This window comes from Spinacia oleracea, chromosome 2, assembly GCF_020520425.1.
Source record: "Spinacia oleracea cultivar Varoflay chromosome 2, BTI_SOV_V1, whole genome shotgun sequence".
Lineage (NCBI taxonomy): Eukaryota > Viridiplantae > Streptophyta > Magnoliopsida > Caryophyllales > Amaranthaceae > Spinacia > Spinacia oleracea.
Window position 1 is genome coordinate 3885077 of NC_079488.1, and position 144179 is coordinate 4029255.

The following is a 144179-nucleotide window of genomic DNA, read 5'->3' on the forward strand; positions in this document are numbered from 1 at the left end:
ATTCCCGAAAAGCTATTAAATGAATTTCCGATTCATTTAATCCGATGATCTGTTACGTGTCATTGGTGTGACCTTGTAGGTTCAGTCAAGAGTAAGTTGTGAGTTCAATATCCATTAGAACTCAGTGATCGGAAACATTGCTCCAGCTAGCTGTTCCGATCACTTGATCTCACTGAATTAATTGTTCGAAATTAATCTGAACCTTGGTATTAGACTTAATGCACCTTGGGTGAAGGACATATTTCCTTCATTTATGATATGCTTTATGGATATATTATGTTTATGTGGATATGATTGTATTGGTATTAGTTAATCGTTATACATGGAAGCCGTTTCAATGGAAGTTCTCCTGAGCTCAAAGTACGAGATTGTTATAATAAATCACTTTTACAATTATTTGAGTATTGCAATTGATAGATAAATGTTTATTTTCATTATATATATACATATATTTTCGGAATTATAATTTTGCATTAAATGTTACTATTTTTGGTAGAAAATATTTTCAAACAAGATATCACAAAGTAAAATGGGAGCCTAGTCTATGCTAACAAGTTTACCCCTTTTATGTTCTTTGCTCCTCGATCCTATTTCATGAAGTAAAGTGGGGATACGAAAGACGATGGCGAAATGTAAGTGACCTTAATGACGATTAAGGATCAATACATAATTTTGCCCCTTTTGTATTCTTTACTCTTCGATTCTAGGTCTCGAGTTGAAGCGGAGTCCTAAAAGATGATGGCGGAATGAAGGCTAGACATTGTCGGGATTGAATTAAAATTGTGAGATCTTGGTTTTAAAATAAAACATCTTAATTTTATTCGAGCGTTTTCAATTTTCGACAATCATTTTATAAATCTAATTTTCAAGTTTCGAGGACGAAACTTTTTCTAAGGGGGTAAGATTGTAATACCCCGAATTTTTAAAACTCGATTTATTATTTTAAATTATTTTTATTAGTTAAAAATCCCTTTAAATCTTAATTTCATACTTAATTTTAGTTAACGAAGTCTTATTTCGCTTTAAATTTTAATATTGTTACACGATTTACTTTTCGGATTTTATAATTTAATTGTTATATTTACGAGCTTAACGACCTTTTTAAATCTTAATTTATTTTCGGATTTTTGATAATTTCTAAACGTTCTTATTTTATTCGAAAACTAAATTTATTTCGTTAACGATATTTTTATAAAAGATTATTTCGAAATTTAGTTTTAATTAAACATTTCTATCCCAATTAATTTCCTAAAAATAGAAATCAATTTTCTGAATTTTTTCCTAAAGGAAATTACTAAAATGCCCCTAGAAAACAAAATTTTCAATTGCCTTTCTCTTCCTTGCTCTTCACGTGTACCAGGGAGAATGAGAAACAATTACTTCCTCCCTTCTTCCCTCATTTCAGTCTCCATTCAAAGCAAAAACCAAGTTTGGTTCTTCCACTTCATCCTTTACAAATTCAACGATTTCAGAACTTAATTTCAACACCAGAGACCAATTCCACTTCCTTTTCCCCTTTCTCTGATTCGAGCCCTCAACCCCCACCATCACTGAAACCATTATCTTCCACCACCATATGAAGGAAATAATGCATTTGGTCCAAGTATGCATTTAATGTTAAGTCTAATAAATGCGGTTCAGTATTAATTAACAAGTTAATAATTCAGTGAGATCAAGTGAGCTGAATGCCTAGCTAGAGGCCGCTTCAGTTCAAGTGGAATTAATTATATTAATCCACAGCTTACTCTTGACTGAACCCGTAGGGTCACACAAATAGTACGTAAACGGATCAAGTATTTAATGGCATTAAATACTCCATCTGTGGATATTCGGAATCGACGGATCTTGGTTTCAGTGGGAGCTGAGATCGTCAAAGGCAAGCAAGTGAATACTCCGGAAACGATGATATTGCCGGAAACGGAAATATGGATCGCATCGGAAATATAAATATTATCCAAGACGTAGATGTTGCCGGAAACGGAAACATGGTACGTATCGGAAAATATTATTGGAAATGGAAATATTGTCGGAATCGGAAATATTGCCGGAAACGGAAATATTGTCAGAATCGGAAATATTATCGAAATCGGAAAATAATTCCGGAAACGGAAATATTAAATATTTGTTCGAAACGGAAATTAATTCCGGAATCGGAAATATTAAATATTGTTCGTATCGGAAATGAATTCCGGAATCGGGAATTTAATCGGAATCGTATCGTACGAATTAGCATCGGACGAGGCTCGCTAGACAAAGGCCTAGCACGAAGCCAGGCCGTCGCCCAGCAAGCCAAGCGCAAAAAACTACACGCCAAGCCTCGACCAGGCCCAGCGCAATGCCAGGCCCAGCCAAGGCCTGTGGCGCACGCGGAGCAGTCAAGGGCTGCGACATGGACTGCGAGCAAGAGCAGCTCGCGTGGGCCGCGAGGCTTGCGCGGGCTGTGCTCGTGCTCGTGCTCGTGTGCGGTTGTGTGCAATACAAATCCTAAGGCTATTAGAATTTGTTCTATGATTAAATCCTAATCCTAATAAAGATAGAATTTGTTTAATAGAGTTTTAATAAGATTCTAATTAAATAAATTAGTATCCTAATAGGATTATAATTCCTTTCCATAAACTCTATAAATAGGTGCCTAGGGTCACATATTTAGATCGAGATTTGAAGTATTCAAAAGGTAAGATTTTCAAGCAAAAATCAGCCAAACACTTGCAACCTATATTAGCCGAAAATCCTAGAACCTTAAGGGCGATTCTAGTTGGTCAAGCTTAAGGTGGATCCGGACATGATGTGGACTATCTACGGAGGGACGACACTTGGAGTCCTAAAGACTTGTTCTTGTTCGGTTCGGGGGCAGCTAGGGAGGGCACGCTACAAAGTGTATGCATCTGAATTATGCTAAATGATTATGTGTAAATAATATGTTTCCTGGCTTTATGGTTTTTCCGCATGATTTATGTTTATTCATATGTATCATAACCTAACACCATATCTACCACTGTCGACCACCACGGCCAACCACCCAGCCGCATCATCTCTCAGTCGACCACCGTCCACCACCGAGCACCCCACCGTCTCCCCTCTCCTCCTCCACACGCATCCCCTGCCCTCTCCCCTGCTCCCTCTTTCTTCGACCCACTGCACCACCAACACCACGCCACACACCACCACCTCCAGCCACCCTCACCATCTCGCCAACCAACTCCACCCTAAATTCCGGCGAGCCACCGCCCAGACCCGACCAAGAAACACCCACCCTTCCCCTGGTTTTCGTTCGCCAATCGTGCCCTTTCCCCCCCCCCCCTTCCCTCACCGTTCTGTCGCCACCAAGCAACCACCACCATCGCCGCCTCACCTCCGGCGCTGCACCAAACCACCGAGCCACCTGGCCACCTCCCTTCCTCCCTCCTCTTCTCTCCTCCTCTTCGTGTTCTTCCCCTGTTTCGATCCCCTGCTTCCAGAAACCAAAACCAATTTCTAGTTTTTTGGATTTTATCCTCCTTAAAACCCATAATTAAGTTGGGCCACTTTCATTTGGGCTTTTTGGTAAGTTAGAACCTAAATTGTCATTGCAGATTTTCTAAATCTTTATTTTTCATGTTTTAATAAACTTTTATGATATTATTATTAACTAATAAATTGTATAATATTTTTAGGTTTTATTATCGATTTTAATAAAATAAATTACTAGCTTGATTCAGCAAAAACCGAATTTATATAATATTTTCATGAAAATCAAATTATGAAATATATAAGTATATTTCGATTAAAATTTCGATTAATAATATTTTCAATAAATTATGAAATTATATTTTACTAAAACTCGTTATTTATAAATTCATGACTTATAAAATCTATTATTTATAAAATATTGATTTTAGATTATTTATCGTTTAATAACTAATTCGATGATTCAATATTTTGAAAGAATTCGGACTCGGAGCTTGTGAGGGGGTCGAAAAAGCACGAGGCTAATGCATGACCTCGTCCTTCGTGGGCGTGACGTTGTCAGATCAAGTGTAGTTAGATTTCCTGTGAGTTTACACCCAATTGACTAGTAATATAGGAGTCGCCATTCAGTTTTTAACGACAATGAGAAAAACTGACAAAACCCGGTTATCGTGACATAAAGGGAGTGCAATTATGTTCGACCACGACGGCCATAGGTTCCCTTGTGATCCCTGGTGTGGGGATCGCTCAACGTACACCTGCAGGGCAGAGATTGAGAGTTCGGGGGATTGTAACTACCGTGAGGAGTGCTCATCGATAACTCCAGAGGCAGGTTATCCTTACTAGCTCAGCATAAATAATTGAAGGGACATGCGTTAACTATTAAACTATTCTGAATTGATTTTAGCAATATGCAACACATAATACTAAATCGATCGTGATTAGCTTGTTTAGATTGATTTAAGGTACCTAGCATGATATTTCAATTGTCCAAGATATTATCTTTATTAGGCGTGATAGAACAATCAGATTAATAGTTTAACGGTTTTATAAAAGGGTGATGAAAGCGATTAAATCATACGAAGGGACACATTACGACGCACCCTTGAGAGGTGCGTCACGGTTCTCAGAAAACTAACCACTTGGCTTTGCTATTTCTCCTTTTATTTAACGAATCTCGGGTTTCTGAGCAGTGTTCCAGTATTTAGTCTTAATTCATCAGCTACAAGGGACAGGATACGTTCTGTTTGACTTTTGGGTCGATTGCGACAGAACGCGGGATCAATTTCGCAGCGTGAGGCTTAGGCTTAGGGTTGGAGTCAATACTCAGATTATGAATTGTGTGTCCCTTTCTCGTCGATTATCAGGCTGTATTTATAGGGAAAGATTTGGTGGAAAGATAGATCTTTAGAATCCGAACCCAAAGAGAATTCTGAGACAACACGTCCCGGATATTTTCAGCGCCTAGGGCTGGGCGTCGATGATTTCGGCGCCTAGACCCAGGCGTTGAAAATAGGGTCTGAGCCGAGCCTTTTGTCAGATTTGGACTCTTAATCACGGAGCTTTTGAGACTTATCCGAGTTTCTTAGTGCGTATCAACTTATGACGGAATGCGTCTGGGCCCGTTACGAACTCTAAGTTCGTTAGGAATTTAATTAATACGTAACTCTTATTTTCGAATTATAGCAGGAACAGAATTCCCTTTGTAAATTCTATCTCTTTTAGGATTTATGTTGGAGTGCAACACCTAATTCCGACAGATTTCTATCTTTTATGTCTTGCCACTTTTAACAACTACCCGTTATGGCAGTTACTATTTTTAACAGGTTTCTATAAATATCAGGTTTGGCTGAAATGAAAAGGGTGATCGAGATTCGTTATTTTATAGGAGTGCGTTGCCAAGTGGAGATTTATGTTCTCATCATCGAACCTTCCCTTTCGGGAATGGGGACAAAAGTAGGTGTCTACAGTTAGCCCCCACTTTGATTGAGTCTTGGAGTAAGACGATGGTCAAAGTATTAGACGGAGTGTGTCATACAAGCCATGGTGTATGTGACCTGTTTTGCGAGGGTCTCACGAGCCCCCGAGTGATAACATTTGACTTAAGGGTCATCACTTGAAGTGTTAACATATTCCTCACGTGTCATTGGAATTTGTTAAGTATAGGAACTCCCTCACTTTGTCATTGGAAGTACCTACAGATGTATAGAAACTCCCTCACTTTGTCATTGGAAGTATCTACAGACGTTTTCGAAATCAAAGCTATAAAGTGCAACCAGGCCTGGCCAAGCCCGATCACGAGGTAAAAATGTTTTTAAAGATTCTCATTTTCAGGGTTAGCTAAACGAGAAAACCCCCTTTGTTTTTATAGGACGTAAAACGAAGGAAAATCCAGCAAATCGCTCTTTTCTGGAAAAGCGGAAAACCAATCCTTTGATTTTTGGAAAAGGGAAACCATCTTTTGATTTTTGGAAAAAGATAAACCATCTTTTGATTTTTGGAAAAAGATAAACCACCTTTTGATTTTTGGAAAAAGATAAACCACCTTTTGATTTTTGGAAAAAGATAAACCACCTTTTGATTTTTGGAAAAAGATAAACCATCCTTTGATTTTTGGAAAAAGATAAACCACCTTTTGATTTTTGGAAAAAGATAAACCATCCTTTGATTTTTGGAAAAGGATAAACCGGGAAAAGTTATTGCTGCAACAAGTAAGGACCTGCGCGGTTAGTGGCGCAGACCCCGCCCGCTGAAGGTGGGCGAGCCTGTTTTTGTTTTTGAATATTTTATTTTCGAAAACTGAGGACCTGCGCGTTTTAGTGACACGGACCCCGCCCGCTGAAGGTGGGCGAACCTGAATTTGTTGTTGTTTTTTTTATTTGGGACTCGCATGGTTCTGACGCGATCCTGCCTGATCGAGGTGGGCCAGAACCTACTTCATTTATTTTTAGGATTTCTTTTGAGAATATTTTTTTTTCATTCTTGTAAGAGCGAGTTCTCTCGAGAAATGCTCAGGTTTAGTTGCAACCTGAATGTGGGTTGGCAATGTGTCTAAATGGACCATCGTTTAATGGCCGTTTGCCTTTCATTGGTTTTTGACCAAGTCTTTGCGGCCCATAGGATGTATGTCACCGTTGAGAACTGGCCCAGTTATGCCACTACTTAGGTCCTTGCGAAATGACTGGTGGGACCATATGCGAATGTTAACTAAGACCTTTGCCTTGAGGTCGAGTCCGTTTTTTGAATTTGTCCAAGCACGGGACGCGGCCTGGAAGCGTTGTTTCAAACTTGCATTGTGTATTTTCTTTCTTTCAAGCCCCCAAGCATTCGTACTTGATGGTTGCTCTTTGCCAAGAAAAGTGCGTATTTTATAATGTCCTTGATCGTGTTTGGGATCGTGCTCGTAAGTGCGAGCGACCTTTGTAGTGGTATGCTACTTCGATGAAATCGTGGAGTGCGACTTCATTTTCCGGGCGACGAAGTTTGCTTCATTTTTCAATGATTAATACATCGAGCTTACTTCGGCCCGGATTGATCTTTTTGACAAATAAACGCTTTTAATTTGAGAAACCAACGACGTAATGATTTTTTTTGTTTCGGAGAATGACCTTGATTATTATATATTTTTTTTTATATTGCTTTGAAAAATGTACACATATTTTTTGAGACGAGTCTAAGTTTTGACATTTGCTTTCACTATTTGGGCTCTAGAAGTGCTTTGGGCTTGATCTTGATTACAACAGGGCCCCGTGTCTACTAACACGGTTTTGGGCGTTCTCCTGGTTCGCGTTTTGGAAGAGTTGGGCCTTGGGCTGCATTTTCAACGCCCCGTGCCAGGCGTTAGTTATTCCGGCGCCCAGCCTCGGGCGCTGAAAATGCTGCCTTAGCAGCCCATGATTTCGTGTATATATAGGGGGTTAAGTACGCTTTTCTTTTCCACCACTGCCAACTTCTTCTTTCAATTATCTAGCTTTATTATTTTTTTACTTTTGCCATGTCGATCCCTCCTTTCTCCCTCCAACGAGTTGTTAGGCGCTGTCTTAGAGCCCTTAATCCCACAGAAAAGGTTTTGTTGAAAGGATACCACTTAGAGGCACTTTTAGGCTTACAACAAATTAACATTGATTATAACTTTCTGTATGCCGCCCTAACCTTTTGGGATCCTGATCACCATGTTTTTGTTTTTCGGGGCAATGAGGTATGCCCTTTACCAGATGAATTTGCCGCGATCCTGGGTTACCCTATCAATGCTACTCCTGCTACCCCTGGCACTGTTAAAGAGGGTAAAACAACTATAGGGGCTTTCCTAGGACTAGATGATGACACGCTTGCTGAGATCATTGTGGGTGATAAGGTTAATTTGGCGAAACTTACAAAACATCACTTTAGGCCTAGTAAAAATATGACTGAACAGAAATTGAATATCCGGGCACTTATATTCTGCTTGTTGAACCACTATTTACTGTCGAATAACAATGGTGAGTTTGGTGATATAAGGTTGATTCCCCTGATCAGTCAGATGGAGAGTTGCTATTCTATCATGCCGTTGATTGTTGCTGAGACCTTGTTGGGTGCGGATGAGTTAAAGAAGGATGCCAAGTCCGAAAATTTTAAGGGGAGCCTCCTATTGCTGCAGGTAATTGATCGTTTATTTGCGCGCATGTGATTGTTATTTTTTTTTTTGCCTCTGCCTGGAGCTGATTTTCAGCGCCCAGGGCTGGGCGTCGGAATTTCTGGCGCCTGTTCCTGGGCGTTGAAAATGCGTCCCAGGCCTTATTATTTTTCTGATCGTACCCGTTTTTTTTTTTGCAGACTTGGCTCATGGAACGACTTAGGCTTCTAGAAGCTCCTGCCGATCCTAAACATTATCGCCCTATAGCTTTAGGCAACCGGAAGTATTAGCACCAAGGCTAGGACGAGGCCGAATGGGCCTCCTATTTTACTCATGGCATATGCTCTATTAAGTGGGTGGTACCATGGTGGGGTTTGACTAATATGAAGGGGGGTTCCGAGACGGTAGTTCATGTTTCTTTGTTGGGATTATCTCGGCCTGTTTACATTTTTCCTTACCGAGTCATGCGACAATACGGCTTAAGGCAGACTATCCCATTTGCTGATACGGTACCACCTAAAGTAGCGGTTTTTTCACGAGCACGGGTTCAAGCGTGGGCTAAGTATTATGGTGGCCTCCCGCGTTGGACCGTGGCTACCGATGGTTTGTGGGTCTTTCCGAGAATTATAAGTTGTGGATGGGTTCCGATGATAAGGCTGTGAGAACTAAGGCTCGAAATGAAGAGTCGGCTGAACTTTTGATACCTCGAGGTAGGGCTAAGTATGAAAACCGTAATCCTGCTAACTCTCGTGAAAATGGCATTAAGACTGTGAAAGCTCGTCCTGATCGAAAGCGAAAGGAAATTCCTCCCCGTTCCAGTTCTAGGCCTAAAAAGGTACCTAACATGAAGGGGCCTGCTATTCCCAAAAGAAATGCAAGCTCTCGCGGAGATCGTCGCCGGAACAATGTATGGGTTAGGAAAGTTCAGCCCCCAGTAGAACCAGTGGCTGATCGAATTGATGTTGATAATCCTTCCCCTCCCATTATCTGTGCCCTTGAGGCTGAGCGGGCTATTGCTGTTCAAACTGAAAATGTTTCTGAAGCCTTGGCATCCTTGGAAGTTAGTGTCAAGGAGCCTGTTCTTATGGAGATCGACATAGGGGTAGTGCAGAAGCCTGTGGGGGTGGACCCTGCGAACATTGCCCTCTACAACACTCTATTTGATGATCCGGAAGAACTCGAGTAGTGTAGTTCTTGCTAGGGTGTAGATCCCCTTTATTTATTTCAGTTGTGTTTGTTTTTCATTCCTTAGCACTTTTGTTTTCCTTCTTATTATTTTTAAATATTAATAAAGGCGTGATTTTATTTTTATGGTTTCTTTGCTTTCTTGTTCTCGCTTTGCTTCTCTTTTTTATTCGCTCATTTCCAACACTTATGCACATTATATATTTTTTGATTGGACCGAATCCATAAATGGGATTGCCTACGTATCCTTGTTAAATAACTTTAACTTAGAATCAGGTCGCGCGTAGTTCTAGCCGGAATGAATCTTAGGATGCCGGATTCGATAAGTATGTTCTGAGATGGAAACATATTATTTGAAACGGTAGAATAGGCGATGTTTATTTTGATCTGCTGCTTTGCCGTAAGTCGAAATTTGCTTTATGATTTTTTTTGAGTACATGTGTTTTGCGCATTGTTTGAGTACATCCATAAATAGGCTATATTTTTTAGTGCATGTATTTTGCGCATCGTTTTTTTTTTGTGGTATGTATATCTGTGGACACGTGCTGTACCCCCCAAGTGTTGTTATTTTTCCGTGTATGTGCGGATAAAATGACGAGCACTTCTGGGTAAACTTCGGCAAGCAGAGAGTTTCAACGCCCAAACTGGGGCGTTAATGATTTCGGCGCCCAGCTCTGGGCGCTGAAACAGATTCCTGGGGCGGTTTTTGATGTGTTGCTTCCTTTACATGTTTCTTGCTTTTTTTTCTTTTCCTTTGATTCGTTTTACTTTTTATTCGTCAGAAATCAATTTTGACACTGTTTCGGAAGCTTTTTGGACTGTTAGCGTGAGATGCGTTTTCGTCCGGATTAATTTTTCCTATTCGTGACTCAAAACTTCTTTGAAAATGGAGTTAGGGTGTGAAAGATGTGAAGATCTTTGTGTAGGCTTTTTGGGTGGGTTGAGGTGCGTGTTATTAATGGTGGGAATGATGGGTTCATGCTTTATGAATTTTTTTTGTTGAGCAACATTTGCATTGTTTGATTTCTTTTCTTTTTTATTTCTTTGGGTTGCATGGGTTGACTTTTATGATTGCACGGATTGACTTTTATGTCTTGGAGGTACGGTTTATTTTGTGGATTTCGAGAATTGGTTTTGATGTTGCGATTCAAGACCGAGTGGGCCTCGCTATTGGGCCTAAAGTGGGCCGCTTCCTTATATTTTCGATTTTGTTTTTTTCGAATATGATTAGTGCTTGTTTAGTGTTAGAGTAGAAAAAAATTTAGGAGAAATCTTACGTCTTTATTAATTTGGAAAGTAAGGAAAACACACTGAAATAAATTAACCTATATTCTAAGGGGTCTTAGGACCATCTCTAGAGTTTTATTTTTTCTATCATCTAAAGAACTACTAGGCGTTTTTGTAATCCCCCGTAAATTTAGAAACATTATTTATATATTTTAACGTATAGTTAATTATATTTAAATAAGAATTTACGGATTTTAGAAATAAATATATAATTAACGTATATTTATTTTATTACATTTTGAATATTTTTAACGATTTACGAAATCAAAATAATTTTAGAATCTCACGTTGAAAAGAATTCGAATTGCGAAAACCGATTGAATTTAGAAAATGATCCTAATCGATTTTGGGTTAAAATCCTAAAACTAAATCATAAACCTAGCCCAATTTGGTGAAGCCCAAAACATTAAACCCACAACTCTCCCCTCCTCACCTCTCTTTCAATTTCACGTAGAAACAAAAAAAAAAAAAACAAAAACAAAACCCTTTCCTTGCTTCAGTTTCACGTGAAGTATTGCTGCAGCTTTCCTTGCTTCAACGCCGCCGTCAACCACCATCGCCTGACCGCCGCCTGCACCACCGTATACCTCGTCATCGGCGTCTCCTCCTTCGTCCGGTAACTCCTCCATCTCTTGCTTCGTTTTTCTTGCCCCCCCTTCGTTTCTTACCCTCTCCTCTTGGTTATTCCTGTTTTCGCGCAGCGAGATCGCCGTGCTCGCCATCAGCACAGCCGTCGCGAGTTCTTCTCCGTCGCCTGACCGCCGACCTGCTCGGTAACTTCTCCTCCCTCCTTTCCCTTTTCTTTTCGTTCTCCTTACTCGGTGGATATTTCTTGCTCTCCTCAATTGTTTTCCTGCTATTGCACAGCCACCGCACGACCCAGCCACGTCGCAACAACCACCGGAACCACCGCTCGCTGCCGCGCCTCCCTCGCCGTCGGCCAGCATCTCCTTAAACCTTTATTTGGTTAATTTCTTAAACTCTAAGCTATTTAAATGTTTTAAATTATGTTTTAATTATGTAATTTATGTTTTATTGAATTAAATGTTTAGTTTTTATTATTCAATTATGAATTTCAGATTTATATATTTTACATAATTGAATTATTAAATTTCAGATTACATAATTTGATTGAAACGAGAATTTGAATTATTTAAAGCACGAATTGTAATTTTAATAGTTTTGAAATCATGGTAGGATGATTATAAGTTATTAAAGTTCTTATTTTTATGATTTCAAACATGTTAATTATGTTTTGGAGTAGTTTGAAATTAGTTATATTGCTGAAAATTTAAAGTATAATGTTTGCGAAGAGTTTTCAACGAATTTCAAATATCGAATTCAATAATTATGATGCTAGGAAATAAAATATTCAAGTTTTGATATTGGGGAAGGTTCTAAATATGTTTAGGATGTATTTAGATTGCTTTATTATGGTTGCGAAAGATTAGAAATTGATCGGGAATATTTGTTGATTGTTTTAGGCAGAGAATTCTCCCTAGGTGACTTTTGAAAGTGTTAAAGTGGCCTATTAGTTTGTCTACACAAGGTACGTACATACCTGTGTGCTTGGAATGTGTGTTATTTGTTGAATCCATGCTGAAAGTTGTTGATGAACTTGATTATGTTGGAATTTCATGTTTAATATTGTTGGATGGACATGTTGAACATATATATTTCGTTATGAGGATTATAACATGTTAGTAGATGATTGATGCAAACAAGTTTGATTGGGAACACTAGATTACTTTATATATATTGATTCAGATCGATTGATTGTTGTTCCCTTTTAGCTTTTCACTACTTTATGAGGGCCGAGGACCTTGTTTAGTAAGTTGAAACCTTATACCCATATAGAGGGGTTGATTAGTATTAAAGGAAAGGTTGGATTTAATTGGAATGAGTCTTGATTGACATCTCTGTGATCACTTACTTAATTCCAAGATAAAAACAGTGGAGAATAATTGTTGATTGTATGACTTATGTGATTGTTGAGTCATAACGGAGTTTAATTGGTAAAGCATGTCAAGTGAAACTGAGTAGCAATAGCTTTAGACTGTGCACGTCTAAAGTGACGGACAATCGGGAGTTGGGGTCATGGGTCGCCTATGGCTTTCTCTGGGCCGGATTGATCACCGGTTCTATTTTATTCAAAAGTCCCTCGATATCGCAGGTCATTGGGGTTTACGGAGTCGCGCCCGTACCTCGTCTTCCTTAGTGAAGAAGAAGAAGTTTCTAGTAGACAGCTCAGTCCATTGACTATTTCAATTAAAATAATGTTAATGATACAAAGGTCTGGTTCAGTCAAATATAGTCTTCAAGTCAATATGTTTAGGTTATCCTTGCTTATGTTTTATTTAGTATCATGTTAGGATTGTTCGTTTAATAGAATCATGTTAGGATTATTATTGATTTAGTATGTAGTACTCAGCTTTGCTGATTACGTGCTTTTGCTTGTGCATGTTGATCATGGCTATGCCTTATTGATCCTGTGATGACCCAATCTTTGGTGAGAAGTCTCTAAGGATCAATAAGCATTGTCCATCTGCAGGTTTGAAGATGTTGCATCATTGGGATCGGGAATAGAGAGCTTGTATTTAGTTTTGATTTGCTAAGTTGACTTGGGTTTGTTTAATTGGACTTTAAACTTGTTAGTTGATCTTATTTTCGTTGATTGGTTTTGGGATTAACTATGTAATCGATTATTTATAAACCTAAAGTTAGTTTTATGTTTTCCGCTGCAAAATTCTGAATAAGCCGTTACGTTTTCACACGGGCGATAATGCCTTGATAATTCTCTACGTTTTATATTAAAAGAGTACTTTTGAAAAGGGAGAATTGTCGGGGTGTTACAGTTTTGCTAAAGTACTCTCTATGGCTCAAGCCTTTGGTTTGGTCTCGTAGAACTTTGGTCCTTCGCCTGTACTCATCTTGAACTCTATTCCCTTTGCATTGACCCACTGATATGTCTTCACCCATCCGTTCTCGGTCTCTTCTGGTGTTGATATAGGAGTGATTAACCGGGTTGGATTAAAACCTTCATCTTGTAGGGCTAGGGTGGTTATTACAGTCTCGTCCTCCATAGGCCTTGATTCGTTAAACAATGTCCATAGAGCTTGGTTGTCTAATATTTCAGCTGTTTCGGTCTTGGTGAGGTGGGGTGCCTCATCCATAGTATGACAGTCTTGGAAAATTTCAAATCCGGGTTTTAGCAGGCCGTTCTGAACAAAGGGTTCAGGGAAGTCGCAGCATGGGTGTTCTTCTCCTTCTCGGACAAACATGCCGTTAAGGGTTCTTTGGTATGGGGGAAGAAGGATGGTTTGTTTTGTCTTGGCTGGCTTAAGGCGTAGCCTAGACAAGTGGTCAGCAATATCTTCCTCCGTTGGTGTATAGCCTAGACCAAAGGGAGTAGTTTTGTTGGGTGGGGGATGGAACATGTTGTTCTTCTTCCTTATGCCCAATGGAGTTCCCGGGAAATAGCCTTGAGCTAGCAATATTTTAGGGATGACCCGGGACGCTCGCGGATCTAGAAATGCTAAATTGTAGTCCTCAATGACTTGAATGACTTCGTCCACTTGAAAACCGTAAAGGTCTTCTGCAGCATCGGTCGTTCCGACCATAGTACAACTGACGTCGAGAGGAGGGGCGCGTATTTTCAGAATTACCCCGTTATGGTTAAGTTTAACCATTTGGTGCAAGGTAGAAGCCACACCTCCTAAGTCGTGGAGCCAAGGGCGCCCTAAGAGGAGGTTGAAAGTGGGCTTGATGTCAATTATCTGAAACTCCGTGGTGCGTGCCACAGGCCCGGTTTGTATTGTGAGGTTGATTTTCCCAACACAGGCCTTCGAGAGTTATCATAGGCTCGCACCCCTTGCGTGGAGGTTTGGAAGTCATCATTTCCTAGCCCCAAGCAATTGGTGGTTCGCATTGGGAAACATTTACCGCTGAACCGTTATCTACGAGTGCTAGGGGGATGTTTTGTCCTTTGCATCCAACCACTAGATATAGAGCCTTATTGTGGGCGCCTCCTTCTTTAGGTAAGTCTTTGTCAGTAAAAACTATTGCTTTTTCCTCAACATCTCTCGTGACGTGGCTAACCAACAAGTCAGGTGTGATGTCTGTAGGGACTGAGATGAGGTCAAGTGAGGGAATAAGTTTTTCACGATGTTCCTTTGAAGTGCACATGAGATCCCAGATGGTAGTCTCGGCTTTGGTTCTTTTTACTTGCTTCAAGAGAGGATTTTCGATGACTTCTGCGACGGTGGTGTGCCGCGCGTTTTCAGGAGTCTGTCTGACTGGGATGTCGTCCACGGGAGGTGGGCGAATATCCTGCTGGTATACCCTTCCGGACCGAGTGAGATTGTCAACTTCGGGCTCTTGAGGGGTGGTGTCAATGGGAGAGTGCTCGGGCCAAGTTTCAGTAAAGAGGTCATGGCCCGATACTTGGGACAGGTAGATATCTTCAGCATCGTCATCCCACACACCGCACACTTCTCTCTCGATTTGATCCATAGAGACCATGGCGAGTGGTGCACCTTGGGGCGTAATATACACCGTAGGGTCAAAGTTCATATTTTCTGGTTGATCGAGAGAGATGTGACAAGAGCCGAGTGGGCTCTTGTTGTTGTTGGGTTTGCCAACGTTAGGGAGGGGTATTATTTCATCCTCTATCATATCCTGGATCGTGTTTTTTAGATTCCAGCAGTTTTCAGTATCATGCCCATTTCCTTGATGGAACTCGCAGCGGGCGCCCTCGACCCAGTATTTGTTTTTGAATGGAGGGTCGGGTGTGGGGCCTATGGGCCTTAGTTTTCCTTGTTTGGTTAGTCTTTGGAAGGCTTGTACTAGAGTTGACCCGAGTGGGGCAAACTTTCGGTCCCGGGTCCACCTTCCGGGGCTCCTTCGGGTTGGGGTTTCTTCTACGGCGTGGACCTCTTGGGCTTGAGGCGTGTGGCCTCTGTTGTAGGTATTACTTTTGTATGCAGGCTTACTTTGTACTGTTTTTGTGAGGTCATCCTCGATCTTTATTCCTACATCGTAAACCCTCTTGAAGGTATCAAGGCCCAGGTATCTAAGATGTTGTTTATAAGCTGGGTCTAGGTTGTCAATGAACTTTTGGACCAATTCAGTTTCGGGAGGCCTATTGATTAGTTGGGCCGCTTGGTCCCTCCATCTAGCAAAGTAGGTCGTGAAACCTTCATTTTTCTTTTGGAAGAGGACTTCCAGCTCGCGCATGGTGACTTGAAAATCCATGTTCGACGAGTATTGCTTGATGAAGACATTGACAAAGTCATCCCAAGTGGGGAAGAGCTTAGGGTCCTGGTGGTAGTACCATTTGAGTGGCACAGGTTCCAAGGACAAAGGAAAGGCAGGGAGATACATGGACTTGTCCACACCTTTCAAGTTCATGGCATTCACAAAGCTCAAGAGATGATCACGGGGATTGTCAGTGGCTTTGAACTTCGGTAAGTCGGATGAACTAAACTTTTCCGGTAGTTTGTCGGGAAAAGGTTCAGGATCGAGGGAGAAATACTTGCTCCCCATAGTTTGCTGCAGAACCATTTTTTCGATCTTCTTCTCGTTATCGAGGTCATGTTTGGCTTGCGCAGCCGCTAAGGATTTGTTTTCCATTTTTAATTGATTCATAAGTAGGGTCATTTGGGCCATTTGGTCCCGCAACTCTTCCATGGACATGTTTGAGGGTGCGAATCGAGGTTGGGGAATCGGAGATCCTTGAAAGGGGGAGTGACGGATGGAGCTTGGAGTTGTTAAACCTTGTGTTGGTGATGTATCTTCGAGACGTACTAACCTTTGATTTTCAGATCGACGCCAAGTGGCAGAACCAGCCCTATGCATAAGACAAGCTAAAGTTTAGGCCCAAAGTTAAGCATTACTTAGTCTAGACTTTTGACTCTCCTATCGGTTTTCTATTTTCACTCTTGTTGGTATATTTTGGCTTTTCTTTTGGTATTCTTTATATTTTCGAAACACTTGTCCGTGTGACATTCAAAGTTATTTTAATTAGCTTGCTCGGTTTTGGTGCCGAACATTGCCGTCGTAGAAGGCCTAATGACGACACAAAGAGTCGTTTATTTTATAAGTCGTTCTTAGAATCGAGTGCTTTTTCATACGTCCTCGTAGCAAATTTGTTACGAATTTTTTATTGCTACGTAAATTTTGTGTGCGGGCACTGAGGCTGCGGTGCCTGGCCAAAAGGCCAAGCAGCAACTTCAACGCCCAGCGCAAGGCGTGAAAATGTTTGGCGCCCAGCCAGGGGCGCTGAAAATGCGTCCCTGACTGGTACTCGTATTCTGTTCGCGTATTTTTTGTACATGCGACTTAATTTTGCGTGCTTGCCTAATAACGTCCTTTACGCGTTGTGCAGCGTTGTGGGATCCGTTACAGGCCATCCTAGGCGTCGCTTATTTTTGTGGCGATCGCCCGGGGTTGCGGAACACGTATTTTGATATAACTCTTTGGCCAATTGGTGTTTATGAATGTTTAGGCAATTTTTTAGGGTCGTTGGTTTTCTAGCGTTATTTGTCACACAATCACAATATAATCATGTAATTCACTACACATAACTAACATTACAACATGAAGCAGAAATAATATGTCACGTAGTTTATGATAGGCTTCTATGGGTAATATTTGCACCTGGCTTGGTACCGCTTCTATCCTAGATCCAACACATGCCCCGGTCGAGGTAGTGCATTTAACAGACGAATTTCGTCCCAAGAGGCCAATCACAATGTAAGCCAAGGGGGCATGCACCAATGAGAGGGACCTTAGTGGGCGAGCGATTGGGTTTGGGACGGGTGTACTACTAGCGATAAGTGCCGAGTGGACAACATTCGAAGCGTATGCACCCCCCGGTAGGCGGTGGGTATCCTTAGTCCCAACTCCCGAGATGAAACATGTCAAGGGAGCCGAGATTCGTTATGCGGTTCTGTCCGTTCACATTAATATGCTGATTTTCAGGTCGTCCCACTTGATAAGGAAATAAACGCGGAGTAGGATCGTTTCACCCTTCGGCTATTTTGATTACCTACGAGCACGAGTATTTCATTAACGTATCCCCAGTGGAGTCTCCACTGTGAGGGGGTCGAAAAAGCACGAGGCTAATGCATGACCTCGTCCCTCATGGGCGTGACGTTGTCAGATCAAGTGTAGTTAGATTTCCTGTGAGTTTACACCCAATCGACTAGTAATATAGGAGTCGCCATTCAGTTTTAAACGACAATGAGAAAAACTGACAAAACCCGGTTATCGTGACATAAAGGGAGTGAAATTATGTTCGACCACGACGGCCATAGGTTCCCTTGTGATCCCTGGTGTGGGGATCGCTCAACGTACACCCGCAGGGCAGAGATTGAGAGTTCGGGGGACTGTAAATACCGAGAGGAGTGCTCATCGATAACTCCAGAGGCAGGTTATCCTTACTAGCTCAGCATAAATAATTGAAAGGACATGCGTTAACTATTAAACTATTCTGAATTGATTTTAGCAATATGCAACACATAATACTAAATCGATCGTGATTATCTTGTTTAGATTGATTTAAGGTACCTAGCATGATATTTCAATTGTCCAAGATATTATCTTTATTAGGCGTGATAGAACAATCAGATTAATAGTTTAACAGTTTTATAAAAGGGTGATGAAAGCGATTAAATCATACGAAGGGACACATTACGACGCACCCTTGAGAGGTGCGTCACGGTTCTCAGAAAACTAACCACTTGGCTTTGCTATTTCTCCTTTTATTTAACGAATCTCGGGTTTCTGAGCAGTGTTCCAGTATTTAGTCTTAATTCATCAGCTACAAGGGACAGGATACGTTCTGTTTGACTTTTGGGTCGATTGCGACAGAACGCGGGATCAATTTCGCAGCGTGAGGCTTAGGCTTAGGGTTGGAGTCAATACTCAGATTATGAATTGTGTGTCCCTTTCTCGTCGATTATGAGGCTGTATTTATAGGGAAAGAGTTGGTGGAAAGATAGATCTTTAGAATCCGAACCCAAAGAGAATTCGGAGACAACACGTCCCAGGTATTTTCAGCGCCCAGGGCTGGGCGCCGATGATTTCGGCGCCCAGACCCAGGCGTTGAAAATAGGGTCTGAGCCGAGCCTTTTGTCAGATTTGGACTCTTAGTCACGGAGCTTTTGAGACTTATCTGAGTTTCTTAGTGCGTATCAACTTATGACGGAATGCGTCTGGGCCCGTTACGAACTCTAAGTTCGTTAGGAATTTAATTAATACGTAACTCTTATTTCCGAATTATAGCAGGAACAGAATTCCTTTTGTAAATTCTATCTCTTTTAGGATTTATGTTGGAGTGTAACACCTAATTCCGACAGATTTCTATCTTTTATGTCTTGCCATTTTAAACAACTACCCGTTATGGCAGTTACTATTTTTAGCAGGTTTCTATAAATAGCAGGTTTGGCTGAAATGAAAAGGGTGATCGAGATTCGTTATTTTATAGGAGATGCGTTGCCAAGTGGAGATTTATGTTCTCATCATCGAACCTTCCCTTTCGGGAATGGGGACAAAAGTAGGTGTCTACAGAGCTTAGGACGAACGAACCAAGGAAAATCCTTAGCAAAATCGCGGAAGTGAGGTAACGGCTATTGCTAGTACCCGCAATCCCCTTATAAATATGATTTATGAAATTCTGACGTTATGATTGAATTTATGAATTAAATGTTTTGATGTGTTTTATGGATTGTGGGATGAAATATGATTTGATTGAATTGTTTCCTATAATATGATTTGATTGAGTTTTCTAATAAAATGATGTTTATGCAATGCTATGAAAGAATTATATTTTTATTGATCCCAGGGTCAAAATGATGATTTATGATATAAAAGAGTTATGTTATTTCAACTGAAATACAAGCCAAGACTTAGTAAAAATACATAAAACATGATAAATGAAAGTGAAAGACTTGGTTTGTCTGGCAGTATATAAACTACCATCTTCCTATCTACCGGTCATGCATGCACCATGGACACCTGTCCCCCCATGGATTATGAGCCCAGGCTCCCATGGTTTATGAGCCCATGCTCAGGGCACAGGCCCCATGTTACGATGATGAGCCCAGGCTCTTATGGGCCCAGACCCAGTGGAGAATTCCTTCACGGTTCGTACTTGCCGACAACTAGCATGTTAAATTGCAAAGTTTATGAATGACGTTTTCATTAAAATTTTATGAATGAATTAAATATGATGTTTATTAAATGTTTTACTTATTCTATTCTCCATGTGTTATTAAATAAAATGAGTTGAAATGAATTTACGTTGCTAGGGTAGTCGTTACTGAGTCTTCGGCTCACCGTTTTGTTTTCTATTTTAGGTACTGCGGGGAACGATGGAAACGAGTAGTGGCGAGAAATTTCACTTTAATATTATTCACCTAGTTTATGCTATAATGTTTTAATAGTTTAATTAAAGACTTTTAGTAAGTTATGTACTTTTACTTTGGGACTATAAAGGATTATTATGTTAATTTTGGAGGATTTAATGGCTTATGATTGATGGTTGCCTTGTGATTCCCAAGAGGGAGTTACGGTAGGTAATGTCCCGACCGATTAGGTTAATTCCTGCTAATTATGCGTTAATATGTGATTTAGAGGTCGGGGCGTACACCCGGACCACAACAACATTTTGCAGATTTAACCTTGCAGTGACGCAGGCTTTACCTTCAAGAGTTTTTTACTCAATCACGGGAGTTTTTTTTATCCATCGTCAATAATCAAATAATCAATCTATAACTATATATATATGTATATATATTAAAAGATATATGACTCATCTTTGGATGAATCGGACAAATCGGTTCTCGTATGGATATGATTCAGACATACTTTCTATGTTTCTTATTAAATGAAACAATTGGTTTTGGGCACTATTCACACAAGCTCCTTTGAAAAACTATAATCGTATAGATCTTATTAGATCCGTCTCAAAATTTATTTTCTCAATATGAACCTTTTATAATTTTTTTCTTATCCATAATTGAGGATATTAGTGTTTATAATCGTGCATTGACAAACGTGCCTAAATGATTGTGTCATTTAAAAAAGAACGGAAGAAGTATATGTTATGAGGGACATATTGGTTCTGATCTGGATATTATATGGACATATTATTTTTGATTTTGATATAATATGGGCATATCGATGCAGGTCTGAACATGATTTGGACAGATTGGTATAGATTTGAACTTGACGTGGACATATTGATTCTGATTTTGAAATGATCTGGACATGATTTGGACATATTGGTGCATATCTATATAGACATGATATGGACAGATTAGTGTAGACTTGGACATGATATGAGCATATTTATATTGGTGCAGATTTGCACATAATCTAGATAGACAGGTTCAGATCTGGACATGATTTGGATAGATCGATTTTAATACGGACACGATCTGTACATATTGATTTTGTACTGAACATGATATAACAAAAATCAATAAATTATTATTATTATTATTATTATTATTATTTTTATTATGATAATTATAATAATACTCCGATCCCTCCGTTCTTAAGTGTTAGTCCCTATTTGACTTTTTTATCCGTTTCAACTCAATATTTAAACGTAAATATCTCCAAATACGTATGTTAAAAAAATATAAAATTTTGACATTGCTAAACTACACACTGAGACGAACAAACCAAGATCACACATGGATATATTTTGAAATACGTAATGGAAGAAAAATAGAAGATTCTCTTCAATTGTAAATAGTGTCAAAATTCCAAAAGTGGCTAATATTCGAGAACGGAGGGAGTAATTATTATTATTTATTATTATTATTATGATCATTATAATTATTATTATTATTATTATGATACTTATAATAATTATTATTATTATTATTCGATCTGATATGAACTTATTTCTCTAACCTAATCTGATCTGAAATAAGTAATAAAATTGCAAAATAAGGTGAACTTAAAAAGTATCTTAGTTTTATCAAAAAAAAAAAAAAAAGTATCTTAGTTTTATAAAAATATCCAATTTCTAAGTCAAGTAATATTTTGCATTTAACAAGAGAGATAGAATAATGAGCTAACCGTGAGTTTTGGATGTATTGTGTAATTACAAGAAATGGTAATGACACAATAACACGAGATTAGATCATAACATGAAATGAAGATGGATCATGTTCATGTGCTCCAAACCACACATGCAAATAGAAGATACCCGATTTGGAGTTTAGTGGTAAGGATCCGAACAAAACATGGCCCCGCAAACAATGCACAATTAGTGCCGCACGTAATTAATGGCTTACCCCTGTCTTTTTTTTCTTTTTTTTTTTATTGATTAGGGCCCTATTCTATTCGATTTATTTTGACTTATTTCAAACAAAATAAGTTCAGTTAAGTTTATATAAGTTCAGTTCAGTTCAGTTCAGCAAAAATAAATTTTTATCATATATTTTCACACACAAATAAGTTTATTTCACGTAAAATAAGTTTTTTTCAGATAAAATAAGTTCAGATAAGTTCAGTTAAGTTCAGATGAGTACAGATAATATAAGTTCATTCAAAACAAGTCCAATAGAACGAAGCCTTTGGTTATTTTCTTTTCAATTTAATTTTTGACTTAATTCAGATAAAATAAGTTCAGTTAAGGGTGTATTAGAAGTTAGCGTTTGAAGTAATGAGTAACTTTTTGACGTAGTCAGATCTGTTACTTATAGTAGAATTTATAAGAGTTTGGCAAAGTAGCGGTTGAATTGTTTTTATCAAACGTTAAAATTAGTAGCTTTCGGAGGTAGCGGATAACATTTGATTATTTCAGATAAGATAAGTTTAGAAAAATAAGTGAAATCAGGTGAATAAAACGCTAGTGCATATCTTTGTATTTTAAAATATTAACTGCTACTTATACTGAACACTCATACTACTTTGACAGCTAACCATTACTGCTGGTTTTGCCGAACATGATCCAAATTCAGAAAAAAAAAATATACTTCCTCCGTTCCGGAAATATCGCACCATTTGTTTTTTACACTATTCACACTACGACTTTGGCCATTTTTTGTGATTCATACGTAAGGAAATTTCAGTCATATGGGGTCTTGTTAGATTCGTATCGATATACAATTTCTAAATATTATTTTTTTTTTATAATTTTTACTTGCATACTATTTGATATATTAAGAGTCAAAGTAATGGTTAAATGAGTAAAAGTCAACCATGGTGCGATATTTCCGGAACGGAGGAAATATGTTTTTTCCTACAATTTTATACGAAGTATACAAATAAGTTTATTAAAATACTACTCCCAGAATAGTCGTTACACTTGCCTTTACACAAAGTTTTAGGTGATAAGTGGTTGTTTGGTTATCATTGTTATTTTATTGAAAAAGTAGATAGTGGTAGACTGGTAGGAGTTAGTAAGGTACTTTTTTAATTGAATGAGAGAGGGTGTGGGAACAAAAAAAAGTTAGTGAGAAGAGAGATAATATAATAATTGTGGGGACCTAATTTAAAAGTGTAATAACTCATCTGGGATGGACGAAAAAGAAAAGTGTAACAACTAATTTAGGACGGAGGAATTAATCTAAATTTTTTTTTTTTTTTTTTTTTAAAGATAGAATAAGTTCAGTAAGGACGGAGCCTTAATTTCGTCATCATTTCCCAACCGTCAACTCAACTGGTCACTCACTTCACTTTCCCACTAATCTGTACTACCCTGTTCCCCCGGCGCATCTTAGCACCAACGTTCATCTAATTAACACCAACTGTTCCCGCTTCCAACCTCTCTTCTTTCTCTCTCATCTTCTTCATTCCCCCTTTCTGCTAACATGCGCCACATATAGTTGAAGATTTCTGGTTCGTTTCTTCAAACTTTCCGCCTATTTCCAGTTCTCTCTCCTCTTTTTTTTGTTTGTTTTTATTAAGTTTAAGAATGTTCTACACTTTACATTTTATGTTTTTGTCTTTTTTAATTTATGGGTCTTTTTAGAATATTCCTCCCCTTTTCACATTTTTTTACAAATAAATAAATATTGGAAAGGGAAGTGACTTTTTTGTTTTGTTTTCTGGGGTGATTTTTTTTTTTAATTTTTTAATTTTGTGTGCTTCAATTTAATTGTTGTTATTTTTGGGTATTTAGGATAATATTGAAGAAAGCTTGGGCAGATGAAAATGTTTGGTTTTTCCAAGAAGAGGGCGAAGCTGGGAAGGTCTGTTTTCTTTTCCTATTTGTACTGATAATACTCTAGTTCATTGGATTCGGTATTCTTATTTGAACTAGTAATGTGACAACTAAATCGGGAATGTAATTTGAGATTTTGTATTGTAGTTTGTAATTTGAACTAGTAACGTGACAACTAAATTGCAATTTTAATTTGAGATTCGGCATTGTAAGTTGAACTATTAATGTGACAACTAAATCGGGAATGGAGGTAGTACACTGAAATACTACTGTTTTTGTTGATTACTTGTAGTACTTTATACTTCATATTAATTAATTATGAATTATGTAATTGAAATTAAATGGAGTACAAGTTTTTGTTTAATTTCGACTGTGTTGGATTATGGTTTGAAGGGATTTACATTCATGCATTGTTACTGAGTAATGTATGTGATTTATGTTGTTTCAATTCTTGGATATGTTTTCTTAAGTCGAATTTCGGGTACAAGGAAGCACTTTCATGCATTGTTGCTGAGTAATTTGTGATTTATGTTGTTTCAATTCTTGGAATTATGTTTTGTTAAGTCGAATTTCGGGTACAAGGAAACACTTTCATGCATTTGCTGACTAACACATGGTATGGAATTCATTACTCCCTCCGTCCCTAAAAGATTGCCCCATACACCATAAATGGATGTCCCTATTTGTTTGCCCATACCTTATTTAGTTTGTGGTCCCCACATGTCTCTCCTCACACGCTATTATTTATTTAACTAAAAGGCAAATCTACCTACTCCTTTGCTTTTGATTATACCCAAGTCTTAATAAAATGAACTTTTCCTATGGGACAATATTTTAGGGACGGAGTGAGTATGTTTCAATTCAATTTTTTCGAATTATACTCTTGTGGATAGCCCTTGATTTTGATGGATTATGATTAAAGGTAGTTTTTGGAAATTACGGTGAGTTCTTTATAACACGGGGTTGGGACAATGCGGCGATTAATTTCAAATCGAGGGAGTAGAATTTAATATCTACCTTTTCTTTTTGTTTTTTTTTTCTTTTTGTTTTATTTTATAGATTTTCGTTTTAATAAGTTGTAGATACAGAAATAGACCCTTACTCGATAATGCCTACTTTCTTTCAGGGTGAAAGTGCATCTTTCAGACGCGTCCCAGGGAACAAAAAGCCCTTTAAGACCTGTTAAGCGGACTAACAATTCCAATGTAAATCTTTTAAAGTCACCTTAACGTTACAATGTGAGGAAGTAAGTTTGAATTTTTCACTATTAATCCTTGTTCCTGATAGGTGGAAACCATCGTGGTTCCTGCTGACCATGCAAGCGAGCTTGATTGTCAGTGTTCATCCGCTCCACGTGACATCAGCAATTGCATATCAGAAAGTTCTGAGAGCTGGATGGTCTTGTCCATTTCCGGAGACAAGCCGAAACCTCGGTTGAATGTAAAAATTTCAATGTCACTTTAATTTCACATCATATACTACTTCCTCCATTCTTATTTACATTACACAATTTCCTTTTTAGTTGACACAATTCTATTATGGGAAAGTTTTATGTGGTGAATTGTCATCTTTGCCCTCACTTTTAAAGAAATGAAGGATGATGTTTGGTGAAAGCGATGGTTTGTTTTTCAGGGGCACTTTTGTCCTTTATCTTTCTCTTTTACCTTTCCTTATTATGTGTGCCAAAATTAATTGTGTCATGTAAATAAGAACGGAGGAAGTATCGGTTTGTTAATGGAATGAAGCCGAATAAGATGATACTTGTCCTGTATTTTTGAGCAGCATGCTGCAACTGTAATAGGAAACAAGATGGTGGTGGTTGGCGGAGAATCTACGGATGGAATGTTAGATGACGTCCAGGTTCTCACTTACAATTTTCAAATTAATATTTATAATGGTTAATTGACGTTGTGAAAATAAAATGCATTCTTGTTGTCAGCGTGTTTGATACAATAAATCATCTCACTTTGCAGGTGCTTAGTTTTGATCAATTTTCATGGACCACAGCTTCTTCAAAAATGTTCTTGTCACCAACTACACTGCCTCTGAAGATCCCGTCTTGCAGGGGACACAGCTTGGTAATGTTTCCAATAAATATCTACCATAATTTTACCCCCTCTGTTTTTTTATGTTCTCATTTACCGTAGACTCTTGTATCGAGGAGTGACGATTGGGTGTAAGAAAAATGTGAAAAAAGTAAGAGAGATGTAATAAATTAATGAGTAGTAGTGGGTAAAATAGGAGAGATGATGGAAATGTGTAATTATTATGGGGAAAAAGGGTAAGATGGTAAAAAATGATAGCCAAAAATAGAAGTAGATACATTAAAAAAAACATCCCTTTTTTGAAAGTGGATACATACAAAAAAAACGGAGGGAGTATTAGATTTTGATTAATACATAGGTGTCACTGAGAATAATACTCCCTTGGTTCGCCGAATAATCCTTCGAGTGACTTGTGTTATTATCTCAAAACTTCTCGGAGAGGGAACTCTACGCTTCTTTTACAGCTGAAGCAAAGCTTTCAATTATGGGGGAAATACGGTGTACATTATTACATGTTGAGAATTTGAACGAAGATTTAGTCTCTTTAAACTCTTTTGATCTTTTCCACTCATTTTTTGGGATAAACTCCATTTTTGTTTGTAAAACCATTCACCTCTATCTCCTAAAATGCATTTGTTCTTAACAAACTTCACTTCACTTCATACACCTATAATCATATTTTTCATTTCCACTTGTTATTGTTATGGCATTGAGTTCTAATGCAATGCATCATCTTGGTTGAGTTAGTTATTAAAATTGTAGGAGATTTAATACATCTTTTTATATTTCCCCGAAAGTTCATGCTCCTATTTTATGTTATAGTGTATAAACATTATTGATTAACAAGCCCGAGGCCCCTATTTATTAAATTTTTTGTTTGTTCCTTGTTCTCTTGATTAGGTTTCTTGGGGCAAGAAAGCTCTTTTGATTGGAGGAAAAACTAATCCCGGCAGCGAAAAGGTTTCAGGTACTGTATATTCTGAGCACTTCGGCTGGCTGTTTGTTGCTCCTCTTGCCATGATAAGTTGTGGTTGAGTAACTGCATCTAATATTTATCCTTATATTATCTGCAGTGTGGGCATATGATACAGAAACAGAATGCTGGTCACTAATGGAAGCAAAGGGCGATGTACCAGTATGTTTCTATACGTAGCTTCCATGATGAATAGATGTTGGAGATTTTGTACATTTTTTTTTAATATTTGAGCATCGAATAGCCCATCTGAAAGCTGAGTCTTTCTTGAGGTTATTGACATGATAGTTGATAGTAAGGGCATTTTTAGGGCTACCGTCTTTCTTATTCGTTCCCAAAAATTTATGTGGATTTGCAAAAAAGTCAGAAGTGTAATGTGCATGATGAGGAAATAGTTCTTTAGCTCTTAATGAAAGTTTCCTGAACCTGCTAAATTTAAAATTATGTTTTTTTCCCTTCGATAATACTATTAAGCCTTTTCTGGTTGGATAAAAAGATTTCCAATTATTGGGAATTTATTTGAAAGAGAACAGAATATGGTTGTGATTATCCCTATACTTGTCTTTCAACCAAATACAAGGTAGGCTTTTAGGAAAGACTGGATGTGATTAGTGCTTCCATTCTTGTCCACTACATATGTCGAATCCCAAGATATACAACAAAGTTGAGCATGTGTAATTCTACAACATAAGATTAATATGTTCGATTATGTTTTATCAGAAACAGAAGCCCTATATCTAGTTAGTTTATTTGGACACGAATACCTTGTGGAGTGATGTGGTAGATTGCAGTGATTATTAAAGTGAAAAGTGAAAGTAAAGTTACACTCACTACTCAATGAGTCAGTGCCAAACTAGTGAGAAAGGTACTAGGAATATACTGTCTCCTTGCCATTGTAATTTTCATAATTTGTATTTCGGTTTATTCCCAAGTGATTGTCACACTTGATCATTGTTCTGTAATTTGCGCATGATTGGACGCTTGAACTCCTTTATGATTTGATAACTTCAAATAGTGAGTGACTACTGATGATAAGTTGTCATAGTGGTCCGTAATGAGTTGGATATGTTGTATTTGTCGTTCTCTAGTTAACGTTTTCTTTAAAATGCGATGATCACAATTGAAAGGTGGAAGTTGTTATGCATGAATAGGTTTTCCTTTCAATCATGTTTTGAGTTATTTGTCTACTCTAGAAGTATCAAATTGCAGGAAATAAGTACATAGCTATAGCCGCACCATGAGTACTAATGTGTATTACATTAAAGCTGCTATTTGAAAGTAAAGATTCTAAAAGGAAATAAATCCGTGTAGGTTGCTCGTAGTGGCCATACGGTGGTTAAATCAAGTTCTGTTTTAATCCTGTTTGGAGGAGAGGATTCTAAAAGAAGGAAGTTAAATGACCTTCACATGTTTGATTTGAAGTCGATGACATGGCTACCTCTTCAATGCACGTAAGTGGCCTCCATCTTCCTAGATAGACATTCCTTATATAATTTCATGTTACTCTTTCACCCTTGGATTTGTGTAGTTCAATTCTAGAATCGGACTAATAGCCTGTTTGGTAGGTGGTAATGAATTTTTATATACTTTTGCAAAGAAGGTTTCATGCCAATGTTTTTTTACTTTAAAAAAAAAAAAAAATCCGTCACCACCCAATGCCACCCTTTGTTTATGGATGACAATGTAAGTTTATGTAGAAATAGTGATACTTGGGCGGACACGCATTATCATGGACATTGGCATGGGCGTGACGGGACTTTTCTTGCAAATTTTCATATAAATTCATTTCCATTTACCGCCAAATATTATCAAATGAGAAAAGTTGTGGTACTTATTTTGGGATAATATTCAAACGGTTTAACAAGTACTTTGAATGAACAGAGGAACAGGGCCATCTCCAAGATCCAATCATGTTGCAGCTCTATACGATGATAGGATTCTCTATATCTTTGGAGGTTCTTCGAAGTCTAAGACTTTTAATGACTTGTACTCTTTAGATTTTGAGACAGTGAGTAAAATAAATCCTCCCTGAAATTCCATGTTCATTTCGGCATCTAATTTGAGAAATCATTTTGTAATTAAATTCCCATTTGTTTGATATTGCAGATGGTGTGGACAAGAATCAAGATCCGAGGTTTCCATCCTTCACCAAGAGCTGGTTGTTGCGGTGTGCTGTGTGGTACTAAATGGTATATTACTGGGGGCGGAAGCCGTAAAAAAAGTAAGCATGACCAGCATCTCTCTATATTGATTTTGTTAATTTTCTTGTTTGTTTCAGTTTTTTTATGAAATGGCTTACGGAGAAACTCGCCTCTTTGTTCGGTTGTATAACATTTAGAAAACATTCATTTTTATTTATTTCTTACAAACTTTAAGTCTTAAATGCATGCAGTCTACTCTCTAATCTCTATACATTTAAATATCCAACATACCGCCTCAGCTGAACTAAAATTCACTATTATTATCCCTTTAGTATACAAAATGAAACATTTCCTTGGTCGTTGAGGACTTGCATGAATTCATATAATACAGATAGTGAGAATACTACGTTGGAATGAGATAGAACGAAAGTGTTTTAATTGTGATAATTTCACGGGATTGGGTTATAAGCATTCCAGAACTTGTTGTAACATCATATTTTAAGTAATTATGTTCATATACATTTCGTTGTGTTTGAGATCTGTTATCTAATCCATACCATGTTAACCACGAATACACCTCATGTGAAACTATTGAAGTCTGTAGGAAAGGTTCTGAAAATGGAACATAATGTTGGGTTCGAAAATAATTCTTTTCTTATATACCTTCAGTTGGTTTAAGAGTTTTGTAAACAAGTTTGCAGATAGGTAACACGTTTGTCATAGAATAAAGACTTGCAAATTGCCATGCATTTAATTATTTGACGAAATGGATTTTGTATCCTGTATCCTTGCAATTTTTGAGCTATAGATGGATGTTAGAGCATGTTTCCATTCTCTAGTTATTTAAATATTGTTACAAAATATTTGGTAAATATATTCGACTGATTGCTGTGTTTAGTTATTGAAGACTCTGAATCTCAAGACTAATCGATCTAGTACTACATTTAAATTCAAAGAGGCTTTTACCAAGTATAGGGTTAAATCTCTAATATGTTCAAAATAAATGAAAATCAGGCGAAGAGATTGCACCTTAAGAGTATTGTACTTCGACTTTGAAATTTGGAGAGACTTCGAATCATATCTTTGCTCATCGTTTCATGTTGGTTTACTTGTACCTTGTGCAGGGCACTTGGAGACCTTAGTTTTTGATATTGTAAAGGTTGAATGGTCGGTTGCGACTACATCATCTCCGTCCTCCATCACAACCAATAAGGTGAGACAACTCTCTTTCTCTCAACCAGAATATAATTTGAGTTTTAGACTTTAAGTTGTTTCAAACTTGCTTTTCTTTCATGTTAAAGTTGTAGAGATAGTGTCTCTAGGGTTATATCCTAGCATGTCTACATTCCCTTTTATTATTCTGTTGTAGATCTGATCGAAAGGCGGGCCGGTTCGAGCCGGGTCGGGACATAAAAAATCGGCCGAATATGTCGGGCTGGGCCAACATTCCAGACGATTTTTTGTGCCCAAACCCGCTATTTCGGCCCTAAAATACCGGGTTTTTCAGGCCATTCTGGCCGCCCAAAATTTATAACTAAAAGTGTAGTTTTACGTTACCCAAAGTCCGTCAAAAAAAATTAAAATGTCGGGTTGGGCCGGGCCCGAAAAGGACCTACTTTTTTTGCCCAACCCTGCAAATTTCCGGGCCGGGCCAGCGGACCAGGTTCATGTTGATCAGGTCTATTCAGTTGTATTCCCTCCGAAAGAAATTAAATTCTTCTGATGTAATTTTCAGGGATTTAGTCTTGTGCTGGTACAACACAAAGAAAGGGATTTCCTAGTTGCATTTGGAGGATCCAGGAAAGAAGCATCAAATCAGGTAGGATCTTTATCTTTCTTAATTCTGTAGCTGGTGTTCGAGGCAGCTCGTGTTTTAGTAATAATCTAACATATATTTTTTTTTATTACAGGTGGAAGTGCTGATATTGGACAAGGGTGGAAACTCTTCTGGGAGAAGGTTGGCCCCAAATAAAAATCCGGGCCAATTGCCACGTCACACTCGTTCTTCATCAAATGAGTTCTCATCATCGTCTCATCTTCACGGGGCTCCTTCTTGTCCAGTTGATTCCCTTAGACAAAACTTAGCATCCATAATAGAAGAACATGGCTCTACTAATAGGAGATCTTTGTCGGAGACTGTCCTTGCTGATTCAACAAATGCTTCGGGAAGCGTTTCTCTTAGGAAGCAATTTCACAATGACGAGGATCCCACCCGTAAACCATCAAGGAGTTCGGATGACGAGAGTTCACTCTCACAGGTGGGGCCACTGTCTGAATTTCTTTTTGGCAAGATTGGGTTTTTTTAATCCTTTTTCTGGAAAAACACCCGTTCTTATTCATGATAAATTATAGTCATTGATGTCACAACCCTTGTGAAATTAAAGTGTTGTTTGTTGAATGCTCAAACTCAAGTAGTTTGTCAAAATAACGTATCATTTCCTGACTTTAGCTCACTACTCCCTCCGTATTTTAATATGAGTTATAGTTTGACCGGTATAGAGTTTTAGGAGGGTGACTGAGTGAGTTGATTTTATTAAAAATAAGATGGAAGTGGGGTAGTGGACTATTATTTGTTATAAGAAATTGATAGTGGGTGAATTATTTATTGTAGTAAAAAGAGGATGTGAATAATTGTGGGGATCATAGGAGAAAAAGAAAAATTAATATGATTGGGAGCAGTGGCGTATCCAGGATCTTAAAATAGGGTAGACATTTTTCAGATGATATTACGTAGCGTAAGTACTCTATAGTTTACATGTAAAATAAAATAAAAATTACTTGTATATTACATAGAGTATACTTGCAATTAATTTAGTACGTACATATAGAAATCTCCAAAAAAAACTTACACATATACCGATTCCTTAAAGTGTATACATCTAATATACTACTTCTATAATGCAGTTTTTCATGTTCATGCAACATATAATATCTAGATTATAATTACAATAGAACTGGTTTTTTGCTTAATACTATTAGTTCTCGCATTACTTTTTTAGGAGTCCTGGATGAATATTAGTCATGCGCATAAAATGATAAAAGTAAGAACATTATCTAATCATCTTGTATATAAATTTAAAAGAAGAAAAACATTGTTGTTATTGATCGAACCTGCGACCGGTTAAAAACTGCTAGATAGTTACAACACTAAGATGCAATTACAGTTATGTGTCTACTATGGGTTAAATATTGGAGTACTATATATAAATTAATGATTTAGTATTTTTCAGCACATTTATTTGTTTAATTTTTTTTTTGGGAATGTCTACCCAAGTGCAACATGGATCCGCCCCAGATTGGGAGCGCGGACCATGACATACCAAAAATACGTCTGCTTTTAGAAAGTGTAACTCATATTAAAATACGGTTTGAGTAGTGTTTTTGCCTTGGTTACTACCTCCCCCGGGAAAATAATTCAAAAAGAAGAAAACAAAAGGAAGAAGATATTCCACGGTTCATTGAAGTTTTAAAATGATTTTCTTACTGGTCCAGACTAGCTAGTGGTAAGGTTGTGTACTTTAACAGCTCCCTAGTTGCTAAGGAAAGGTCTATATTAGGAAGCTGATATCTTGGTCGTAGTAGATTGTAATTTGTCGGCAGTCGCTTTCCTAGATTCTCTGCCTGAACATCAAACCATCACCTCAATGCCTCTACAGAAGCTACCATGTTGGGTGGGGGGAGGGCTGTGTTTACATCTAAGTGCATGTTTTGCTTGAATCTAAGAAAGGAAATGGATTGGAAACATTTAAGAAGGAGAAATGGAAATGTTAAGTGTTATCATTATTTGTTGTTTGGTATACATAAGGAAAGCAATCCCTTGTATCAAATTAGGGATTGAGGAGGGTAACACTTTGTTACCACAAGGTCAGAAGAGGTAATAAATTGGTGGTAATGGTTACCCTTTGGAAATGGAGTGTGTTACCCATCTCTCATACCAAACAATAGGTAACGGAATTAGTTAATTGGTTCCGTTTCCAACACTTGAAATGTGCTATACCAAACATGCTCTAAAAGTAACGTAATGGTCGAGTCAGGTCTAGTCATGTGGTTATTTTTAGGGCTAAAGTAATCGGGTCTACATATGAACTCAGCCTGATCCTATATTTTCCCTGTAGTGGGAAACCCTTTTATGGTCCTGGCCTGAACCTGATTGCTGATTGGAACCCTGCCCATTAACCACCTATATAGACGACTTAACCCCGTATCAGTAAAGAGGCTTATTTCAAGTGACCCTTGACATAATGTGTACCGATCATCTGCCACTTCACAGAGAATAAGAAGCGCATGCAGGTTTATCGAGTCATTTTGATTCAGTCCATTATTGTCCGAACATGAAAAGACCTATAGATTTTAGGTGTCATTGAGTATGTACATGTTAAATTTCAATTATGTGGCAATGATGGTGAAATAGTGATGCCTGTTTGTTAGCTTATAATTTTTTTATTCCAAAAAAAAAGTAATGCTTGCATAAAGTATTTAAATTTTTATCTCTGACATCTAGACTTGATCATCATGAGCCCGACTCGACCAGAAAAATAGCGAGTTTTGGGAGAATGTTTAGGCCCGGTCCGATTTTAATATTTTTGGGGCGGGTTTTGGGCAACTCAAGATTGAAATTTTAGTCATAAATTTACCTCGAATGGCCGGAAAGCCCGCCTTTGAACCGAAATAGCGGGGTATGGGCAGAAAAGTTTGGCCCGGTTCGACCTAACGGGCAGAATTGTCAAGGCATGGCCCGGCCTGAACCCGGCCATGCCCGCATTTTGATCAGGCCTACTGACATCTAACAAAATGAATGATTTTTTTTCAGTTCTTTGAACAAAGAAGACCCCCGGAAACAGCGTGTACAGCCGAAACTTCTGGCAGACTCATCATGGAAGACATACCATCTTTTTCCGAGTCTGGAAACCTCAGTGTCCCGAGCTCTGTCAGCGAAAAGTTCCCTCTCGAAAACGAGGAGATAATATTTCCAGAAAGTGAAGAAAAGTGCGGAGTTTTTTCTGCTCCTTCGAGCATATATCAACTGTATGAAACAAGAATGGCTGCATTGATAAGGAAGAACGGGATGCTCGAAGGTCAACTGGCAGCCGCGTTGGCGAGCCGTGAATCTGCTGAGAAAAACGTATCATCTGTTCTAAAGAGTAGGCACGAGGCGGAGAAAAAGCTTGCTGATACTGCGAAGGAGGTGGAGTTTCTGAAGGAGAAGGTAGGAAGTCTTGAACTGGCACAAGAAGAGGCTAACAATTTGTCGAATATTGCACATTCGGATAACATAAGACTCGAACATGATGTAGCTTTCTTGAAAGCTGTCCTGGATGACACTCAGAAGGTATAACTTTCTTTGACATGTATTTCCTGTCCCAGATTACTTCCCAAGTTTGAGTGGACACGTTTGCCAATGCACAACTTTAACCATCAAATATAACTACATATTACAAAAACTAATTAAATATTAATATTTTGAAAATATATATTAAGAAGAAGCTAAAAATATACTCCATTATATAGTACACCCTCCGTTCCTAAAGAAGTGTCCTATTTGGTAGAATGCGCAGAGATTAAGAAAAATGAGAAGTGTGTAAGAAAAACAGTGATTGAGAGTGTTTGTTTATTGAAAAAGTAAAAATAAAATGAGAAAAGTGTAGAATATGTAAGAAAAAACAATCATGGATTTATGGAAAAGTGGGAAAAATGTATGTCCAAAACTGAAAAATAGACACTTAACTAGATTATGTCCCGTGCATGCACGGATATTTTAAAATTATTGTTTGACCATATTTTTTATAAAATATTTCTTCTCTTAAACATAATGCATAATTAATAAATCTTGAACATATTCATATTTAATCATCTGATGTGAAACTTTACGTATTACATATTGTATATGCATAATATGCTAATTTGATCAAAATATTGATTAAATGTATTTTCTATTATTGATATACCGATTTGACAGAAATATTTCAATATAATGTTAAGCAAGTTATTATGTGGTATTTATTATCGTCCTATTTAGTAAGCCAATATTTTATTTCCATACATAAATCATTGATAAAAACTGTTAAAAACTAAATACATAAATAAATGAGATATATTTTAGGAAGTAGGCTTTTGGCGGGAAAAAATTGCACCAGGAAGTGACATGTGTCATTCCTGGTGTCTCTTTTAGTATATAGTAATAGATAGGGAACGCTATAAATAGAAATACGAGACTTATTTAGGAATAGAGGGAGTAACATTTGTTTTCATTTACTAGAAAGAAAAAATATGGTCAAAGTGAATTATATGAATAGTAGAAAAAGTCTAAATGGTGCAAGTAATTTGGGACGGAGGGAGTAGTAAATATTGTTTGAAGATTTCGTTGTAAATACTCGTGTATATTTTGTTCTGGCATCTTCTCATTTTCCCCGTATATTGCATGTAGGAGTTGCATTCTACCAGAAAAATGCTGACTAATGAACGCGCAAGAGCTTTCCAACTACAGGTATGGACTATGGCCTCCTAGTTTCATGTTCAAGTTTCACTTGTATAAACTATATATCCCGGCACAATGAACTTAGGCTCTGTTTGGTTTGACGTAAAACTTTTTCAGTGAAAATTAAATAATTTTCCATGGAAAACATTTTTTCCTTTGTTTGGTTCTTTACAAGAAAAATAATAGAAAAAGGAAAATGGGAGAAAATAGGAGAAGATTGATGGGAAGAAGGAAAGAGAGAGGCTTGTCAAATCAAACAACGTAAAACACGGTTGAAAAAGAGGAAACTTGTCTTCTACGAAAACGTTTTACTCCAAACCAAACAGAGTATTAATGACCTTATATTTGTTTAGGGCACTAACCCAAATTTGCCATCAATATAATCTGCAGTATGAAGTTTTTCACTTGAAGCAGAGACTGCAATCATTAGAGAATCGTACACCTACGCCAAGAAAACCGTTTCAAGGATAGCTCGATCAAGAACACGTCCAAGGTTTCCCCGAATTCACACTAAATCCTTGATCATTTATTTTTGGTGATAACTGATAAGCTTAGCTTAAAATTGTATAATATTTTTGTAAATATCAACAACAAATTCAAGCATCTTTTCCTTGAGCTGTTACTTTTGCATGTTTTACTTCCTCAAGAAGCTATAAATTTAATTTCAATAACAATTATGACATACAAGGGGTTACATGCAAAGCTGGTGTTGGTTTCACTTAAAATTATGGATAGAAAAATAGCAGCATTTTTTGCAGGTGCGTCACAAATGTTGCTTGTAAGTTGTAACCATATGAGAGAAATATTATGGAGAATGGCTAAACATACGAGTAACCTATGTTATTTCGACACCTTGGTTGACCGTGGGTGATGCATTCAATCGTTAAAAAAGAGGATTTGATTGTGTCACGACACTCTAAAGGTGTCCGAGGAAGAAGTGTCACACCCACGTCGGAAAAGGATCCGAAATCAAGTGTCATAATAGGAGAAGAGAAAAGAGCATAAAAAATTTATCCAAGATGAAGATAAGCATCATCAGCGAATCAATTAGGTTTACATGATGTTATCCAAGATGATGAAGATAAGCATCATCAGCGAATAAGTCGTCGGCGTGTCTGCAAAATTTTGGATCAGAATGTCGGATATGACATTTAAATCCGTGTTTGAGTTCGGTGTTGTAACCTGGTGTTTTGAAGATTATGATCCAATTGGATAACCAATCTGGTGTTCAACTCATTGAAGAGAATGTAATTAGTTGTTGCTAACTCATTGCAAGACATGCTGGCGAAGTGCCAAATTTAAAGATGGCTGTGAGCTGACCCGGCCTGACCCAACCCGGCACGAAAAAGCACGGGCTGGCACATGCACGAAGTCATGGGATGGGTCTGAGCTGCAATTTTTGGGACAAGCACGACAAGATCCGACCCGGCACGATAAATTTAGTAAAATTAAGCTTAGCCGCTTAGGCACGAAGGCCAGCCAGGCCCAACACATGGGCCTGGATCGGGCCTGTCCCCCGTTTGTGAAGCATTCTGCCCAGGGGATGTTGCAGACTGTCAAATAGGCTCAAGGCTGAAGATCAGCACACTTCATCTCAAGTTCTCAACATAACAGGGATAGGGTTTGTTATTCCTTTTCAATTTCCAGACTAAATGCCCAATTTTATGTTCTGGGAAAATTTGGTAATATTAATCCAACCTTTGACCGATTTTCTTTTATTAATCCCACCTACGACATATTTTTTAATAATCTCACTGTTGAATTTGTGAGTGAAGGAGGAAAGAAGAAGAAAGAAGGAAGGAAAACTAAGGAAGCCATTGATGAGCTTGAGGAGCTCGTGGCTGAGAGTAAAGAACAAGAGACTACATTTTTATTAATTGTGTAACTTATTGAGATAGTACAAATCTAGAGTATTTATACTAAGTAACAAACTAATTACAAGCTAATGTTCTATACTATGTTATATACTCCAATACCCCCCCTCAAACTAGAGATGGTGATAAACATCTTCAGTTTGAAAGCTTCAAAACAGACTCTTTCATTAACTTTGCACCAAGAACTCCTCATGAACAAGGATAGATGTTGGCCACTGCTGTTGCTGTTGTACCAACTGCTCATATCAAACTGCAACGTCCAATATTGCCTTGAAGAAATGAGCCTCAATGGGTCTCATCAAAAGAATGATCACAATGGATCTATGAAAACTGACCTCTTTGGGTCTCAAAACTGACCTCTTTGGGTCTCAAAACTGACCTCTTTGGGTATCAAAAATTGACCTGATTTTACAGGTTCTGATTCTCCAGATCTGTTGCTGGGAAAAATGAACAAAAATTGACCTGATTATACAGGTACTGAACTCCAGATCTGTTGCTGGAAAGAAATGTTGAATCGTGCCAACATTCAAAAGAAAAAATCTCAAACCAAAAATGGCAACCAAACATGCCAACAGTCAACACAATCAACCTTCATTATCTGCAGAACAACCATTTCGGAGCAAAGTATCCTCCTTTATTTATCCAGTGCACAACTAAACTATGCTAAACCAGAGTACCCATGCAAGCGACATGACCTGTAGTCTTAAACCACACACAGCACCAAAAAATGCTTAGAAAGCCTGCAAGCTTAATTTAGGTGTGACACCTTTGATCGTCCCATGACTGCAAAGAAAGACTTTAGCGCCATGATCAGACAAGTTTTAATAGTGGGGACAGCAGCACGAATCCTCGTATCATCAGTAATGTTAGAATTACCAACCAACGGAACATTCAAAACTACACGAACATATACTCCATTCCCCCTTCAAATCTGCCTCTTTTAGTGTTGATACACTTCTATTTACCTTCACCAGTGTCATCATTCTCACTTACATTTCCAGAAAAGAATCCCATTATTCCTGTAACTCTATTTGGTTTAAAATGGTCACCGCATCAAGATGTAATGGGTTTGAGAAACCTGAATCCTATTAGCAAGGTGAATCAAACCTTCTCTAGCCACATTCATCAAAGAAGATGAACTCAATTCTCTCGAATCCATCCAAAGATCGAAATGATTTCAACCAAAAATTATTCCGATTCTCACACAAGAACCAGTAACAAGAAAATGCAATTTGAACAAATGAAATCGGGAATTAAACCCTGGCTTTTCCCTAAAACCTTCAAGAAACTTCTTCGGACCAGAGATTATCTCTACAAGGAGTTGGCTAAAAGAACAGGCCAACCAGTAGAAAATGTTCACCAAGAATCATTTCCAGTATGATACCAAGACACTTATAAGCCTAAGTTAACCAATGGCCTAAGAACTACCCAGATCAAACACTAGAATCGCAAATTACAACCACATCTTAGAACAACACCCATGAATTACTCACACCAAGACTTCAATTAGAACATGTAATATAAAACCCAGAAATTCACCAACAATCACCAAGAAACGAATTGTAATCAAATGGATTAATCAAGAAGATCAAGAAATCAAACCAAGAACTCTCCAGACAACGTGCAAATTCAAGAATCGCAATCCTCCAAGAGTTTCTTCAATGACGGCGACGATCTTGATGATGATTCTGCACCGATGATTGTGAAAACGCTGTTACGGGTGGCAGTGGAGGCGGTGATTATCCATCTTCCTCTGGTTATCGCCGGCGAGGAATATGTGATGAGACGTTTGCGGTTAATTTCAGGAGTACCCAGATTCTTGAAGTAGGAGAAGCAGACGTCGAAGAAGACGACGACAAAGCAATCGCAAAACCCAGCAATTGAATTGGGGAAAATCGCTCAATTCTGCGATTTGGTGTGAACCCTAGAAATCGGGGGAAAACTCAAGAATAAAAAAAAAAAACGTTTGATTCAATGATGGAAAGAAGATTTGTGAGCGACACTATGAGATTTTAGGGCGAATTACATCCTAATTCGTCGAGTTTTGACTCAATTCAACCCAAAAATAAATTCGAAGCAGAAAAATTGGGGAAAAATTGATGAGTTGAACCGAACGGAAATTTTATGCGGAATCGTAGAGCCGAGATCGTTCCCGCTCTGATACCATGTTGAATTTGTGAGTGAAGGAGGAAAGAAGAAGAAAGAAGGAAGGAAAACTAAGGAAGCCATTGATGAGCTTGAGGAGCTCGTGGCTGAGAGTAAAGAACAAGAGACTACATTTTTATTAATTGTGTAACTTATTGAGAATTTGAGATAGTACAAATCTAGAGTATTTATACTAAGTAGCAAACTAATTACAAGGTAATGTTCTATACTATGTTATATACTCCAATAACCTTTACTACCCAACAACTTTTATTGGGCTTAAGTGATCGAAAATCGGTGAAAAAGTCAACGAGATGGTGATGAATTGATGATAATGACTGAATATATCGAGAGAGGGTACTTCCACGTAGAGACATATTACCGTCTACAACAAGTTTATTACCTGTTAGGCCCAATAAAAGTCGTTGGGTAGTAAAGGTGGGATTATTAAAAAATATGTCGTAGGTGGACTTAATAAAAGAAAATCGGCCAAAGGTTGGATTAATATTACCAAATTTTCCTATGTTGTATATAGTACTAAGTATTATTCAATACAGGAACTAATAGAACAACTAAAATTGATTGATCATAAAATAAACTACTCATAGTTGATACATTCCACAATGAACCAGACCTGAAAAACAGAATTATAACTGTATACGACCTTACTCTGACCGAGTATCCATTTGCCACCTCTACCGCAAGATCTCAGACCACCACGTCGACAGCTCCTGTTTTATCTTTTCATATAATCCTAGACAACTTTGGTAGTCAATACATTACTTGATTGATGAACTAACAGTGTCTCGTATCTGCAAAACACTAAGCATTCTGGAAACCAAATATGCGGAAAACACCTGCAACAATTCAATTAAAAAAAGGGTGTTCAAAGATTGTCCTAACAAAAGAAATTAAGCTACATAAATACTCCCTCCGTATAGAATTTAATTGGTGCACTTTGACTCAGAGTTTAATGAATGTGAGTTGATTTTATTAAAATAAAATATAAGTGGGGTAAACGGAGATAAACAATTGTAATAAAAGATAGTGGAGGTACTAAAGTATTTAAACGAAAGAAAAGACAAGGAATAAATGATAAAATATTACTAGTGGGGTCCTGGGATAAGAAGGAAATTATAAAATAAGGGGAAATTTCCATAAATGGAAAGTGCACCAATTAATAAAGTACGACCGATTATGGAAAGTGCACCAATTATTCTATAAATAAATGACCAAATTCAAGTGCAAGTGACAGAAATCTTATCACCTTCATCTGTTTGGTATTTGTTTTTGTCATCTCCAGCATATGCAAGCAAGTTGGACTTGGGATTCCATTCAACACTATTCATTGCTGCCCGACAAGGTATTTGGTGGGTGGATCGTCCAGTTTCAATACTTGACTGAAAAATGTTACTCATGTCAGATCAATCAGACCAAAGATTTCCTATAATCAGGACAGGACTGCTCTTCATAAGCAACTCTATTCATATTATCCAGTGAATGTTATCACGGGGTTTTTAATGCTAGTTTGACGACAAGGAGTTAGGTTCTGTTCTGTTTACCTTATTTCCACTTATTTTGGAAAAATAAAGAGTTGACCAAATACAATTTATAACTAAAATAAGTTTTGATAAGTTCAGATAAATTCATATAAGTTCAGGTAAGTTCAGAAAAAAATAAGTGAAAATCAGGTGAAGAAAACGCACCCTTATATACCGAACTGCAGAGTAGGTTTGTAAGGTTTTGTTTCAAATGTAAGCAAAAGAGCAAAAGAATATTCAGTTAGGGGACTTACTATATCAATAAATAAATCTTCACTGGCTGAAGCAATATACTCTCCAGTGTGATTGAAACTTATTGTTCGGACAGGCCATCTGATGTTATCAAAAAGGTTACAGGACTAACGCAGAAACACCAAAAATATAAACATCAAGATAAATCCAAGTCAGTCTTACTCGAGTTTCACAAACGTTCGTACACATAGCATCTCTTTAATGTCCCAAAGACTGACCAACGAGTCGGCGCTTCCAACAGCAAAATATCTGCCATCAACCCCACATGTATTAACAAGAGTTGTTCTGATTTACTACGTGGAAAAGGCTGCAATTAAACATGAATGATGTGCTTCTTTGTAGTTGCTGACCAGTAGACAAAGAAGAGGTACATATGCATCAATAGTGAATCAATTAGGAGCAAAACGGAGATGATGACCACTATGGCTACCAATATAACACTACTTCCAGGATAGCAATAGCACCACATAGCCACATAATCAGGAGGAATAAGAAGCGCATGCAGGTATATTGAGTAATTTTTATTCATTCCATTATTGTCCGAACATGAAAAGACCTATAGATTTTAGGTGTTATTGAGTATGTGCATGTTAAATTTCAATTATGAGAATGATGGTGAAACTGGTGATGCCTGTTAGTTAGCTTATAATTTTTATTTAAGAAAAATGTAATGCTTGTACGAAGTATTTAAATTTTTGTCTGTGACATCTAGACCTGATCATCATAAGCCATGTCCGGCCCGAAAAATAGCGAGTTTGGGCAGAATCTTTAGGCCCGTTTTTCGGTCCCGGTGCGATTTTATATTTTAGGGGCGGGTTTTGGGCAACTCAAAATTGAAATTTTAGTCATAAATTTGCCCCGGCCCAAAAATGGGCCGAAGTTTGATCCGACCCGACCTAACGGGCAGAATTTTTAAGCTGCAATTAAACATGAATGATATGATTTTTTGTAATCGCTGACCAGAAGACCAAGAAGAGTTACATAAAACCTCTACATGCATCAATATTAGGAGCAAAATGGAGATGATGACCACTAGTTCAAGGATAGCAATAGCACCACATAGGCACATAATCATGAGGAAATACCGAGTAGTGTTGCCAAAACCGTTATTAATTTATTATCACAGTCCACACAAAAATAATGACCAAAGCCATATTGCAGATCTAATGTCAGGGACAGAAAATGAAAGCAAAGGGAAAGCACGCACATTTGAGCTGAGTGATTTAGCAAGAAATCAATTTCTGTTTCTGCGTATCTTCTAGCAATGGAAAGTGAAAGACATAAATATGCTGGATGAATAAAATCAGACGGAATTCAGGATACCTTCCTAGTGGATCAATTGCAATGCAATAACAACCAGCAGTGTGAGCGGTAAGGGTGTCAAGTGCCTTCAACGAGGGGTATGCAAGGACTTCGACAGTACCTATATGTGCAAAAACATGAATGATATTGACATTTCCATTCTACACCAGCAAACTTAAAAACATTCCACATAAAACAAACTAATCTCACCATTTCCAGTTGTCAGAAAGAACTTCTCTCCAGTCATGTCCCATGCAATCTCATTTACCTGCATAAAAGTTAACATTGTGATCAACTATGTGATTGAACAACTATGTTGGAGCTGATTTTTACACTTGCCTAATTGACTTTTACTCTCCACTATTTAAAACTTGAGAGTCGAGAGGATAGTTTCCATCATTTCTCTCTGTGGGAGGATTGTGAAAATCAACTGTGTGAGTATTGAAGTTCTTTCGCAAATAATACCCCAAAAAGGGTGAACCTTTCATGTTAATTCAAACAAATATATGCATGGACATTACGAAAACAACGCCATGCATAGTTGCACGCTAAAAAATTTCTATTGTTTTGGGGGGGGGGGGGGGTGGGGGGTCAGGTTCATAGCGGGTCCATCCTGAAAAACACCAGTGGTGAAAAACACCAACCCGTATTCTAACCGACTGAGTCACTGGGTATACCCATGTCTGGGTGTCGAGGATCCGACATGGGTACTTGAGGTGAATGAAGAGTCCGAGTAACATCATAGAAAAAGGAGGCAATGGGTGAACTTCCTTAAAGCCTGTGACCTTTTCAACCTTTTAGGCTTTTAGCTAGCAGCTTCTCTGCAATTAACTAACTATTTAGCTTTCAACTTGCCTTTTTACTTTCAGCTAGTTATGCCAAACAGAGCCATATCTAAGTGTTTCGAGTACTTAACCATGAGCCAATCACATATCCCCATGAATCACCGAGCAATGATTCAAAACATTCATTAGAAAATAAAGAGCACAGAGACGAACTGGCAGTAAGAAGAACGGAACTCACCTCATAATTGAACTTGCGCCTGTGAATCGGCTTAAATTTTCTAACATCCAGAATTGTTAGTTCATCATCCTACAAGAAGGAAACATTTATAGAGTTAAAATGAGCTAAACATCTCAGAACCTAAGTCAGGTGTGAAAAGGCATCATCCAACAACAAGCACAAAATGTTGCTGCCACCAAGCAGATATGCTGCCAAAAGTGCCAATCATGAATTAAGTGAAATTCAATTTAAAAGTGAGCACAAAGAGAAAAGGCTAAAAACTTAGTAAGACCTTAGCAAGAACGAGCATGAAAATTGCAAATTATACCCTGTTTCCAACAGCAATGTGTGCCCCATCAGGTTTATATGTAATGTTGATATTTTCACCACTAAGTTCTGCTTGCTGTGTGCACTTCCCACCTATACAGCACAAAAGCAAACATGATAAAGAGTCTCATCCCAATCAACTAATGGAATTATAAGAATATCTGCTTCCAAGCAAACTTGAATGATTCACTGTTCTCATATTTTATCTTTACTTTAAACGAGTTCAGCTATACAATCTCCAAGTATTATTTTCAAGAGGAATGTAAGATTTGGTGGTTATTCAACAGGGAATTAAAGATAAAAGAAAAAAAAAGTAGAAGAAGCAAACAGCCCATATGGGTCTAGATTTTGGCCTGCCAATAAATGCAGAATCATCCCCTGATTAGTTAAATGGATGAAGAAGGGTAGATGGTGCTAATAAGGGAATATCAATCTGTTTCCATGCAGATTCACAGTAAGACCATCACATTCATTATCACCTAGTGTGAAACTGCGAATCCCACAGCCGGCAGTGTTCAGGAAATCAGGATGAACACACTCTTGCACTAAAAATAAAGGGTGGCAACGAGGTTTTCCTCTAGGAATTCGCTGTAATAATTTTCTCGGACAGTATATAGGAATAGAATGTAATATTTTAGGAGTAGCGGAAGTAGTAAAGCATTCTTTAAATGTAATTAGGTAGTAGGGAAGTAATAATAACAGTGATAGTAATAGCGGGCTGCGCAAAAGAAAAGCCCAAATTTGTCAAAGAAAAAAGTAATTTCAACAAAAAATCAATAATATATCAGTAATAAGAGGGGGAGGATAGGAAGTATTGAAAGGCAAGTTTTGATCCACCTGTAGTTTGATCATTTTGGCTTTGTTTTGCTGGAGATGCAATGATAGGATACAAGAACAAACATCAGAAAGTGACAAGGTTCTGGCCATGACAAGGTCTAGGACGGTCATAATGCACGTACATAGTCTTACTGTCTTCCCCCAAAAGGCCCAGATGATAAGAAAGGGACGTAATTGGAATTTAAATCAATTGCACCGAATAGTTCAGGGATGCGATTGTGAGAGAACCTTGGACACTTCTTCTATTTATTAGGTATACATAGGGGTAACTTGATTAGGCTAGCAGCCTCAACAGGTCATAGAACTTTATTGCAATTATTAGGAGAGTTTTGGTTCTATTAGGAAATAAGACCAACTTGCTGCTATATACTGTCTACACAATGTTATATGAAAAAAAATTGGAATTGAATTGGCAGTATTGGCGTTTCCATTCTTGGATAGGTACTCTATCATCTAACACTGAAAACACATGGATTGTAATATTTTCTCAATTAATAAAAATTGTCTGGTGATTTAGGCCATTTTAACCAAAAGGCACAAAATTGTCTGCCACTGATCTTTCAACTCTGTTGAAAGTGTCTGCATAGAGAAGTCATTAACAATTTAACATCATTGAGATAATCAAAGACAGATAGACATTCATCATGAGTGGCATTGGGTGAGAGTCGTGAAACTGAGAAGGAAAATTTTCATGATGAAAAATAGTTATAAATGAGACAGTGAGGGACTTCATGCCATATATAACTTATTACTTTTTCCGCACTGTAAGCATCGAGATTCATCTTGACTTACTACGAACATCCCACAAACGAACTGTTTTATCCCCTGATGCTGTTGCAAGTAGATCTGCGTGTTTGGGATCCCAACAGAGCTGGTCCACACTATCAGTGTGCCCCTTAAATTCAGTATCTTTTGCCTTGCCCTGCAGCAGATATTCCAAAGGATAATGGGTATTAAACCAAGAAACACTCATTAGCACAAACCTAAGAATACAATAAGAGATTTAATTCAGATGTGATAGCACTTGACATATTTTTGTAATTAATATAAAACTGTACAAGCTAGGTAATTAATTTTTCTATATCAAGATTATCGACATGGTTTCGTGGACCATAAACCTTACCTCATTGAAGAACATGCAGTAAATGAAGATTTCGTTAGAAACTCAAAAAACCAAGTTTTTATGTCATCTATAAATAGGACTACAGAAATCCAAGCACATTACAATAGACATGTGATATCAAAACAGGTAATCCCTCCGTCCAGATTTGGCTTTTACATTTCGACTATTTGCAATACATGTTTTGACCATTTAGATCACATAAGGGCGGCAAAATTTAATTTTTTTTTTTTGTGATTAGTTGAAAGTCTTGAACCTATTTTTACAAGGGGAATAAAATGAGGATAACAAAAAAAAAGAGAGAAAAAGTCCCCCCCCCCCCCCCCCCCCCAAAACCTATCCAACCTCAATCACCAAATTCCAGGAAAAAACCATCTTAGGATTACTCCCTAATGGAACCCAAAAATATTTAATAGGAAAACCATGAATCTCACAATGACACAAGCTGGCCAAGAGCACGTGAACAAAAGTTAAGAACTGGTAATGCCAGACTTTTAGCTAGCAGCTTTTCTGGGATCTTTCAAGTGGCCTTTTAACTTTAAGCTAGGTAAGGCAAAGCCAAGTAGTGACAAACAAAGCCATAATCTAAGTGTTAGTTGAGTACTTAACTAATGGGAAAACTACATCTTTCCAGGCACAATCCATGATGGTGGTTGGATTGTCTAGGTAAAGATTGAAGTACTTTGTATCTGGATTAATAAGATGGGGGGATATCATAAGTTCATAACTACATCCGTGATGGAAATCATACAGTAGTTGAACCACCCTCCAGTCTTCTTCCCAGCTGCCAATAGTTCGGAATTGAGGACCTTAATCTCAGATGTATGACTGCCTGAAACCTTAGGATATCACAATGCCTTTGTGATGCAGCGGGTATAACGGAAGGGCATATTAGGAATGTGCCATTATAATTAATTTAGAGGTAGCTTGAGCAACAAGAAGAGGGGTATCCATATTAGCTAGTCTATAAATAAAGGAGTTTATGAAGAAAGAAACCATGATGAAAGTTGGTGAGTTTTATTTCACTTGTTTTTTTTCTTATCTTTTGTCAGTGTCCAGCAACTTCAAAGCTTGGATTATAAACACACCATTATTGATGATATAATTGCGCAACATTGCAATCATCTACCAAACCTATATTCTCTTCTATTTCCTCCTTTTCACATTTCTGAATTTCCAGCCTATTACAGCCTTCCTCAACAGCTTCCATACAGCCATACTCTCCTATTGTCAAATGGAAATGAGAAACCTCAATTTTCTTAATGTCCTCTTTCTAGAAACCATAAACTTATAGCACGTTTCAAGGTAAAAGAATCTGAAGCTAACAAATCTGTCTTAGAATATCACTGGGTTAGCTTAAGCTATAAACCTGTAACTAAAACACAACACTGGTAAGAAGAGTATTGGAGGATAATACTTGACAATTGTATCCATAAATTTGGATGTTCTGAAACTAGAATAAACTACACACAATACAATATTCACACAATATTCCATCAGGTCTCCCTAACCCATAGATCTAATAGCTGCTTTGCTTTGTGTAGACATTGACACTACGAGAACATTGAGGAAATGATAAAGGAAAGTACACTTATCATCTCACAAACTAAAGTGCATAAGATTGTATCATAAGCCACAGTTTATTAATACTTATTCTACTCTCAATTAGCTGAAAGAGAGTTTCAACGAACGAATTTTCGACACTAGCAGCTTGAGCAACAACATTAAACTACAACTAGTCAAATTCAAACATTCATTTCTAATTGAACCGTTTCCCTCCTCAGCTGGGAAACTAGGCATTCCTTTGCTATCTACACAACTTAGACCTAAATGATTTGGTCACTAAAAGATCAGTTTGAAAATCCAATTCAACAAACACAAACACCAGCGATTGATCTGCCCATTTGGGGAACATATGCATTCTAATCTCCAACCAATTACATCTCAAAACTAATTAACAAACCACACAAAACAGTTCCAATCAATTCCAGCAAGAATCCACAAATATCAAATAAGATGATTGTAGAGTAGATAGAATTAAAGCTTACATGACTATGAGGTTCAATGTGCCAAACTCGAGCCGTTTGATCAACCGATCCTGAAGCGAGCTTCGTCCCCGTACAATTCCAAGCCACTGAATGCACCTGTTTACAGTACATTGGTTGAAATATTTGTGGGAAATTGGACAAAACAAAGATTAAACTCTAATGAAAAGGCATCAAAGAAATCAAAATAAAAAAGGGCTAAAAATCAAATACCTTCTTTTTGTGACCCTGGTATTCTCTGCTGCATAGATTCTTAAATGGGTGTGTTGCTTCCTCAGTTTTCTGCTCCGCCATTAGAATAAGTTCCCACTATTTTTTCATACCCAGAACAGAAATTATACAGTTCATTACATATTGTTAGATTTTGGAACAAATAAGAAGTACCCAGAAGAAGAAATGAAAACCCCAGAACCAAAAAAAAATTTAAAAAAAATTTTAAAAAAATAGTAGAAAGGGAAAAAACAGAAAATGAACCTGAAATTGCTTGTGAATTGAACGATTTTTACTTTGATGGGAGGTGCGAGGTATGAGTTCTAAAGACTGATAAGAGAGAGCGAGTGGAATAAACTATAGGAGGGAATCACGAAATTGAAGCTTGGGAGAGCTAGGAAGAAACCCGATAACAAACCGTTACGCAGTAATCCGATCCGTTTCAAACCTAAATCGAATGGATCTAAAACCCGTTAATGACTGGATTAGCTTCAATCCGAACTGCTTCAACCCAAAACGCTTATAGTCCGAATTATTTCAACTAGTAACCCGTTTAATTCGAGCTGTCTACAAACCGTAGTCCGTTATCGACTTATCGCCCTTGTTCCCTAATTAAGGCATCAATATTATAATTTATAGACGTTTGAAAATTATGATTTTAGTAATAAAGTGATATTTGGTTGAATGACAAATGCAAAAAGAATTCAGAAATTTCTTTCACTAATTATGCTCACTAGTTAGTAGCTCTTAAAACAGTTTTCGTCTTACTCATAGAGGTTCTTAAGCTATTTGCATAATTTGAGCCAATTCCAAGCTTTCCTTCCTAGCTACGAAATCTTTCCATTTGCCTAACACAAAAGAGGCCTTCTTTTTTATTTTGATCTGGGCATGAGGCTTTTTGCAGCAAATCAATGAGTTCTTTCTTTGGTTGGAGATGCATTCATGTATACGAAACGTTCCTATAGGTCTTTCTCCTTTTGTCCAATGAGAGTAGGGAGCAAACAAGTAGGAGGTGGCCTGATTTCAGCCAGTTTTTAGGAGATATTATGTTGATGACTAAGGTATTGCAATTCTGATTAGTGTCCATGGAGATGATGAGTCATTTTGATATGAATTATGGTGATGACAAGTAGAAAGTGAAGTTTTGACTCCCATGACCAAAGTGACGTGAAGAAGAAGGCTTCTTATGTGAAATAAGGGAAATTTAGTAACTTTGATTTATTGAATAATTTTTCGAATTTATTTTACTCTTTTTATGCTTTAGAAATCCGAATAAATAGTTGTATTTTACATCATAATACTTTCCCTAATTAAATTCTAAAATCTGAAAATTAATTTTATTATTTTAAGATATTTAAATTTTCATGTCAAAAAAAAAATTAGTTAATCAAATTAAAGTCTAAAATTAGAATTTAAAATGATTTTAAGCTAAATAAAACAAATAGAAATAATTAGTTGAATTTTAAGTTTCGGATATTACAATTTAAAATTGAGTTTTGAAAGTGTAGTATATGATTTACCATAGACCTATCAATATGAGCCCGACCCGAAATTTGGGGGATTGGACATAATTTTTATGCCCAATTTTTGGGCTAGGCCCGCCTTGAAATTTTAAAAATTTAACGGGATTTGGACAACATAAAACTACATTTTTAGTTATAAATTTGACATGACGGCCCGAAAATCCCAATATCATAAGCCCGAAAATAGCGGTTTTGGGCACAAAAAACCGCCCCAAATCTCGGCCCGGCCCGACATATGACAGATTTTTAATGTCCCGATCCGAATCCTGCCCGGCCTGTATTTTGATCGGATCTATTATTTTATCACTATGCCATATAATTTGCAGTAATATTTACCAATAACCGTTAAATCACCCAAACAAAATCCGGTAAACCTCTATAAAAAAAAATGAAGTACTAATTTGGATCTGACTCTTCTCTCTTCTCCCACTCACACTGATCACAATCCTGCACCCCTTTCGCCATTGAAGTCCAGCTCAAGATCGAGGAGAGAGAAAATCCATCAATGGAGTCATCATCATCATCAAACTCAAACGAAAATGGCGAACAAGTCGCAGGTCTCATCCCTCTCGCTTCAATCTCTCAACAACCTTACGTCTCCGAGCTTCTCTCTTTCACCCTTGATCGCCTCCACAAGGTATCTCTCCATCAAATTCTCTTTCTTCTTTCTTCAATTTCTGAAGTTAGGTCTGAAATTTTGTCATTTTCGGGCAGGAACCGGAGCTTCTTCGAGTCGATGCGGATAGGATACGGCGGCAGATGCAGGAAGTTGCGGTGTCGAATTACCGCTCTTTTATATCTGCAGCGGATGCTTTAGTTTCCATTCGAGAAGAGGTTTCTTCCATTGATAATCATCTTGAATCTCTGGTAATTAATTGATCTCATCTTCTAGCTGCTTCATTTCTTTTAGATTCTGTTGTTGCTTTGAACAATGTTTGCGAATTAGATTCTACATGTAAGAGCATGATGCGAACATGCGTTGAACAATGTTGATGATTTGTTGCAAAATTAAAAACTAGATTTTAGTTCATAGCTTATACTATTCGGCAATGAAGTAAACTTCATTTTCGATTGCGTACATATATTAGCTTGAAGTTCAAATCTTCTTGAACAATGTTTTTTTTTGGCAAGACATTGAACAAATGTTGATGATTTCTTTTAGATGCTGTTGTTGCTTTGAACAAGTTTGCGAATTAGATCCTACACGCAAGAGCATAATGCGAACATGCGTTGAACAATGTTGATGATTTGTTGCAACATCAAAAACTAGATTTTAGTTCATAGCTTATACTATTTGGCAATAAAGTAAATTTCATTTTCGATTGCGTACATATATTAGCTTGAAGTTCAAATCTTCTGAACAATGTTTTTTTTTTGGCAAGACATTGAACAATGTTGATGATTTCTTTTAGATGCTGTTGTTGCTTTGAACAAGTTTGCGAATTAGATCCTACACGCAAGAGCATGATGCGAACATGCGTTGAACAATGTTGATGATTTGTTGCAAAATCAAAAACTAGATTTTAGTTCATAGCTTATACTCCCTCCATTTCTTTTTGATGTATCCATTTGGAATCTGGTGTGGTTTTTAAGAAAATTGGAATATTGGTTTGTATGGGTATAAGTGTAATGATTGGGTGTAAGAGAAATGATTGGGTGTAAGAGATTATAATAAATAAAGGAGTGAGAAAATAATAAAGAAATAAGGTAAGAGAGAGGAGTGATAATGATGGGTGATAAAGGAGGTGAGAGAGTGGGTATATGGGGAAGGGAAAAGAATTAAATATTATGGGTGGGGAAAATTAGGTGTAAATATGGGTAGAATCTTTAGGTATTTTGGTAATTAGATAGAAATGTAAGGGTATTTTAGGATAAAATGTATGCCCAAAAATAGAATAGATTCTAAATGGATACAACAATATGAAACGCTTAAAATAGAAACGGATACAACAAAAAGAAACGGAGGGAGTACTATTCCGCAATGAAGTAAACGTCATTTTCGATTGCGTTCATATATTAGGTTGAAGTTCAAATCTTCTGAACAATGTTTTTTTTGGCAAGACATTGAACAATTTTGATGATTTCTTTTAGATGTTGTTGTTGCTTTGAACAAGTTTACGAATTAGATCCTACACGCAAGAGCATGATGCGAACATGCGTTGAACTATGTTGATGATTTGTTTAGTTCATAGCTTATACTATTCGGCAATGAAGTAAACTTCATTTTCGATTGCGTACTTATATTAGCTTGAAGTTCAAATCTTCTTGAACAATGTTTTTCTTTGGCAAGACATTGAAGAATGTTGATGATTTCTTTTAGATGCTGTTGTTGCTTTGAACAAGTTTGCGAATTAGATCCTACACACAAGAGCATAATGCGAACATGCATTGAACAATGTTGATGATTTGTTGCGAAAACAAAAACTAGATTTTAGTTCATAGCTTATACTATTCGGCAATGAAGTAAACCTTCATTTTCGATTGCGTACATATATTAGTTTTAAGTTCAAATCTTCTGGTTTTGATCACGATGAATTGCAATGATGGGTCTAAGTTAAGTGTGTTACTGAAATTTGATGATTCAACATTAATCTATATCTCAAATTCTCAATTCACCAAATTTTATGATTTTGATAAGTCCTTTTTCATTTTAGGTTCAAAATATGTTCTTATTCCTCTTTTTTGTAAGTTATAAACTTTTGTGTGGTCAGCAATGTTGCTCTGAGCAGACTCTTGTGCAGTTTTGAACATAGTTTAGATTTAGGCACTTGGGTTTATCTGGTGTGGGCTTACCGTAGTGCCTAACACCTGTCCCTTGCCTCATCCGAAGTGTTGGCCTGTTGGGCTTGATTTATTATTTCTAGTGTCACTTAGACTTGGGCACCAATGTTGACATCACACATTTATATAAATTGCGTATTTAATTGCGTTTAATTGGGTAGAACGTAGAAGTAAGTTGCTGGTTTTAACATGCTAATGGGCTCAACTACTGTTTTCTTAAGTTTATTTCTTTTTTTTAGTTGTTACCCAGTTGAAAATTTGAAATGAATAGCGAACTCGAGAAGTGGAGAAGTTTATCAAAATGTTATCATACTTTCTTAGTATATGGGGGGGGGGGGGGGGAAAATCATGTTATTATGAGACTCTCTTTTGAATGTGGAGGATTTTCCAATGAGCAAGAGGTTGAAGTTAGCACAATTTATTGTTATGAGACTCTGTTTTGAATTTGGAGGATTCATGAATGAGCATAAGGTTGATCATAGGGGCGATTCGGATGCAGTGAACGCTCGAGGCATGAAAATTTGTGCAACCTGTCTTCTAACTTTATAATACTTCATATATATTGGGTGGCACAAGCCTTTACATTCAACAAGTCCCTGGTCATGCATAACTTTGAAGCACTTAGGGTTTTTGGAACAATATGCCATGAATGTTTGGCGATTGCTATTTGTACAGTTATTCGCTGTAGAAAGAACATTGTCTTTGAACTAGGTATTATGGTTGACTAATTGTTTCATGCTTAGATGGTTTCAGTGATTTCTCAGAACCTGTTGGTGCACCCACTATTTGCATCTGAAATAATGGTATGTGAGCTCTAGCATGCAAGTACTTTTTACCCATTCTTTTGTTTGATGACTTTGATCTACCACAAAGCCAGAGGCGTGAGGCACCATAGGAGTGCATCTTCTCCTTTCATTTCAAATATCTCGTGGAATGAATGATCTTTGCTTTATCATCAGTATTGGGCGGTTGGGCCTATCCTCACTAATTATTCCCGTGCTCTTTTATCTTAATTTCCCAGAAACCTAGTATGTGGTTGTGTACTTGTGTGGACATATTTTAATGCATATGGTTTAGTTAAGAAGCTGTGTGCAACTTTTAGTGCTTTGAAGTTCTTTAATGATATTGGACAACTTTGACATTGTAAACTGATCATTAATTTTTGGATTATGGTTTAGAGATGAATATACTTTTAATATTTGTTGCAGATAGATGAAGTCCCTAAGCTGACATCTGGTTGCACTGAGTTCATTGAGTCAGCTGAACAGATTCTGGAGAAGAGGAAAATGAACCAAACATTGCTGGCAAATCACAGTACTTTGTTGGACTTACTCGAAATTCCTCAGCTTATGGACACGTATGTGGCTATAAAGTGGTAACCGTAGTTATCCTTGAGGGTACCCAAAGAGCTTATTATAAACAGCTTTTTACTAGATATGTGAATTTAGGGCAAGAATAGAAAATGGTTAATTGCCCCCAGAAAACAGCATATGTTAGAAAACATCACTTCCAGTTGTAGACTTGTAGTTTCTCTTAACTGTATGTTTTTATGTTTTTTTTTGTCCCTTTTCATCTTTTTCTTTTTCTTAGAAATATGAGTCTAGGAAAAGAAAAATCTCTGAACTAAAGGGTTCCTTTATTTGGATTGAACATTGAACACGAGCCATGTTTGGTTAGTATTTCATAGTGGCTTCTAATCAGTCTAATGTATTATGACAATTGAACCAGAAGCCAAATTTAATAGTGCAGTAGCAGTAGGTTGAGGATCCTATGATTTCGTATTTATTAGTTTTTCAAAATCTTCTGCTGAAATAAGTATTCTGGTGTTTTATATTTCGTGTGATTAATATTGTTTCATGCTTGCGGGTTACTTTAAGTTGGCACTGCTGTCTATTCTGAACAATTTGTGTCTTTCGTTCAAGTATCCGGTGTTTATCTTATACTGTAGGCTTTTTAAACTACGAAACGTTAATTTTTAGTCATCAATGAAAAAATCTGGATGCTTTCCCTGCTTTAATTTTCGGGTGAGGTGCTGAGGCCATTGTTAATTAATGTGAATCATCTTTTATGTTCAGATGTGTGAGGAACGGGAATTATGATGAAGCTCTTGACTTGGAAGCTTTTGTTAGTAAGCTATGCACCATGCACCCAAAGTGAGAATTACGCTCCTAGTTTTCGTTCTGCACCAGTATGTCTTTGCATTGTCACAGTTGAGCTGTTTAGAGAATCTTACTGATATTCAACATGATGTTATTGTGTTCTTTATCTTTTATAAAGGATCCCTGTCATCCAGGCTTTGGCTGCTGAGGTTAAGGAAACAACTCAATCTATGCTTTCACAGCTTCTCCAGAAGCTTAGATCAAATATTCAGGTACAAATAAATGTGCCAAAATGGTTTTCTTGTACAGAGGATGCATGTTCTAACTATGATTCATAGTGCTTTCATACTGCTTTCCAGTAATTTTGAACCTGCCAGGAAACCACAGCCATTTCAACTTAACATGTTTTACACTGCAGTTGCCAGAGTGTCTTCGAATCATTGGATATTTACGCCGAATAGGTGTCTTTAGCGAATATGAAATGCGCTTGCAGGTCAGACTTATTTTAATAGCTTGCATATTTGGTAGAAAGCTATTCAGTAATTAGTATAGTATAATCAGGTGTCTTTTCGCTCCCTATATAGACTTTCATGATTTTTTGCTGCTTATTGGTGATATATGACTTTGTAGTTTGTTTGATACAGTTCTTGAGATGTAGAGAGGCATGGATCACTGGAACCCTTGATGATTTAGACCAAAGAAATCCGTATGAATACTTGAGGGGAATGGTCAACTGTCACAGGATGCATTTATTTGATGTTGTCAACCAATACCGAGCCATATTTGCTGATGACACGTCTGGAAGTGAAGAAAACTATGATGGTGGGCTTCTCTTTAGCTGGGCTATGCATCAAATTACATCTCACCTTAGAATGCTTAAGGTTATGCTTCCCAAAATAACTGAAGGAGGGTCTTTGTCAAACATCCTTGATCAGTGCATGGTAAGTGATTTTATGTTTGGTCTTGGTTTTTGTGTACAATAAAGAGATGAAAGATTTTTATGTGCCTTTCCTCACTGACTAACCGAAAACTTCTACCTGTAAACCGATGAAAATGTTTATTTAGTTAGCGAGAGCCTGTGTTTGAGTTTGCCCTTATATTTCAAATAAATTGTCTATTTCCTAGAAGCTGTAGGCTGCACAACTAGACCATGTGTATCAGACCTTGGCATGTTAGTAGGCGAAATGGTAATGAATATTTGTTTTTGAAAAATCTTATATCAATCTCAATAATTATGTAAGTCCACCGTTAATCATGTGTTTTCCTTCATAAATTTCTTTAACTGCTTCCAAGAATAAAGAGACATCTCGGGGTGGACAAGCAATACCATGGTCACTGACTTGGGACTTTTTTCTTTTACAAAATTACATATTAACTAATTACCATTATTATTGTCATTTATTACTGCTTACCTAAATGAGTCGTGAATTCTTTTCTATTACTAAAATGATTCGTAGTTCTATTCTATTGCCAAAATGAGTTGTGAATTCTATTCTGTTAGTCACTGGTACTGGAGGTTTTGAACTCTCAGGGGACCCATATTTGCCTGGTTCTGCTCTTCTTTTAGTAAATTTCATTTTATTGGAAGTGAGGGACAAAGAAAACAAAGCACATTACTTTGCATAGCCATTAAGACATCACTCAATCTGGTTTTAATTTGCATGATCAGACTTGGATCTTCATCTCCTGTAATACTGGTCAAAGAAAAATATAATTAGACTTACAGCCCAAAATTTACATTTGCATTGGATGGGTTAGCTTAGTGCTTTCTTGCCAAGAGGGAAAAATAAATCCCTTTTTCGTTTGAAGGTTTGTTGAAATGGAATCCATAAATGACGTATGTGGTGTATTAGTAGGGTTCATGGGGTTTTCTAGTATCATAATATTTGGATCTTTTGTGAAAACTGAAACACTCTATCAAAAGTACACAGAAAAGGTCGTCAAAAAGGCATGCACTGTATGCTACAAGTAGCGTAGTTTCTACAACAAATAGCAATGATACAGCCCATATAGCCATATGGGAATGTATATGATGGCTGCGGAAGCACTTGAGGCACTAGCTGCTTCAAATGACAACTAGCTACTCTAAATGGCAACTAGCTGCATCTGATTTCTCTTCATTTTTTGAAATGTACTACTAGCTGGCATCTGATTTCTTTTTTACTTTTGAAATTTATAATTACTGAGTGCTTCATAAAACGATCTTTGTATCCTCTAATTCTGAAGTTGATGCTAGACTTTCTGCTTTGTGACAGCACTGGGCAATGGGGCTTGGTTGGGTTGGCCTGGATTATCGAGGTCTGCTTCCATCACTATTTGAAGAGTAAGGAATTTTTATGGATTTGAAGTTTGATGCTAGAACTACCGAAGTATATGTATCTTGCCAACTAAATGCATTTGTTCTCTTCTTTCCAGGGCAGTTCTCAACTTATTTGCAAAGAATGTTGCTACTGCTGTTGAGAATTTTCAGGTAACACATGTTGCTGAGTTCAGAAATTTAGTTCTAGGACAATTATTTGAATGTTTCACTTAGCATCCTCTCCAGTCTTCAATGAACTGCTTATTTCGTGGAGTCCTGACCTCTTCTTTTGATATTACAGTACAGCGTTTTTCTTTAATCATTGCTTTTAACTCTTAAACTACTTTCCAGCTTGTCCTGGATTCACACCGCTGGGTGCAAGCAGTTGGGTATTCAGGCAGTACTGCCGGTGAAGAAAGTCAAGAGGATGTGACTCCGCCTTCTTATTTGATGGAGCATCCACCCCTTGCTGTATTTATAAATGGTGAGTTTTTTCTGTTATATATGCAAGAAGTTTAACATGCAATATTTTAAAAAAAAAACAAGATTTTATGGGTCTATTACGTGTGAAACGGAATTTGTTTCAGGGGTTATTATTAACCATATGTGAGTACTAAGGGGGTGTTTGGTTTCAATGTAATGGATTGGACTTCATTCCATTCTAGTGTTTAGTTGGGCTTTTTGGCTATGGAGATTGACACCAAGGGGTTTCCTACTCCCCCAATCCCCTAGAATATCATACTCCCCTTTCCCCCTAAGATTCTAACACCATTCCTCCCTGGATTCAAACCCTAATCTAGACTATCAAAGAGAAAAAGTCAATTCTAGCCATATACTGTATATGTTACAGAGTACCTAATTGATTCTTCGATTCAACTTTGCTTCATGTTTCCATATACAGTATATGTTACAGAGTACCCAATTGATTCTTCGATTCAACTTTCATGTTTCCATGGTCAATACCTTTGCACTTAAATGCTCCCAAATAAATTTGTTCATCTACTGACTTGTGAAGTACTTGTGTGTTTGTTTTGATTAATTAGTTCATGTAATTACTTATGAAGTGCTTATGTACTTTTGCTGCGCTTATTTTTATGCCTCAACAAATTGGCAATAGTGTAGTAAGCAGCTTCTATTGTTCTTTCTTTAGTACCGAAGTATCGATGCACTAAAAATTTATTTGATTTTTAGTAGTGCATATATAGAATAGTTTCTTTTTTTAAAAAATAAAATAAAATAGATATGTATTATGGGTCAATAAAATATCCTGTAATATAAAAGTTGATAGAAAGCCCATTCAAAGATTGAACCAAACAAATAGGAATGCATTATAAAATCCATTCTATAATTGATCCAAACGTAATACTCCCTCCGTCCCAGATTACTTGTTACACTTTCCTTTTTCGTCCGTCCCAAATTAGTTGTTACACTTCTAAATTAGGAATGACTCCACAATTATTATATTGTCTCTCTCTTCCAACTATTTTTTTTTTGTCCCCACACTCTCTCTCATTCAATTAAAAAAATACCCCACTAACTCCTATCACATCTACTTTTTCAATAAAATAACAATTGATAACCGAACATTCACTTATAACCTAAAACTTTGTGCAAAGCTAGGTGTAATGACTAATTTGGGACGGAGGGAGTATATTGGTATGGCGAGTTAAATCCATACCTCCCTGTTATGAGGTTTCACACCATTCCATTCCATTCCAGTTAATTGAACCAAACGAACCCTAAATGAATTTAGAAGCAGTTAATGTAAAGTGTGATCTATCTACTGTCAGACAAATGAAGATGCATTGACATGAGATAGTGACTTTGATTTTCTCAGTTTAGGCATGTGTAAAACAAATTGAAGTTTTACCTTTTTCTGCCAATACTGTATATTGCTTACCTAAAGCAAATATGATATGGTTTTTTGACAATAGGACACTACAACAACAACAAAGCCTTGGTCCCAAAGTGATTTGGGGTCGGCTAACATGAACCGTTAACCTTTCGCGAAACGCAAAGCAAGAGAAGTAAAATGTTATGTTAAGAAAATAAACAAGCAAAATTTAACAATTTGACACTGCAATAATTTTTTCCCCTAGCCTTCAGGAAGTTTCTGAGTATGGAACTGCTCTTTAGCATATATCTGTGGTGATTATCCTCGTGTCTTTGATCAGGTTTCTGATTGATTCTGACTTTATATACCATCTCTTGGTGCGTGAAGGTGTGTCAGCAGCAATGAATGAGCTACGTCCCTGTGCTCCTATAAGCTTGAAACATATTCTTGCTCAGGAATTGGCGAACGGACTCAAAGCTGTTCATAACTCGTTGTTGAGATATAATGAAACACGGATGCTTAGAAATAATGAATCCACACTTTTCTTCTCACTTTGCCGTGCATTCATGGAGGTAAAATTTCGTATTCTTCACTGTTTCTGTTTTGACTACTTATTGGCAAATTACACTAATAATTTGATATCCAAAATTTCAATTCCAACATAGAGTTATTGGGAAGTAAATGGTACTTCAATTTTGCAATTAAATATTTTTAACTGCTTATTTCAACTTATATACTGTAGGAAGTATGAACAACATACTAAATCCACAACAATGCTGGGAAAAAAAATCGACAACAACCCCAAACACTCTCCAATAAATTAGGCCCCGTTCGGTATCGTTTTTTGCTTCCAGTTTTCTTTTTTTTACAAAACTAAAACCACACAAAAGTAGTTTGTTTTCAGTTTTCAAAATCAACATGATTATCACATGTTTGACTATTTTTAGTTCATGACTCAATCTAAATTATATGACTTACAAAACCAAAAAATGGAAACTGACAGTGATACCTTAGTTACAATTTGATAAAGTTGTAATATGCATCTAGAAATTGGAAAAATTACTGGAAAAAAGAAAAGAAAATACAGGTAGTGGTTTGTAACCGTCTTTCCCATAACAATTAACAAAACTATAAATGATCGATGTCAAATAAATAACATGTTGCATTCATTATATGTCTTATATCAGGTTGCTTTCCCCCATTGTGCAACTTGTTTTGGTCGTTGTTATCCCAGTGGCAGTGTACTTATTATGGATGCCAAGGGTTCATTCGATGGGTTAACCCGTTTGTTATCCGTGTCATCATCAAGAGAGATCCCTAGGCGAGCACAAAGTACAGATACACAAAACATATTGGAAAATGGGAGTTCGTCTATGGTAGAAAACGGGGTTATCCCTGAAAATGAACAAAAAGAGGATAATGCTAATGTAGATGAAAACGAGCAGAAGAGTGAAGATTTGAAGGCTGATGATGGGAAAGACGGAGTAGTAGATGGAGTGATACATGAAGTGAAGTAGCGTGATTGGTTCGGATATTGCTGATAAGTTGAGAGATGGCTCGTGTCATCAGAAATCTGTGTTTCTATTCAGATTTGAATCTGTCCTCATGGTAAGAAGAAAAATACTTCGTATTTAGCAACCAATTTAATTATAATGAAATGGGAAAATAAATAGATTATTATTGTACGTTCGAGTTTGAGCTCTATAGAGATGACGGGAAAAGGGAATAGTATTACAATTCTCAGGTCTATTGACGTTAGGGGTGCAAACGAGCCAAGTTGAGCCGAGTACTACCCTGTTCATGTTCATTTAATTCAGGCGAGTTTGAGCTTGAGCTTTCAACCGAGCTCAAAATTTTGTTCAAGCTCGGTTTGTTTGTAAAGTAGATTTTTTTTTGTTCTCTTTCTTTTTTTTTCTTTTTTTTTTTTTTTTTTATATATCTATTGTAAATTAGGTTTTTGGCAATTAGGTATACAACACATAATTAAATTTTTGTATGTTTTCAGGTGGATTTTGGAAGATGTATTGTACATTTTTTTTTTGGGCGAGGCTGAACTAAACAAAATACTTGGTCTGTACATTTGAGCCTTGATATGGTATGATTGTGTGACAATTTTTGTTCGCAGCAGTGTATTGACAGACATGGTGTTATATATATATATCTGATGAGTGTTAAAACGTACTGCTAGACATGGCAGTGAGAATATATATGCATCAATTGCAAAACTAGAATCTTAAGATTTTTAAGTTTTCATCGAACAAAAGGTCTTGCACGCTTAAGGTGTACAATAAATTTATTGTACACTAAGATAACTTTTATGCAGTTTTTTTTGTAACTTTAACCTAGTTTTTATAACTTTTATACGAAGTATCATAAAAAAAAAAGTTCGTAGATAAACATTTTAAAGGGTTAAATGATTAATTTTATACATTATTAGTGATTTTGAAGAATTTTTTTTATTTAAATGAAAAAATTTATCACTAAAAAATAGATAACTTTTACTAAGTATGTGTTTATGGTTTCATTGTTTCATTTTATATAGTCGGAGTAATAAAATCAATACCCATGAGGCCGTGACTAATTATGTAAGTTTAGTTATGTTCAATTCCTACTATTTACTCATTGACTCACATATTCTCTTTAAAGGCTGGTGTATAATAAATATTTAAAGATGTAGACAAAGTTAGCTTTACAAACTCAACAAAGTCTCCCAAAACAGATACATTATCGTTGTCGGTCTCACTTGTGCCTGTTGTACATACACAAGCGTCCACGATAGACCCTCGCTCCCATTCTAATCAAACACTCGCTCGTGCCTCACAAGCCCTGCGGCACTCATTCATTCATCCCACACAAGCCTTGCGCCCCGTCGCCAGAAGGCAGAAGAAGCGCACGGCACAGATCCGATGTCAAAACATTCGGACCGTGACACATTGTCTCTACTACACTACTCATAATCTGCAAATTTATTTTGCATAATGTTCAAATCCATCACATGAGAAATTTGATAGGAAAACAAATCAAACCAAACAAAAAGTTCAAGGTTCTACTCACAATTGAAACATATACATGCCCAAATAGAGATGGCCAACAAGCCGGGTTAGGTGGGTCATGAGTGGGCTGGATCAAACCAACGTGATCCAATCCACTACGGGCTGTGTCGGGTGGGCTGAGTCAGACCCGACCCACTGGCCATCTCTATGCCCCAACTGACAAACCTAAGTTGACCTATCAAAAGCTTTTTCATTACCAGTTCAAGACAACAAATATTTTTAGACACTATCACAAATCAGTGTTGCAGGTTCAAAGGAAGAAGTAAAACCACATCTACAAATGTGTTTTTTTTTTTTTTTTTTGAGTCAGTGAGGAGATTGAGGAGCAGTGGTCTTCTTGAAGTCAATCTTATCAACCTTAACTTCCCCATCAATAAGCTCGTAGACGTAAACTACCACACGAAGCCCGTCAATATCCATCAGAACAAAGCTCGGGTTAACATCATAGGTGATGCTACTGTATGCACCTGTGGCTGATCCTGGGTTTATGACAACACCGCCTTCGTGCTTGTATGCAGTAAATTGATGTGTGTGTCCGGTAACGAGGATGTCCACGTCCAACTGTCTTTGAAGCATGGCTAACGAGTCCAAGTCCCCCCACGGAACAACCTGCAAGAAATTCATAAATTGCTTACTAGATTAGACCAGATAAATCATACCAGATCAGAACAGAAAAAAAACAATCACATAAAACAATCAGACCACACCAGGAAAAAACAATCACATAAAACAATCAGACCAGACAAGATCAGACACACCAGAAACTAGAAATATTAGACTAGATCAGGTGAAGAGAACAAGGCCTAACACGGGAAAGTATATTCACATATATCCCCCGTTACAAAAATGAGTCAATAACATTGGAGAATGGAGTAACAAGCCTCTAGTTAGAAATGGCAGAACTTGGAAAAATTTCGAGGCCAACAAGGTTTTAACCTTGACCCCTTAATTATAAGGGAAACTGATGTTACTGTTCCGAATTTTTGTAACTGCTTTTAAAAGGTAGAATATCACACATGGAGTATATCCTATTCTAAAACTCCAACTAATCCAAGAACTGCAAATAAGGAAAGAGGAAGCACACAAGTGAACTCCAAGTAATCCAAGAATGACGCGAAGCATTGCTGAAGGAGGGAAAAAAGAGAATGTACCGTTCTTTACATGTCCATCCTAGATTCTACACCTTTCTAGCTTTCTAGGTTGCTCAACCCAAATATTCAGGTAATTTTCACACAAGTTTTTCTAAATTCACACTACCCACTCAGACCTTCTCTTCCTTTCACTCTCTCTTACCAAAGATAAATACAAGTGGAAATGAAGTCTTCAAACCACTTTTGTCTTTCCCATTCCTGCAACCAAACAGCTCAGGGAAACGGAGATTGATAAAGCAATAAAAGGCATGGGGAAGATTCTATAATTACAATACGAATCAACAATACCACATAGAAAAATCTTCAGTTCCAGGCTTCGCGTAAAAAAAATCATAATCTTCCAACAAAGTCAAGATAATCCAGCCAGTACACAGCACTGCAATGACACGGGGAAAGCAAGACTAACCAGATGTTGCACTAATTGAGAAAAAAACAATTCTTTCCATTACCCCACTTGCGAAACAAGCGAAAGATGTACCTCCAACTAATTACTAAATCCAAATAGTTTCAAGGAGATTCCTAGTCAAAACTCTACATCATGGCCTGAACTTCAGAAAGCATTTAACACAGCATTCAGGTATCCCAAAATATTTATAACCATTCTACTACCGAGATAAGAGAAATATGTACCTCCAACTAATTACTACTCCCTCTGTCCTAAAATGTTCTTTACGTATTCCATTTCGGGTATCCCAAAATGTTCTTTACGTTTCCTTTATATTATCCCATAAATGCTTTAATATTCTTTCAAAATTTGTGTCAAGAATTATTTTAATCAATCAAATTCATTGGGGTATTTAATCTCTAACACTTTTCCATTGGGGCATGAAATCTTTTTCACTTTCCCAATGTTAGATTTTTGATAAAAGTGAAAACATTATAAATAAACGTAATTTGCCTTGTTTAAATAAAAAAAAACAGAGGAATCTCAATGCACATTCATCTATACTATACATTAAAAGACGTTTCTACAAACTTCTACACGCCACGTGGCGCTCTCCCTCAATCCATAAGTCTATGCTATCAATACACTTTCATTAAAAAATTAAGAAACATGGTTTGCATAAGATTTGAACCTGCAACTTCCTATTTTAAACACTAGAGTATTATCCAATTGAGCTATAACCTTTTACATATTATCTTTGCAAAATTAACATTAATATAATATAGAATAATTATTTTGTGGAAAAAATTCAAACATAATTTCATTAAAGAATATAATAATTAATTGTTATTCGCATAATAATCCGGGGCATCGCCTGGGCTCAAATACTAGTTAGTCGTTAAATCGCATGCAAAATATCAAACGTAAAGAACATTTTGGGACGGAGGAAGTAAATCCAAATAGTCCCAAGGAAATTCCTAGTCAGAACTTGACAACTGGCCTGAACCTCAGAGAGCATTTAACATAGCCTTCAGGTTTGTATAATTTATTTATTTTTGGTAGCAGATTATTACACATGTTAACGTAATCACATTCTTCCTAATGCAGTTGGGGTCTTCGGGGGAGGGCAACAATGATATACTCTTGTTACAGAAGATGCAACATAGTAGCGCCATGTTTTGTTTGTTTTATATCCAACACATCAACATGAAAGATGCGAAAATCACAAGAATAGCCCAGACCAACAAATTTAAACAAACTAGATTAGGTCCCTTGCACGCACGGATATTATTAAATTATACTTTGACCATCTTTTTATAGAATATTTGAGTAACAAAGAATTATTCGAAAATAAAGTAGTATGGAGTACAAAAGATTTTGATAGATTTTCAAAAGATTAATAAGGTTTTAGTCAAATATGCTGAATGTTTTCCATAAAAAATTATTGAAACAAATAAATTAATTAAAAAACATACAAGTTTTGGCGGGAAATTTTTTCACTAGGAAATGACACGTGTCATTCTTGGTGTCATTTTAGTATAATGCAATAGATGTCCAACCTGGTGACCATGACAAAGTCCAAGCTTGAATTGGCCGATGGTTAGGGTTTTTGTCTCTGGATAACGCGCGTCTTCATCATATTCACCTCGAGTAATATGAAGATCTGGACATAATGTTTTTAGGTAGTCATGTACTTCCTGCAGAAATAAACTTTGTATGAGATAATAGTAACAATATATTTTGGGATCTGCCAACTAAGTTTCATTATCTAAAATTTCCAAGGAAACAAAAACAACGATATTATAATACATGCACGAGTACAATCTGAAATAACTCAAGCAATTTTCACTACCGCACCCATACTAAGTTATATGCAATCAAATCCAAGATTAGTCAGCAATTGAGCACAGCTTATACATATTTGCAACAATTTAAGAAAGGAAAGGCATCCCTTATGCTAGAAACAGAGGAGAGATTCTAATGCCAATACAACAAATTGCAGAATTGAGATCTTGCAAACATTTCAAAATTAGTGCTTTTTCTGTCCTTTTCTCCCTTTCTCCAGCAGACAAAAGAGAGACGTTATGACTGAATATGGAATCAAGTGTAGGGTGATCCGTTCAGTGCAATCAAGCCACCAAATGAACCACATACTCTCCTGTCCATTATTTAAACCTAGATAATTCCAAGTCAAACAAAAGTACATGGGATTATGGTAACTGAAGGCAAGCCAAACCAACAATGAGAGGAACTAATCACTGCAATATAGGAGCAGTTTTTCAGCATTTCAACCTACCAGTAACTACAGTAACCAACGATTTACAGAGAATTCTATGCACATCTTATACTGAATTCTTTGAATTAACCTTCAAAAATAGACCCAGCATCCAAAATATTATTCATTGGAGTCTGAGGTCCACAACAAGGCCAAAACTTATGGTACGAAACATCAACCTTTTGCGGAGTGCACAAGGGAAAAAGAAAGTGAAATTGGCTCCTTTCATCAGAGGAATAATACTAAACAGTCCATGAGAGAGTTACATCTAATAATAGGAAAATTTGCCAAAAACTACCTTATTTACTTTTTAAATTTTTGTCTAAGGTTACCTTAAAATTTCTTTTACTCATGGTGCCTCTAAAAACTTAAGCATTCCGACTAATCTCCCTGACCTGCTGTCCATATGGGTCCCTTTGTTGCTTTGCCTCCAATTTAATTTAATTCCAGAAAGTGATAAATATAAAAAGAACTGGATATACATTTAGTCAACAAGGAAAAGGAAAAAAATAACTGAGAACACACTTTGGCATCTCTTTAATCCAAAGCCAAGTACGTACCCTAATTGTGACATACTTATCTTGTATTTAACCCACTTCCCCCATTTTACAGCCCCTTGCTAACAAGGAATGTTCTTGGATCTCATATATCAAGATGACCTTTGTATCCGCCTTCTCTAAACCATAGCAAGACCTCTGTCATTTTATGCATCCTATCAGCTACACGAACATGGCACTTTAACAATAAATAATTCAAGGGAGTATAAGACACAGAAAAAGAGTAATTCTATGAATTAATGAGATGTGGGATCTCTTCTGTTCAGCAAACCTCTTAGGCACTTACTCAACCACAAAGTCCCCAAAAGAAACTTCAAATTAGTACTCAAGGGTTCAATCTTGAAGTTGCTGGATCCTATAGAGAAAAACTAAGAAACGAAGGATAGCGAGCTAGAGAAATTGGTGTGGAGGATAAACTAGATGGGTCATGGTCTAAGGAAAGACCATTTCAAATAAGCTTAATGCCATTTGTTTATCTTTGTATTTTACTTGTAAGGACTACTTTGTTTCTCTGCTTAAGTTCCTTTTCTGCTCTAGAAAAATCTCTTTCCTAATACAAATGGCCTAGAAGCATAATTAAGAACTGCACAATTATCTTCATGAGCTGGACTAACTTAACTAAAGCTAAGAACCAAGGTGAATTAAAATTATTAAAAAATGGGTATATAATTCTAAATAATATCTCAAATGCCTACTCTAAGAACACTAACATCTGCAAATGCAAAATCCATACAGCAATCCGCTCAACTCCTAATTGTATCTTCCGCTGAGAAACTCTCATTGTTCACAAATTCTTATATAGCCCACTCACTCAACCCAACAGCCTTCCGAAAATCTAGTTAGAAATGACTCCCCTCTTCCAGCCACCTCAAATTCTACAGGTTGTATCCAAAATTTATTAAACCTTCCCAGAAACACTTAGCGCCAAAGAAATATAGGAGTACTACAAAAGTCTGTCAAGAGTACTTTAGTAAAATCGGGTAAACACTTGAATTGAAGCTGATAAGAGGAAGATCTTAGACCCCTACGACATTTAGTGGAAAGGACAAATGAGTCAGATAACAACTTATCCGGTATCACATCTCATGAATTTTTCTGAAGTACCTAAAGGAGCCCATCCATAATATCCTAACACCCAAATATAGACGAAATTGCAATTGAACCCTCGCAATGGGAGACTTGCCTATATCTGAACTATATACAACGTTCATAAAAACTCTTCTAAACGCTTATGAACCCAACAATGTCCTAAGTCAAAAATAGGTTTCTGACACAGAGCATATGGCAGTTCTTCATCTCCTAGAAAAGCATTGATAAAATACTCTTCCAATGGCATGCAACCCAATGTATTGACACGAAAATAAAAACAGAGGTTTATGATCAAAATCACATAACATACAATGGTTCTCTGGATTCCGAGAAACATTCATTACAAAAGAGGAGATCTCAGCAACAAGCAAGAATAATCTGCTCCTCTAAACCAACCTGTCATCCTGAAGTTATAATCCCTTACTTCACTTTTATCATTCATAAGAATGCACCTTTCCTTCAAAACCAAGTACTCCATTCTATTTTTTAAGGAAAAAAAACTATCAACTCAAGAGTCCCTCGTTCTGTAGCAATGGAGTCATGAAGGGCCTTCAGTTTATTAATCTTACATCACAAAGTACTTCAATCTATTACTTCAGCTTGTCCTTCACAAAATTGAAACTACAATCTTTCAACCTCACTACTGCCACCATATGCAAATATTATCCTTAGTTCATACTCACACTTCTAAAGTCCTTTTTTTATAATCCGAGTACGGAACCTCCCTCCAAATAGAAAAAAGACCTTGGACTAAGCTCCTAACTGATTAGAAAACTAATCCAACACAGCTCGAGTGCTAGCATTTGGCATCTTGTACGCACAACACTTCTCGTTACAGGCGGAAATTCATGCGTCAAAAAGAAGTTCATATGCTTTTCTCACAATGGAAATAAGAAATTTGAGTACCATAACACAACATTTAGCAATCTTTGCACACTGGATGCAGAAGGATAGCTTGCATGGCTCGAAAATGTAAGATTTATTCGGACCAAGCAAATCATATCCTGTTGTTCTAGAAAGAATATTAGGGATCTCAAGTGGCAAGAGCCTTCCCCTCCCCCAGCCTCAGTACATGCTAAGGGATGCTCCTTAGTAACCGTACTTTAAGCGGGGGATAAAAAAGAGTTTCTTGCTTTCATACACAAAATGCACATTGGTTAAAAATAAGGATGTGACTGCTTGTGTTTGGCAATAAGATGAGGAGTAACCTAACTCACACAGTCATGTTACACATGGGTAAATGTCCAAGTGTCCGACTTTTGCAGTCAATGGTTCAATTTAGCCAATGATGCACCTACCTTCAACTGCTTAACGAACTCTTTCTCCTTGTACACACTCCTTAAGGGGCACATTACCGGGATACACTTAGCTCTAGGTGCACCCTTCCACATTTCCACCTCACATGCATAGAGCATAAGGGGAAAATGTGATAGGGTCCACCAAAGGGCATAAAAACACCCTTTGGTGCACCAAGTTTTAGATACAAACGGGTGCACCTAAGATTTTGTACTTCTCAAGGGCTCCTTCTTTTTGTGAGAAATGTGCATGTGAGGTGGAAATGTGAAACGGTCCACCAAAGGGAATAAAAACACCATTTGGTGCACCTAGCTTTAAGTGCAACCGGGAGCACCTAAGAATTTATACTCTTTATGGCTCCTTTTTTTTGTGAGAAAGAATTATATTAACCTAGTTCCAAAATACTTTCTCCGTTTGTTTCATTCTTCAAGTGTGATTTTCAGGTATAAATGACTTCACATCAAAGAAGCAAGAAACTATAGCACCGTTGGTTCTAAATTCTAATTCGATACAAAAGTTCACTACCAAAAACAAGTGCTCATAAAAATCACCCCTTTCTCTTGGAACTTAAAAAGAGCTTGCAAACAACTTTGTAATTTCAAGCAGATTGCAGAATTACTTTCATATAATGTTAATCTTTCGCTCTTCGACGGTATCATATCCTTTGTTAACCAATGTACCCTACTTTGGTTCAAACAAAAAATGATGCCTTTTAAGTACTCAGTCCTCAACAACTGCAAATCCACAAAACAACATCAACATTCTGTATATAAAAATTCAAACTTTGAATTGTCGGACATTGTAATTGTATCCTAGGTTATATACAAGCACAAAAACAACAAAAAAAATAAAAACATTCCACCATGATCATCAATCAACCCAGAAAATTAAACAAACTTAAATCAATGATCTCAATAACCCACTTCAAAAACAGCTCTCAAAAGTACAATCAACACACACAAAAACACAAGCAATCAAGACCCAGAAAAGGTCAAAGGAGAGAGAGGGGAAAAAAGAAACATACTTTGATGCAAAGATTACCAGTGCAGATGATGTGTTGAATCTTTCCAGGAACAAGCATAGACTTGAATTTAGCAGGGAGATCAGGTGCTCTATGTGGGATGTGCAAATCACCTATCGCCAATACCAACACCATTCTTTCACTCACAATTCACAAATTGCAGGTCGTCAAGAACAGAGTTTGCATTCGGGGTTTTACCCGAGATCGGTTTTTTTGTTAACTTTTTTAAAATAAAAAAAAAATTGTGTGCGTTCTTGCCCAAATATAACCCCCGAAAGTAGACGGGTAAAAAATCGACCCGATTTGAAATCGGCCTGGAAATAATGGGTCTTGAACAAGATTTTGTGACAGTTAAGCCGATTTTATCCAAATCTGAACAATCCGAAATAACATAATGGATTAAAAATTGACCGAATCCGTTTTGACCCGATGGATTGAAAATCGATGTATTAATAGTAATTAAACCTCCGAGAGTAGACCGGTAAAAAATTGACCCGACATAAAAATACTGGTTCTCAAATAAGATTTAGTGACCGGAGCCTGATTTTATCCGAAGCTAAACAACCCGAAAAGTAATGGGTTAAAACCATACCGGATACGTTTTTTTTACCTGGCCGATTGAAAATCGTTGTATTTAATTTGTAGAAATATTTGAGATTATAAGAAATTTTAAGCACAATAAACACGTTGTTACTACTTTTGAGTGTAACATGATTTTGATTTGAATTCTACGTCATTTTATGGTTGGATTTTACTAAATATAAACTTGTGCTTGTACGGAAAATTGTTAATTTGTGCGGATATTTTGTATATATATTACACAAGTTAATGAAAATATAATGCATGTTTTAGAATCTCTCAACCCGTTAGGTCAACCTGAACCCGAAAACTGAGTGCTGAACAGGCATTTGTAAGCTCGAACCCGAAAGTGACCGACCTGAATTAATTTGAATCTGTATTTGTTATATAACCCGACCCAACCTACCCGTTTGACAGGCATAATCGAAACTAAAGATTCTTAGATGTGACAAGTTTGTTTCAATGTTTGCAGTTTAGGTATGACTGGAAATCTCAGGGGGTATTCACCTGTTTGGTATGCGGGAATAGTGTGACATTAAGATGAGAATTTGTATTTTGTTATGAAATTAGGGAGAATGGGAGAGAGAGGAAGAGAGAAACAAGCGGTTATAATCTTACTTCATTAACATAATATGTACACATACGTACATTATATAGGATAAGGATGTCAAGGGCATAATGGACATCCACAATACAATATATTTATAACACTCCCCCTTGGATGTCCATTATCTAAAATAATACAATGACCCAGTAATATACATGAGATGATGCCTCATTAAAAACCTTTCTAGGAAAACCCTGTGGGATAAAAACCTAGTGAAGGAAAAGAGTACAACACTCATCATAATACGCTTGGGATGTTGCCTCGTTAAAAACCTTACCAGAAAAACCCAATGGGACAAAACCATGGTTAAGGGAAAAAGAGTGCAACGCGTATTTTCTCCCCCTGATGAATACATCACTTGAGATCTTCCAATTCAATGAATCTAATATTGTTGATAACTTTTCAAATGTAGCAACATGGAGCTCTTTGAAAGTTGATTCTTCTCAATTTGACTTGAATTTTCAAATCTTCACTTGTATGCGCTAGGTGAGTATTTATATCTCCAAAATTTTGAAAATAATACCTGAAATAATATACTTTCTTGTACATAATATTACAAAATGTATCCTTTCACGTTGGACATATATAAACCTTCTTCTGGAGGTCATAAGTAGTAGTAATCATCAATGTTGATCAAAAAATTTCTTGTCGTACTTTCATGACAATGCATGATATATAATAATATCACTGTCCAACTTAGGGTATAATGTGATTTATGGTTCTTCTGGACCATAAAATAAAACTCAATGTAAGGACATTACATACTCTTATCTTATAATTTTGAATCAACTCATATTTGTACAAGAATTCTTCCGTGAATAAACTAATATGTATATTTCATAATTCTCAAGTACTCAAACTACTGGTTGAGATGACATTTCAAAACACTCTTCAAGAGTTTTGATTATATCTCATCAATGTTGTGACATTCATATGCAAAACTTAAAGGGCTAGATGTTTAAGAACATCATGTATAAGTTCTTCAGGAACTCTCCTTATTTGCATGATTCATAACGCTAATAAATCGATATTGCATATAAACTTTTGTCACAAATATTAGCCCAATGGAGTAAGAATCTCCTCTTATAAATTTGAATAAAGTTGCAAATTCGTCTTACCCTTCTTTGGATGCATATTCATATACGACATCATAATAGTTTTGAAACATATATAACTGGATAAATGAACATCATATCATGATAAAGCATAAAACAAACTAAATGTATGATGAATGATGCATTTACCTATTAACTACACATGTGTATGAATGTAAGACTCAAATGCAAAACATTGTACAATGTAGATATTTCAAATCCATAACTTGTTGGACTTCAGGTCCATGAGCTCATTTGATCATTATAATGATGTCTACATCGAAATAGACATAGATTTACGATCCTTATTCAAAATCCATTATTTATCGCATATGCATTATATTTTGGTTCAATCATCTACAGGTATCATTAATATTCTTCAACATATATTTTGCATTCTATTCATCAATGATATCTGAATACTTATTAAATAGGTACCATTCATCTTTTCTCACGGGCCATCTATTGTAGTTCAGATATCTATACCACTTCAAGGGTATTTCATACACTATATATTAGTATTTTCTTTATTTTCAATAATATCATCAACTGCATTATCTTGCCATTTTCATATAAATAAATCTATATCTCATCACTGCGTTGGAACCGTATATATAATCTACACTTCAGGTGCAAAGATTTAAATAAATATTGGCAAGATCATTATAGTAACATCGAGCACTATGACCATTATACACATTTATGCATCTGAACATGTAACAATTTAACATAATCAAGTCATAGATATTTATGTCCAAACATACTTCGAGGACATACAGTTGGCATTTACACTTACTCATATGGGGATCAATATATTATCTTTCAATTTTGCCAACTTATTCTAGCTCGTCTCCCCCTAAGTTGGGAAAATATTTTCAATATATTATGGGGCATAAAATCCTTCACCAACTAATGATACACTTTTCAGCGTGTATTTTAATAAATGTTTCATATTTTCATTCTCTTCTGGAGATCAACATTAATCACGGGGAGTAGATGCACTGTGCAGTTGTTTTTTTTTTTCTTCATATTTTCTCATTTCGTGCTGACGTATGATTGCCCCAATCAAGAGATTTATGATATTTAAATCAATCACAAAACACTTGTAAACTTCTTAGTGATCTTCAAGTCACTTACTATCATTTTTGGTGAACTTCAGGTCACTTACTATCATGGTGAACTTCAAGTCACCTATCATATAACTATACAAGTTTTCAAAGTAATTAATATCTCTTGTATTTATTTTCTCAATCGATTTATTATAACTATTCAATTGAAATACAACTCAAATTCATCATTATGTCTTGCCTTTAAATATATACAACATATGAGGGAATGTCAACACATAAATTCCACTTTTAATTGACTTTTGGATACAAATCACGAGAATGTATAATTTTCCTCAAATTTTTCATTGAGAGGGGTCAACACACTCCATTTGATAACTTTATTTGATAATTTTTCATTTTTCATTTTTCATTTTTTGACTTATTTTGATAGATCGGAAATAAATTGGGAATATGTTATAAAATAAATCAAACACATTTATAATACTCCGTATAACTCATCTTTCGAATGTGTGATTCAAAATCAATAACTAATAATAACTCATCTTTCGAATGTGTGATTCAAAATCAATAACTAATAATAACTCATCTTTCGCATGGATGATTCCAAATTAATAACTCAACCTCACTTTTCCATCTTCCATTGAAGAGTTCTTCAATTGCTCAACAACTTCATTTCATCCATCAATCAATCATGCCCTTATCCTTTTGTTTGTTCTTCAATTAGTTGATGGGTAGGGTTTTATGGATTTCTTCTCACCAATTTTATTATTTTTTGGTTAATTTTATTTACTTGGTTATCCTAAAGGTGTTAATGAAACAAAAAGGTCTTGCGTGCACAAGGTGTACAAGATAACTTTTATGCAGTTTTTTGTAACTTTAACCTAATTTTCTGTAACTTTTATATTATAAAATTAAAAGTTGATAGATAAACATTTTAAAGGGTTAAATGATTAATTTATATATTATTAGTGATTTTGAAAAAATAATTTTATTCAAATGAAAAAGTTTATCATTAAATAATAGATAACTTTTAAATATATAAATGTAACTTAAGCATTTTGAGTCAACTTTTACTTCGGTGTACAATAAATATTGTACACCCATTATAAATAAGAATTTGTGTTAATGGAATTATCGTTAGAAATGACAAGAGTTTTAATATGAGGTGGTTAAGGTATGTTCAATTTGATGCTCAAATTGTTCTGACTTTGGATTATTTAAACTCTTCTAATTTGTTCAAATCTTCTGATTGCAATATTGTTTTCGTCAACTTTTGTGTAAGACTGCCTTTCCGAAAAGACTACTTTGATTGGTTAACTAATTGGTTACATTGGTTAACTAATTAGTTTTGTTACTTAACTAATTGATTTTGGTGGTTAACTAATTAGTTTCAGTGCTTTGTGCTTAACTAATTGATTAAATTGCTTAACTTATATGACACCAATATGATTTTGGCGTAAGACCGCCTTATATAAAAGTTTGTATATCGTTTTTACCCCATCATCTTCTTTAATCACTCTCTCTACGTTGTTTAATTTGCTTTGTCGAAATTCATATTTCGTGTTGCTCATGCTAGCTTAATTACGTTTTGCCTTGTTATTCAATTCATTGATTGATGGATAAGGTTTTATTGGTCGTTTCTCTCCATTTTTTTTACTGATTGGTATTATTTTAAATAAATTTAAATGGTCAAATAAGTTGTTAAGTTAATTCAGATAATATAAATTTCGACAAAATAAGTCGAATATAACGGAGCCTTAACTACTATGTCAAGACAACATTGGTATGCTACCTACAATATTGGGCAATACAAATAATTATAAAAGAGGCCGGTATTGACAACTTCTAGTTTGCCGCAACAGGTATTAGTTAATAAGAACATTATTCATGAAGGTAAAAATCAAATTGGTCCGATGATATTTGATCAGACCATCTAACAAAAGATTTATTGTTCCCTCTCAGTTATGTCATATCATATCCACTTAAAAGACAACCAAACAATTCACATCAATCACACACCAATCAAGCATGAAAGAAAGGATAAATTACCTTTAAAAAGGGACAAGACATAAAAATGAGCAAAAACAATAACCAAAAAAGGAAATTTCAATAGACGCCAATCAAGCAATATATAAGATATTTCAGCATGACATATGGCAAAAGATGAGCGAATTAAAAAAATAGGAAAAGAAAATATGACAAATAATTATAAAGGAGGTATTGACAACTTCTTATTTATCACATCAAGTATTAGTTAATAAGAACATTATTGAAGGAGGTATATAACGATCAAATTATTTGGTCCGATGATCAGACCATCTTACAAAAAATGTATAGTCACATACTTACATGATTGCACCATAAGTAAAGTAATTTAATTTAATAGAGTACGTAAGTATACATGTTCTGAGTTGTCCACGTAAAAATAACATTAGTACCCACATGATCATAATTCATACAATATTCCATAAGAGGGAGAAGACATGCATACACTCCGTACTAAAGTGATTAAGAATGCATGATCAGGATAAAAACAAAGTGATTAAGTCAGAGATTAACAGTTCCAAAATTCTTTTTAATTGGCAAATTAAAGTAATTATTCAATAATCAAACAATCCTCTAATCATCATAGTAAAGCTGCGTGATTCACTATGCCTTTACTTTATACTTAGACTACGTTAATATTAACAAATTAAATTAGGCTTAAGATTAGTAATTTAATTTTTATATTATGCTAATATAGTAAACCTAGTCTAAGCCTATATAGTATAGGTAATTAAGATATATTTGTACTACAAAGGGGGAACGTGCATGGTGGACGCCAACTTTTCAAACATCTTTTTCTCCAACAATGTGTAAGTTGTTGGCCCAACATGACAAATAGGGGTATGATAGCTTTGATAGGAATCACATTTTGTGATGTGTGAACTAGATTTTATGCGTTTTGAATGCACCAAGTTAAAACAAACTTTAAAAACTAGATGGATTATCTTCTCTGATATTTTAACTATCGTTTTTTTTCATAAAATGTCACTGAGTTTTTGGAACATTTTAGAATTAAGTGTAACCTTGAGTTTCTAGAACATTTTAGAGTTAAGTGTAACCCTTGGATTTGGTGTAGGTTTGAAAATGCTATGTATAAAGATGGCACGACATGACCCATCACGGAAAAAGTACAACATGATAAGAGCACGGAAAAAGCACATCCTGACACAAGCACAAAGTCGTGGGCCATCGGGTAAACTTGAGTGAAATTAGCTTTAGGCACGTAGGCACAACACGACGTTTTGGTCGTTCTTGGGCCGGTCTTTTGAAACTTTTGGCCCGTCATAAAACCAACGGCTTGGCGTGGGCTGGGACTATTTGGGCCCAAGACATATGAACACAACATGATGCACAGTCCACGACCATCTTTAACTATGTGTCTCTTTCTTTTCTTTTCAAATCAACAATAAAATACTACTATGTATAAGTTATAGTATTGGCGAACTAAAATATCATCCCGTCTACACCATAGTCTTTGGGGTTGGATACTGTCTACCTTGTTATAACGGAAGTAAGAAAGACAATTAAAAACGTAATTAAAGAACACAATGAGTTAACATGGTTCACTAACAATGTGTTAGCTACATCCACATGCAGAGGAGAGTAAATATTTATTAATCTTGAGGATTACATCATACAACCAGGTTATGACCTAAAAAGTTTATATAGTAATCTCTAGACAGATGCGAAAAGCCCAGAAATAAGCCCAAAACAAATAACCGTCATCCAGAATAACATATATCGTAAAGATCCCATATGGGGACATTGCATTAGGAGGAATTGACCGATTCAAGACATATACTAACATACCTTATTACCTCAGAGTAATACAAGTATAGAGTAAGTAATACACAACTAAATTTACTAAAAACTAAAGTTCAAATGTGAAAGTAACATGGTCCATGGTGACTATGTGCTCATGTAGGTCCATGGTAGGGTTGAAACATGCTTTGGGGTTGACTAGTTCTTGCCAAAATGGCATCTTAGTCATTTACTTCTCCCCCAAAAAACTCACCTTATTTGTCATAATAACTGACCACAAACAACAAAGCAAAATTCCAATTTAGAATTAGAATTAGAATTAGTAAATGACAAAGTCAACTACTTTAGATATTAGGTAAACAGAAAGAATACTTGGCGCAATTGCACAAGGAGATTTCTTGGAAACTAGCAATATTTATTAGGAAATTTTGTGCAACACTACCTTTAAGTTTGGACGTTTTGTGAATTACTACCTTATAAAAAAGTTTTTTAATTTTGCTACCTTATAAGTTTGTTTAGTTTGAGTAACACTACCTTGTAACAGTTTCTGTCAAATTCCTCCGTTTGTGGGCCCCACCTCCAACGGCTATATTCAACTGCTTAACTCCCTTTCCCCCTTATTTAAACTTCCTGTAAAGTTTTATCAACCACATTCAACCAATTTTTCGGAAAAAAATCAAGAAATCTGGGTAATTTTTTTCTCAAAGCAAGATTCGCAATTTGGTTGAGGAATCGAGTAACCTAAAGGTGAGTGCATTAAATTCGTTCTTGTTCTTCAATTTCTGGGTTTATTTTTTCAATTTAGGGTTTTTGTTCTTGTTCAATTTTATTAAATTCGAATCCTTTTGATAAATTTAGCGTTTGAAACCTTTGAATTGTCATGTGAAAACAACTACATTGCAAAATTGGGTTCTTGAATTGACTAAAAATGTGGGTATTCGTGGTTTAAAATATCAATTTTGATCGTTATTTGCAATTTGGGGGTTTTTGATTGAGAAATCAAATACTAATAATTAGTTGTTTTAACTGTTGCAGGATGTCGAGTGGGTCTCCTTGTGCTTCAAAAAAATGTTATTGTGGCATTCCATCCAAGATGTTGACATCGTGGACAACTGATAACCCGGGGAGAAAATTCCTGACTTGTAAGTTCTCTGATGTACACACTGGTAGGAAAGGATGTGGTTGGTTTTATTGGGTTGATCCTGATGTTGTGGAGTGGCAAAGAGTCGTGACGAATGAACTGGTGGTGGAGAAGAGATTGCTGAAAACAGAGTTGAGGGTCATGATGACAGAATTGCAGAAGTTGGAGGATGACAAAGCCCTTCTTGTTGCTGCCAATGAGAGGCTTGAAAGGATATGCAATGGTGGAGTGGCTGGAATGAAGGGGACAAAGGATAAGGGCCAAGAAATTGCCCATTCTGTATTTTGGTTTGTTGTAGGATTAGTTGTTTGTTGTGTGTTGAAGTTTGTAATGAAGTTCCTCTAGTGTAAACGCGACAATGGAACGGGAAATTGGATTTCATGTAATGTAATGTAATGTTGTTGACATTAGTTGACTCTAATCATTTAATAATGGTAATTCTAGCTTATGACAATATCTTTTTGCATTAACTTGTGTTCGATTATTAGCTCCGTTTAATTGTGTACCGATTAAAACTTGGTTAGTATACGTGCTCGTTTCACCTGTCATTCACCACAGAGGATAAATCTATAAATTAGGTAAAGTCCTTGAAGTCAACGGGAGTCAACTTTGGTCCATTGACTTAGTTTAAATGGAGGACAAATTTTTCTCAAATGAACCACACCTGAACATCATATATTCATAACAACAATTCAACAAGTGAACAACAAGAACAACAACTTGTTAAACCTGCACTTAACTGAAACGAGCCACGCGTGAGCCGAGCTCGAACGTCAAATATAATTAAGGGGCAAATGAATCTTTACACAGTGTTCCAATGTAAACCTTGCACCTAATTAGAATTGTCATTGCCAAAATGTAACCTTGTTGCTAATTAGAAACCTTAACTACTTGTTCAAAGGAATTACAACCAACAATACTTAAATATGCCACACTGGTTTCTTTGTTGTCTGCAATTTGGGTCTGAGTTTTGGAGGGAGTGATGTTTGAGGCTGATGAGTTGATGTTTGGCTGGATGGACCTGGATGCTGACTTGCTGTCTGACCTGGTTGCTGACTTGAGGTCTGACTGAGTGGAGGAGGTTGATAACTCCCTGTCTGACTGGATTGAGGTGGAGCATTAAATGTCTGTTGCATGGTAGCTGCACTTGAGTTTTGTTGCTGTGGTTGAGTGACTGATTCAGCATTATACCTCTGCATACACAACAGAAACACATATTGTTAATGACAATAGAAACACAGAAACAGATTCAGCTCTAAACAACAGAAACAATGTAAATACATGACAAAAACTCACCCTTAAAACTCTTGCAGCCCTCTTGTTTCTGTCAGCAACAACCCATGGGTTCTTGGAGGGATCCCTCCCTGGTTCCTTGGGCTGAATAACACCAGGTGGATTATTGCACTTTCTCTTGTTGTGGCCTGGTTGTTTACAGTTTGAGCAGTTATTCGGCTTTTTCCCTCGCTTCACAAACCTCTCCTCAGCATCCTCACCTGCTTCTTTCTTTCTCTTATGTGACTTAGGCCTTCCTGGCATTTTCCTTAACAGTGGAGGCAAAGGTCGAGGCAAATCTGTTTTCTTCCACTGCTTCATCCCGGGCATTGGCTTGATATGAGGCGAGTAAGTTGCTAAGTATTTGGCCTTTGAGTAACACTCATGAACAAAATCTTCAGGCCTCCACCTCTTCTTCACAATACATGCATAAGCATGTGGACATGGTATTCCCGTTAACTCCCACCTAAAGCATGTGCATGTCAACTCCTTCAAATCTACCACATGCCTATCAAAAGCAGTTTCCACCTCCCACTCATCTAATCTAGAAGGACAGACTATACAATTCAAAGATGCTTCATAAACCCAAGCTAAAACCTTCTCAACAAATGGCATAAACCTCCCCTCATACTTTTGAATACCCTCCCACTTCTCAGCATTCCTTCTCATTACGTACCTCCTAATCCAATCTAGGCAGGTTATTATTGGTTTATCCCTAGCTTCCCTTATCACAGCATTAAATGTCTCACAAAGGTTGTTGAGCAACATGTTAGACCTAGAATTCGATCCAAATGCATGTCTACACCAATGAACAGGAGGTATGTCACTCAAGTAGTTATATGCATCCTCGTTTAGCTCTTTGATTTCAGCCATGTAAGAATCATGCCAATGCTATACATGTAACAAACAAAAACAAGGATGACATCAACAAACAATAACAAATGCTATACATTTATACATTTAGTGCGATTAAGTCCCGACTCGGGTACGTGTCCAAGTCACGATTCGGGAACGTGTCCAAGAAGCATGCTTTACTTTTCTACCCTAAACACACATGCTTTTAAAATAAAATCACAAGTGCAACCAAATTTAAGAATACGAGTCGATTTCTAAAATAAAATCACAAGTGCCGCCAAATCTAAGAATACGAGTAGATTTCTAACATGAAAGCCTAAATGCAAATAAATCTAAGAATACGAGTCGATTTCTAACATGAAAGCCTAAATGCAACTAAATCTAAGAATACGAGTCCATTTCTAACATGAAAGCCTAAATGCAACCAAGTTGAAGAATAGCAAACCTTAGTTGTTGATCTTGCTGCTGCCCAAAACAGGTCCTTATAGGCTGTGCCACTGAATTTATTCTTGAAGTTAGCCCATATGTGTCTAGCACAAAATCTGACCTCGGCTTTTGAACTCACAACAGATATAGCATCCAATAGTCCCTGAATTGAAACAATAAACAGAAACACAAGGTTAGTAAACCATCCAGAAACTGTACCTCATTGAACAAAAGAATAAAACTATATTACCTTTTGCCTATCAGACATAAGAGTCAATCCTTCTCCGTCATGGTGTCCTATGTCCTTCATCAGCAAATCAAGAAACCATGTCCAACTGTCAGCATTCTCAACTTCCACCACTGCCCAAGCTACGGGAAAAATATTGTTATTTCCATCTTTGCTCACAGCCACTAAGATCATTCCTGGATGAGCCCCTTTAAGGTGACAACCATCTACTCCAATCAGGGGCCTACATCCATTCTTAAAACCCACTTTGAGAGCCTCAAAACAGACGTACAATCTTTGAAAGAACGGAGTGGGGTTGTCTCTAATCTGGCATTGTACATAGGCTGAAGAACCAGGATTGTATTGAAGAATTGCATACCCATAGTCATACACAGCAGCATACTCATCTGCAGCATCCCCATACAGAATCAATTTGGCTCTAGCCCTAGCAAACCATGACTTGTAGTATCCAATATGTAGCCCCGTTTCCTTGTAAACCCTTTCCCTAAACTTAACAAGCCTCCAATATGGTTCTGACCTCCACTCCTCCAAATACTTCTCAGCTAACCACTCCGATGTGATTTTAGAACTTGAATGAACCACACCACAAGTATGCTTTAACCTTAAAGACTTGATCTGAAACGTTTCTTCCATCCTTAGTTTCTTCACATGAATCTTAAACCTACACTTATGTGGATCATCACACACACACTTTACAAGCTTTGCATGCTTTTTATCCCATGGACAACTACATCTATACCTACAATACACACTCACCCTCTTCCTTCCATTATGAAGAAGGTAGTAATCGTAGTGGTTCTCGATCGAATGATACCTTATCGCTTTCCTAACAGCATGAACACTCGGGAACTTTAAACCCAAACTGAGCACAATCTTTTTCTTGAAGTCTGACTCTGGATTAAAGGTAGGGTATGGATCTACTTCATCATCTGAACCACAAAGACTTCTAAGCTCCTCTGAATCATAATCCACCTCATGTTCTAGATCCACTTGTTCTTCCACCTCAGGTGCTAGATCCACTTGTTCTTCCACCTCAGGTGCTGCAACCTTATCTACCCTCTTATTTCCCCTCAACACAGTAGACAATGGCTCACAGAACAACTCATCCTCCTCTAGTTGTTTTCTGTCCTCTTCCCCTGGTTCAAACTCCACATCTAAATCTGAAAAGTCTGAATCACTTTCAGACCAATCACCAAACTCATCATTTTCAAATAAACAGTCCCCAGGATCCTTTTTCTTTCCTTTCCCCTTTTTCTTCCCTACTTTTCCTGCTTTTCCTTTGACCTTTTTCCCCTTCTGTGCTACACTCTTTCTCCTAGGGGTAGAGGTCTTCAAATCTGGACTAAGAAGAGGTGGGTTTGCAGGCAGAGGTGTTTTTGAAGGTTTTGTGGGAGTGGTGGTGGTATGAGGAGGGATTTCTGTTGGTTCTGTACTTGGAGTGTGAGGATCAACTGAAGATATATTTGAGGGAATAGGTTTAGGAACACTTGCTTTGACAGTGGCTGAAGCAATTGGCTTTTTTAATTGGGTTTTGTTGGGTTCTTTTACAGTGGATGGATTCTCACTTGGCCCTGTACCCTTTCCCATGTAAATCACATCAGGATCAAAACCAAGCCTTGGGCTTCTCCTAACTAGGGAAAACTTTGACTGAAGTGGTTCCATTTTCACTTGTTTTAGGGTCACTGTTGATGGGCCAGCAGGTTTGGTTGTAATGGGCTGGGTCAGTGTTCTTTGTGGCCCAGAAGGATTGCTTTGTGTAGCTTGTTTCAGTGGTCTTGGTGGTTTAAAGTTGGCAGTTTGGTAGGTAACAGATGGGCCAATAAAAGCTGGTTTGGATTCCTCAATAATGTACAAAATCACCCTGTTAGACCCATCTTTTGTCTCCAATAACCTCCCTATATCATCATGAGTGTGTATAATCTTCCTACCCTTAGTCAAATTCATCCCATGTAGCCTAAACCATACACTGAAATTCTCAATAATCCTCCCTATAGTTCCACTCATCCCTTTCATTACAAGCTCCCTCAAACTAAAAACAGTTAACTCATGCAACCACACTGTCAATCTAGTATACAACTTCCCACCAACATAATCAGTTTCCCCCTTATTGAAAACAAACCTTCCCCCCATCCATATTGCAAGATCAATGTAACCCAACTGCTCATTCCTACAATTTTAATTACCAAAAAAAATTAACTGCAAATCAACAGTGATTACAAAAAATTTAAAAAATCCCAAATCGAGTACATGTCCAAGTCCCAACTCGGGTACGTGTCCAAGTGTTCGACTTGGTTACACAACACGAACAAAAAAGTAACCACATGTAATCACTGTAAACTAATAAACTAATCAGTTATACTAATCTAATTTTTCCAATAATAAACAATTATTTCACAACACTAATCCAGAAACCCAATCCAGAAACCCTAGACATTAAAAAATTAGGGGTTTTTCAATTAAACAATCAATTAATCATTATTCACATTAAACAATCATTTAAACAATCATATTAAGGTTTCCAACAACATTAAACAATGAATTCGTGGATTTCAATGACAATAAAAAATTAGGGTTCTTGATTCAAAATTTCACAGTGCAATTAAAAAATTAGGGATTCCTAATTAAACAACTAATTAACCAATAATATCACATTAAACTACTAAAATCGCATTGTTTTAACTGTTTAATACCTGATTTGGGATCCACCTTGTCGGTTCGTTGGCATTATCCCCTTTCCCTTATCCTTTGGACCACTTCCTGTCGTTTTCATCTTTCCAAGATCTCCTTTTGGACCACTGCGCGTAATAAAGAGAAGAATCTCTTGACTTGAAGAAGATTCAGAAGTGTAGCATCATCAATTATGGCTTTAGGGTTTGTGGTTGAGATTGAAGGAGAGAAGAATAAATGTGAAGCAGAGGAAAAGAAAAATGACAGAGGAAAGAGAAAGGAGAAGATAGAAGTTGGTGGGAAAGCAAATGGGGGGACATAGGAGTAATTTCAATTATGAAAATGGAGGGAAACGTTGGAGGTGGGGCCCACAAACGGAGGAATTTGACAGAAACTGTTACAAGGTAGTGTTACTCAAACTAAACAAACTTATAAGGTAGCAAAATTAAAAAACTTTTTTATAAGGTAGTAATTCACAAAACGTCCAAACTTAAAGGTAGTGTTGCACAAAATTTCCTATTTATTATTACAAAAGAATTGAGTACAATTTTATATACCTTAAACAATTTTTTTTACAGTATTTCGAGACAGTTCGACCTTTTAGATATTTGAAATTTCTTATATGAACCCGGAAATAACATACACCCTCTTAAATAAAAAAAAGCTCATATGCTCATGTCCGGCCAGACAAGACATGTGAGTATGAAAATATGAGAGGGTACCGGGAGCATAACAGATGCTATTTTAGGTGATATCACCTTAAAAGAATCATATCTATATGTCAAAAAAGGAAGAAAAAAAAGGGAAAAAAAAGAGGTGTGTTTGGTTTTGGTGTTATTCCTTAAAATTCCTTTCTTCCATGAAAGTGTTTAACCTCTTCAATGCAATATCTAGTGTATGTTCACTCATATTAGCAAAACAAACTCTGAACCAACCAGGTTCAGAACAATGACATGATGAACCAGGAGAAATGTTAAGCTTCACCTCATTAACAATGGAGTTCCATAGAGCTAACTCACATTCCCGGGTCGGGCTTTTGAGAAACGGGCTCAAGTTCATCCAACAAAACAACCCTGCATTACCTTTCGAACACTCAATCCCGGCTTTCCTTAACCCGTAAATGATCATGTCATACCGCCTTCTCAGCCTTTCCCGGTTTGTTTTGATGTAATTCGCGGTGAACTTTACGTCTGACAACATGGAAGCTAACAGATGCTGAGTTTGAGAAGAAACCAAGGTGAAACTAGACATTCTTCGGGCCGTTGTGACAACCTTATCGTTGTAAGAATACAATGTCCCGACTCTGAAACCGGGTAGTCCAAGATCTTTGGAAAGACTGTAAACAATATGAACTCGTTCAGAGTCTCTGAAGTTTCGGGATTCAAGAACTTCAGCAATGCTGGTGAAGTCATCTGGAGAGAAAACCGAACCTGAGTAGATCTCGTCGGATACGAGATGTATGTTTTTACGTGAAACGAAGTCTAAAATTTGTTCAAGGACTTTTCGTTCAATAGTAACACCTAGTGGATTCGATGGGTTCGTGATCAGAACTCCTCTTACTCTCATTTTCATGGCTTCTGCTCTTCTGTAAGCATCTTCTAATGCTTCAGGAGTCACCTGAAAGTTGTTCGAACTGTCGCAGTGAATCGGTACAATGTTGACACCAGTCCTCCACCTCAAGTCTCTATCAAATCTGAAAGAAAGAAATAACCAGCAGCAGTTCGATTAGTTTCAACAGAATTGAATACTTCGTATATATCATTGCATGTAGAGGTGATCAGAATTCGGGTCGGGCCGGGCTTGAACACAAAAAACTCATGCCCAAACCCATAAATCTGATACTGGCTTTTGGGCCGAGCTCGGGTTTTGGTCTAAAAATGTTTGTTCGAGGATGCCCAAGCCCGTACTTTTTCGGGGCGGGTCGGGCCATCCGGTCGGGCTACAGTTGATCAGGTCTATTTGCATGTTGATGTTGCACTTTGATCATAAAAGCATGTGTAAGTTAGGAAACGTTTTCTTACCCTGGGTAGTAAGGGGTTGGGACCAATAACGCATCTCCGGGATTGGCGATAATGAAGGTTAAAAGCTCGTTGGCCGCAGTAGCTCCTGCAGTGAGGACAATTCTGTTGTAATCAAACTTGGCTTTCCCGCCTCGTATTTGTTCCATGAAACTAGCCATTGCCTTCCGGAAAGACGGAAGACCGTGGTAGTCTTGAAACAAAGCGTTTTCCCGAAATCCAGCACTTTTTGTTGTTTTCCCCCAGTTACTTGCTTCTGAGTGCTGTTCCAAGTACTCTTCAAGGATATCAAAAGAAACCTGCTCAAGAAAAACATAACATGCAACTTTAGAAACAATCACAACATTTTCAAGCTCGTTTGGTATCACTGCCGGTTTTCAGTTTTTGCTTTTTTGGTTTTGAAAGTCGTAAACTAAAAAATAGTCACACATATAGTAATCATATTAATTTTGGGAAACAGGTAACATTTTAGAAACTACTTTTTGTGGTTTTTAGTTTTGTAAAAAAACATAAAACTGGAAACAAAAAACGATACCGAACAGGCCCTTCATTCATTTTTTCAGTTGCATTTCTATCTCGAGTTTGTTTCTCTTAAAGTATACTTACTTGATTCTCAGCAAGTCCCATCTGTATAACACCAGTAGGATTCGATGTTTCTTCATAAGGGTCTTCATCATACGCTTTCCAGCCTGCGAAATACGGAGAATCTTCTCCATGAGTATCAGAAACTGCAATACTTGATAGCTCAACAACAGATGGCTGCTCAAGCTCAATAATAGCCATGGCTTAATATTATTATGTTTTAAGACTGAATATTTGGTGTAAAGACGGGAGCTTTGTTCGTACGAGAGGAACTTGTTAAGTTCAAGAGAGAAATTAAAGAATTGTTTGATGAATATTAGAGTCTAAGAGGCTGCCTTATATATAGGTAGGGTTTAACAGAAGACAATGCTCCTACTACTATGACTTGTAGGCAATAAAATATATGCAGAAAAGTGAGTGATCGAATTGAAGAAGACCAATGCAATGATTGATTACTAATGTAAGCAAGATCAAATCTCACCTTTTACATATACGACTTTTTATTGTTTTTTCATGACAACTGTAGAGGTCCTGTAGTCCTTGAATGAGATCCTATAAAATTTGGTGGTTGAGTGGAGTGGGTATTTATCTTAAGATTTTTTTTTTCATATTTACCAATTTCTGGTTTTTGTATTTACTACTTTATTAAATGTAATTTCATATTTACTGCCTTCATTTTATGAAACGTTTGTATTTATCTTAATGCTCCAATAGTCATGTTAAAACTTCCGTGGTTATACTGCCTCCGTTTTTTTAATTGCATCACTTTGACTTTGTCACTATTCATATACTAAGTTTGACTTAATTTTTTCACAAATATATAATAATCAAATGTTATTATGTAAAATGTTGTTGGATTAGTCACAATACATAATTTTCATAAAACTTCCTCCGTCTCTAAAAGATTGTCCCGTTTGACTTTCACGGTATCCAAGACACAATTTAAAATGTAAATATCCACGCATTACTATATTATTTTTTTATAGGCTAATGAGAATTACTAGTCAAAGTTTGACCAAGAAAATTGCAATGGTGCAATATTTTAGGGACGGAGGGAGTAACTTTTTATAATTTTTACAATTAGAAATTTAGAGATATTTTATGGTGAAATAATGTATTGACAAGTGTACCGGTCCAAGTGATGTAATTAAAAAAAAAAAACAGAGAGAGTACCAAATAGACCTTTTCTTACCTTTACAGGATGTAGAATATCCTCAAATATTTACTGCTTGCAGTTCAAACCTATGACGAATCAAATCTTTGCAGAGAGAGCGGAAATTAGGACCATATTCCGAAAAGTGTATACTGTCATGCTTGGAGAATTCATATACATACCTAAAACATTAAAAAGAATAAGATCAGACAGTAGTTAAATTTCTGACGGGTGGGCAAAGATACCAATTTACACAAGATTAAGATTCTGATTTTCCTGATAAATAAGACAAAGTAGAGGCTCCTATAAGATTTGATGACCTATACCTGCATCAATTTAAAGCATTTTATGAAAGGGTAACACAACACCAAGTCACCCTATTCATGGTTTTATCGTGTTCTTTTTTCCTCCGGCATAATGCAATCAGACAGGATTGTGAGTCAATCCATAATATCAAACCTCATACCAAAAAAATCACTAATATGACTAACATGCACTAAATGTTTTTCCCATTGTCTAACATGCAGTAAAAAGTCAACGTAACTCATATATTGTAACCACACGCATTGCTTTAATCAGCTGGCAAGGGAGATGTTCCAGCTTAACCTGAACAACATTAGTATTCTAACCTCTGCATATACCAAAAATCACTAAAATGACTAACATGCACTAAATGTTTTTCCCCATACCAAATGCAGTAAAAAAAGTCAACGTAACTCATATATTTTAACCACCCGCATTGCTTTAACCAACTGGCAAGGGAGATGTTCCAGCTTAACCTGAATAACATTAGTATTCTAACCTCTGCAAATACCAAAAATCACTAAAATGACTAACATGCACTAAATGTCTTTCCTATACCAAATGCAGTAAAAGTCAACGTAACTCGTATACTGTAACCATGGCATTTCTTTTATCAGCGGGCAAGGGAGATGTTCCAACTTAACCTGAACAACATTAGTATTCCAACCTCTGCGTTTGAGGCTTTACGGCTCGAATTTAGATTAGATTAGTTGGAGTCTAGCAGACTCCGGATACCATGTGGTTTACGGGCTAACCTTTAAAAAATCATATATCGTCGTATTCATGGTTATGTACCACAGTACAAGTGGATTTAATCAGAGTCCTATATATTTCTTGCACAACAAATAACCAGCATATGATATGAAAGTATGATGTTTTAGGATTGGAGTTAAAGTCTTAACTATGTGCCTCTCCAACTGCACTAGAAAAATAAGGATGAAAAAGAGTAAACATCGAATAAAGAAAAAAAAAAAAAATTAACGACAAGGAGAATATGCTACTGTCGGCTCAAGATTATGGAAATCCATGTGCAGAATTCAACAACAAAAGATTTTCTATTAATAAGGTGAAAAAGGGGATCAATATGGAAGTAGTTGCTGACGACTGTTTGGCGGCCTCAACCTCTAAAGGAGTGACAAGTATCAAGAACATGTCTCACCAAAGAATAGATTTCATTTAAAATTCCTCTATATTCCATTTTTTTACTTTTGGATTAGTCATAGATTTATTAGCATAATTGACAATCAACTTGTTACTTGATCACCTAACAGGAACAAAAATCATTGGTTTGAAAGAAGAAACCTGTTGGATAAGATCCCACATGCCTTTTGGGTTAGCCTGCACCAACAAAAGAGAAGGATAAGTGAAAAATAAAAAAGATTACTGACGTGTAAATTCTCATTGGTTAAAGCAAAAAACAAACTCCTATAACTACTGATTTATCTCAAAAGATATGTGACAATATAAACTTTATGATTGTAGTTGATAAATTGATGGTAAAATATCTGCATTACAATACTGCCTTGCTACTTAAATCACCCAAGGGAACTAAAATCATTGGTTAATAAGCCGAAATCCATCCCACATGTTTGTTTAACCTACACTAGATAATAAAATGCTTCCTCCGTTCTTTTTTAGTTGACACAATTGTTTTATCACATTTGTCAATGCATTATTTCAATCATTAACATCTTTAATTATAATACCTGTCTATATTTTTTCTTAAGTATAAATCACAATTGATAGTCTAAGTAGATCATATGAATAGTGTCAAAAGTCAAATCGTGTCATCTAAAAAAGAACGGAGGAATATGCATTTGTCTTTAAAAAAAAGGACACGGAAAAGAAATGCGCCTAAAAGTCATTGGTTGATATGCAAAGAATATAGAGATATTTAATTCATCAAACTTGAAATAATTAAGTTTGACTTAAATTAGGAGCTTAAACATGAGATAAACAAATAATATATATCAGTGTGTTAGGTGCAGTAAAATTGAGGTTCCATATTACCAGATAGTAGAAACTAAATTAACTACAGAGTGGAATCCGATCCAACCCTGAGTATAGCCACTGAAATACCCAAGAAAGTGAGAAGCTTGGACCATTTCTTCTACAGAAAGCTGACATTTGGCTACTCTCACTCAACAAGTTCTTTCTTCCACACTTAAATTAATAATCTAGCTTTCGCGATCAAGTATGTGACGAAGGTCATGAGATTCTCTTAACTGTAAACAGCTAAGTGTCTGTCAACATCTTAGGAGAAGAGAACTATGTTAGAACTATACTATGTCTTTTCAAATTGACAGTGAAAGAGACTCGACTCTCAGTATTGTTTTGTGTCTATATCAGAACAATTCACAAGCAACCCAGAGTCTGATAGTTGCTCTGAAACTTCCCAAGTTTATTCTAAGGAAATCAGATCAGACATTTTGTCAGTCAATTAAGATTAGATATAATGAAATAATCAAAGGATACTTATATCCACCGGCGAATAACATCATAATCAACAGAAAATGAGATAGTCGAAAGTGATACTCTATATCCACATTATTCGAACACTGCATTAGTTCTGTATTTTATTTCATTACTAGCATATATAGGGCCATGCAGACCTACAGTAACTTGTAAACAAGGACATCCTACCATTCCTGGGATAAAGTACTCGTTTGGTTGAAATCAGAAAGTTACACTTCCCTGCTAAAAATGGCAATTTCAAGGAAGTTACATTATCTATTGAGAAGTGTAAGAAATAGTACTCACTGACCTAGAGGGGACTAGGAAAGCCACTTCTTCCGAAGAAATAGCACTTCATGTGTGTTCGTCCACTAAACAACTCTTCGTTTTACTTTCTTGAAAATTCTTATGTCAACCAAACAAGCACTAAAAGTCTGACTATCTAATAGGGGCACTAGATTGATTAGATATAAACTGAAACACCCTTTTCTTCTTTCAATTTTCTTATGTTTATGATTTGTTTTGATTTGAGGTAATAAATTATTGGTGGACATTAACAAATATTACACTCAACTTCAGGAATCTTGTGAATTTGAAAAAAGAAAAACCATGCCAACATAAGCAGCATGATCCTGTTCTCATTGTTGTACACCAGGGAAGGAGCAAGTAAAAGCATTAATCAAAATGAGGGAATTGAAGAAAAAGATCATTTCTTATTGAGGACGAGTTACTTCGTGACATTTCAAATACGTTTCATATTTTATTTAGGACAAGCTATTGTAAAATCATATATCTCTTCATTGTGTTTCTCATAATGTTTTTTTTGTTACCTTAGACTGAGAGAGTAACTAATTATAAGCCTGGCTAAGACAATAATCACATATTCAATTGGTGATCACAGGGGCAGATATCTTCTTAGAAGATACACATCCTATAAGAAAATGGCATGTGGCCGGAGTTCTTTATACAATCATGAGTATATGATGTCAATGTAGATAACACTAGAATATTGAGTAGGTCAGATGATAGTACAGAGTAAAGATACACTGTTATTTGTATTATGTCTGTAGTTCTAATTCACACGGCGTATATTTTTGCTTTCTCCTTGATTTCCCTCTCTATAATCACATATTCAATGGTGAACAAATGAACACGGTTTTGTTAGCTGCATTTGATAGTAGAAAACTCTTAAGATTGAAACAGAAGTGATGTTAGCCTTCGATATTGACTCTGTGAACATTGTTTATTTACTTCTTTTGTCGTTTTGAAAGGGAACACAGGAACAACTACTCCCAATCCTATGCTGGAAATTTCCTACAACTCTACAAGCACAGGAGAAAGTACACTAAAATTAAGCCTAATATAGTATTATGCATATTGCATAATATGTTAAATCACCTAAAATTATTGGATATAAATTCTGCAATCGCAGAATGAGCGATTCACGTGCATCCACATAGCCTTGACCATAAGCTGGAAGATTAAGACCATCCAAATTTAGTTTTTAATACAACTTCAAAGCATGCAAGTATGCAACCTTTTTCTGTGTTTCCCTTTCTCTCCACTCCATTATCTTCCAACTTGCATAATTTCTTTCAAAATTATATGTAATCTAGTCCTATCTCCAACAACCAGGAAAACTGAGTACGCGCCAAAAATTGCCTTTTTGAAGCTACCGCAAAATTCCAACATTTTTTTCTTCTTTTCCTATATCATATCCATGTGACAACCTCCCACCCCCAAATTGCAAAAGATTATTAATGAGTATGAACATCATTTTTTGGAATTATTGCTTCGTACCCACTTAATCGTAAAACAAGAACAAGCACAAAGTACCAAGAGATAAGATTAAACCTAACCATGATTATTATTTCCCCAAATGGCCAAATTAAAGTAGAACATTATTGCATTAGCATCAAACTATAATTTACAGACAATAACACATTAACCCTAAAGGTTAACTAATGACCCTTACGCCTCGTTTGGTAGCTGGACATAAATGGTGTCAATGAGAATGAATTTGTATGTAAATTTGCAAGGAGAATTCACATTCATTTCCATGGTAATGCTAGTTCACTCAAAAATGTCTATTTTTTCTTCATATATTTCCATTACCATTACCATTACCATTACCATTTGGGGAGTGGTATTGGGTGAGAATGCAAATTTATGAAGAAAAACACCATGTTTGAGATAAGGTATCATTACCATGGATATCAGGATGTTACTTTTTTTTTTGCCAAATAATACTCAAGTTTATTCTCATTCCTACCATTTATTAACGGCTATCAAACGAGCCGTTAAGGTTAGCGACCCTCACACTATGATCAACTAAAAATATTGTTTTTTGAACTTTCTATTTCATTCCATTACTCAAGGGTCAACCAATCATTTTCCGTAATTACAAGGGTTCCCTCTTTATGTGTTAATTTAATTGCTTCCTACCGGATACCAAACAGGTAATCCATAACCTACTAGAGTTCGACTAATCCGGATTAAACCCCGGACATGCCCTAATTGGGAGGGAAGCTCTCCCAACAGGTAATGATACATACCTCGGGGTCGGGGTCGGGCTCAAGCTCGGGTTCGGGCTCTAACCCGAGAGCAAACAATTCCTTATTACCAACTAATCCAAGCACTTAAATGGGTTCCTACCTCACTAATATACTACCTGTCTCTCAAAAAACAAAATTTCTTGCAATTTCATCAACAAATTCCAGCAAATTGCCAACCATGCAAACCCATCAGAAACCACACGAAAATTCTCACCTTGGAACTCTTGAATAGGATTCATATTATAATCTCTATGATTGAAAAATACATGGCCTCGAAAAATTCAAACACATGGTGGTTCTTGAAATTCAGGGAAAAGCATGCAATTAAATTATTAAAAAATTAATTAAGGGTTAATATATATCATAAATCAGATTAATACCAACAGAGAGAATTGCAAGCTCACCTGCTAACCCTTATTGGAGCTTCAATTCTGACAATTCTTATGCTTGTTGCTCCAACTTGGCATTTCTTTTTTGGTAATTTTTGACATTTTTTGTGGCAAATTTTCGACATTTATTTATTTCCCATTTGCCCAACAACAATTATCTCCTAAGAAATCATTTCAGAAGATCTTTCATTTAATTCATGGGTATGAATAATACAAACTCCATTGACTCCAATTTTTGTGGTAGTATTCTTTAAGGGATCGACCTTTAACACTTTTTTGTCAGAATCAATTTGACATAATCCCCTCTTAATCTCTTATTCAAGCCAACCCTCTCTTTACTTTGTCCAACTCGGTAATTCAAGAGTGATGCTGGGTTTTGAGAGTTAACTTTATTTTTTTTTGGGTACTAAAAGATGATTTCCAAACCTAAATCTATAATGGTTTATGGGCACAAATTATTACCAATACAGAATATGTTAGTACCAATCACACAAAATGACTTGTAATTTATAAGGGTATTTCTTAGCAATTTTGTGTTATTGGTACCAACATATTCTGTATTGGTACGCAAAACTATGTATTGATACTTACTGTGTCCATATGAACACAAGTCACTTGAGACCAAAGCTTCCTCACTAAATGCTGCAAATTGGATCTTAGCGTGTGTAGTGTGTTTGTAGGATGATTATCGTGCACTTGGTTTAAAACGACGAGAAAAAGAAACAAAACATGTGTCCTATATTAAATCTCGGGCGCAAAAGAACATAACCCTTGAATAAATAAAGAGAGGGTTGGTTTGACATTAAATCCCGCCCGATATTATTCTTTTTGCTCATTTTTTTTTGTCTTGTGCCATTTTGAAAATAATTTCTCCATTTTTTCATGTTTGATGGGTGCGTGATTGAAGATGTGAATTGTTTGGTTGTCTTTTGAATGGATATGATATGGCATAGCTGAGAGGGAAATATTGGAGGTTTGTTCATCTCTCATTCCCCACCACTTTGCTTTAATTAGATAGAAGTACTTATTTTACAAGCTGATTGGTGCGTGATTGAAGATGTGAATTGCTAGGTTGCCTTTTGAATGGATATGAGTCATATGACGTGCCATAGTTGAGAAGAACCTATTGTTGGTTTACACATCTCTCATTCTCCACTACTTTGCTTTATTTATATAGATTGAAAATTTCCATTTTGTTTTTACTGAGGATCCTTCTTTTTGCTTAATTGTCTTGTGCCACGTTGAAGATAATTTCTTCTTTTTTCATGTTTGATTGGTATGTGATTGAATTTGAGAATTCTTAGTTGGCTTTTGAGTGAATATGACGTGCCATAGTTACCAACATAGAGTTGGCTCAAGTGGTAAGCAGCTTGATGTCGCTTAAGGGAGGTCTCGGGTTCGAGCCTCGCCGTATGCAGAAACTCTTGTTGGTAGACTCACCCACCATAAGCAAGGTGTGCGACACGGGTCGGATCCAGATGTAGTCGGAGCTAAGCTCCGGTGAACCGGGTGTGCTATGCGTAAAAAAAATGACGTGCCATAGTTGAGAGGGGAGTATTGGAGGTTTGATCATATCACATCCCCCACCACTTTGCTTTAATTATGTACTTTTTTCAAGCTTGATTGGTGCTTGATTGAAGATTGAATTGCTAAGATGAGAGTATTGGGGTATAGATGAGAGGAGAATAAATTAAAGATTATGTAAGAAGAATTTCAAATTAGTTGTATTTCTTAAAATGAACCTAACTCAAATGCAACCTATCATTGAAAGACGGATAAAAGTATATAATCCATAGAATGGAACACGCTGACAAGACAAGACACTATACAGAACCTCTAATATGTGAAACAAGTAAAACATATGATTTGTTCTCTTCACCTTATTCTTATTGCTTATTAGATCGAATCAGAAAAAGCAAAAAAAAACACGCACATAAAAGACTAGACCATAAACTAGAAAAATCAGACCATATCAGGTGAAGTGAACAAGGCCTAAATTTTCACAACAATGATAAGCCTGACAATGAATAACCTTTAATCAATGGAGAATACAGTATATACTTCCTCAATGGTAGATCTATCCTGTAGAACAAAATTTTCAGTGTTTTACATGTTTCTGCTCTTTTAAATCAGTAAAAAAAAGTGGCCTAAAGTTCAATCCTTGGAGAAGCAAATTGGCTCATTAAAATAGCCATATCCATTCCTTGTACCATGGTAGGCACCACAACATTATAAGGGCAATCTTTTGAAAAACCAGCCTTTCCAGATTTATGCGCTTTCTTGATGCATCTCTTGAACTTTTCGTGGCATTTTATGTTTGTCATACCTGAGAAATCCAATTACTGACAGTTAGCAATCTTAAGCAGCACTGATACTCTAAATGAAGCTTAGCAACACTATCTGAAAACTCGAGCAAAGTATCTAAATATCGTCTCTCATCATGCCCTTCATCCCACACACAAGATAGACAGTGGCTATTAGACCTGTCAAACGGGTCGGTCGGGTCGGGTTGTGAAAAAATATTTTCAAGTTCGGGTTAATTCGGGTCGACCATTTTTGAGTTCGGGTCGACCCAATGGGTTGAAAGATTTTAAAACGCATATTATATTTTCATTAATTTAGGTACTCCCTCCGTCTCGGAATACTTGACCTGTTTTCCTTATCGGGCCGTCCCTTAATACTTGACCTGTTTCTAAAAATGGAAATATTCTAATAATATTATATTATTTCTCACTCCACCCCTATTAACCCACCTACCCCCTACTCCATACAAAAAATAATTAAAAATTCAAACCCTACTCTCCCCCAACCCCACCCCTTTACACATTTCCCACTAACTACATTAAAATAATACCCCACTATCAACTACTACCTATTAAATTAAATAAGTCAATTCAAGTCTCTTAAACTCTGTGCCGGTCAAACCGGGTCGAGTATTCCGGAACGGAGGGAGTAATAAATATACAATATATGGACACAAATTAACAAACATTTCTGCACATGTTTATATTTAGTCAAATTCAACTATAAAATGGTGTATAATTCAAATTAAAACTATATTACACCCAACATAGTAACAACGTGTTTACTATGCTTAAAATTCCCTCATAATTTCATTTATTACTACAAATACAATGATTATTAATCGGTCGGGTCAAGAACGGGTTCGGTCGGGTTTCAACCCATTACTTTTTTCGGGTTGCTTGGGTTCGGATAAAATCGGGTTACGGGTCACAAAATCTTGTTCAATACCCAATATTTTCGGGTTTGGTTCCGGCTGATTTTCAGGTCGGGTTGATTTTTGACAGGACTAGTGGCTATGTGCTTTATAATTTCTGTTTTTTGATTAGTTCTTGTTGCTTTTGGCCTTTGTTAGGCCTAGTTTGTACCTAAAGCTAAGGTGTTTTAGGGGTCCTTCATAGAAGGTTCATCTTGGCACCTTATGCTTATGTTGTAAATGCTATTCGTGAGGCAATAAATTATTACTTTTTTACCAAAAGAAGAGGTGGGGGGGGGGGTTGTTTGTGTGGAGGGGGAAAGTAAAAGAAAGTCAATTTAGGAATACGCACGATGAAGACAGGAAAAAGAACGATACTACAAAATATAAAATTTGACCACCCCTTTCCTCCACCAGAAAAGAAAAAAAGAAAAAAACACATCTTCCCTGACCAACTAAAAAATATAAAATTTGACCAACTAAAGAAAATAGAATTTAAGGCCTAGAACTAGAAAAGTAGAAATAGTGTTGTGCTAAAGATGCTAGAATTGAATGACTAAATTGACAGGAAGTTGTAAAGATGAAACTATAATAGTCACACTTCTTGTGTTGGACACTTGGAAACTTGCAGACTAAAAGAAATGCAAAAATGAAAGGCAAATTAACTTGTTTCATGGGTCTTTAATGCCTCAAAATGATAATTAGTTCCTTATAATCTCTAAATCAACTCAAACCAACTCCAATACCTTCTTACCGTTAATTACGGAGTATAAACCAATTAGTGCAGATTTCAAGGACAGCAAAATTGATTTACTGTTTTTACTTTTGCATTTCCATACTTCCTAATTGTTCAAAAATCAAGTTCCCACACCCAACTTTCGGGTCTTCATCCCCCCTCCCCCCCTTCTATTTCCATGCAACACTTCTATAGGATTCCTGTCTTTTGTATCTCATATTGCTAAATAATAGTAATACTCAAACAGGTTTCCACCAGCTTAAAAATCAACACTTCTATAGGATTCCTGTCTTTTGTATCTCCTAATTGTTCAAAAATCACAGTGCAAAATAGATGCCACCAGCTCTTGAACACTTAATATACATTTGTTCACCAGCTTAAAGAAATTTGTAATCAAATCACTCAAACCAGGGTTTTGTTAGTCCAAATGCATCATCACGATAAACACTTCCATCGTATTGTTTAGATGCAAAAGTATCCTTGGAGGGAAATGAACTTACCACATTTATCCTCTTTCATCTTTGCTTTTACCCTTCGCTACATGCTGCTAATATGTTTTATTGGATTCTTTGGACGTTTGTTTCTACTTGAAGTAGGCACGTGAATGCATTCACTCTTGTATGAGATGATAAAACTACTAGTTGACGGGAAGAGGGTAATTGATCCTATTTAATTTGATTTCATTCTACTTGAACAGAATGCACAATAATGAACCAAACTGGTGTGATTGTTTGAACTTCATTTTGTTCTGTCAATAAGCATTGTTCTAACCATATTCACAAATGCAATTCTTTAATCATGCAATCATTTTCAGAGAAAGCAAGAAAAATCATACTGCAGTCTTACAATCACATTTGTATTCACTTATATAGAAAGTGCAACAATCCTTCCCCAACAAGAAAACCAAAAAAAAGCAATCAATTTGGCCAATAAAAAAGGCGTTTCAATGACAACTCCGCTCTAACTTTCAGGACTGTTTTTAGTTTATTTACAGTTTATATCGACTGTGCTAAGCTTGTTGGCAACTACGTACATGAATAACACCCCCCTAGTCCTACACCATGTCAACAGATCTAGCAAGAATGCACTGACAACCTATGGTAGGTGGTTATAAATGGCGGTAATGAAGTTGAAATTAAGTGTAACTTTGCAACGGAAGTATCGTATAATATCCATTGTGATGCACCACAGTCCCCCATCTTCGAACTTGTATTTTTCTTCATGAATTTCCATTACTGCGTCTCAAGCGGTGAAAACTTGCATACAAACTCATTCGCATACGACCATTTTTTACCACCAAGCGAATGAATCGTAAATTCTCTAGAGCTAATCATTAACACCTTAAAAAGTTGCACATTACACCAAATCCAACTCCAATATCCTTACTCCACCAAAATGACTTCGATTTTACCTTTGTTTAACCAAATCTTTTAATGTACCTTTTTACTAAAGAAATGGTAGAAGAAAATATCAAGGGGGTGTTTGGTTCGCGAATTTTAGGTATAAGCCTATGACGTATGGGTTTATAATGGTCTAAACCCATACCGTGTTCTAGGTATCAAATATTGCGTTAAAGGGAAAAAACTAGTTCCTGATTCCACCCTCATACCACTCGGTGAACCAAACGTCGCCAAATGGTTTCCACTAATATAAAACTTTTCCAAGCAAGAAATTGAAATTCATCCAACCAAATGGAGCCTAACCACACCAATTTGAGAAACAATAACCTTTGAATCAAAATAAAAATAAAAAATGCATACATTTCCATAATTCCATAATCCCATTCCACCAAAGTAACACAATCAATTTCATCCAAACAAACAAATTTCTACAATGAATGGCAAGAAAAGATCGAAAAAAGAGTTACCATGTTTGTCAACACAATTGTCATGGATTTCGCAACAAGCATCAACATCGTCGCAAGGCTTCTCTCCTGGACATCCACTATACCCTACCCCACAGAATTTCCCATACTTAATTCCAACATCTGTAATTCAAAAACCCCAACAAAAATTAGCCAAAAGAATTGCGATAACAATTTTAGGGAAAACATTTGAACAATTGAATTGGGGAAAACTTAATTCCAACATCTGTAATTCAAAAACCCCAGAAAAAATTAGCCAACAAATTGCGATTTTAGGGCAAACATTTGAACAATTGAATTGGGTATTTGGGTTTGATGCTTGAACAATTGAATTTGGGGTTTGATGCTTACTATCACAATTTAAAGCTATGCATCTTTTGCTGCATTGGATCTGCAAAACAAATCGTATCAAAAACACAAATCAATCAAAATTTAGGATAATGATAATTAGAGCTGCTAATTATGGATATAAACTAGAGATTAATACAATTGATCGTAATTAAAGGTAATAATTATCGTATGAGATTGTAATGGATGGAATCGGAAATACTGTACCTGTGAATCGGTGGTGGCGGAATCGGCGGCGACGATGAGGAGAGAGAAAACGAGGAAGAGAGTGAATCGTTGCTTAGAGACGACGTTTTGAGGAAGTCTTTCTTCCCGCATTTTTCACGTCGTCTTGATTTGTTTGTTAATTGCATGCAACAGCCAATAAAATGGCTCTATTTTCCAAACCAACTCAACTAGTCTAGAAGTAGCCAATCCACAAATTCAACACTTTTTTCAACAACAAAAAAAAAAATACAAATTCAACACTTTTTTCTCTTTATTTTATTCGGTTTGTTCATAGACCATATTACAAAAATCAGAACATATCATCTCAGATCAGAACAAAAAAGTACTCAAATAAAATATTCAAATCAAAAACTAAAAAAATTAGACCAGATCAGATCATGTGAAGAGATCAAGGTGTTATATCGTAGGAGTCGACGGTTTGGTTCCAACTTTCAATTCATCGTCCTCTGTGTTTATTAGGATGTGAATTGTGGGAAATGTTGCGAAAGAAATAGAATGTGATGTATCAAAAGAGTAAAAGAGTGAGCAACAAGAGAGTAAAAGAGTGGATATATACTCTCCCATAATCTTCCTCTTACTCTATTCGGTTCTTTTTTCTGTACTTAATGTAATCCCCCGTAATTTTATACATTTTATTGATATATTTTAACGTATAGTTAATTATATTTAAATAGAATTTACGAATTTTAGAAATAAATTATTTAAGTAACGAATATTTATATTTATACGTTTTAAATATTTCAACGGTTTATGAAATTAAAATAATTTTAGAATTTTACGTTGAAAATAATTTGAATTACGAAAACACGTTCGAAATTGGAAAAAAACAATCCTAACCATTTTGGATTTAAGCAACCTCAATTCTAATTCTAGCCCAATTGGGTGAAGCCCAAATAACAAAAACCCAAAATTCTTTACTCCCTCCTCTTCCTATTTCACGTGAAAGGCAAAAAAAAAAAAAAAAAAAAAAACCAACCCACAACCCTTTCCTTCTCCTTCACTGTACGTGACCCTCAACCCTCAACCTCCTTGTTGCTGCCGCCACGCCGCCGGACCAGCCACCGACGACCTCCGTCGTCCTTCTCCACCTTGCCGCCGGTAACTTCTTCTTCTTCTTCCTTTCTCTTTTGTCCCTCTTCTCTTTTCGTCTTGCCCTAACCGTTTATCCTCCCTTTGTTTCGGTTTCGCACGAGCCAACACCACCACCGTTCGTCGCCGTCGCACCGCCATCCACGCAGCGACGGCCAGCCACGCAACCGGTAACTCCTCCCTTCTTCTCCTCTTTTTCTTTCTCTGTTATCTTCGTTCTCCCCTTCGTTTTTCCCCCTCCTTACTCGTGTGTGTTTGCAGTCAGCCACCACCGCGAACATCCACCTTGCTCGCAGCCGCCCTTGCGACCACCTGCCGCCGTGACTCAGTCCGTCGGCCGCTCAAACCCACCTCTTTCTTGGTTATTTCTTGAACTCTAAGAAATTGAATTATGTATTTTAATTTAAATGTTATTAATTTAAGTTATAATTTAATTAAATTGAATTTATGATTTTATGATTTAATTAGAATTTCAGAATTTATATGATGTTTAAATAATATATTTAATTTTCAGATTATATAATTACATTGAAATATTGATTTTGATTATGTAAAGTATGAATTTTAAGGTTTTAATGGAATTGAATCATGGTGGGATGATTGTGCATTATTAAAATTATTGTTGGGATGTTCTAAGCATGTTACTTTGGTCTTGGTGAAGTTTTTAAACGAGTTTATATTGCTGAAAATTAAAGTATGATGTTTGCAAAGAATTTTCAACGAATTTCAATCACTAATTCAATAATTGTTGTGCTAGGAAATCAAATATTCAAGTTTTAATATTGGGGAAGGTTCTAAATGTGTTTAGGATGTATTTAGAATGCTTTATTATAGTCGTGAATGATTAGGAATTGATTGGGATTATTTGTTGGTTGTTTTAGGCGGAGAATTATCTTTAGGCGACTTTTGAAAGTGTTAAAGTGGCCTATTAGTTTGTTTATACAAGGTACGTACATACCTGTGTGCTGGGAATGTGTGCTAATTGTTGAAACCATGTTGAACTTGTTGTTGAACTTGGCTATGTTGATATTATTGTTGAACTTGGTGATGTTGATATTATCGACGAACTTTGTGCTAGTTGAAACGTTGTTTGATTTGGGAGTAACTCATTCTTTTGTTTTGTCATCTGTTATTAAGAGTCTAAAGTTAGTAGATTTTGAATGATTGATTTACCTGTTATTATGCCTACTGGTGTAACCATAAGGTGTATAAGATTATTTAAGAACTTGCCTTTGAAGATAAAAAAAAATTGCGTTTTCCCTTCTGATTTGATAAAAGTTTAATCTGAGGGACCTGGATTTAATTCTGGGGATGGACTAGCTAAGTTTGTACAAGGCTAAGGTAGACTGTGAAATTCAGAAAGTAAGTTTAAGGAACCCTATTGAAAGGTTGAGCTCATGTAGATGTTTTGAGAAGTCCAAGAACCTTAGTTATTTCTGTAATGCAAGTGAGGAAATTGATGAATAGAGAGTGTGAACGATTTTTCTGTAGTGTGTTAGAGGTGAGTAAAGAGGTTGGAGTTCAAATCGAGGATGTTGCCATTGTGAGTGGATTCATTGATGTGTTTCCGAGTGAAATTGCAAGTATGTTACCAGCTAGAGCATTTGAGTTCACTGAAGAGTTAAATCCTGAAACGACACTTATAAATGATCTAATTAGGACACAATTACAAGAGTTGTTTCGTTAAGGAGTATGTCAGGCCTAGTGCGTCACCGTGAGGAGCTCCTGTGTTGTTTATTAAGGAGAAAGATAAGAGTATGGGATTATGCATCGAATTTAGGGAACTAAACACCATCAAGAACAAGTACCCTTTGCCTAGGATAGATGACATGTTGGATTAATTGAATTGGGCGAGTGTGTTCTCGAAAACTGATTTGTGTTTGAAGTACCACCACTTGAGAATAGCTGATAAGGGCCTAAGACCTCATTAGGATTCATATTGTCATTGTGGGTTTAGAATAACGTCTTTTGGGTTAACCAATGCACCCGCATTAATTATGGAGTTGATGAATGAGATTTTCTACGAATTTCGAATTAAGTTTGTTATTATGTTATTGATGATATCCTGATTTATTCAAGGAATGAGAAAGAGCATGACAATCACTTGAGGATTATTTGGAGACGCTTAGAAAGAATCTAGTTTTATTAAATAAAGTATACAAATCTTGAAGTTATGTGTGTATAAGTGACACCGACGGAAAAGTGAAGGATTGAATTGATTGAAAACTACGTTACGTAAGGGAATAAATTTAAGAGAAGATTGGAGTGGTCTAGGATCGTTTGAAATCAATTGTTGTCTTGAAAAGAGGAATGTATGAATTGGTGAAAGTGCCAAGAGGTAAGCCCAAGAGTTATACATCCATGAAAGGCGTAATGAGGTTCACTAGAAAGGGAAAGCTGAGTATAAGGAGTTTCTGTAGATCCTACTAAGAATCAAGCTGTGAGTGAGTGACCTACTCCAAAGGAACGTGTCTGATATCTGAAGTTTCCTATGAAGGAAATAATGCCCTTGGTCCAAGTATGCATTCTATGTTAAGTCTAATAAATGCGGTTCAGTATTAATTAACAAGTTAATAATTCAGTGAGATCAAGTGAGCTGAATGCCTAGCTAGAGGCCGCTTCAGTTCAAGTGGAATTAATGATATTAATCCACAGCTTACTCTTGACTGAACCCGTAGGGTCACACAAATAGTACGTAAACGGATCAAGTATTTAATGGCATTAAATACTCCATCTATGAATATTCGGAACCGACGGATCTTGGTTTCAGTGGGAGCTAAGATCGTCACAGGCAAGAAATGAATACTCCGGAAACGATGATATTGCCGGAAACGGAAATATGGATCGTATCGGAAATATGAATATTATCCAAGTCGTAGATGTTGCCGGAAACGGAAACATGGTACGTATCGGAAAATATTATTGGAAATGGAAATATTACCAGAATCGGAAATATTGCCGGAAACGGAAATATTGTCAGAATCGGAAATATTGCCGGAATCGGAAAATAATTCCGAAAACGGAAATATTAAATATTTGTTCGAAACGGAAATTAATTCCGGAATCGGAAATATTAAATATTGTTCGTATCGGAAATAGATTCCGGAAATGGAAATTTAATCGGAAGCGTATCGTACGAATTAGCATCGGACGAGGCTTGCCGGACGAAGGCCCAGCACGAAGCCGGGGCCATCGCCCAGCAAGCATGCGCGCCACAAGCCCAGCCAAGGCAGCGCCCAGGCCTACCGCAAGGCAGGCCCAGCGCGCGCCAAGGGCCACGGCTGAGTGGGCCGTGATGCGCGGGCTGCTGCTCGCACGCGCATGGGCAGCCCTTGTGGCTGCCGTGTGTGTGTGAGTTTGTGCTCATGCGTGATTCCTGAATCTGCAAGAGTCAGTGTATGATTAAATGTCTATTCCTAATTGGATAAATTAATTAAATAGAATTCATGTAGGATTCTAATTCCAATTAATTCGCATCCTACTAGGATTACGATTCCTTTTCCATAACTCTATAAATAAAGGCCTAGGGGTCATAATTTATACACAAGTTTCAAAGTATTCAAAAGTGAGTTTTTGAGAGAAAATTAAAACACATCTTGCTCATAAAAGTGCCGAATTTTCTAGTACCTTAAGGGCGGTTCTAGTTGGTCAATCTTAAGGCGGATCCGGACGTGCTGTGGACTATCTACGGAGGGACGACATTTGGAGTCCTAAAAGACTTGTTCTTGTTCGGTTCGGGCGCAGCTAGGGAAGGCACGCAACAAAGAGTATGCATCTAATTATGCTATATGATTATGTGTAAATAATATGTTTCCTGGGTTAATGGTTGTTTCCGCATGATCTATGTAAATGTCATATGTATCATAACCTAACAGTGGTATCACGAGCCCCTTATTATTTTCATAATCTAAATTGCATGAACATGGTTAAATATTACAAATTTGCAAGAATTAAAAGGGGTGATTAATTTTCGTAATTGTTAATTAATTGCAAATTGCGTTTATTTAATTATACGTACGCAGTTTTTCGGCAGTTTCTTCATTACTCATCCGAATTGAGTGATTTTTGTGTCAATTCCGCATGTAAAAGGCATTCTAAAATTTTGACAAAAATAGTATTTTTCTGCCGAACCCAGAATTCTCAAATTCGAAGCCTAACTATGACTTTTCGAAGGTTTTAGTTTTTCGAATGCAAAATTTCGTAAATTTAAGATGTTAAATTAAATATTTGCGATTCCTGTTGATAAATCTTGAATTTTTGATTGACCTACTGCATATGTTTAACAAGTTTGAATGCCTAGTCTTGTTAATTATGCAATCTAATTTGTAATTATGATTAATTTGTTGAAAATTAGAATAATTTAGAATTAATTTGATTTTCATAATTAATTGTAATTTAATTAGAAACCTATGATTAAAAACCACCATAAAAATTGTAAATTTACGATAAATTTTAAATTTTTATGACCTAGACTTGAATCCATAACAATCGGAAATCAATTGGATAATAAATTTTCGATTTTTCGCCCTAAAATTATGAAATTAATAATATTTATTAATTTGTCATTAATTTTAAATATAAATTTTAAATTTTTATGCGATTCGTTCAAATAACTTGCACGCACGAAGCAATGGACGCTTCGTGTTACCCTTAAGGGGTGTTGTATAATGCGGGCATGCGACGACGAGCAAGGGAGCTCGTCGCCCGTGCGGCACGAATGCAATGAGCAAGGGCGTAGTGCACGAGCACAAGGCAGCAGCCCTGCCTTGTGTCGTGTGCCACGAGCAATGAACGAATGGGCATGGGCGAAGGGCGAGCCAAGGCAGTCGCGTGTGGGCAGCAAGCGAGCTGCGCCACAACGCGCGCTGCCTCGCACAAGTGCGCGCAGCCTCGCGCGCAGCGAGCGCAAGCTCGCGTGCCACGAGCGCTGCGCCCAGCACTGCTCGCGCGCGCAGCGCGCGATGTCGCTCGCCCAGCGAGCGATGTCGCGCCCCAGCGAGCGATGTCGCGCCCCAGCGAGCGATGTCGCGCACCAGCGAGCGATGGCTCGCGCCAGCGAGCGATGGCTCGCGCGCGCAGCGCGCGATGTCGCTCGCCCAGCGAGCGATGTCGCGCCCCAGCGAGCGATGGCTCGCGCGCACAGCGAGCGAGCCAGCGCGCCCAGCGAGCGATCTCGCGCGCGCACTGCGAGCGATAGCTCGCGTGCGATGGGGCGCTTTGCGGAGGCTTGCGATGAGACAGCAGCAGCTATGCGACGAGCGCATGGGCTGCGCGCACATGGCCAGCAATGGCTGTGTGCGTGCGGCCCATGGGCGTGCAACGCGTAGGGTGTTTGCGTTACGATTAGATCGTTTTGAATGTTTAATTTGAAAATTTCAGTTCACGTAATTTTAATTAATTTTAAAATTAATAATTTGAATTAATTTCTTGGATTTTAATTTTGAATATTATAATTATAATAAATGGAATTTATTCTAATTATTTTACTAAAATTAAAATCATGAATTAATTTAAATGCGACTGAAATTAAATTAAATTTTTGGATTCAATTATAAATTTATATGAGCTTTAAATTTTAATTAAATTTGTATGTTTCCGGTTAGACTAGAAATACAATTTTATGTTTAAAATTAGTAAAGCATATGAATTTATTGGTTTGAGTGGGAGCGCTTTTTAGTCATAAACTCTTGATTAGGTCTACAAATCCTTAAGGTTAAAACAACTCGATTAGAATTAATAAGGACTGAATAATTGGTAGATTATTGGTGCCCTTGATTAATTGCTGCAAATGTTTACGTGATGCATAATGTGTTTTACTAACCAGCTATGTGGGCCATTCATGATAATGAATGGGTGAATGGTATATATTGTATATGTACTGTTTTGCAGGTTATGAAGTGACTAGTATGGCCCAAATAGGATAGAAAATATGGTCTGCGTACCATTAATTTGAATGTAATTGGTCTAAAGTACCAAAGTTATTTTTCAATTCAAATATGGTCTGCGAACCATCAAATAGTTGTAATTAGTTATAGCTTATCCTATTTGAAGAAAATGGTGCCTCCCACGGAGATTTTCAAGACGGACTTTGAAGTTAAAGCTTCAAGATGAAGTCGGGCCATACTAGATCACAAATATCTTATGCATGTTTTAAGTTATTTATTGCTTTTAAATATGTCTTAAAATGCATGAGATCAAAAGCTTGATTATGTTGCATGATTAAGGATTTTAGTTCACTTAAAATCTAACCAACATAGTAAGAGCTTAAGTTCCAAACTTAAAAAAAAATTGAGTTAAAAGGTGCCATGCCAAAATATACACTTGCTTGGATATCCTTTACATCAATCTAGTAATAGTTTTCGCTCAGCGAGGTGTTACTTATTGGTCCTAAAGGGGCAAGGTACACAAATAATTGTGAGTACATGTTAGTTTTGGTGAAACTCAACGATATAAGTAAGGAGTCCTTTTATGTCGTGGCGAAATCGATAGGTTTACCTAATAAGTTCTTAGACGTGCCTATCAACCAAGAGTAGTTTCTAGACTATTAGCAAAAGGCTTTTGCTTACCTAAAATGTTTTAGAATTGAGTCGACAAACTGTGCTTAATTCTTCAATGGTTTTAGGGTCTTGGAATCATTTTATTCACACCTGCCGGAACACATAATTCGAATAAAATGCTAATTTGAATTGCATGGTTGCTTTAATTTCAAGTTATTATTCATGATAAATGTTTAGACTTTGCATGCTTCAATGTATGTTTTAATTATTGTTTATAATTAAATATCTTGCACTGCAATAAATCCTTTTAGAAAGGTAACAGTAAATTTCCTCGATTGGTAGTGAATCCAAGAACAATTCACGGAAAAGAGAGAAAGTGAGCAATTTAAAATGTACGTTTCTTATAGCGACTTTTATGGTTGTTTTCGAATATCAAAATCGAATGGCAAACCAATTGGTGCTTGTGAATTCAAAATACACTGTAGTTTTGAGATCATAAAGCATTGAGTTTAATACGCTCAGCTTTACCAATGGTTAACAACCTAATATCTTTGTCCATTTAATTCTCGAATGAGTCTAGTCCCTAGACATTCGAATAGATCGATGCTTAGAGAACTTTAGAAGCTTCTGGTAAGATCATCTAGTTGAAACAAAATATTCAACATAAATGGTAAAGAACCTTGTTGGTGACATTGGACATGTCTAACAAAGTATAAAAGTCAACACTAAAGAATTCAATTCTTAAGACTATAAGAAAGGGTACAAGAAATAGGAAAACGAGGAACAAATGAAAGGAATTTACGATTCCGTTTCTACCTATAAATTTATGTTTAAAGAGAAGTGACCTAGCAATCAAACTTCCTTGGTATCATATACCGCTTGAGGTTCTTACTTCGGTAATAACTCAAATAATGGAAGCTAGGATACACTAATGACCTACAAGTGGGAAATGAAGCATGGCAATGCTACATTAGCTGTAGGGTCATCTAGTTTGTTTTAAGTCCTTTCAAAGGCTGGAACTTAATGGCTATTTTGTTCCATAATCAGCGCAGAAAGACTCACATTCATAAGAACAAAAACAATGCTTGTTTGTTTGTTTATTTGAATGAAATGGTCAATTACTGGTTGAGTCAATATGCTTGATTAAAACAAACAACTCTTTAAAGAACTTTACTAGGTTCAAATCAACCACTTGATTTGAGTTCCACTAATCTTTGGCATTGTTGCTTAGACCATGTCAACAAGTTAACATTCACAAGCTCTATTTTAATGGACTTTTGAAAGTTGGTTGATTTCTAGATCAACTTAAGACAAGCTAGTCTTACTTGTTGAAAGTAACAAAAGATATGAACTATTGTTAGAACGCCTAGACAATAGAGTTCAAAGCTAAAGAAAGATTTTATGACTTTATTATTTCACATGGATTTGAGTGAATATAGGTTTATTTACTCAAATGTGATATAAGTTGAATCTGTTTGGCTAGTTCAAAGATTCAGAAGTATAAAATCCACTTGGCAAGAAATCATAAAGATCTAGGTTAGATCATGTTGATGATTACTTGAGACCAAATATGATCATCAATGATTGTGTGTTGTAATTTCACAATCTAGGTCCATAAGATATGGCATATCTAAGTTGGAATGATCGAAGTCGATTAGTACTTGATTCGATCAATGATGAATCATAAAGACTTTTCCTATAATTTCTAAAACAAAATGCTCAACTACCACCAAACTAAACCAAATTCGTCAAAGCTATTGAAAAGTAATTTCAGGATATCTTTTCAATTATATATATATCTAAAGAGTTGCTAAACTCAGTGGGAGCTTAGTGTTTGTTATTCAACAAACTAAGGCTCAAGTCTAGATATATGTTTCATTGTGATTTATTCAAATGAGACACAAGGGTATTGTTTCTACCACGAATTTTTGAGCACATAATGTTTGTTTGCTCGAAATAATGTCCTTTTGGAGATTCGTTTCCAAAATGACAAGTGGGAGAAAATAGACCTCGAAAGTTTTCGAGGCGAACAACAAACATAAACGGACATTCCGGAGGCTTTTCGAAGTGCTTCAGAAAATCCGAACTTATTCTTTAAGACTTTAGAAGTGGCTTTAAAGAATAGACATCTCTTAGAAGACTTTACAAGTGCTTCAAGGAGAACAGAATATTCAAAGGACTTTAAGTGGCTATTGATATTCTAATGTTTGATGTTCTATACCCAAGTAGGCATAGAATTCAAGTCACTGAAACTATGAGATTCTTCTATTAGATAGTAAAGAAACATAGAGATCAGGTCAATGAAACTATGAGATTCTTCTATTAAATAGTGAAGAAACCTACAACTTGCAGTCAAACTATTATCATGTAGATTAATGAGTTTGTGACTTGTAAGAAAGCTATGACGAAACCTAGATTCCCTAAAATGGTTAGAGGCCATATATAGACTCAAATGTTTTTAAATGGTTAGAGGCCATAAAACATACTCAATGTTTTGATGACAAAATTGAAATTTTGTTGATTTGCAAGAATAGTTTCACACCTATTGGTTGCAAGTTTGTTTTAAGGATAAAAACCATCAAACATGGAATTGTGTTCACACACAAAGCTAGATTAGTTGCTAAAGGTTACAAGCAAATTCATGGCATGGATTGTGTTGAAACCTCATGCAAAATCGTAATGCTTAAGTCTATAATTCAAGCAATGATTGCATATTGGTACATATGGCAATTGGATGACAAAACGTATTCCTCAATCAAATGTTGGAATAAACTATGTACATGGTATGTCATAGGATTTGTGGATCCAAATAAATGCTTGAAAAGGAAAGCTAGCTTATGAAATCTAAGTCCAGATTTAAGCAAGCAATTGGGAATTAGAAATGTATTTTAGTGAAGCTAATAAGTATTTTAGTTTCATAAAATGTACATGATTCTTATAGATATATAAGAAGTTTAGTGGGAGTACTTAAAACTTAATTGGTCCTATGTGTATTACACACATATCTCTCCATTGTGAAATAACATTCAAATGCTAATGACTTAGATTTGAAATTATTCATCAATGATGGACCATGGCGAAACTTAGTACATACTGGGTATTAAGATCTATTTACAAAGATCTTATCATATTGTTTTAGATTAAGTAATGGCATTTACTAAATCAAACACGAAAGTCTCCATTGGAGATATTCGACCCATGTGAATAAATCTAAGTAAAGGATGTTTGAACTATGTATAAGCATTTACTAAGTTAAACATCAAAGAGTCTAAATGAGATTCTTAACCTATATTATATGTCAAAGAATTTAGCTGAATTTAGTATCTACTGAAACTAGATAAGCTAAAGTTACATGAATAGAATTCAATTGGGAATTATTCTGCAAAAGAATTTATCATGTATGATATAATATGAGGATCGCCAAAAACGTATCGTATGACTTTAGCCATGACGAACATATACCAATCTCTATTGATCTAAGTGAAGATCAACTAGATTTAGATCAAGAATACTTATGGTACTTGAAAAGGTACATAGGAATAGTTCTTGATTCAAGGAAATAAAGATATGCTAAATAAAAATGCGTGGAACCACTCTTGAAGCAAGAAAAACGTCTGCTAACTTGATGGTTCTTCATTGCAAAATGAGTAAAACCACCATCGAAGTAAGAAAGACTAGATCACATAATAAACAAACTCGAAAAGATCTTATTATCATATCTCGAAGAATATTCGATGAAAAGGATATTAAGATTGGCAAAGCATGATAACTAAACCTATGCAACAAGTGAGAAGCAACACTCACATTGTAGCACTGGAAATCAAGCATAGCTTTGAATTCCATGAATTGTTTTAGAAGATGGGTTTGAGGCCCATGGTTATAAAACATTGGGGTTGAACATTTATCATATATGAAATGTATTTTCATATTCCATTTAATCTTGGTTTAGTATTAAATGATGAGTCCCTTCAACTTGACGATATATTCAAGATAGACTGTCAGGACCAGTCCTGTGACTAAGAAATGTCTATCAAGTGAACTTGAATGTCAAAGGTTGAAAATGGTCCCTAAATCGGAGTTTTCTATAAAATTGGACGCATAGAAAACGTTAGACGATTAGAATGCAAGATGACTAGTAGTTCTGTTTCTTGAACTATGTGGACATAGGCAATGTTATAATCATTTGCATAGATACTTACTTTGGGAAGACTAGTATCGGACAAGACCTATGAAACTTTACTGTAAGAGATGAAAATCTGTCATAAGTAAATTTCATTAAATTATTAGACACTAAATCCTCAATACCTGAGTGATTTGAGATTACTTGTTTGAGAACTGGTTGCTTTGACGTTGACCAACCGTCGCACCGTAAAAGGAGGCTATAAAGGCAACGCTCAGGTAATCACCTATCAAACGAAGTCTAATCTCAAGATCGCAAGATTGGGATTGTCCTCCCATAAATCGGGATGAGATGCTTAAAAGTTGTACAAGGCCACTCGGAGAGCTAGAAAGTGTGAAATGCATGGCCGTGCTCGGATGAATCATAGTCTATGATTATCTGTTTATTTGATCAGTTGAACTCTGAAACCGAGGAACACCTCTGGACATAATAAGGATGACAACTCTTACCTTATGTTCAAGAGCAAGCATCGAGCGACAAAGGAATTAGGAAATGCACACTTGTCCCTAAGGACAAGTGGGAGACTGAAGGAAATAATGCCCTTGGTCCAAGTATGCATTCTATGTTAAGTCTAATAAATGCGGTTCAGTATTAATTAACAAGTTAATAATTCAGTGAGATCAAGTGAGCTGAATGCCTAGCTAGAGGCCGCTTCAGTTCAAGTGGAATTAATGATATTAATCCACAGCTTACTCTTGACTGAACCCGTAGGGTCACACAAATAGTACGTAAACGGATCAAGTATTTAATGGCATTAAATACTCCATCTATGAATATTCGGAACCGACGGATCTTGGTTTCAGTGGGAGCTAAGATCGTCACAGGCAAGAAATGAATACTCCGGAAACGATGATATTGCCGGAAACGGAAATATGGATCGTATCGGAAATATGAATATTATCCAAGTCGTAGATGTTGCCGGAAACGGAAACATGGTACGTATCGGAAAATATTATTGGAAATGGAAATATTACCAGAATCGGAAATATTGCCGGAAACGGAAATATTGTCAGAATCGGAAATATTGCCGGAATCGGAAAATAATTCCGAAAACGGAAATATTAAATATTTGTTCGAAACGGAAATTAATTCCGGAATCGGAAATATTAAATATTGTTCGTATCGGAAATAGATTCCGGAAATGGAAATTTAATCGGAAGCGTATCGTACGAATTAGCATCGGACGAGGCTTGCCGGACGAAGGCCCAGCACGAAGCCGGGGCCATCGCCCAGCAAGCATGCGCGCCACAAGCCCAGCCAAGGCAGCGCCCAGGCCTACCGCAAGGCAGGCCCAGCGCGCGCCAAGGGCCACGGCTGAGTGGGCCGTGATGCGCGGGCTGCTGCTCGCACGCGCATGGGCAGCCCTTGTGGCTGCCGTGTGTGTGTGAGTTTGTGCTCATGCGTGATTCCTGAATCTGCAAGAGTCAGTGTATGATTAAATGTCTATTCCTAATTGGATAAATTAATTAAATAGAATTCATGTAGGATTCTAATTCCAATTAATTCGCATCCTACTAGGATTACGATTCCTTTTCCATAACTCTATAAATAAAGGCCTAGGGGTCATAATTTATACACAAGTTTCAAAGTATTCAAAAGTGAGTTTTTTGAGAGAAAATTAAAACACATCTTGCTCATAAAAGTGCCGAATTTTCTAGTACCTTAAGGGCGGTTCTAGTTGGTCAATCTTAAGGCGGATCCGGACGTGCTGTGGACTATCTACGGAGGGACGACATTTGGAGTCCTAAAAGACTTGTTCTTGTTCGGTTCGGGCGCAGCTAGGGAAGGCACGCAACAAAGAGTATGCATCTAATTATGCTATATGATTATGTGTAAATAATATGTTTCCTGGGTTAATGGTTGTTTCCGCATGATCTATGTAAATGTCATATGTATCATAACCTAACATCCTAGGCCTAGCTGACTATTATAGGGGGTTTGTGAAAGACTTTTCGAACAAAGAAAAACCAATGACCATTTTGATGAAAAAGGAATCGAAATTCGAGTGGAGTGAGAAATGTGAGAAAGCTCTCTAGATTTTAAAAGAGCGTTTGACCTCCGCACCTGTCGTCGCGACAATTGAAACATCATGAAATCAATTACCCTACCCATGACCTAGAGTCAGCTGTTATTGTGTTCACTTTGAACGATTTGGAGACATTATCTTTATGGGGCAACATTTGAGATCCTTACCAACCATAAAAGTCTGAAACTTTGGCAAAAAGGTCTAGTGAATCTTGGGGACGACATTGAAAATGAGTATTGCTTTCCACCCTGCGATCGATGGACAAACTGAGATTACTAACGAAAAATATGTTGAGAGACTGTGTTATTGACTTTAAAAGTAATCGGGACGACCACCTAGATTCGATTGACCTTCTTGCAACAATAGTTACTATGCGAGCTTTAAGATGACACTTGTTGAGGCATTGTGTGGAAAGAAGTGTAGAAATCCAACTTGCTACGATTTTAGTGGAAATATAGCATTGGGGACATGATTCGTTGAAGTAGGAATATCCAAAGTTATTCCCTGAGATGAGTTACGAGGGCGTAACTCGTTTTCTTTAAGGGGGGTAGAATGCGATAGAAATTCGCGCTTTTACCTATTTTTGTAGCAATTTTATGCATTTTATGCTCATTTTTAGCAACTTATACATGTTGATGTAAAGCAAATAGATTCTCCGCATAAGAAAAAGGTGTTCATGAGTAACACAAGAAACTTTAAGTTGGCAAAAGAGTGCACATGAGTGACACAAGTATTTCTCAAGTAAGAATGAATTAAAGACTTTTGAAAAATGTGTGAATTTTCGTGTCAAGTTTCGGGACGAAACTGAAGGAAATAATGCCCTTGGTCCAAGTATGCATTCTATGTTAAGTCTAATAAATGCGGTTCAGTATTAATTAACAAGTTAATAATTCAGTGAGATCAAGTGAGCTGAATGCCTAGCTAGAGGCCGCTTCAGTTCAAGTGGAATTAATGATATTAATCCACAGCTTACTCTTGACTGAACCCGTAGGGTCACACAAATAGTACGTAAACGGATCAAGTGTTTAATGGCATTAAATACTCCATCTATGAATATTCGGAACCGACGGATCTTGGTTTCAGTGGGAGCTAAGATCGTCACAGGCAAGAAATGAATACTCCGGAAACGATGATATTGCCGGAAACGGAAATATGGATCGTATCGGAAATATGAATATTATCCAAGTCGTAGATGTTGCCGGAAACGGAAACATGGTACGTATCGGAAAATATTATTGGAAATGGAAATATTACCAGAATCGGAAATATTGCCGGAAACGGAAATATTGTCAGAATCGGAAATATTGCCGGAATCGGAAAATAATTCCGGAAACGGAAATATTAAATATTTGTTCGAAACGGAAATTAATTCCGGAATCGGAAATATTAAATATTGTTCGTATCGGAAATAGATTCCGGAAATGGAAATTTAATCGGAAGCGTATCGTACGAATTAGCATCGGACGAGGCTTGCCGGACGAAGGCCCAGCACGAAGCCGGGGCCATCGCCCAGCAAGCGTGCGCGCCACAAGCCCAGCCAAGGCAGCGCCCAGGCCTACCGCAAGGCAGGCCCAGCGCGCGCCAAGGGCCACGGCTGCGTGGGCCGTGCTGCGCGGGCTGCTGCTCGCACGCGCATGGGCAGCCCTTGTGGCTGCCGTGTGTGTGTGAGTTTGTGCTCATGCATGATTCCTGAATCTGCAAGAGTCAGTGTATGATTAAATGTCTATTCCTAATTGGATAAATTAATTAAATAGAATTCATGTAGGATTCTAATTCCAATTAATTCGCATCCTACTAGGATTACGATTCCTTTTCCATAACTCTATAAATAAAGGCCTAGGGGTCATAATTTATACATAAGTTTTAAAGTATTCAAAAGTGAGTTTTTTGAGAGAAAATTAAAACACATCTTGCTCATAAAGTGCCGAAATTTTCTAGTACCTTAAGGGCGATTCTAGTTGGTCAATCTTAAGGCGGATCCGGACGTGCTGTGGACTATCTACGGAGGGACGACACTTGGAGTCCTAAAAGACTTGTTCTTGTTCGGTTCGGGCGCAGCTAGGGAGGGCACGCAACAAAGAGTATGCATCTAAATTATGCTATATGATTATGTGTAAATAATATGTTGTCCTGGGTTAATGGTTGTTTCCGCATGATCTATGTAATGTCATATGTATCATAACCTAACAGTGGTATCACGAGCCCCTTATTATTTTCATAATCTAAATTGCATGAACATGGTTAAATATTACAAATTTGCAAGAATTAAAAGGGGTGATTAATTTTCGTAATTGTTAATTAATTGCAAATTGCGTTTATTTAATTATACGTACGCAGTTTTTCGGCAGTTTCTTCGTTACTCATCCGAATTGAGTGATTTTTGTGTCAATTCCGCATGTAAAAGGCATTCTAAAATTTTGACAAAAATAGTATTTTTCTGCCGAACCCAGAATTCTCAAATTCGAAGCCTAACTATGACTTTTCGAAGGTTTTAGTTTTTCGAATGCAAAATTTCGTAAATTTAAGATGTTAAATTAAATATTTGCGATTCTTGTTGATAAATCTTGAATTTTTGATTGACCTACTGCATATGTTTAACAAGTTTGAATGCCTAGTCTTGTTAATTATGCAATCTAATTTGTAATTATGATTAATTTGTTGAAAATTAGAATAATTTAGAATTAATTTGATTTTCATAATTAATTGTAATTTAATTAGAAACCTATGATTAAAAACCACCATAAAAATTGTAAATTTACGATAAATTTTAAATTTTTATGACCTAGACTTGAATCCATATCAATCGGAAATCAATTGGATAATAAATTTTCGATTTTTTCGCCCTAAAATTATGAAATTAATAATATTTATTAATTTGTCATTAATTTTAAATATAAATTTTAAATTTTTATGCGATTCGTTCAAATAACTTGCACGCACGAAGCAATGGACGCTTCGTGTTACCCTTAAGGGGTGTTGTATAATGCGGGCATGCGACGACGAGCAAGGGAGCTCGTTGCCCGTGCGGCACGAATGCAATGAGCAAGGGCGTAGTGCACGAGCACAAGGCAGCAGCCCTGCCTTGTGTCGTGTGCCACGAGCAATGAACGAATGGGCATGGGCGAAGGGCGAGCCAAGGCAGTCGCGTGTGGGCAGCAAGCGAGCTGCGCCACAACGCGCGCTGCCTCGCACAAGTGCGCGCAGCCTCGCGCGCAGCGAGCGCAAGCTCGCGTGCCACGAGCGCTGCGCCCAGCACTGCTCGCGCGCGCAGCGCGCGATGTCGCTCGCCCAGCGAGCGATGTCGCGCACCAGCGAGCGATGGCTCGCGCCAGCGAGCGATGGCTCGCGCGCGCAGCGCGCGATGTCGCTCGCCCAGCGAGCGATGTCGCGCCCCAGCGAGCGATGGCTCGCGCGCACAGCGAGCGAGCCAGCGCGCCCAGCGAGCGATCTCGCGCGCGCACTGCGAGCGATAGCTCGCGTGCGATGGGGCGCTGTGCGGAGGCTTGCGATAGGATAGCAGCAGCTATGCGACGAGCGCATGGGCTGCGCGCACATGGCCAGCAATGGCTGTGTGCGTACGGCCCATGGGCGTGCAACGCGTAGGGTGTTTGCGTTACGATTAGATCGTTTTGAATGTTTAATTTGAAAATTTCAGTTCACGTAATTTTAATTAATTTTAAAATTAATAATTTGAATTAATTTCTTGGATTTTAATTTTGAATATTATAATTATAATAAATGAAATTTATTCTAATTATTTTACTAAAATTAAAATCATGAATTAATTTAAATGCGACTGAAATTAAATTAAATTTTGGATTCAATTATAAATTTATATGAGCTTTAAATTTTAATTAAATTTGTATGTTTCCGGTTAGACTAGAAATACAATTTTATGTTTAAAATTAGTAAAGCATATGAATTTATTGGTTTGAGTGGGAGCGCTTTTTAGTCATAAACTCTTGATTAGGTCTACAAATCCTTAAGGTTAAAACAACTCGATTAGAATTAATAAGGACTGAATAATTGGTAGATTATTGGTGACCTTGATTAATTGCTGCAAATGTTTACGTGATGCATAATGTGTTTTACTAACCAGCTATGTGGGCCATTCATGATAATGAATGGGTGAATGGTATATATTGTATATGTACTGTTTTGCAGGTTATGAAGTGACTAGTATGGCCCAAATAGGATAGAAAATATGGTCTGCGTACCATTAATTTGAATGTAATTGGTCTAAAGCACCAAAGTTATTTTTTAATTCAAAATGGTCTGCGTACCATCAAATAGTTGTAATTAGTTATAGCTTATCCTATTTGAAGAAAATGGTGCCTCCCACGGAGATTTTCAAGACGGACTTTGAAGTCAAAGCTTCAAGATGAAGTCGGGCCATACTAGATCACAAATATCTTATGCATGTTTTAAGTTATTTATTGCTTTTAAATATGTCTTAAAATGCATGAGATCAAAAGCTTGATTATGTTGCATGATTAAGGATTTTAGTTCACTTAAAATCTAACCAACATAGTAAGAGCCTTAAGTTCCAAACTTAAAAATTGAGTTAAAAGGTGCCATGCCAAAATATACACTTGCTTGGATATCCTTTACATCAATCTAGTAATAGTTTTCGCTCAGCGAGGTGTTACTTATTGGTCCTAAAGGGGCAAGGTACACAAATAATTGTGAGTACATGTTAGTTTTGGTGAAACTCAACGATATAAGTAAGGAGTCCTTTTATGTCGTGGCAAAATCGATAGGTTTACCTAATAAGTTCTTAGACGTACCTATCAACCAAGAGTAGTTTCTAGACTATTAGCAAAAGGCTTTTGCTTACCTAAGATGTTCTAGGATTAAGTCGACAAACTGTGCTTAGTTCTTCAATGATTTTAGGATCTTGGAATCATTTTATTCACACCTGCCGGAACACATAATTCGAATAAAATGCTAATGACTTGTTTAAATTGCATGATTGCTTTTATTTTCAAGTTATTATTCATGATAAATGTTTAGACTTTGCATGCTTCAATGTATGTTTTAATTATTGTTTATAATTAAATATCTTGCACTGCAATAAATCCTTTTAGAAAGGTAACAGTAAATTTCCTCGATTGGTAGTGAATCCAAGAACGATTCACGGAAAAGAGAGAAAGTGAGCAATTTAAAATGTACGTTTCTTATATCGACTTTTATGGTTGTTTTCGAGAATCAAAATCGAATGGCAAACCGATTGGTGCTTGTGAATTCAAAATACAATGTAGTTTTGAGATCATAAAGCATTGAGTTTAATACGCTCAGCTTTACCAATGGTTAACAACCTAATATCTTTGTCCATTTAATTCTCGAATGAGTCTAGTCCCTAGACATTCGAATAGATCGATGCTTAGAGAACTTTAGAAGCTTCTGGTAAGATCATCTAGTTGAAACAAAAATATTCAACATAAATTAAAATGGTAAAGAACCTTGTTGGTGACATTGGACATGTCTAACAAAGTATAAAAGTCAACGCTAAAGAATTCAATTCTTAAGACTATAAGAAAGGGTACAAGAAATAGGAAAACAAGGAACAAATGAAAGGAATTTACAATTCCGTTTCTACCTATAAATTTATGTTTAAAGAGAAGTGACCTAGCAATCAAACTTCCTTGGTATCATATACCGCTTGAGGTTCTTACTTCGGTAATAACTCAAACAATGGAAGCTAGGATACACTAATGACCTACAAGTGGGAAATGAAGCATGGCAATGCTACATTAGTTGTAGGGTCATCTAGTTTGTTTTAAGTCCTTTCAAAGGCTGGAACTAAATGGCTATTTTGTTCCATAATCAACATACCTAAATTTCTGTTTTCAAACACAGAAAGACTCACATTCAAGAAAAACAAAAACAATGTTTGTTTGTTTATTTGAATGAAATGGTCAATTACAGGTTGAGTCAATATGCTTGATTAAAACAAACAACTCTTTAAAGAACTTTACTAGGTTCAAATCAACTTCTTGATTTGAGTTCCACTAATCTTTGGCATTGTTGCTTAGACCATATCAACAAGTTAACATTAAAAAGCTCTATTTTGATGGACTTTTGAAAGTTGGTTGATTTCTAGATCAACTTAAGACAAGCTAGTCTTACTTGTTGAAAGTAACAAAGAATATGAACTATTGTTAGAACGCCTAGACGATATAGTTCAAAGCTAAAGAAAGGTTTTATGACTTTATTATTTCACATGGATTTGAGTGAATATAGGTTTATTTACTCAAATGTGATATAAGTTGAATCTGTTTGGCTAGTTCAAAGATTCAGAAGTATAAAATCCACTTGGCAAGAAATCATAAAGATCTAGGTTAGATCATGTTGATGATTACTTGAGACCAAATATGATCATCAATGATTGTGTGTTGTAATTTCACAATCTAGGTCCATAAGATATGGCATAATCAAAGTCAATTAGTACTTGATTCGATCAATGATGGATCATAAAGACTTTTCCTATAATTTCTAAAACAAAATGCTCAACTACCACCAAACTAAACCAAATTCGTCAAAGCTATTGAAAAGTAATTTCAGAATAACTTTTCATAAAATATCTAGAGAGTTGCAAAACTCAGTGGGAGCTTAGTGTTTGTCATTCGACAAACTAAGGCCCAAGTATAGATATATGTTTCATTGTGATTTATTCAAATGAGACACAAGGGTATTGTTTCTACCACAAATTTTTGAGAACATAATGTTTGTTTGCTCGAAATAATGTCCTTTTGGAGATTCGTTTCCAAAATGACAAGTGGGAGAAAATAGACCTCGAAAGTTTTCGAGGCGAACAACAAACATAAACGGACATTCCGGAGGCTATTCGAAGTACTTCAGAAAATCCGAACTTATTCTTTAAGGACTTTAGAAGTGGCTTTAAAGAATAGATATCTCTTAGAAGACTTTACAAGTGCTTCAAAGAGAACAGAATATTCAAAGGACTTTCAAGTGGCTATTGATATTCTAATGTTTGATGTTCTATACCCAAGTAGGCATAGAATTCAAGTCACTGAAACTATGAGATTCTTCTATTATATAGTAAAGAAACATAAAGATCAGGTCAATGAAACTATGAGATTCTTCTATTAAATAGTGAAGAAACCTACAACTTGCAGTCAAACTATTATCATGTAGATTAATGAGTTTGTGACTTGTAAGAAAGCTATGACGAAACCTAGATTCCCTAAAATGGTTAGAGGCCATATATAGACTCAAATGTTTTAAATGGTTAGAGGCCATAAAACATACTCAATGTTTTGATGACAAAATTGAAACTTTGTTGATTTGCAAGAATGGGTTCACACCTATTGGTTGCAAGTTTGTTTTAAGGATAAAAACCATCAAACATGGAATTGTGTTCACACACAAAGCTAGATTAGTTGCTAAAGGTTACAAGCAAATTCATGGTGTAAATTGTGTTGAAACCTCATGCATAATCGTAATGCTCAAGTCTATAATTCAAGCAATGATTGCATATTGGTACATATAGCAATTGGATGACAAAACGTATTCCTCAATCAAATGTTGGAATAAACTATGTACATGGTATGTCATAGGATTTGTGGATCCAAATAAATGCTTGAAAGAGAAAGCTAGCTTATAAAATCTAAGTACAGATTTAAGCAAGCAATTGGGAGTTGGAACTGTATTTTAGTGAAGCTAATAAGTATTTTAGTTTCATAAAATGTACATGATTCTTATAGATGTATAAGAAGTTTAGTGGGAGTACATAAAAACTTATTTGGTCCTATGTGTATCACACACATATCTCTCTATTGTGAAATAACATTCAAATGCTAATGACTTAGATTTGAAATTATTCATCAATGATGGACCATGGCGAAACTTAGTACATATTGGGTATTAAGATCTATTTACAAAGATCTTATAATATTATTTTGGATTAAGTAATGGCATTTACTAAATCAAACACGAAAGTCTCCATTGGAGATATTCGACCCATGTGAATAAATCTAAGTAAAGGATGTTTGAACTATGTATAAGCATTTACTAAGTTAACATCAAAGAATCTAATGAGATTCTTCACCTATATTATATGTCAAAGAATTTAGCTGGATTCAGTATCTACTAAAATTGAATGAGCTAAAGTTACATGAATAGAATTCAATTGGGAATTATTCTGCAAAAGAATTTATCATGTATGATATAATATGAGGATCGCCAAAAACGTATCGTATGACTTTAGGCATGACGAACATATACCAATCTCTATTGATCTAAGTGAAGACCAATTAGATTGAGATCAAGAAAAACTTATGGTACCTGAAAAGGTACATAGGATTACTTCTTGATTCAAGGAAATAAAGATATGCTAAATATTGATGCTACACGCATAAACACTGGCAAAGGATCAAGCAAGACCCTTTGGAGTTAACCATTGATAAGGACGAGCTATAGAGCATCGTGTTTTGAAATGGCAACATGGATTGAAGACCATGAGTTGTTGCGTGGGAAATTAAAATATTAATTTCTATGTTCTAAGATATAGTTGGAGAGTCTTCCACATATCTATGAACTGCTTGGATAGGTAAATCCAAACAAAGCATCACTAGCAACCTATGCAGTTGAAGTAAAAGTAATTATTGCCTAAGAAGCAATAAAACAGGGTTGTTTAAAGTTCTTCACTGAACTTGGGTAGATCACCTATCTGCTGGCTTGATGGTTCTTCATTGAAAAATGCGTGGAACCACTCTTGAAGCAAGAAAAACGTCTGCTAACTTAATGGTTCTTCATTGCAAAATGCGTAGAACCACTAATGTAGTAAGAAAGACTAGATCACATAATAAACAAACTCGAAAAGATCTTATCATCATATCTCGAAGAACATTCGATGAAAAGGATATTAAGATTGGCAAAGCATGATAACTAAACCTATGCAACAAGTGAGAAGCGACACTCACGTTGTAGCACTGGAAATCAAGCATAGCTTTGAATTCCATGAATTGTTTTAGAAGATGGGTTTGAGGCCCATGGTTATAAAACATTGGGGTTGAACATTTATCATATATGAAATGTATTTTCATATTCCATTTAATCTTGGTTTAGTATTAAATGATGAGTCCCTTCAAATTTGACGAAATATTCAAGATAGACTGTCAGGACCAGTCCTGTGACTAAGAAATGTCTATCAAGTGAACTTGAATGTCAAAGGTTGAAAATGGTCCCTATTCGGAGTTTTCTATAAAATTGGACGCATAGAAAACGTTAGACGATTAGAATGCAAGATGACTAGTAGTTCTGTTTCTTGAACTATGTGGACATGGCAATGTCATAATCATTTGCATAGATACTTACTTTGGGAAGACTAGTATCGGACAAGACCTATGAAACTTTACTGTAAGAGATGAAAATCTGTCATAAGTAAATTTCATTAAAATTATTAGACACTAAATCCTCAATACCTGAGTGATTTGAGATTACTTGTTTGAGAACTGGTTGCTTTGACGTTGACCAACCGTCGCACCGTAAAAGGAGGCTATAAAGGCAACGCTCAGGTAATCACCTATCAAACGAAGTCTAATCTCAAGATCGCAAGATTGGGATTGTCCTCCCATAAATCGGGATGAGATGCTTAAAAGTTGTACAAGGCCACTCGGAGAGCTAGAAACTGTGAAATGCATGGCCGTGCTCGGATGAATCATAGGCTATGATTATCTGTTTATTTGATCAGTTGAACTCTGAAACCGAGGAACACCTCTGGACATAATAAGGATGACAACTCTTACCTTATGTTCAAGAGCAAGCATCGAGCGACAAAGGAATTAGGAAATGCACACTTGTCCCTAAGGACAAGTGGGAGACTGAAGGAAATAATGCCCTTGGTCCAAGTATGCATTCTATGTTAAGTCTAATAAATGCGGTTCAGTATTAATTAACAAGTTAATAATTCAGTGAGATCAAGTGAGCTGAATGCCTAGCTAGAGGCCGCTTCAGTTCAAGTGGAATTAATGATATTAATCCACAGCTTACTCTTGACTGAACCCGTAGGGTCACACAAATAGTACGTAAACGGATCAAGTGTTTATTGGCATTAAATACTCCATCTATGAATATTCGGAACCGACGGATCTTGGTTTCAGTGGGAGCTAAGATCGTCACAGGCAAGAAATGAATACTCCGGAAACGATGATATTGCCGGAAACGGAAATATGGATCGTATCGGAAATATGAATATTATCCAAGTCGTAGATGTTGCCGGAAACGGAAACATGGTACGTATCGGAAAATATTATTGGAAATGGAAATATTACCAGAATCGGAAATATTGCCGGAAACGGAAATATTGTCAGAATCGGAAATATTGCCGGAATCGGAAAATAATTCCGGAAACGGAAATATTAAATATTTGTTCGAAACGGAAATTAATTCCGGAATCGGAAATATTAAATATTGTTCGTATCGGAAATAGATTCCGGAAATGGAAATTTAATCGGAAGCGTATCGTACGAATTAGCATCGGACGAGGCTTGCCGGACGAAGGCCCAGCACGAAGCCGGGGCCATCGCCCAGCAAGCGTGCGCGCCACAAGCCCAGCCAAGGCAGCGCCCAGGCCTACCGCAAGGCAGGCCCAGCGCGCGCCAAGGGCCACGGCTGCGTGGGCCGTGCTGCGCGGGCTGCTGCTCGCACGCGCATGGGCCCTTGTGGCTGCCGTGTGTGTGTGAGTTTGTGATCATGCATGATTCCTGAATCTGCAAGAGTCAGTGTATGATTAAATGTCTATTCCTAATTGGATAAATTAATTAAATAGAATTCATGTAGGATTCTAATTCCAATTAATTCGCATCCTACTAGGATTACGATTCCTTTTCCATAACTCTATAAATAAAGGCCTAGGGGTCATAATTTATACATAAGTTTTAAAGTATTCAAAAGTGAGTTTTTTGAGAGAAAATTAAAACACATCTTGCTCATAAAGTGCCGAAATTTTCTAGTACCTTAAGGGCGATTCTAGTTGGTCAATCTTAAGGCGGATCCGGACGTGCTGTGGACTATCTACGGAGGGACGACACTTGGAGTCCTAAAAGACTTGTTCTTGTTCGGTTCGGGCGCAGCTAGGGAGGGCACGCAACAAAGAGTATGCATCTAAATTATGCTATATGATTATGTGTAAATAATATGTTGTCCTGGGTTAATGGTTGTTTCCGCATGATCTATGTAATGTCATATGTATCATAACCTAACAGAAACTTCTTTTAAGAGGAGTAGATTGTAAGTCCCCGTAATTTTATACATTTTATTGATATATTTTAACGTATAGTTAATTATATTTAAATAGAATTTACGAATATTAGAAATAAATTATTTAAGTAAAGAATATTTTTATTTATACGTTTTAAATATTTCAACGGTTTATGAAATTAAAATAATTTTAGAATTTTACGTTGAAAATAATTTGAATTACGAAAACACGTTCGAAATTGGAAAAAAACAATCCTAACCATTTTGGATTTAAGCAACCTCAATTCTAATTCTAGCCCAATTGGGTGAAGCCCAAATAACAAAAACCCAAAATTCTTTACTCCCTCCTCTTCCTATTTCACGTGAAAGGCAAAAAAAAAAAAAAAAAACCCCACAACCCTTTCCTTCTCCTTCACTGTACGTGACCCTCAACCCTCAACCTCCTTGTTGCTGCCGCCACGCCGCCGGACCAGCCACCGACGACCTCCGTCGTCCTTCTCCACCTTGCCGCCGGTAACTTCTTCTTCTTCTTCTTCTTCCTTTCTCTTTTGTCCCTCTTCTCTTTTCGTCTTGCCCTAACCGTTTATCCTCCCTTTGTTTCGGTTTCGCACGAGCCAACACCACCACCGTTCGTCGCCGTCGCACCGCCATCCACGCAGCGACGGTCAGCCACGCAACCGGTAACTGCTCTCTTCTTCTCCTCTTTTTCTTTCTCTGTTATCTTCGTTCTCCCCTTCGTTTTTCCCCCTCCTTACTCGTGTGTGTTTGCAGTCAGCCACCACCGCGAACATCCACCTTGCTCGCAGCCGCCCTTGCGACCACCTGCCGCCGTGACTCAGTCCGTCGGCCGCTCAAACCCACCTCTTTCTTGGTTATTTCTTGAACTCTAAGCAATTGAATTATGTATTTTAATTTAAATGTTATTAATTTAAGTTATAATTTAATTAAATTGAATTTATGATTTTATGATTTAATTAGAATTTCAGAATTTATATGATGTTTAAATAATATATTTAATTTTCAGATTATATAATTACATTGAAATATTGATTTTGATTATGTAAAGTATGAATTTTAAGGTTTTAATGGAATTGAATCATGGTGGGATGATTGTGCATTATTAAAATTATTGTTGGGATGTTCTAAGCATGTTACTTTGGTCTTGGTGAAGTTTTTAAACGAGTTTATATTGCTGAAAATTAAAGTATGATGTTTGCAAAGAATTTTCAACGAATTTCAATCACTAATTCAATAATTGTTGTGCTAGGAAATCAAATATTCAAGTTTTAATATTGGGGAAGGTTCTAAATGTGTTTAGTATGTATTTAGAATGCTTTATTATAGTCGTGAATGATTAGGAATTGATTGGGATTATTTGTTGGTTGTTTTAGGCGGAGAATTATCTTTAGGCGACTTTTGAAAGTGTTAAAGTGGCCTATTAGTTTGTTTATACAAGGTACGTACATACCTGTGTGCTTGGAATGTGTGCTAATTGTTGAAACCATGTTGAACTTGTTGTTGAACTTGGCTATGTTGATATTATTGTTGAACTTGGTGATGTTGATATTATCGACGAACTTAGTCAGGTTGAAATTGCATGTTTAATACTGTTGGATTGACGTATTGAACCTATATTGCATTAAGAGAATTATAACATGTTAGTATGGATGATTGATGCAAACATGTTTGATTGGGAACACTAGATTACTTTGTATATGTTGATTCAGATCAATTGATTGTTGTTCCCTTTTTAGCTTTTCACTACTTTATGAGGGCGGTGGACCTTGTTTAGTAAGTTGAAACTTTATACCTATATACAGGGTTGATCATGGTTAAAGGAAAGGTTGGGTAAATTGGAATGAGTTTTGATTGATGCCTTTATGATCACTTACTTAATTCCAAGATAAAAACAGTTGTGAACGAATGTGGATTGTATGCCTTATGTGATTGTTGAGTCATAACAGAGTCTCAATTTGTAAATCATGTAAAGTGAAACTGAGTAGCAATAGCTTTAGACTGTGCACGTCTAAAGTGACGGACAAACAGGAGTTGGGGTTCATGGTGGTAGCCCATGGCCTTTTCTGGGACCGGATTGATCACCGTGTTCTATTTTTATTAAAACGTTCCTCGATATCGCAGGTCACTAAGGTTACGGAGTCGCGCCCGTACCTCGTCTTCCTTAGTGAAGACTTCTGGATGGACAACTCGGTCCATTGTCTATTTCAACTAAAATAATATTATTGTTATAAGTCTAGCCTACTCTAGTCAAGTATGGTCGTCCAAATATCATGTTTTGTCTGCCCTTAATTATGTTCATTAGTATCATGTTAGGGTTGTTCGTTTAATAGAATCATGTTAGGATTATTATTGATTTGGTATGTAGTACTCAGCTTTGCTGATTACGTGCTTTTGCTTGTGCATGTTGATCATGGCTATGCCTTATTGATCCTGTGATGACCCAATCTTTGGTGAGCAGTCTCTAAGGATCAATAAGCATTGTCCATTTGCAGGTTTGAAGATGTTGCATCATTGGGATCGGGAATAGAGAGCTTGTATTTAGTTTTGATTTGCTAAGTTGACTTGGGTTTGTTTAATTGGACTTTAAACTTGTTAGTTGATCTTATTTTCGTTGATTGGTTTTGGGATTAACTATGTAATCGATTATTATAAACCTAAAGTTAATTTTATGTTTTCCGCTGCAAAATTCTGAATAAGCCGTTACGTTTTCACACGGGCGATAATACTTTGATAATTCTCTATAGTTATATTTATAAAAGGGTTGTTTTAGAAAAAGGGAATTGTCGGGGTGTTACACTTAATTATCGCATACTCTTATTTCGAAAAGAGGTGAGTGAGTGTAAGAAAAATGGGTTGTCTTATAACCACATGATGTTGTGGATTAGAATTGTTCCAACTAATTTGTGATAACTACCATTAACAACTACGAAGAACAATTAAGCCAGCAAACTTAACATGAAACGGAGTCAAGGAAATTTAGCTTGGGAAACCCCAGCACCAGGAGAAAAACCCACCAATCCACTAGAAATAATGATGAAGATTAACAAAGAGATAATCAAGATAAGCAAGTTCACCTCACAACTCTCCCTCACTTAAATCCTGAGTGTATAAGCTTTTAAAGAGAAGTTCCTCTCTCTTAAATCAACAACATTATGCATAAAACAAGCTTAGTTTGAGTATATATAGTGTTAGGGTATACATGACAATTCAAGGCTCCTAAACAAGTCACATCTCTTGATCAAAACATAAAGTGAGGAAGCTAGCTAACAAGAGTAGATGCGAAAACCAGAGGGCCCGTTGCCACTTGATTGATCACGCGAGTAAGCAAAATTTTGCTAGTGCCTACTCGTTGTATACCAAGCGGCTCCGCTGGGTACCAAGAGGTCGATGACCTTCCTACAAAACCTTTCTCCCACCTTCCAAGTCTCTCTTTATGCCTCCTTAATTGATTGCCTTTCAAACGCATCTCCACACTACATCAAACATTCAAACCCCAACACAAGGTCATGAGATTAATGTTAGGTTATGATACATATGACAAAACATAAATCATGCGGAAAAACCTTAATGCCAGGAAACATATTATTTACACATAATCATTTAGCATAATTCAGATGCATACACTTTCTAGCGTGCCCTCCCTAGTTGCGCCCGAACCGAACAAGAACAAGTCTTTAGGACTCCAAGTGTCGTCCCTCCGTAGATAGTCCACAGCACGTCCGGATCCGCCTTAAGCTTGACCAACTAGAATCGCCCTTAAGGTAGTATGAAATTCGGCTATTATGGGGCAAGAGAGTGACTGATTTTTCTTGAAAATCTTACCTTTGAATACTTCAATTCTCGATCTAAATATGTGACCCTAGGCACCTATTTATAGAGTTTATGGAAAGGAATTATAATCCTACTAAGATACGAATTAATTAACTTAGAATCCTAGTAGAACTCTAAATCAATTAATTTATCTTTTAGGATTAGGATTTAATCATATGTAGAATCCCGATAGCTTTAGGATTCACAAACACTCACGCACGCACGAGCCGCACGCCCATGAGCAAGCCTCACGGCCCACGCACGACGCACATCCCCGCAACCCATTATGCGCGCGCGCCAAGGCTTGGTTGGGCCTGGCCTTGCGCTGGGCCTGGTCGAGCTTGGCGTGTGTTTGTTGCGTGTTTGCTTGCTGGGAAATGGCCCGGCTTCGTGCTGGGCCTTCGTCTGGTAGGCCTCGTCCGATGCTAATTCGTACGATACGCTTCCGATTAAATTCTCGATTCCGGAATTTATTTCCGATACGAACAATATTTAATATTTCCGATTCCGGAATTAATTTCCGTTTCGGAAAAATATTTAATATTTCCGTTTCCGGAATTATTTTCCGATTTCGATAATATTTCTGATTCTGACAATATTTCCGTTTCCGGCAATATTTCCGATTCCGGTAATATTTCCATTTCCAATAATATTTTCCGATACGTACCATGTTTCCGTTTCCGGCAACATCTACGACTTGGATAATATTTATATTTCCGATACGATCCATATTTCCGTTTCCGGCAATATCATCGTTTCCGGAGTATTCACTTGCTTGCCTTTGACGATCTCAACTCCCACTGAAACCAAGATCCGTCGATTCCGAATATCCATAGATGGAGTATTTAATGCCATTAAATACTTGATCCGTTTACGTACTATTTGTGTGACCATACGGGTTCAGTCAAGAGTAAGCTGTGGATTAATATCATTAATTCCACTTGAACTGAAGCGGCCTCTAGCTAGGCATTCAGCTCACTTGATCTCACTGAATTTATTAACTTGTTAATTAATACTAAACCGCATTTATTAGACTTAACATTATATGCATACTTGGACCAAGGGCATTATTTCCTTCAGTCTCCCACTTGTCCTTAGGGACAAGTGTGCATTTCCTAATTCCTTTGTCGCTCGATGCTTGCTCTTGAACATAAGGTAAGAGTTGTCATCCTTATTATGTCTAGAGGTGTTTCTCGGTTTCAGAGTTCAACTGATCAAATAAGCAGATAATCATAGCCTATGATTCATCTGAGCACGGCCATGCATTTCACAGTTTCTAGCTCTCCGAGTGGCCTTGTACAACTTTTAAGCATCTCATCCCGATTTATGGGAGGACAATCCCAATCTTGCGATCTTGAGATTAGACTTCGTTTGATAGGTGATTACCTGAGCGTTGCCTTTATAGCCTCCTTTTACGGTGCGACGGTTGGTCAACGTCAAAGTAACTAGTTCTCAAACAAGTAATCTCAAATCACTCAGGTATTGAAGATTTAGTGTCTAATAATTTTAATGAAATTTACTTATGACAGATTTTCATCTCTTACAGTAAAGTTTCATAGGTCTGTCCGATACTAGTCTTCTCAAAGTAAGTATCTATGCAAATGATTATGACATTTCCATGTCCACATAGTTCAAGAAACAGAAGTACTAGTCATCTTGCATTCTAGTCGTCTAACGTTTTCTATGCGTCCAATTTTATAGAAAACTCCGACCAGGGACCATTCTCAACCTTTGACATTCAAGTTCACTTGATAGACATTTCTTAGTCACAGGACTGGTCCTGACAGTCTATCTTGAATATTTCGTCAAATTGAAGGGACTCATCATTTAATACTAAACCAAGATTAAATGGAATATGAAAATACATTTCATATATGATAAATGTTCAATCCCATTGTTTTACAACCATGGGCCTCAAACCCATCTTTAAAACAATTCATGGAATTCAAAACTATGCTTGATTTCCAGTGCTACAATGTGAGTGTTGCTTCTCACTTGTTGCATAGGTTTAGTTATCATGCTTTGCCAATCTTGATGTCCTTTTCATCGAATGTTCTTCGAGATAGATGATAAGATCTTTTGAGTATGTTTATTTTGTGATCTAGTCTTTCTTGCTACAATAGTGGTTCTACGCATTTTGCAATGAAGAACCATCATGTCAGCAGACATATGATCCACCCAAGTTCATTGAAGAACTCTTTAACATAAACAACCCTGTTTTATTGCTTCTTAGGCAATAAGTTCTTTCACTTCAACTGTTTCGGTTGCTAGTGATGCTTTGTTTGGATTTACTTATCCAAGCAGTTGATATGTGTGTTTTATATAGAGTTTTTACCCCCGTCCCTTAGTACTTTTTGATCTCAAATGAGCTCTTCAGAGCGATTTTTAGTACTAATGTGCTCCTTGTAGTGTGTTTGTAGTTTCAGGTTCATCATTGTAGGAATTAGCATATTTTTGTGCATTTTCTACTCATTTGAATCAATACAAGATATTATGTACTTTCGAGAGCACAAACATTAAGTTTGAAGAGTTTTGAAGCAAAGCGAATAACGAAGGAAGTACAAAAATGACTATAGTCCACTATTTTAAGCATAACTCAAGTTCTACAACTCCAAATGATGTAATTCCAATTGGGTTGGATTTTAGACTTCAATATCTTTCCAACAAGTGGTCACTCGCCTAATTCCGACGAATAACGAAGGAGATATGACGTTTTGAAGATAGAGGATCGTGCAGTGTCAACACGCGCCCGATCGGGCGGGCTTCCCTGATCGGGCGGTCATTCTGAGCGCTGTCCTGGGCATTTTGCAACCGCCCGAACGGGCGGAATTTCGCCCGATCGGGCCGACTATCGAGCACATCGCCCGATCGGGCGAAGCGTCGCCCAATCGGGCGACGCCAACCTCCAGCGTATTTCGCGAGTTTTTATTTCCGATTTTGGGCTCTATTTTGGGCAAACTATAAATACTATCCCCTTATATTTTTAGTGACATCTATTATTCTAGTTTTCAATACTTAGTTTATTTCTAGTTTTCTCTCCAATTATTGAAATACTTAGTTTTTAATTTCAAGTTAAGATCCAAACTTTATTATTTTATTTGTTCTTCAATTCGGTATCATTTCCTACCTTAATTTATTTTGTTGCTTTAATCATGTTTTTCATTATGCTAATTGCTTTGTTATTTATTATCATGAGTGAGTAGTTTAATTTCTAGGGTTTAGGGGATCCATGAATGCATGATTGGGATTATATGTGGACTTGATTATTGATTGATTGATTATAATTTCTATAGCTTATTATTATTGCTCGTCAATTCTGTTCGGCAGGACTATTTTGATTTGAGTTTGATTAACCTTGGATTATGCGCCGAGAGGTATAAATCTGATGTTTTTGGTCTATGGCTATTAGATAGGAATTATTTCTAGTACGTAGCGAGAGCCCGCTAGTTGTTCTATCCTAAGGAATTCATAAGATTCGAGAGATGCATGTTTTCCTAGTTATGATTGTTAATTGATTGTCATTGTTCGTTGTCCAATCCCGGTCTGCATTTATGGTGAACCGCTGCCCTAGATTCCTTTAATATTGTTATTTTCCGATTTGATTATTTGCTTTAGTTTAATACACAACCCAATCCAAACTCTTGTTACCAGTAGTCTAGATTAGTAATTTAATAGTAGAAAGAACGCATGTTTCCCTGTGGATACGATCCCTGCTTCCCTTGCTATATTTTTAGTTGGTGAACGTTAGGTTTATCTTTGATAGGAGTTCGATTTAGCCTGTCAAATTTTGGCGCCGTTGCCGGGGAAACGGTTTTATTTTCTGTTATTAATTGTTTTTCTAGATGATTGTTTGTTACTTCTCAAGGGACTCCCGTTCCTTGAGACCGGATCTCACGACTGTTTTCTAGTTTTTGCTTGTTTATGCCCAAGACTGTCCATACCAGCGATCTGACTTCGTTCGATCCTGAACCTGAACGGACCTTTCGTAGACGGCGTAGATTCGTTAAACAGTTGAGAGACTATTCTGACTATGAATCCGACTATCTGATTAGCAATCTATTCCATACAGATTCAGAGATGGGTGACCAAGCACCACCACCGCCACCCCCACTTGTGCCAAGGCTTACAGACTACTCTAAACCAAGTCTGTCTATGCTCCCCAAGGCAATTATGCCTTCCATTGCGGTCGAAAATGTAATACCTCGTATTTTTATAATATTTATAAATATATTTTATTATATTTATAAAGCATTTTACGATTTATTAGCATTTAAATAATATTTAAATGTATTTAATGTATTTTAATTAATTAGAATATTTATTATTTTAATTAATTACGAAACGAATTTAATTCTTGAGTCGGGAAATTAAATGAGTTGCAAATGATTTTTAAAAGCTTCGGGTTTTTAAAAAAAAGTCCAGTTCGTTTTATTAACCAAGCTCAATCCAAAGAGTTTAAATTAAATTCTAAGCTAGCCCAATCATTGTTTTCTAAGCCCAACTCAAATCTCCTAAGCCTAGCCCATCAAGAGATTATGGAGCCTATAAATAGGACTCCCCCATCATTAAATGATCCCCTAAAATTTATAAACCCTCTTTTGTTTTCTTGCCCCTCACTCCATCTCTCCTCTCCTCTCTTTGCTCGACACCGCACGCCTCACAGCAGTGCTCGTGCCCTCGCGTGCTCGGCCTCACGCCCGCACGCTGCCTTGTGCCTTCGAGTGTGTCGCGCCCCGCGCTGCACTCCCTCTCGCCCTCGCTCGCTCCCTCTTCGCGCGCGCCCAGCGCCCACACCCCCTTCCTCTCCTTGCTGCGTTGTTGTTGTGTTGTGTGCTGCCCTCACTCGCCCAGCCTCACACCCACACTCGCTCGCCCTCTCTCTTCGTCCGCGCGCCTAGCGCCCTGCTGCCTTGTCCCGCGCGCACCTAGCATGCCCTGCTGCCTTGTCCCGCGCGCCAGCCGTGCTCGTCGCCCCTCTCTCCCGCGCGCACACACGGACGTGTGTGTGTGTGTTCGTATTCGATTTCTTTTTCGCCCAATCACATTAATTCGTGGTTGTTTCGTGCTATAGGCCGGATTGGTATAATTTTCTTCTTCCTTACCTATTCTATTTAAATTTCGTATTTTAAATTATTAATTAATATTGTTTTGAGTAATTAAAATGCTGGGAACCGGTTATGAATACCGTGGTTTGAGGATTTGTGTGTTGTGATTCATTAGGTTTGTTTTAATTATTAAAGAATGAATTTTCAGATTTGTTTATTTAATAAAGCATGGATTTTTATGACATTAAACTAGTGTTATTGGGATTTTCAAGTTAGGGTTTTAACCTAGACCTAATGAGTCAATTGATTAGCATAATTAGGTGATGATTTTAATTATGATAATCAATTATATTTTCAGATTCGAATAAAGGTTTAAAGGGTTGATTTTTATTGATTTTAAAGGCGGAAAAGTATGTTTTTGTACTAGGGATTGATTTTGCAAATTGAGACGACTTTATTAATGAAAAACGATTGAATTCTAAAGTCTAAAGGAAGTTTTAGATTTTATAAAGTTGCTGGAAATTTAATGAACATGGAAATAATTTAAGTTTCATTATTTTGATGATAGGAGGTGATTTCTAGTTGAGTGCTCGTTATTGCAAAGTGGCCCCTACGCTTAGGTATTCAAGGTACGTACAAGTCTAGGGCGACCACACCTTTTTGTCAATGACAATACATGATTGTTGATGATGTGAATTACATTATGTGAAATCATGTTTATTTTGGTGAACGAGCATGTGTTTTGTGATGTTGGATTTATTGAATTAATTGTTGAACAAGCATGTTGAAATTATTATGACTATGGATTTCATTGTCAATCATGTTGTTCAATGTTTATGCATGTATGGTTCAATTCACATGAAAGGGATGGATTAATTATTTGTATGCTATTGTACGGGATGTCTAGCATACTTTGAGCCATTTATTCGTACCTCGTTGTACTATTTATTTTACCACATGTGAAGGGTTAGCTCATGTAAGCCACCGCACATGTAGGGTTCAGTTGGGAATATTATGTATGAAATGAATTAGGATTTGTCGTGCAAGGGCACAACCCTCATGTTAATATGCATGATGTGGAGTCTCACTTTGGTGAGGAGGAACATGGTAGTAATATCACAAGTGTCTTGCTTGGTTGATCACAAGTCCTAAGGCATTAAAATAAGATTGTTTTGGTTGTCGTTTATTAATTGTATGTGTGCATGTTGTCAAGTCTTGAGTTCGCCTTTATTAAAATATTAATAAACGTAAAGTGCAACCGGAACAAGCTTCAAAACTCTTGGAACGTATATACCTTGAGTATGAACAATGGGGGGAGTCTTGCCGGAAAGCTCGTACTCCTACTAATGATACAAGACGTTGTTTCATTTATATTATGCGCAGGAATTCCGTCGGTATGACCTGACACTCGGTATGGCCCGATTTTATTATTATTATATTTGGTGTTTGGTTGGCTCCCATCACCTTTTCCCTTTGTGGATTATTCTTTTGGCCCGTTCGAAGCTTAATCTAATTAAATTGTGAGTCAAGAGTCGAATCAATAGTCGAGTCTTGTATCTCATGATTGTTTGATTTGTTATTATATGGCTTTTGCATGTTGATTAGTATTTAGTGAGTGATGCATGCTTTAGTTTCATTACTTTATGCTTGTAAGTACTCGGCTTTTGCTGACTACGTGCTTTGTGTGTTTCCGGTCATGGCCTTTGCCTTAATGACCCTATGATGATCCATCATTTGCACTTGCATTGTTGGGGAGTAGATTAATATAGCAGGTTGGTAGATCAAGTACGATCGAAATCATGTGGCTTGGGATGATTGAGAGAGTTGCATGTTTTCGTCTTTTGAAACTACTTTATTTAACTTTATTTTAATTATGTTTGAAATGTTTGGATTACTCATACTTTGGGTTTTGGGCCATTATGGTTCCAAATTGTATGAGGCCTCGATATTTTATTTATTATGGTTTTTTAAAAGTTAGTTGACATTTAATTCCGCTGCGTAATTCTGGTAATAGCCTTAACCGTTATCACGGTGGCGGTAATACTTTAGTAATTCCTTTATTTTAAGTTGGAAAAGGTTTTATAAAAGCAAGGAATTATTAGGGTGTTACAAAGTGGTATTTGCAGAGCTCTAGTTTGAGAGCTGCTTTGCATTAATTAATAGTGCAAAGTGGTAAATCCTTAAACTACGATTGCGGAACTTTAGGATTTTCGAAAATTATTTTCCTAAAGTAAAAACGTATTATTTTGAGTACTCAATATTTTAAAGGTCAAATATCAATTATTTTGGGTCGTTTGAAATTAGTGGAAAAGTCGGATTATTAGTTAATATTAATTAAAAAAAAATCGATTTTTTTTTTATTTTTTTCGATTTTTTTTTTTTTCGAATTTTTCGAATTAATTTCAATTTTTTTTTCTTAATTTCGGAAATTATCTTATTTAATTATCCGAAATATTTTAATCGTTTATTTATTTATTTAATTTATTCGAATATTATTTCGAATTTATGTTTAAAATTTTCGGAATTTTTCTTTTAATTATTTATCCGAAATTTATTTATTTATTTATTTATTTAATTAATCAATAATTCTTATTAATTTTCGATTTTAATTTAAATAATTTCAACAAAGTTAGGAGTTATTTCTTAATTAATTTCAAAAATTAATATTATTTTCAAGTGAGAAATGGGTAGACTAAGAAGGGCATATTAGTATAAGAATGCATATTATGTGACAATGTGATTATTAAGTGCCATGTATATGTTTTAACCATATTTTATCTTGCTTTATGTGATTAATTGCATCATATTTCATGTTGAGCATATATTTGTGCATTGAAATTGTATGGCTCCACGAACTATTTATTGTATCCTTTGGGGTTGGAATTTCTATGGAAACGCGTTAGTAAGACTTATGAGTTGTGAATTTTCAGGAATTAAGGATGCTACCTTCTAAGTTCACCAGTCTAGGATACTTAGAGAAGATGGATAATGAGACTCCTCGCACGTATGTTCAGAAGATCGTGTTTGCTTGTGACTATTTGGCTTCGACCAAGAACATGCCCCACCTTAGGCACAAAGATATGATGGCTAGTATGATTATACATTGTTTACCCCATAAGAACTCCTACATAGACCTCAAGAATAGGTTCAGTGACATGCATTATAGCGATGGTACCCCTAATAGGTACAAATATGGGACTAGTGATGGTAGGTGGAAGTATGATTCTGAGGTTCTTGCTACTATACTAGAGATTGCAGAAATTAGCTATGAGGATGGAAAGTATTCTGCTGGTCTAGGTATGGGCTATGGAGGAATAGAAAGTGATGGTGAGGATGATATGATCCATGATGAGCAAGCTAGTGATGTTGAGGAGGATAGTGATGATGATGTGGTAGAGATTGAGAATCCTAACCCCATAGTTCCTGAACCAACCATTGAGATATCCAGTGGATCTGAAGATGAGCTTGAAGAGAATAATGTGGTTGATAGTGAGCCACAACAAAATAATGAGGCTATGGATGAAGACTCGGATCCGGAAGAAGACTTGGATGATCCTAATGATCAAGACTTTACTCCAGAGCAATACAAGGAAAGAAATGATCGTCGTGATGACGTTAGTCTCTAGAGAAATGTAATCCTTAGTTTTATTTCTTTTGTTTCTTTCTTTTCGTTGAAGTAATAAAGTGGCAAAGCTACTATATATGGTTTTAGTCTATTATAGTTGGAGAATAAATGTTATGGCATTAGTGGATGTAAGACTTATTCATTGGAGTTTTAATAAAAGAATAGAATTTCCTTTTCGTTGTCCTTTAAGTTTAATTCTCAATTCTAAGTCGTGTGGGTATCGCAAAGGGATTATTTGTTATTTCTTCAATGAAATTTTATGTGCAAGGTGGTTTAGTAGCAACCATCTAAATTTACTTGCATCGAATAGTGGGGTGAGAAAGCCCGAAAGTGGCGCCAACTCTTCCCCTAGGTGGCGCCTAAGTGTGTGTTCTTCTTGTTGTGAGTAGGTTCGTCGTAGAACCAGTACCTTAGTAATGTCGTGTCCAACCAATATTGAAGTTAGCCTTTTTATTTATTCAGGAGAAGGGATATGTCTAACCAAGAGATTTCTGAAGTGGTTAGACAACTAGCTGATGTAGTTCGTGACCTAGCTCAAACCAGAGCAAACCCAATGCATGACCCGGCTGGGGAAATGTTTAAGAAAATAGCTCAAAGCAAGCCTCCACTCTATAGCGGAGAGATTGAACCAAGTGTGTTGGAGAACTGGTTGAGAGAGTTTGATAAACTCATTGTAGCTGTGAATTGCCCCGAAAACCTTAGGGTAAATAGTGTTGTGTACTACCTGAGAGGTGAAGCTGATCTGTGGTGGCAACGATGTGAAAATACCCTTAGAGCCACACCTAACTTTGGATGGGAAGCATTCAAAACTGCACTAAGGAACAAGTTTTACCCACCCTACCTGAAGAAGCAAAAGGCGCAGGAGTTCATTGAACTCAAAATGGGGAGTCTGTCTGTGACGGAATACTATTCTAAGTTTATAGAGCTGTCTAGGTTTGCACCTGAAGTGGTGGCAACGGAAGAACTCAGGGCTCAAAGATTTGAGAATGGTTTGACCATGGACTTACAGCTGTTGTTGTCTGGAGAGACCTTTACCTCATTAGACACCCTGTACGGAAAAGCTGCTCACCTATATGGGTTACAGCAAAGGAAGAATGGTAGTGCTGAAAAGAGAAAGGATGGTGGAAACTCAAATCAAGGAAATAACCATCAGAGTCAGGGGAATTTTAAGAAGCACAAAGGAAATGGGAATTTCCAGTTTAGGGCTAACAATGGTGGTAATCGCAACAACCAAGGTGGTGGAAATCAGTCTGGAAGGAATGGAGTACGGGCCTACGAATGTAGGCACTGTAACATGAATCACCCTGGAAAGGATTGTGATGGGAACTTGGTGACTTGTAGATTCTGTCAGAAGTTAGGCCATAGGGAGTATGAATGCTATTCAAAGAATGGAAAGCCTAACCAAGGTAACCACCAAGGCAATAACCGGAATAATCAGAACCGGAATGGGGGAAATGGAGGTGGAAATCAAAGGAACTACCAAAGTGGTAACAATGGCAATAGCAATGGCAATCACCAGAACCATGGAAAGCCTGGAGGGAACCAACAACAGAATGGGAATCGAAACAACAATGGGAACACCAATGGAGGTGGCTATAACAAAGGAGTTGCCCAAGGAAAGTTGAATGTGATATCTAGGCAAGAAGCGGAGACTTCCTCTGACGTCATAGCGGGTACTTTTTCTATTAATTCCGTTTCAGTTAAAGTTCTATTTGATTCTGGTGCGACTTATTCTTTTATATCAGTAGATGCTTTGGGGAAATTAGGGTTGAAAGATCCTGAATCGATTGAAGTACCTATAGTCATACCTACTGGTAGTATAGTGAAGTGTACCAAAATCCATAGAGATGTGCCTATGACCATAACTAAGACTGTATTCTTATCTAACCTAATCGAATTCGAGTTAGGAGAGCTAGATGTAATTCTAAGAATGGATTGGTTGGCCAAGTTCAAAGCCAAAATAGATTGTGAGAAGCAGAAGGTTCACTTGAGGTCTAGCCTAGGCAAAGTAGTGTCATATCGTCGTTTTGGTAAACCTAAGAACATAGGAATCATCACGGCAATGGAACTCGTGAAGCTAGTCAGTAAAGGGAACCCAGCCTTCTTATGTAATGTGAGGAACCTAGAGCATGTGACCAAGGATCAGCCTGAGGATATTGCAGTAGTCAATGAATTCCTTGATGTATTTCCAGAAGAGATCCCGGGGATGCCTCCCAATCGACCTATTGACTTTACCATAGATTTAGTACCTGGAACCGCCCCTATTTCAAAAGCACCTTATAGAATGGCTCCAGCAGAAATGAATGAGTTAAAAGGCCAACTAGAGGATCTATTGGAGAAAGGTTATATTAAGCCAAGTGCATCGCCTTGGGGAGCACCAGTGTTGTTTGTGAAGAAAAAGGATGGAAGTATGAGGCTCTTTATAGACTACAGGGATCTCAATAAGGTCACAATCAAGAACAAATATCCATTACCTAGGATAGAAGACCTATTTGACCAACTAAAAGGAGCAGGAATCTTTTCAAAGATCGATTTGCGTTCGGGTTATCATCAATTGAGAATCACTGACCATGACATACCAAAGACCGCATTCAGAACTAGATACGGACGTTATGAGTTCACTGTTATGCCTTTTGGGTTAACCAATGCCCCTGCAATATTTATGGACTTAATGAACCGTGTATTCCATGCCTATTTGGACAAGTTCGTAGTGGTTTTCATAGATGACATCCTAGTGTATTCGAAGAGTGAAGAAGATCACGCGAAACACTTGAGATCAGTGTTGAGTACCTTGAGAGATAACTAGTTATACGCCAAATTCTCAAAGTGTGAGTTTTGGTTAGAAAGAGTTGCATTTTTGGGACATTTTGTGTCAAAAGAAGGAGTGGAAGTCGACCCTGCTAAGATCAAAGCTGTCAGTGAATGGCCTACACCCAAGAGTGTGACTGACATTCGTAGTTTTCTGGGATTAGCTGGCTACTATAGACGATTTGTGCAAGACTTCTCTAGGATATCCAAGACCATGACTACCTTAATGAAGAAGGAAACCAAGTTTGAATGGAGTGACCAGTGTGAGGAAGCATTCCAAGCCTTAAAGACGCGATTGACAACCGCGCCAGTGTTAACCTTACCAGAAGAGAGTGGTGCATACGATGTGTATAGTGACGCCTCTAAGAATGGTCTGGGGTGTGTATTGATGCAAAACGGGAAAGTTATTGCGTATGCATCAAGGCAATTAAAGCCATACGAATCCAATTACCCTACCCATGATTTAGAGCTAGCGGCTATAGTGTTTGCATTGAAGATATGGAGACACAATCTGTATGGTGTGAAGTGTAGGATATTTACGGACCACAAAAGTTTAAAGTACATCTTCACACAGAAGGATTTGAATATGCGCCAACGAAGGTGGTTGGAGTTAATTAAGGACTATGATTTGGATATCCAGTACCATGAGGGAAAAGCCAATGTAGTTGCGGATGCCTTGAGTAGGAAATCAAGTCATAGTGTCAATGCGTTAGTAGTTGCTAACGAGCTGTGTAAGGACATGCAGCGTTTGAACCTTGAAATAGTAAGTGGTGAAAGCCTTGTGGGAATAATGAATGCCTTAACCATCCAACCGTCAATATTTGATGAGATTAGAGAGAATCAAGCTGGTGATGTGAAGTTGGAGCGAATCAAGGAAAAGATTTCGCAAGGTAAGGAGTTAGAATTCCGAATCCATGATGATGGAAGTTTGAGGTACAAAGGCAGGTGGTGCGTGCCTCAAAAGTGTAAAGAACTAAAGAGAGATTGATGAGAGAAGGGCATAATACGCCATATTCTGTGCACCCAGGGGGTGACAAGTTGTATAAGGACTTGAAAAGGTCTATTGGTGGCCAAAGATGAAGAACAAAGTGGCAGAATTTGTGGCTAGATGTTTGACTTGTCCGAAGGTTAAAATTGAGCATAGGAGACCTCAAGGGAAGGTCCAACCTTTAGAGATTCCAAGCTGGAAATGGGACTGTATTTCTATGGACTTTGTCACTTGTTTACCTAAGTCAAAGACTGGCAATGATACAATTCGGGTTGTGGTAGATAGGTTGACCAAGTCAGCAGTGTTTATACCAATGAAGGAAACCTGGAAAATGGAACAACTTGCTAAAGCCTACATTAAGAATGTTGTGAGGTTACATGGAGTTCCTAAGGATATCGTATTAGATAGAGATTCAAGGTTTCTTTCGAATTTCTGGAAAAGTGTGCAGAAGAGCTTTGGTACGACATTGAAAATGAGTACAGCCTTCCACCCAGCCACGGATGGCCAAACTGAAAGGACTATCCAAACCCTGGAGGACATGCTTCGAGCATGCGTTATTGATTTCCAAGGAAGTTGGGAAGATAGCCTAGATTTGATTGAGTTTTCCTATAACAATAGCTACCATGCTAGCATTGGAATGGCACCATTTGAGGCTTTGTATGGACGAAAGTGTAGAAGTCCACTTTGTTGGAACGATATTAGTGAAACCGTAGTATTGGGACCTCAAATGATAGAGGACACCATGAACCAAATCCGAACCATCCAATCAAAGATTCAAGCGGCGCAGGATCGCCAAAAGAGTTATGCAGACTTGAAACGTAGGGATGAAGAGTTCAACATAGGTGATAAAGTGTTGCTCAAAGTGTCACCAATGAAAGGTGTCATGAGATTTGGGAAGAAAGGGAAGTTAAGCCCTAAGTACATAGGCCCATATGAGATCTTAGAAAGAATCGGAAAGGTAGCTTATAGACTAGCCTTGCCTATGGACTTGCATAGAGTGCATAATGTGTTCCACATATCTCAATTAAGGAAACATATCCCAGATAAATCGCATGTGTTGCAACCGGAGACCATAGAATTAGACCAAAGTCTAACCTTTGAGGAAAGACCTGTTAAAATCCTTGATAGCAAAGTGCGTAGTACGCGTACTAAAGATGTGAAAATTGTCAAAGTGTTGTGGTCTAATCAAGAATCTGAGGAAGCCACTTGGGAAGCGGAGGACGAAATGAGAAAGAAATATCCCGAGCTTTTTCCCGAGGTTAGTTGAGTTACGGGGTCGTAACTCGTGTCTTTTAAGGGGGGTAGAGTGCTGTAGAATTTCGCGTTTTTTACCTTGTTTTCCCTATTTTATACTTAATTTAGTGCTTTCTATTGAATTTGCACTTATTATTGTCCTGTTTAATCATATAAAGAGTACAACAACTTAAAACTTTGGCAAATGAACGTATTGAAAAGTCTCAGAAAGTCTCAAGTTGAGTTGAATTTTGGATTTCCGAACCCAAGTTTCGGGGCGAAACTTCTTTTAAGGAGGGTAGACTGTAATACCTCGTATTTTTATAATATTTATAAATATATTTTATTATATTTATAAAGCATTTTACGATTTATTAGCATTTAAATAATATTTAAATGTATTTAATGTATTTTAATTAATTAGAATATTTATTATTTTAATTAATTACGAAACGAATTTAATTCTTGAGTCGGGAAATTAAATGAGTTGCAAATGATTTTTAAAAGCTTCAGGTTTTTAAATAAAAAGTCCAGTTTGTTTTATTAACCAAGCTCAATCCAAAGAGTTTAAATTAAATTCTAAGCTAGCCCAAACATTGTTTCCTAAGCCCAACTCAAATCTCCTAAGCCTAGCCCATCAAGGGATTAGGGAGCCTATAAATAGGACTCCCCCATCATTAAATGAGCCCCTAAAATTTATAAACCCTCTTTTTTTTTCTTGCCCCTCACTCCATCTCTCCTCTCCTCTCTTTGCTCGGCACCGCACGCCTCACAGCAGTGCTCGTGCCCTCGCGTGCTCGGCCTCACGCCCGCACGCTGCCTTGTGCCTTCGAGTGTGTCGCGCCCCGCGCTGCACTCCCTCTCGCCCTCGATCGCTCCCTCTTCGCGCGCGCCCAACGCCCACACCCCCTTCCTCTCCTTGCTGCTTTGTTGTTGTGTTGTGTGCTTCCCTCACTCGCCCAGCCTCACACCCACACTCGCTCGCCCTCTCTCTTCGTCCGCGCGCCTAGCGCCCTGCTGCCTTGTCCCGCGCGCACCTAGCATGCCCTGCTGCCTTGTCCCGCGCGCCAGCCGTGCTCGTCGCCCCTCTCTCCCGCGCGCACACACGGATGTGTATGTGTGTGTGTGTTCGTATTCGATTTCTTTTTCGCCCAATCACATTAATTCGTGGTTGTTCCGTGCTATAGGCCGGATTGGTATAATTCTCTTCTTCCTTACCTATTCTATTTAAATTCCGTATTTTAAATTATTATATTAATATTGTTTTGAGTAATTAAAATGCTGGGAACCGGTTATGAATACCGTGGTTTGAGGATTTGTGTGTTGTGATTCATTAGGTTTGTTTTAATTATTAAAGAATGAATTTTCAGATTTGTTTATTTAATAAAGCATGGATTTTTATGACATTAAACTAGTGTTATTGGGATTTTCAAGTTAGGGTTTTAACCTAGACCTAATGAGTCAATTGATTAGCATAATTAGGTGATGATTTTAATTATGATAATCAATTATATTTTCAGATTCGAATAAAGGTTTAAAGTGTTGATTTTTATTGATTTTAAAGGCGGAAAAATATGTTTTTGTATTAGGGATTAATTTTGCAAATTGAGACGACTTTATTAATGAAAAACGATTGAATTCTAAAGTCTAAAGGAAGTTTTAGATTTTATAAAGTTGCTGGAAATTTAATGAACATGGAAATAATTTAAGTTTCATTATTTTGATGATAGGAGGTGATTTCTAGTTGAGTGCTCGTTATTGCAAAGTGGCCCCTACGCTTAGGTATTCAAGGTACGTACAAGTCTAGGGCGACCACACCTTTTTGTCAATGACAATACATGATTGTTGATGATGTGAATTACATTATGTGAAATCATGTTTATTTTGGTGAATGAGCATGTGTTTTGTGATGTTGGATTTATTGAATTAATTGTTGAACAAGCATGTTGAAATTATTATGACTATGGATTTCATTGTCAATCATGTTGTTCAATGTTTATGCATGTATGGTTCAATTCACATGCAAGGGATGGATTAATTATTTGTATGCTATTGTACGGGATGTCTAGCATACTTTGAGCCATTTATTCGTACCTCGTTGTACTATTTATTTTACCACATGTGAAGGGTTAGCTCATGTAAGCCACCGCACATGTAGGGTTCAGTTGGGAATATTATGTATGAAATGAATTAGGATTTGTCGTGCAAGGGCACAACCCTCATGTTAATATGCATGATGTGGAGTCTCACTTTGGTGAGGAGGAACATGGTAGTAATATCACAAGTGTCTTGCTTGGTTGATCACATGTCCTAAGGCATTAAAATAAGATTGTTTTGGTTGTCGTTTATTAATTGTATGTGTGCATGTTGTCGAGTCTTGAGTTCGCCTTTATTAAAATATTAATAAACGTAAAGTGCAACCGGAACAAGCTTCAAAACTCTTGGAACGTATATACCTTGAGTATGAACAATGGGGGGAGTCTTGCCGGAAAGCTTGTACTCCTACTAATGATACAAGACGTTGTTTCATTTATATTATGCGCAGGAATTCCGTCGGTATGGCCCGACACTCGGTATGGACCGATTTTATTATTATTATATTTGGTGTTTGGTTGGCTCCCATCACCTTTTCCTTTTGTGGATTATTCTTTTGGCC

General features: G+C 36.8%; 8 protein-coding genes and 1 long non-coding RNA gene across 12 annotated transcripts; 4 read left to right on the plus strand and 5 right to left on the minus strand.

The window, feature by feature from the left end:
- Nucleotides 1–23200: 23200 nt before the first annotated feature.
- LOC110775853 (acyl-CoA-binding domain-containing protein 5) lies at nucleotides 23201–35973 on the plus strand. The gene is made up of 17 exons (XM_021980447.2): nucleotides 23201–23392; nucleotides 23676–23745; nucleotides 24844–24922; nucleotides 25005–25157; nucleotides 25500–25577; nucleotides 25691–25795; nucleotides 26663–26729; nucleotides 26836–26897; nucleotides 28047–28186; nucleotides 28617–28743; nucleotides 28842–28956; nucleotides 30001–30089; nucleotides 30612–30695; nucleotides 30787–31134; nucleotides 33687–34205; nucleotides 35301–35360; nucleotides 35742–35973. The coding sequence occupies exons 2-17, from the start codon at nucleotides 23702–23704 to the stop codon at nucleotides 35820–35822; spliced, it is 2151 nt and encodes a 716-aa protein (XP_021836139.2). The 5' UTR covers nucleotides 23201–23392; nucleotides 23676–23701; the 3' UTR covers nucleotides 35823–35973.
- A 3868-nt stretch (nucleotides 35974–39841) lies between these two features.
- Nucleotides 39842–48422, minus strand: LOC110775856 (THO complex subunit 3). The gene is made up of 12 exons (XM_021980450.2): nucleotides 48271–48422; nucleotides 48010–48105; nucleotides 47800–47895; nucleotides 45424–45553; nucleotides 43796–43887; nucleotides 43489–43557; nucleotides 42676–42733; nucleotides 42487–42586; nucleotides 41326–41412; nucleotides 41166–41244; nucleotides 40638–40770; nucleotides 39842–40227 (listed from the first exon to the last, which is right to left on the minus strand). The coding sequence occupies exons 2-12, from the start codon at nucleotides 48088–48090 to the stop codon at nucleotides 40193–40195; spliced, it is 960 nt and encodes a 319-aa protein (XP_021836142.2). The 5' UTR covers nucleotides 48091–48105; nucleotides 48271–48422; the 3' UTR covers nucleotides 39842–40192.
- Nucleotides 48423–49869: 1447 nt separating this feature from the next.
- LOC110775854 (conserved oligomeric Golgi complex subunit 8) lies at nucleotides 49870–60723 on the plus strand. 2 transcript variants are annotated; one of them, XR_002529889.2, is made up of 13 exons: nucleotides 49870–50166; nucleotides 50244–50396; nucleotides 53519–53667; nucleotides 54386–54463; nucleotides 54588–54681; nucleotides 54828–54902; nucleotides 55054–55350; nucleotides 56665–56732; nucleotides 56825–56879; nucleotides 57060–57192; nucleotides 58930–59114; nucleotides 59730–60150; nucleotides 60548–60723. XR_002529889.2 is itself a non-coding variant. In XM_021980448.2 (12 exons), the coding sequence occupies exons 1-12, from the start codon at nucleotides 50035–50037 to the stop codon at nucleotides 60057–60059; spliced, it is 1749 nt and encodes a 582-aa protein (XP_021836140.1). In that variant the 5' UTR covers nucleotides 49899–50034; the 3' UTR covers nucleotides 60060–60723. The 2 variants fall into 2 exon arrangements, 1 of the variants encoding a protein (XP_021836140.1); XM_021980448.2 differs by having other exon boundaries at nucleotides 49899–50166; nucleotides 59730–60723.
- A 773-nt stretch (nucleotides 60724–61496) lies between these two features.
- LOC110775855 (vacuolar protein sorting-associated protein 29) lies at nucleotides 61497–69603 on the minus strand. Its single transcript, XM_021980449.2, has 3 exons — nucleotides 69373–69603; nucleotides 64691–64828; nucleotides 61497–62204 (listed from the first exon to the last, which is right to left on the minus strand). The coding sequence occupies exons 1-3, from the start codon at nucleotides 69502–69504 to the stop codon at nucleotides 61902–61904; spliced, it is 573 nt and encodes a 190-aa protein (XP_021836141.1). The 5' UTR covers nucleotides 69505–69603; the 3' UTR covers nucleotides 61497–61901.
- A 7345-nt stretch (nucleotides 69604–76948) lies between these two features.
- Nucleotides 76949–78121, plus strand: LOC130466748 (uncharacterized). Its single transcript, XM_056835357.1, has 2 exons — nucleotides 76949–77273; nucleotides 77562–78121. Exon 2 carries the CDS (start codon nucleotides 77563–77565, stop codon nucleotides 78010–78012), a length of 450 nt encoding a protein of 149 aa, XP_056691335.1. The 5' UTR covers nucleotides 76949–77273; nucleotide 77562; the 3' UTR covers nucleotides 78013–78121.
- Nucleotides 78122–78342: 221 nt separating this feature from the next.
- On the minus strand, nucleotides 78343–83541 carry LOC110803753 (uncharacterized). Its single transcript, XM_056836399.1, has 5 exons — nucleotides 83158–83541; nucleotides 80471–82634; nucleotides 80240–80383; nucleotides 78964–79830; nucleotides 78343–78860 (listed from the first exon to the last, which is right to left on the minus strand). Exons 1-5 carry the CDS (start codon nucleotides 83235–83237, stop codon nucleotides 78588–78590), a joined length of 3528 nt encoding a protein of 1175 aa, XP_056692377.1. The 5' UTR covers nucleotides 83238–83541; the 3' UTR covers nucleotides 78343–78587.
- Nucleotides 83542–83636: 95 nt separating this feature from the next.
- LOC110778359 (1-aminocyclopropane-1-carboxylate synthase 7) lies at nucleotides 83637–92994 on the minus strand. Of its 3 annotated transcripts, none has more exons than XM_056836400.1 (6): nucleotides 92604–92994; nucleotides 88493–88528; nucleotides 86927–86992; nucleotides 85759–85841; nucleotides 85156–85451; nucleotides 83637–84827 (listed from the first exon to the last, which is right to left on the minus strand). In XM_056836400.1, the coding sequence occupies exons 4-6, from the start codon at nucleotides 85777–85779 to the stop codon at nucleotides 83969–83971; spliced, it is 1176 nt and encodes a 391-aa protein (XP_056692378.1). In that variant the 5' UTR covers nucleotides 85780–85841; nucleotides 86927–86992; nucleotides 88493–88528; nucleotides 92604–92994; the 3' UTR covers nucleotides 83637–83968. The 3 variants fall into 3 exon arrangements, with proteins under 3 accessions (XP_056692378.1, XP_021838608.2, XP_021838606.2); XM_021982916.2 differs by having other exon boundaries at nucleotides 86927–87069; XM_021982914.2 differs by lacking the exons at nucleotides 86927–86992; nucleotides 88493–88528; nucleotides 92604–92994 and having other exon boundaries at nucleotides 85759–86861.
- Nucleotides 92995–94597: 1603 nt separating this feature from the next.
- On the minus strand, nucleotides 94598–99128 carry LOC110778358 (probable phospholipase A2 homolog 1). Its single transcript, XM_021982913.2, has 4 exons — nucleotides 98961–99128; nucleotides 98757–98796; nucleotides 98409–98528; nucleotides 94598–94914 (listed from the first exon to the last, which is right to left on the minus strand). Exons 1-4 carry the CDS (start codon nucleotides 99069–99071, stop codon nucleotides 94736–94738), a joined length of 450 nt encoding a protein of 149 aa, XP_021838605.1. The 5' UTR covers nucleotides 99072–99128; the 3' UTR covers nucleotides 94598–94735.
- A 25068-nt stretch (nucleotides 99129–124196) lies between these two features.
- LOC130466749 (uncharacterized) lies at nucleotides 124197–126695 on the plus strand. The gene is made up of 4 exons (XR_008926900.1): nucleotides 124197–124676; nucleotides 124768–124867; nucleotides 125388–125452; nucleotides 126473–126695. It is a non-coding gene; the product is annotated as an uncharacterized lncRNA (long non-coding RNA).
- The last annotated feature ends 17484 nt before the right edge of the window (nucleotides 126696–144179 follow it).

What these genes read in the sequence shown, in the direction of transcription:
- LOC110775854 (XM_021980448.2), top strand. Translation starts at nt 50,035, where the DNA reads ATGGAGTCATCATCATCATCAAACTCAAACGAAAATGGCGAACAAGTC. An exon ending in CCCTTGATCGCCTCCACAAG is followed by an intron (nt 50,167 to 50,243) that starts GTATCTCTCCAT and finishes ATTTTCGGGCAG; the next exon opens with GAACCGGAGCTTCTTCGAGT. An exon ending in CTTCCATCACTATTTGAAGA is followed by an intron (nt 56,733 to 56,824) that starts GTAAGGAATTTT and finishes TCTTCTTTCCAG; the next exon opens with GGCAGTTCTCAACTTATTTG.
- LOC110775855 (XM_021980449.2), bottom strand. Translation starts at nt 69,504, where the DNA reads ATGGTGTTGGTATTGGCGATAGGTGATTTGCACATCCCACATAGAGCA. An exon ending in CTGGTAATCTTTGCATCAAA is followed by an intron (nt 64,829 to 69,372) that starts GTATGTTTCTTT and finishes TTATTTCTGCAG; the next exon opens with GAAGTACATGACTACCTAAA. An exon ending in GACTTTGTCATGGTCACCAG is followed by an intron (nt 62,205 to 64,690) that starts GTTGGACATCTA and finishes AATTTCTTGCAG; the next exon opens with GTTGTTCCGTGGGGGGACTT.
- LOC110775856 (XM_021980450.2), bottom strand. Translation starts at nt 48,090, where the DNA reads ATGGCGGAGCAGAAAACTGAGGAAGCAACACACCCATTTAAGAATCTA. An exon ending in TCGTTTGTGGGATGTTCGTA is followed by an intron (nt 43,888 to 45,423) that starts GTAAGTCAAGAT and finishes TGTGCTGTATAG; the next exon opens with GTGGGAAGTGCACACAGCAA. An exon ending in AAGATTTATTTATTGATATA is followed by an intron (nt 40,771 to 41,165) that starts GTAAGTCCCCTA and finishes AACATTTTTCAG; the next exon opens with TCAAGTATTGAAACTGGACG.
- LOC110778359 (XM_021982914.2), bottom strand. Translation starts at nt 85,935, where the DNA reads ATGGCTATTATTGAGCTTGAGCAGCCATCTGTTGTTGAGCTATCAAGT. An exon ending in TGGGACTTGCTGAGAATCAA is followed by an intron (nt 85,452 to 85,758) that starts GTAAGTATACTT and finishes TTTCTTGAGCAG; the next exon opens with GTTTCTTTTGATATCCTTGA. An exon ending in CCAACCCCTTACTACCCAGG is followed by an intron (nt 84,828 to 85,155) that starts GTAAGAAAACGT and finishes TCTTTCTTTCAG; the next exon opens with ATTTGATAGAGACTTGAGGT.
- LOC110803753 (XM_056836399.1), bottom strand. Translation starts at nt 83,237, where the DNA reads ATGAAAACGACAGGAAGTGGTCCAAAGGATAAGGGAAAGGGGATAATG. An exon ending in TTATGTCTGATAGGCAAAAG is followed by an intron (nt 80,384 to 80,470) that starts GTAATATAGTTT and finishes GTTTCAATTCAG; the next exon opens with GGACTATTGGATGCTATATC. An exon ending in CAGCAAGATCAACAACTAAG is followed by an intron (nt 79,831 to 80,239) that starts GTTTGCTATTCT and finishes TTACATGTATAG; the next exon opens with CATTGGCATGATTCTTACAT.
- LOC110778358 (XM_021982913.2), bottom strand. Translation starts at nt 99,071, where the DNA reads ATGCGGGAAGAAAGACTTCCTCAAAACGTCGTCTCTAAGCAACGATTC. An exon ending in CCGCCACCACCGATTCACAG is followed by an intron (nt 98,797 to 98,960) that starts GTACAGTATTTC and finishes TTTGTTTTGCAG; the next exon opens with ATCCAATGCAGCAAAAGATG. An exon ending in CAATTGTGTTGACAAACATG is followed by an intron (nt 94,915 to 98,408) that starts GTAACTCTTTTT and finishes TGGATTTCTCAG; the next exon opens with GTATGACAAACATAAAATGC.
- LOC110775853 (XM_021980447.2), top strand. Translation starts at nt 23,702, where the DNA reads ATGAAAATGTTTGGTTTTTCCAAGAAGAGGGCGAAGCTGGGAAG. An exon ending in AAGAGGGCGAAGCTGGGAAG is followed by an intron (nt 23,746 to 24,843) that starts GTCTGTTTTCTT and finishes ACTTTCTTTCAG; the next exon opens with GGTGAAAGTGCATCTTTCAG. An exon ending in CTTGCAGGGGACACAGCTTG is followed by an intron (nt 25,796 to 26,662) that starts GTAATGTTTCCA and finishes TCTCTTGATTAG; the next exon opens with GTTTCTTGGGGCAAGAAAGC.
- LOC130466748 (XM_056835357.1), top strand. Translation starts at nt 77,563, where the DNA reads ATGTCGAGTGGGTCTCCTTGTGCTTCAAAAAAATGTTATTGTGGCATT.